Source organism: Homarus americanus, unplaced genomic scaffold, assembly GCF_018991925.1.
Source record: "Homarus americanus isolate GMGI-L3 unplaced genomic scaffold, GMGI_Hamer_2.0 scaffold53233, whole genome shotgun sequence".
NCBI classification, from domain to species: domain Eukaryota; kingdom Metazoa; phylum Arthropoda; class Malacostraca; order Decapoda; family Nephropidae; genus Homarus; species Homarus americanus.
Genome location: NW_024751660.1, coordinates 6,292,614 through 6,406,705, shown reverse-complemented (window position 1 = coordinate 6,406,705; position 114,092 = coordinate 6,292,614). Strand labels below are relative to the sequence as shown.

Below are 114,092 nucleotides of genomic sequence, written 5' to 3'. Positions count from 1 at the left end.
AGGGTTGCCACCGTCCTGCACGGCCTCTGGGAGCGCTCACAAGTTCTGGGAGGGCCCATGGTTGCTGTAGTTTTGGCACTATTTAGAGCTTCCTGGGAGAAGCAACGTTCAGTGAATACACCCCCGCCCATCACATTTCCATAATCGCATTCTGAACAAGGTAATGGAGAATAATATCCAACAGGAAAACATAAGTTGGGGTGTTGTGCTGACTGACTGTTCTCTGCTCCTATTGGCTGTAATTTGGCGGGTAAAAAGAATAGTCCACCAATCACAGTTAAGTAAGGGACTTTGGAAGAATGTAATATTTATGACACGTCGGAGAAGCATACCATAGGGCCCTGGGAGGGCACCTGGGAACTCTGTTGTCCTTGTGAGAGCCCCTAGGGTTGCCACCGTCCCTGGCACGGCCCCTGGGAGCGCTCACGTCCTTGGGAGGGCCCATGGTTGCTGTAGTTTTGGCACTATTTAGAGCTCTGGGAGAAGCAACGTTCAGTGAATACACACCCCGCCCATCAAATTTCCAATGTAATCGCATTCTGAAAAAGGTAATGGAGAATAATATCCTACAGGAAAACATAAGTTGGGGTGTTGTGCTGACTGACTGTTCTCTGCTCCTATTGGCTGTAATTTGGCGGGTTAAAAGAATAGTCCACCAATCACAGCTAAGTAAGGGACTGTTGGAAATATGTAATATTTATGACACATAGGCAATCATGCCATAGGGCCCCTGGGGTCAGCGCCCTCCCTGGAAGGGCTGCTGGTAGCTCCAATGTCCCTGGCCCGGCCCCTCGGAACGCTCCCGTCCCTAGGACGGCCCTGGTTGCAGTAGTTTTTACTCTATTTATAGCTCTGGGAGAAGCAACGTTCAGTGAATACACCGCCGCCCATCACATCTCCAGTATAATCGCATTCTGAACAAGGTAATGGAGAATAATATCCAACAGGAAAACATAAGCTGGGGTGTTGTGCTGACTGACTGTTCTCTGCTCCTATTGGCTACAATTTGGCGGGTTAATTGAATAGTCCACCAATCACAGTTAAGTAAGGGACTTTTGGTAGAATTTAATATTTATGACACGTCGGACAAGCATACCATAGGGCCCTGGGAGGGCACCTGGGAACTCTGTTGTCCTTGTGAGAGCCCCTAGGGTTGCCACCGTCCCTGGCACGGCCCCTGGGAGCGCTCACGTCCCTGGGAGGGCCCATAGTTGCTGTAGTTTTGGCACTATTTAGAGCTCTGGGAGAAGCAACGTTCAGTGAATACACCCTCGCCCATCACATTTCCAGTATAATCGCATTCTGAACAAGGTAATGGAGAATAATATCCAACAGGAAAACATAAGCTGGGGTGTTGTGCTGACTAACTGTTCTCTGCTCCTATTGGCTACAATTTGGCGGGTTAATTGAATAGTCCACCAATCACAGTTAAGTAAGGGACTTTGGAAGAATGTAATATTTATGACACGTCGGACAAGCATGCCATAGGGCCCTGGGAGGGCACCTGGGAACTCTGTTGTACTTGTGAGAGCCCCTAGGGTTGCCACCGTCCCTAGCACGGCCTCTGGGAGCGCTCACGTTCCTGGGAGGGCCCATGGTTGCTGTAGTTTTGGCACTATTTAGAGCTCTGGGAGAAGCAACGTTCAGTGAATACACCCCCGCCCATCACATTTCCAGTATAATCGCATTCTGAACAAGGTAATGGAGAATAATATCCAACAGGAAAACATAAGTTAGGGTGTTGTGCTGACTGACTGTTCTCTGCTCCTATTGGCTGTAATTTGGCGGGTTAAAAGAATAGTCCACCAATCACAGCTAAGTAAGAGACTGTTGGAAATATGTAATATTTATGACACATAGGCAATCATGCCATAGGGCCCCTGGGGTCAGCGCCCTCCCTGGAAGGGCTGCTGGTAGCTCCACTGTCCCTGGCCCGGCCCCTCGGAACGCTCCCGTCCCTAGGACGGCCCTGGTTGCAGTAGTTTTTACTCTATTTATAGCTCTGGGAGAAGCAACGTTCAGTGAATACACCGCCGCCCATCACATTTCCAGTATAATTGCATTCTGAACAAGGTAATGGAGAATAATATCCAACAGGAAAACATAAGCTGGGGTGTTGTGCTGACTGACTGTTCTCTGCTCCTATTGGCTACAATTTGGCGGGTTAATTGAATAGTCCACCAATCACAGTTAAGTAAGGGACTTTGGAAGAATGTAATATTTATGACACGTCGACAAGCATACCATAGGGCCCTGGGAGGGCACCTGGGAACTCTATTGTCTTGAGAGCCCCTAGGGTTGCCTGTCCCTGGCACGGCCCCTGGGAGCGCTCACGTCCTGGGAGGGCCCATGGTTGCCGTGGTTTTAGCTGTTAGAGCTCTGGGAGAAACAGCGTTCAGTGAATACACCCCGCCCATCACATTTCAGTATAATCGCATTCTGAACAAGGTAATGGAGAATAATATCCAACAGGAAAACATAAGTTAGGGTGTTGTGCTGACTGACTGTTCTCTGCTCCTATTGGCTGTAATTTGGCGGGTTAAAAGAATAGTCCACCAATCACAGCTAAGTAAGGGACTGTTGAAAATATGTAATATTTATGACACATAGGCAATCATGCCATAGGGCCCCTGGGGTCAGCGCCCTCCCTGGAAGGGCTGCTGGTAGCTCCACTGTCCCTGGCCCGGCCCCTCGGAACGCTCCCGTCCCTAGGACGGCCCTGGTTGCAGTAGTTTTTACTCTATTTAGAGCTCTGGGAGAAGCAACGTTCAGTGAATACACCGCCGCCCATCAGATTTCCAGTATAATCGCATTCTGAACAAGGTAATGGAGAATAATATCCAACAGGAAAACATAAGCTGGGGTGTTGTGCTGACTAACTGTTCTCTGCTCCTATTGGCTACAATTTGGCGGGTTAATTGAATAGTCCACCAATCACAGTTAAGTAAGTGACTTTGGAAGAATGTAATATTTATGAAACGTCGGACAAGCATGCCATAGGGCCCTGGGAGGGCACCTGGGAACTCTGTTGTCCTTGTGAGAGCCCCTAGGGTTGCCACCGTCCCTGGCACGGCCTCTGGGAGCGCTCACGTTCCTGGGAGGGCCCATGGTTGCTGTAGTTTTGGCACTATTTAGAGCTCTGGGAGAAGCAACGTTCAGTGAATACACCCCCGCCCATCACATTTCCAGTATAATCGCATTCTGAACAAGGTAATGGAGAATAATATCCAACAGGAAAACATAAGTTGGGGTGTTGTGCTGACTGACTGTTCTCTGCTCCTATTGGCTGTAATTTGGCGGGTAAAAAGAATAGTCCACCAATCACAGTTAAGTAAGGGACTTTGGAAGAATGTAATATTTATGACACGTCGGAGAAGCATACCATAGGGCCCTGGGAGGGCACCTGGGAACTCTGTTGTCCTTGTGAGAGCCCCTTGGGTTGCCACCGTCCCTGGCACGGCCCCTGGGAGCGCTCACGTCCCTGGGAGGGCCCATGGTTGCTGTAGTTTTGGCACTATTTAGAGCTCTGGGAGAAGCAACGTTCAGTGAATACACCCCCGCCCATCACATTTCCAGTATAATCGCATTCTGAACAAGGTAATGGTGAATAATATCCAACAGGAAAACATAAGTTGGGGTGTTGTGCTGACTGACTGTTCTCTGCTCCTATTGGCTGTAATTTGGCGGGTTAAAAGAATAGTCCACCAATCACAGCTAAGTAAGAGACTGTTGGAAATATGTAATATTTATGACACATAGGCAATCATGCCATAGGGCCCCTGGGGTCAGCGCCCTCCCTGGAAGGGCTACTGGTAGCTCCACTGTCCCTGGCCCGGCCCCTCGGAACGCTCCCGTCCCTAGGACGGCCCTGGTTGCAGTAGTTTTTACTCTATTTATAGCTCTGGGAGAAGCAACGTTCAGTGAATACACCGCCGCCCATCACATTTCCAGTATAATCGCATTCTGAACAAGGTAATGGAGAATAATATCCAACAGGAAAACATAAGCTGGGGTGTTGTGACACTGACTGACTGTTCTCATCCTAATGGCTACAATTTAGGCGGAGTTAATTGAATAGTCCACCAATCACAGTTAAGTAAGGGACTTTTTGGTAGAATTTATATTGCCGACCGCGTCGGACAAAGCCTCTTTCCTGGGAGCCTGGGAGGGCACCTGGGAACTCTGTTGTCCTTGTGAGCCCTAGGTTGCACCGTCCCTGCTTTGGCCCCTGGGAGCGCTCGTCCCTAGGAAGAATTATAGTTGCTGTAGTTTGGCACTATTTAGAGCTCTGGGAGACGCAGCGTTAAATAAATACACCGCCGCCCATCACATTTTCCAGTATCTTTGCATTCTGAAGAAGGTAATGGAGAAAAATATCAACAGGATAACATAAGTTGAGGTGTTGTGCTGATTGACTGCCCGCTCTGCTCCTATTGGCTGTAATTTGGGCGGGTTAAAAGAATAGTCCACCAATCACAGCTAAGTAAGGGACTGTTGGAATGTAATATTTATGACACGCAATAGGCAATCATGCCATGGGGCTCCTGGGGTCAGCGCCTCCCTGGAAGGGCTGCTGGTAGCTCCACTGTCCCTGGCCCCTCAGAACGCTCCCGTCCCCTAGGACGGCCCTGGTTGCAGTAGTTTTTACTCTATTTAGAGCTCTGGGAGAAGCAACGTTCAGTGAATACACCGCCGCCCATCACATTTCTAGTATAATGCAATCTGAACAAGGTAATGGAGAATAATATCCAAAAAAAACATAAGCTGGGGTGTTGTGCTGACTGACTGTTCTCTGCTCCTATTGGCTCTAATTTGGCGGGTTAATTGAATAGTCCACCAATCACAGTTAAGTAAGGGACTTTGGAAGAATGTAATATTTATGACACGTCGGACAAGCATGCCATAGGGCCCTGGGAGGGCACCTGGGAACTCTGTTGTCCTTGTGAGAGCCCCTAGGGTTGCCACCGTCCCTGGCACGGCCCCTGGGAGCACTCACGTCCCTGGGAGGGCCCATTGTTGCTGTAGTTTTGGCGCAATTTAGAGCTCTGGGAGAAGCAACGTTCAGTAAATACACCGCCGCCCATCACATTTCCAGTATAATCGCATTCTGAACAAGGTAATGGAGAATAATATCCAACAGGAAAACATAAGTTGGGGTGTTGTGCTGACTGACTGTTCTCTGCTCCTATTGGCTGTAATTTGGCGGGTTAAAAGAATAGTCCACCAATCACAGCTAAGTAAGGGACTGTTGGAAATATGTAATATTTATGACACATAGGCAATCATGCCATAGGGCCCCTGGGGTCAGCGCCCTCCCTGGAAGGGCTGCTGGTAGCTCCACTGTCCCTGGCCCGGCCCCTCGGAACGCTCCCGTCCCTAGGACGGCCCTGGTTGCAGTAGTTTTTACTCTATTTAGAGCTCTGGGAGAAGCAACGTTCAGTGAATACACCGCCGCCCATCACATTTCCAGTATAATCGCATTCTGAACAAGGTAATGGAGAATAATATCCAACAGGAAAACATAAGCTGGGGTGTTGTGCTGACTGACTGTTCTCTGCTCCTATTGGCTACAATTTGGCGGGTTAATTGAATAGTCCACCAATCACAGTTAAGTAAGGGACTTTGGAAGAATGTAATATTTATGACACGTCGGACAAGCATGCCATAGGGCCCTGGGAGGGCACCTGGGAACTCTGTTGTCCTTGTGAGAGCCCCTAGGGTTGCCACCGTCCCTGGCACGGCCCCTGGGAGCGCTCACGTCCTTGGGAGGGCCCATGGTTGCTGTAGTTTTGGCACTATTTAGAGCTCTGGGAGAAGCAACGTTCAGTGAATACACCCCCGCCCATCACATTTCCAATGTAATCGCATTCTGAACAAGGTAATGGAGAATAATATCCAACAGGAAAACATAAGTTGGGGTGTTGTGCTGACTGACTGTTCTCTGCTCCTATTGGCTGTAATTTGGCGGGTTAAAAGAATAGTCCACCAATCACAGCTAAGTAAGGGACTGTTGGAAATATGTAATATTTATGACACATAGGCAATCATGCCATAGGGCCCCTGGGGTCAGCGCCCTCCCTGGAAGGGCTGCTGGTAGCTCCACTGTCCCTGGCCCGGCCCCTCGGAACGCTCCCGTCCCTAGGTCGGCCCTGGTTGCAGTAGTTTTTACTCTATTTAGAGCTCTGGGAGAAGCAACGTTCAGTGAATACACCGCCGCCCATCACATTTCCAGTATAATCGCATTCTGAACAAGGTAATGGAGTATAATATCCAACAGGAAAACATAAGCTGGGGTGTTGTGCTGACTGACTGTTCTCTGCTCCTATTGGCTACAATTTGGCGGGTTAATTGAATAGTCCACCAATCACAGTTAAGTAAGGGACTTTGGAAGAATGTAATATTTATGACACGTCGGACAAGCATGCCATAGGGCCCTGGGAGGGCACCTGGGAACTCTGTTGTCCTTGTGAGAGCCCCTAGGGTTGCCACCGTCCCTGGCACGGCCCCTGGGAGCGCTCACGTCCCTGGGAGGGCCCATGGTTGCTGTAGTTTTGGCACTATTTAGAGCTCTGGGAGAAGCAACGTTCAGTGAATACACCCCCGCCCATCACATTTCCAGTATAATCGCATTCTGAACAAGGTAATGGAGAATAATATCCAACAGGAAAACATAAGTTGGGGTGTTGTGCTGACTGACTGTTCTCTGCTCCTATTGGCTGTAATTTGGCGGGTTAAAATAATAGTCCACCAATCACAGCTAAGTAAGGGACTGTTGGAAATATGTAATATTTATGACACATAGGCAATCATGCCATAGGGCCCCTGGGGTCAGCGCCCTCCCTGGAAGGGCTGCTGGTAGCTCCACTGTCCCTGGCCCGGCCCCTCGGAACGCTCCCGTCCCTAGGACGGCCCTGGTTGCAGTAGTTTTTACTCTATTTGGAGCTCTGGGAGAAGCAACGTTCAGTGAATACACCGCCGCCCATCACATTTCCAGTATAATCGGATTCTGAACAAGGTAATGGAGAATAATATCCAACAGGAAAACATAAGTTGGGGTGTTGTGCTGACTGACTGTTCTCTGCTCTTATTGGCTGTAATTTGGCGGGTAAAAAGAATAGTCCACCATCCCAGGGGCAATGGAGGCCCTCCCAGGGATTTCGGCATCCCCAGGGACCCCTCCCAGGGGCGGTGGCGCTCCCAGTAACGAAGACGATCTCAAGGTCCCTTCCAGGTGCGGCGGTGCCCCTAGATGCCCTCCTACGGACGCCAGCGCCCTCAGGGACCATCCGCAGGGGCTGCGGCGCGTCTAGGGGCCCTCTCTGGGACAATGATATCCCCAGGACCCCTCCCAGGGACGTAGTTGCTCGCAGGGGCCATCCCAGGGGCCCTACAATAGGCGCCTTCTCCCAGGAGCCCTATTCTTTCCTTGGTCGTGGTTTCGTAAATATTGCACACTTCTAGCAACCCCTTACTTGGCTGTGATTGGTGGGCTAATGTGTAAATCCACCAAATACAGCCAATAGGAGAACAGAACAGTCAGTCAGCACAACACCCCAACTTATGTTTTGCTGTTGGATATTTATTCTGCTTTACATTGTTTATGATGCGATGATACTGGAAATGCGATGGGCGGTGTATTTATTTAACGTCATATCTCCCATCTCTTTAAATAGTGCAAAAACAACTGCTCTCAGGGGCCCTCCATGGAGAGTGCTCCCTGGGGCTCTCCCATTTGCCTTATGAGGTGCGGCGCCCTCAGGGAATCTCCTAGGGTGTCGATGACCCCAGGTGCCCTTCGAGGGGTGGTGGCGCCCCCAGGTGCCCTTTAAGGGGTGGTAGCGCACCCAGTCGCCCTCCTTAGCATGGGCGCCGACCCTAGGAGCCCTGCCAGGGGCCTCAGCCCCCAGGGGCCCTGCCAAGGGCCTCAGCGCCCCCAGTAGCCCTCCCAGGGGAAACTGAGGCACTCCCAGGGATTGCGGCATCGCCAGGGCCCCTCCCAGGGGCAGTGACGCTCCCATTAACGAAGGCGACCTCAAGGTCCCTTCCAGGTGCGGCGGTGCCCCTAGATGCCCTCCTACGGACGCCAGCGCCCCCAGGGACCCTCGCAGGGGCAGCGGCGCCCCTAGGGGCCCTCTCAGGGACAATGATATCCCCAGGACCCCTCCCAGGTGCGTAGGTGCTCGCAGGGGCCCTCCCGGGGGGCCTACAATAGGCGCCTTCTCCCAGGAGCCCTATTCTTTCCTTGGTCGTGGTTTCGTAAATATTGCACACTTCCAGCAACCCCTTACTTGGCTGTGATTGGTTGGCTTATATGTAAATCCACCAAATAACAGCCAATAGGAGAATAGAGCAGTCAGTCAGCACAACACCCTAACTTATGTTTTGCTGTTGGATATTTATTCTGCTTTACATTGTTCATGATGCGATGATACTGGAAATGCAATGGGCGGTGCATTTATTTAACGTCATATCTCCCATTTTTCTAAATAGTGCAAAAACAACTGGTCTCAGGGACCCTCAATGGACAGCGCTCCCTGGAGCTCTCCCACTTGCCCTGTCAGATGCAGCGCCCACAAGGAATCTCTCAAGGTGTCGGCGCCCCTGGGGAATCTCGCAATGTGTCGGCGCCCCCAGGTGCCCTTCGGGGGGTGGTGGCGCTCCCAGGGTCTCTTCCACGGGCGGCAGCGCACTCATGCGCTCACCTTTACAGGGGCGGCAATCCCAGGGGCCCTGCCATGGGCGTCAACTCCCCCCGAAACCCTCCCAGGGGCATCGGAGGCTCTTCCAGGGATGGTGTTTTCCCTAGGGGCCCTTGCAGGGACGGCGGTGCTCTCAGGGACGAAGGAGACCCTAAGATCCTTCCCAGGTGCGACGATGCCCCCAGGTGCCCTCCTAATGACGCCAGTGCCCCTAAGGGATCCTCAAATGGGTGGCAGCGCCCACAGGGGCCCTCTCAGGGGTAGTGGCAACCCCCACTACCTCTCCCAGGGGCGTTTGTGCACCCAGAGGATCTCCTTAGCGGTCAAGGCGACCCCAGGGGCCTTGCCTGGGGCGTCACTGCCACCAGGGGCCTTCCTAGGGGCAATAGAGGCCCTCCCAGGTATGGCAGCAAACCAAGGGGCCCTCTCAGAGTCGGTGGCAAGGCCAGGGGTCCTCCTAAGGGCGGCGGCACCCATATGGGCCCTTCCAGATCTGGAGGTGCCCCTAGGGGCCCTCACAGGGGCAGCCGCGCCCTTAGGGGTCCTCACAAGTGCTACGGTGCTCCCAGTGACGAAGGCGACCCCAAGGTCCTTACCAGGAGCAGCAGTGTCCAAAGGGGAATTCCCAGGGACGCCAGTGCCCCTACGGAATCCTTGCAGGGATTGCAGCGCCCCCAGGGGCCCTTTATGGAGTAGTGGCATCCCCACTACCTCTCCCAGGGGCGTCTGAGCTCCGAGGGGTCCTTCCATGGGTGGTGGTGCGATCTAGGGGCCCTACGAGAGGCGCCTCCTCCCAGGAGCTTTATTCTTTGCATGGTAGTGGTGTCGTACATATTGCACACTTCCAGCAACCCCTTACTAAGCTGTGATTGGTGGGCTAATGTGTAAATCCACCAAATAACAGCCAATAGGAGAACAGAACAGTCAGTCAGCACAACACCCCAACTTATGTTTTGCTGTTGGATATTTATTCTGCTTTACATTGTTTTTGATGAGATGATACTGGAAATGCGATGGGCGGTGTATTTATTTAACGTCATATCTCCCATTTTTCTAAATAGTGCAAAAACAAAAGCTCTCAGTGGCCCTCCATGGACAGTGCTCCCTGGGGCTCTCCCATATGCCCTATCAGGTGCAGCGCCCTCAGGGAATCTCCCAGGGTGCCGACGACCCCAGGTGCCCTTCGAGGGGTGGTGGCGCCTCCAGGGTCCTTTCCAGGGGCGGCAGCGCGCTCAGTCGCCCTCCTTAGCATGGGCGCCGAACCTAGGGTCCCTGCCAGGGGCCTCAGCGCCCCCAGGAGCCCTCCCAGGGGAAACGGAGGCCATCCAATGGATTGCAGCATCCACAGGGGCCCTCCCAGGGGCGGCGGCGCTCCAAAGAATGACGGCAAGCCCAAGGTCCTTTCCAGGTGCGTCGGTGTCCCTAGATGCCTTCCCGCGGACACCAGCGACCCCAGGGACCCTCACAAGTGCGACCGTGCTCCCAAGGACGAAGACGACCCCAAGGTCCTTACCAGGAGCAGCAGTGTCCAAAGGGGAATTCCCAGGGACGCCAGTGCCCCCAAGGAATCCTCACAGGGGTGGCAGCGCTCCCAGGGGCCCTCTCAGTTGTAGTGGCATCCTTTCTATCTTTCCCAGGGGCGTCGGTGCTCCCAGGGGCCCTTCCATGGTTGGTGGTGCCATTTATGGGCCCTACGAGAGGCCCCTCCTCCCAGGAGCTTTATTTTTTGCATGGTACTGGTGTCGTACATATTGTATACTTCCAGCAACCCCTTACTTAACTGTGATTGGTGGGCTAATATGTAAATCCACCAAATTACAACCAATAGGAGAACAGAACAGTCAGTCAGCACAACACCCCAACTTATGTTTTGCTGTTGGATATTTATTCTGCTTTACATTGTTTATGATGCGATGATACTGGAAATGCGATGGGCGGTGTATTTATTTAACGTCATATCTCCCATTTTTCTAAATAGTGCAAAAACAACTGCTCTCAGGGGCCCTCCATGGACAATGCTCCCTGGGGCTCTCCCATTTGCCGACAGACACCATCCCAGGCCGACAGAGACCATTCCCGGCACACAGACACCATCCCTGGCAGACAGAGACCATTCCCGGCACACAGACACCATCCCTGGCAGACAGAGACCATCCCCTGCACAGACACCATCCCCGGCAGACAGACACCATCCCTGGCAGACAGAGACCATTCCCCCGGCACACAGACACCATCCCCCGCAGACAGACACCATTCTGGCAGACAGAGCCATCCCCCACACAGACACCATCCCCAGACAGACACCATCCCCGGCAGACAGAGACCATCCCCGGCACACAGACACCCATCCCTGGCAGACAGAGACCATCCCCAGGCACACAGACACCATCCCGGCACACAGACACCATCCCTGGCAGACAGACACCATCTCAGGCACACAGACACCATCCCTGGCAGACAGAGACCATCCCCAGCAGACAGACACCCCCCGGCAGACAGAGACCATCCCCTCAGACACCAGCACACAGACACCATCCCCGGACAGCAGCACACAGACACCATCACCCCTGGCAGACAGAGACCATCCCCGGCAGACAGATCCCCCGGCACACAGCACAGACAGACACCATCCCGGCAGACAGACACACCATCCCTGGCAGACAGACACCATCACCAGCAGATAGACACCATCACCGGCAGATAGACACCATCCCAGGCACACAGACACCATCACCAGCAGATAGACACCATCACCGGCAGACAGACACCATCTCAGGCACACAGACACCATCACCGGCAGATAGACACCATCCCTGGCAGACAGACACCATCACCAGCAGATAGACACCATGACACCATCCCAGGCAGACACCATCACCGGCAGATAGACACCATCCAGACAGACACCATCCCAGGCACACAGACACCATCACCGGCAGATAGACACCATCCCAGGCACACAGCCATCACCAGCAGAGACACCATCACCGGCAGATAGACACCATCCCAGGCACACAGACACCATCACCGCAGACAGACACCATCTCAGGAACACCATCACCGGCAGATCCATCACCGGCAGACAGACACCATCCCAGGCACACAGACATAGTCCCCGGCAGACAGACACCATCCCCGGCAGACAGACACCATCTCAGGCACACAGACACCATCACCAGCAGATAGACACCATCCCCGATAGACAGACACAATCCCGGCACACAGACATAGTCCCCGGCAGACAGACACCATCCCCGGCAGACAGACACCATCCCCAGCAGACAGACACCATCCTCGGCAGACAGACACCATCACCGGCAGACAGAAACCATCCCCAGCAGACAGACACCATCCTCGGCAGACAGACACCATCTCAGGAACACAGACACCATAACCGGCAGATAGACACCATCCCTGGCAGACAGACACCATCCCCGGCAGACAGAGACCATCCCCGGCAAACAGATACCATCTCCGGCACACAGACACCATCACCGGCAGACAGACACCATCCCCGGCCGACAGACACCATCCCCGGCAGACAGACAGCATCTCGTCTGACAGACAGGCAGCCAGTGCTAGATAACGGTCAGCCTTCCACTCTGCTGGGAATGACTGTCAGCACATTGGAAAGCAATTGCCAGGAATTGGAAAGCAAACAGGAACACAGCAGCTGTTATAACTCTGTTGTTGTAGAGGTGTATGATGGTGTTTACCGTCAGGCATGACACACACAAACACACACACGCACACGCATGCACACGCACACACACACAGATACACACACGACATAATTTTCGCAGTCTAAAGTGGGTATTTCTCGCTGAATTTGTACTGAAGGAAAGTGCTTCATGAGTAGTAAATAGGACCAAAAATTTTAAATTTAAAACAAAAGTAACTAAAAATGTAACAATAACACAGGGACCAATAATAGAAATCAGGAAAAAAACGAAAACGTTCCCATGAGAATAGTTTTGACAAGACGGGCTTCAGCAGGTGACGGGGGGTGCACCAACACACTCGCTTGTTGTGGTATGGTGAGTGTTAGACACTTTGTGTGAAGTGGACGTAAAGTTTCCAAATACTTTAAAACTCTCACTGTCACAGATGGCACCCGGGGCCTGTCTACCTTCTGTGCATGCTCGAGTGTGTGTGTATATATATATATATATATATATATATATATATATATATATATATATATATATATATATATATATATATATATATATCATGTAAATCCACAATGAAAACGTGGATAAGATAAATCTTGCTAAAATCACACAGGGAAAAGAGAAACAATGGAGCACCTTAGCTTTGTCAGTGGCCAAGGTTAAAAATGCTCTGAAAGCATTGGAGTTAGATGTTGGATACATGACTAGTCAAGTAAAATCGGGTAAAAAATATGGGACCCACTAGTCATGTGGCCCTTTCTCTTAAGCTTCTTTGTGTGTGTGGTGGTGTTGGTGTGCGGATTAGTGGATGTCATGTTTATGACCTGACCTCATGTTTAGTAAGGTTACCCTGTGTACTTAAGCCTCTCTCAATCCATGTACGTAATTCAGTTGCCTCTGAAGATGTCTTGAATAAAAACGAAAGCTAAGGTGCTCCATTGTTTCCATTATCCCTGTGCGATTTTATTAATATATATATATATATATATATATATATATATATATATATATATATATATATATATATATATATATATATATATATATATATATATATATAATATTAGGTACTTTACTTACATCTGATTGTGTATGTCTGTATATACTGTATATTTGTAAGGGGTCATAGTTCAGTATTACAACAACCACAGATCAGTGTCAGTGGTCATGGACCACAGAGGTCACAGGTAGGGCGAGGTGACAGTTTCCTGCTGGGTGTAGAAAATCGTGCAAATGAAGGTGTGAGAGCCGGCAGCTGGCGACCTCCCGGGGCAAGAATAGGCGCCGCCACCCAGCTAATAACTACGCTTTATCGATGAGTTTTCACCAAGGATGTGGACCGTAAGGGCGCGTGCTGAATGGCCATGTTATTTGCCCTTATGACCATTCCAGCACCTTCCCCGCCGCGAAGGTGAGGATCACACGCCCTCATGGGTGGAAATCTAGTGCCAGATGATGGTAATTTCGACTTATGGAACACTGGAATGAGTAAAAAATATTTCACGTATCTGTGCACCTCAAAGAAACCGATGGAGATCACCAATAAAACTAGTTTGGGAGGGGGGTGGGGGATTTATAGCCTTGTCCCATTGGGTCTTCCATAAGCAGGACAGGTGAGAGGTTATCCAAGGCCCAATACAGCCCAGACCTCAAGGGTGAAAATCTCGGGGGTTTGAGGCCCAACAGCGTCCTTATGGAGTGTCGTGTCGAGGCTAGATTGAACGAGGCGCGACAGCCAATCGTTTGATGATAGAATGATGAATTTTCTGATTGTATGGCGACTGGCAGGTGGTTGAAGGAAAAGAGTGCGCACGTTGCGAGAGGGAGGTGGGTTGTTCCACTCACTCTGGGTAATTGAACGATTGGAAATCTCAGATTCTTCAATGATTTCATCCCGGAAAAAGATTTAGAATGACCTGTATTGTATTAATTCAAGGAAGCGACGGGGAAGAGCATGTTTTGTTCCAACTCAGATGATAACTATTCTCTTTCTTTACAATACTGCTGGAATATCATTTATGGTATAATCTTCCACGATAATCTCCGTTTGTTGCACAGTTGGGCAACTGAGTGTTTTTTAAGCTAAAATGGAAGGTCATAAATTTGATTTATAATTCCATTTTTGTACTTACCTGTTCTTAAGTCTTTGTTATAAAACCTTTAACTCTTTGAGGATGTATGGGTTAAGATTATCATGTGTGATGGCTGGTTACCTTCCAGTGTGTGATGGGGCAGCCCAGCTCAGGCTTAGGAGCTGTGGATTAGAGTGTTAGAAAGAAGTTGTCATCTGGAATCAGATACATGTTACATAAAAATTTTAAATTTACATTCCAGATAAAGATTTCAATTGACCGAAAATGTCCAAAGGAAAGCTACCAGACTGGTGCCTGCTCTACGGCATCTTATCTACCCAGTGAGATTGGAACACCTGCAACTCCTAGCTTGTACTACAGACGAACAAGGAGGAACCAAATTGAAGTGTATAAACATCTCAAGAGGGCACTACTCAGTCAAAAGTATATACAGTACTGTAGCTGGAGAACGCCCGCCCTACAAGGGGTCACAGCTCAAGTTTAAAGAAGCCACAAGTCCAGGAAACAGTGAGGGCAAACTGTTTTGGAGTGAGAGTTGTGAACTCTCGGAACAATCTGCCAGTGTGTGTTGTGACAGCACCGAGTGCAAGCTCTTTCTAGATCAGACTTGACCAACACTGGAGCAGGTTCCGATACATTCAGGAGCCAGTTCATGCTCAGTACTTGTTTCAATCTGGGATCCTCGCAACAAATGATTGGGTGTTAAGTGCTTTTGGCTCATCTATGGCTTCTTGGACATAGGTAAGTGGGCTATTATTTACTCAAGCTTCTATCTCAACTAACACTGTGCGCAGTTCATCAACGCTAACTCTTCTGTTGTGGAGGACTTTACGCAGGCATCTCTTCACCACCCATACCATCCTTTCATAGAAGCCTCCTTGCCATGGTGATCTGGGTGGAATAAATTTCCACTCACATTGGCGACTTCTGAAGAATTCTTGGACTTCAGGTAGTTTAAATTTTTTTTTTATACCTCTGTTGTCCTGAAGTTGGAGCAATTATCAGAAATTATTAACCTACGCCAAAATCTTCTGAATGCTCGCAGAAAAGTATTAGCCGACATGCCCGTCACCAATTCTAGATGAATGGCTCGTGTCCTGGCAAAAGTAAATAAGCAGATGTATACTTTGGTTGGTACTGATCTTTTTTCACCACTAGGATTCTGTAGTTGTATAGAACCTGTGTAGTATATTCCAACTACCTGGAAAGGTCTTGACATCTGGATATGTTCCACTGGTAACAGTAGTGGACCAGGGCATTTAACAGTTCTCGAGTCATATCTGTGACAGATTATACAGTTTCTAATACAGTACAGGATTTTATGGCCTGTTGTGCTTTGGGTATCCAGAAACTTTTTCTGATGTTAATCAGAGTACTGTACTGTATGAACAACACCTCCATGTAAGGTATTATAGTGAGAATCCGTAATCACCAACTTTGTAAATCAATATGTCTTTGGAAGTAATACAGGATGCTTAGCCCCATACACCAATGAAGAGTTGTGAATTCTCCCTCTACATCTAATGAGGTGATTATTACCAAGATATAAGCCCAATTGATTGATTAGCTTGTTATGTCTGAGGGTCTTTGCGGACAGCACACACTGATTTGCTATTGTCATTGGTTCTGAGGCTGATTGATTTATAGGGTAATTTCTTGATAAGGTTTGTAAGTCTGTAATTTAATTGTGGAATGTTTGGCTTCGCACCTGTTGTACAATAACATTGTTGGACATGTATGTTGTAAAATTCGAGTGAATAGATTAAGGAGGAATTTAAATACTGTACGTACATATCTAGACCTCGCAATTTTCCAAGAGACAAGAATTGATTGGATATTAGTCAATTTGGTTGGTTGGTGTCATCCATCTATGCTACATCTGAACAACTAATACTGGTTGGAATATATGACTTTTGTTCTGGCCGTTGATTTTTATCCACGAACCATTCAGGACCCTGAAACCGCAGTATATCTTTTGTAAGTTGTCTTAATGAAGTACCCCTACTCAATAGGTCTGCAGGGTTTGACTTGGTCTCTACATGCATGAAACTAAAGTTTTCCTGTATTTCTGCAACTCTATTCTTGACATAGGGTAGTTTAGAATTGTAGTTTCTCACCCATTAAAGTGATGCCTCACTATTGGACCAGATGTAGATTTCCGTAATAGTTAAGTGTTCCAGAGTTTGATGGATATATCTAGCTAATTTAGTCCCCACCCTAAGAGTCATCCATGGTGTTCCACTTTAGTCCAAGCACCGATGTTATTGTAGGCATATCATACTCATGGAAGTCATTCTCGATGAATTCTTGAAGCTTCGAGTTGTACTTCTTTATCTGTAGTCGTCCTCTGAAAGTTATGAACATAGAAGTTTGATGATGCTAGCAACTGTTTGATGGAACTCTTGGACTTTCTAAGGTGGTAATCAATGGTAGCTTGTAATAAAAATGGTGAACTTGTGGCTCCAGAAAGTACAAATCTGAATCTAAAGGGATTTATTGGACTATCCTGATTATGGGGATTTGATCACCAAAGGAAGTGGGTAAAATCTCTGTCCTCTTCTTGTAGGCTTATTGTCAGGAGCCTTTGAAATATCTGCATGTTCTGAAGGACAACAATATGTCACCTAACTTCTTGGTTAAAGTCGGGCCAGTCATTAGGCAATCATTTAAGGAAGGTACCTGTGGTTTTGATAATTGAAAATGGGAAATTTTGATACACGTAATTGAAAATTGGAAATTTTAATCACTGAATCTGGGAAATTTGGGTAATTGAAAATAGAAAATTTTTGTCACTAAAATGGGAAATTTTGATCACAGAAAATGGGAAATTATAATTACTGAAAATGGAAAATTATGATAATTGAAAATGGGAAATTTTGATGATAGAACATGAGAAATTTTATCATAGAAAAAGTAATTTTTTTCAAAGAATATTATCACAAATGGGATTAAGGCTGCATTTTCACCAAACGAGTCGAGTCATTAGAGTCATTTGACTCGAGTCAAATTGACTCATTCCCGTTCACACCGAAAGTCAAAGCGAGACAGGTTTGTCACTAAATTGTCGGTACCCAGCCTGATTTCGAGCAGTATGGACACATTATCTCTCGCCGAGCTATATGCTCTATTGTGGGTTCGGTGCCGTAGGTGGAGGAGAACCCGATTGAGGATGCATGAAATCAACACCAAAAGACCAGATTTTGGTGCCTTTAGTCATTTATTCCCAGACTTGGTGAACCATCTAGACACATTCTACAATTTAAGTTGTCATCTTAGATGACAACTGAAAACTTCAATAAGTTGGTGGACATGACAGGACCAGCTGTCAAGAAAATGGACACAAACTAAATTTATGAGATCATCCACCTGCATGATGCTGCTCAAACCATAACGGACGTGCAGTGACTGACGAAAAAAATGGGTCCAGCAGTATACGTGACTTGACTCGGCATGACTTGATTCGACTCAACTCTCCCGGTGTGAACGGTTTCTGGAAAAATACATAGAAATTAATGTGAACTGCAATGTCAAGTCGAGATGAGTCATGACTCGTCTTGATTTGACTCGACTCATTTGTTGTAAATGCAGCTTAAGACACAGCAATTATTAAAAGAAAACACTTCCATATCTTTGCTTTATTTGTAACAATATAAATGCATATACATCAACATTGTATGTACATCTGTGAGCATACACACACTAACATTCATGTTCACACTTCAGTCACACAAATATTCACTTACATACACAAGAACTCTAGCAAGCAGCAGGTTAGGGTCTCAAAAGGACTTCCACACAAGTATTACTGACAACATCCAACATGACCATTTGAAAACAATTCTTTGATAAAAACTTAAAATCTTATTTTTTTATGACTGAAATTTCAATTCTAATAACTTTCTTCCAACACATTTTTACAGGTGGTCAGTTTAGATACTGTTAGCTATACAGAAATATAAGCTGTAAATTTCAACCAAGTAAAAAATAAATAATTCAAATTTAAAAAGATCTCCTTTTATAACACTGAACCTTATCAAGAAGTTTCAAAATAAAAGTTATACAAGTGTAAGGAAAACTGATGAAATCTACTCGGTTTTAAAAACAGCATAATTTCAACATTACATTACTGACAATTACAGAAACCAGACTCACATTTGACTTTCTGGATTTGTTTCTCGTCATTCTGAAGAACTCTATAGCTTCAAAAAAACATGATTCGATCAAATTATTCACAACTTACTATGCAATGGTATGTTCACCAAGTGATATGCTAACAAAAGTTTAGCCGAAAAACCTCTGTCTATTGGCTCATCACTGTGGATACAGTACATAGCAGTAATAACTTGATCAAAACCCATTTTCTATCTTCATCTGAGCCTTCAAATTGCAGAGCAGCTTAAAGCTTCTGTCTCATCACATCAAAAGGAAACAAAGGGGATTGTAATCATTGTGTAATACAAAAAAAATTATTATTTTTTGTTAAACTTGAGGCAATAAAACAGAGAGCACTAGCGAGTATTCGTTGGTCGAGAGTCCCAGGTGGGAGGATACAGGCCGAAATTTACATTCTGAAAGAGAATTTGGGAAAAATGTGCCAAAATTATCTTCAAAATTTGTATAAGTCAGAACACATAAATCTGCAAATGATATCTTCATGATGTGTCGAGTGTCTTACTAAGAAAGAACACCAAATTCATTAAAATAAGAATATTTACCTGGATCCTATCAGGATTCTGAAGGGAAAGTGAACACTGTAATTTGTTTCACAATTGCATACCCTTTACCATTATATTGTTGTTTGAACCCACACTCTTATAGCAGTACTGTAAATGGCTTACAAGATTTAGAGGAAGAAAAAATTTATTACTAGGTCTTCCCTCCAGAGCCTTTACACAAATCCAGCAAATGCTCATATTATTTTACCTTGAATGTTCTTTCTTTGGCAGTAAACCACCACATATGGGACTAAGGTTTACAAATCAATGTTTTGTGGATCTCTGTTTAACAAAATAGCCTGGATGCCTTATGCTTAACTGAAACATATATCAAAGTTTCATTAATAAAATCGAGCATTTTTAAAATCAATGCATCAGGAATATTGATAACTGATCTTAAAAATTCCACATACACATACTGTACATTGAAATTCTAACAGAATATACAAAGGTTGGTGGGATATCATAAGCAATACATGGTGCAGCCAGACTGGACTCTGTGATCACACACGAACAGCAACCCCAATTTAACAACAAAAATATATCAACAGTGGATCAAGAACATGGTCCATAATGTTGGCTTTGCCTTACTATGCCAACTTTCACTGCCTGTCACACTGATCAAGAGGAAAACATCTGGGGGTACAGTCTATATACACGAGCATCCTCAATGTCCCACAGTGACCAGAAACAACTTTTTCACTTAGGAAAGTTCAACAATCGCTATTTCTGTACAACAGACAATAAACAAGAAAGTGATAGATCTGGAAATTGTTTGTAAACAGCATAGACACAAATAGTCATAGTGCCAACACAGAATAAACAGTCCTATTAAAGTGGTGTTTCTGCTGCCTCTTGCAACTATGAAAAGTATAAAAATAATATTAAACCATGTGTTGTATAAAAAACAAAATTCACAAAAACTATTAGTGGAAAACACATTCAAATCTTTCACAGAAAGTTCACATATTCAGGAAATAAAACACCATATCCAGCAGCCACACTAAAGTCATATTATGCCCTCAATCTTAAATAGCTGTATCTTGATTTTCTTTCCATTCACTGTAATGTGTCCACTCATTATACAACAAATCAATAATTGTTCTACTACAGTCAATGGATGAATATCATGAGATGTTTGAAATGATATTTAAGGGGATTATCACTGGCACAAATATAGAGGTGAGTGCAGCTCCTGTATATGGTTGAAAGGCTACAGGGGTATACACTTAGCTTCCAGGTGGCAGTACCGGGACCTATTAAACATAAAATAAGTGAAAATCTGTGACGATAATGACAATAAATTGCTAATTTAAGCTACAATTGAGTCCAGGAAACAATAAGTATAAAGCAATCTAACATACCATGACTAGCATAGGGAAACTCTTGGAGTCCTCCATACTTGTAAATTCTTTAACATTTCAATTGTCTTTCACATTACTAGATTTTATGAGTATTCAAAATAACTAGTATCACCAGCAAAGATTCTATTTGAGGGATAAGATTCATATACGTAATTGGTACTGTACAAATGTTGTAAAAGCTGACCCAAAGTGATGATGTCAAGGCAATAAAAATAATTGAATTTCAAGCTAAATGTGAAGCTCGTTAGTACTTCACACCAATAAATAATGGGTGTACTGAATAAGACCATCATTATATACAGTAAAGAAGTTCATTGCTTCCTCTATAAGGTTGAACAGGGACCAAAATACAGTTACAACAACTCACTTCAGGTCAGCTTTCATTTCAGAGACAAGCTCATACTTATAAGCCCTAAGTAACTTATCAACTTTACTTTTTTTCATCTATGAGCCAAAGTTGAGTGAGCCTGTTCAAAAATATCACTTACAATGGATTAAGCCATTACATCACAATTCAAAAAATTTATTTGTACATGACAGTTGAGAAACAGCTAGAGATGCACAGTAATATAATTTACAAGAAGTCGATAATATTTTTCTATACAAAATGTGCCACAAGTATCTATCATGAGCAAGGATCCAACAACACTATTATTACTAACATGACCTATTCTTTCTTAGTCCAGATTTTCTCTTTAAATCCCCCAAACAAAAAAAAATCAAGGCATATTATCCATACTAATGGACTTAGGTGGACAGGAGTCACCCAAATGGGGGTTAAGTGATGCTCATTAACCCGATAAAAAAAAAAAGGCCAAGAAATCCTGGCAGGAGGAATCATCGTATCAATCATCATTGGCATTGCTTATCTGTATGTTTTAAAATCTATAATCAGTGTGTGTGTACACAAGACAATATTCCAGAAATAAGTGTCAACACTCACAGATACTATACAGTACTATGAAATATAAACTGAATTATTAACTTTTCAACTCTTGACTAATGTCGTGTAGAATGAATTTGTCTTAAATGATCAACAATATAAGCAGAGTTAGGTTTTGTGTTCTTATAACTCTTACTTGTATAATTTATTAAATCTTATGAAGAACAATGGTGGCAAATCAATAAAAGAATTATGTGAAGTAAATTCAGAATTTTTCAAGCAAAAGTAATTTTTTTGTAAAACAAATGTATTTTTACCAAGATTTTCTAGGTTATCTAAAAAGAGAAGCAACCATAACACCTATAAATACTTCATATTGTATATTGATCAAAGCTTACCTTCTAGAATGAGCATAAGCATCTGTGAGAGGGAATGCTGACAACAGATTAAGCTGGTGTGATGACTGAAGGATCATATGAAACATCCTAACTTCGCTATTCCCTTTCTCTCTGCTGGTACACCCTCCCTTGTAGCCCACTCACAATATCAATTTGGCTGCTTACAGAATTTGTTTCAAATTCAAAATATACATGAAAAACAATAAAGAACTACTGATCTGAATAGTCTAAAACATAATCATGAAATTTTATGATGCTTTGTATCACACAAAAATTTAGCTCAATATGATTACAAATCTTTCAATACAATATACCAATACATGTTTAAGAGAAACTAGAATTCACATTTACTAGGAACAAACAAAACCCTGCCGGTTGGAGATATGACGCCTTAGTTATTGTATAGTTCAAAATTAATTATGGTGTCATTTTTACATTAGCTTAACAAATGCTGATCAAAATAATGAGATCCACCACATAAATATATGAATTACAGGAAACCAAGAGTGGACAATACATCATCAGTTCAATGAAGGTACAAATGGGTGAACATTAGGTAAACAGATTATCTACAAAAATTGATAGAGGTAAAAAAAAAGGCTAACACTGCACTAGTCATTCCACATCACTATTAATCTGGAGTACAGGTATCACATGCCAAAAGCTATCCGTGGTTATCACTAGGTGACTTCTAGCTTTCTCAATAAATTTTGAAGTAGGAGGCTACAAAGGAGTAGCATAAAAGGCAGGGGTTTAGGGGTTGTGTCCAAGCAGGAGTTCATGGAACATAAAAAGAATACTGTACAGTAATAAAAAATTGTATGGGGCTGGATAATAGCCATTCTTTAACTATAACAAAAATAGCAGTACAGGTATTCATGCTTTTCTATGATAAACCCAAGCGCTATTTGTTTAAACAGGATTTTTTGAGAAACGGAAAGGTAGATGAAACTGCTTGAAAATTAGATGACTTTCTATTGACATGCATCCTAAAATCATACAGTATACTGTACATCATAAAGGCAATAAAACCAAACACTATAATTTGTGCTTTGGTTGGTGGTTTCTTATCCAGGAGTGTTCACAGTGCAACCAAATATTATCTAATTATAGCCATCATTAATACAATCAATGTTTGTTAAGGCTTTGAATTTGTTGAAATCTCACATACGTGGAAAATATACATCAAATACTGGTGAAAAGAAAGGTAAAAGTTAACTTTCAGAAACTGAAACTTTCCACTGAATAACTTCAGTTCAGGTAAAACACTTGCTCTTCAGAGTAGCCTAGAAAATGGAATGAAAATACATGCACAACTTCACATTAAATAATAAAACTAAAAATTAAGGAAATTCTATCTATCCATTATCTAAATTGTTCGTCCACTTTTGTGTGGAGTGGGTTAAAGGGAATATTAACCTCACTGAAGGAGCTGATCACCAGGAAGAGAAGTGCAAGAAAGCAACACGAAAGGAAATTCCTCAGTACAAAATACCAATTAAGGGATCAGTTTTTCCTAAGGACCTAATAAAGCAGTAACTACAGCAACTAAGCCAATATCTCAAATGACTATAGCTGTTAGGAAACTGATTCACTGTTTTAACTCTTTCTATAGTCCAGTTAATTATAAGCGAGTAATTCAGTCAGAGGTCCTTACTGAATGAGACATCATAATGAAGTTTTATATCCCATGGATGACCCAGATGCAATGAGAAAATTATATATTAACCAAGAGCGGTTTATAAATAAAAATGTTTTATGGGAGTATTATAAGTGGTATGGAAAAATATTACATATTTACTTATTTCCTGAAAGTTTTGCTTAATATGGAAGGTAAAACATGCATGAAAGGTTTTGGTGAAAACAAATACTGTACAGAGGAAAGGTTGTGAACAAAAGCACCAGCAAGCATACTAATCAATTCTCTTTTGATGAGCAAAAATAAAAATACTTTATAAAAGTTAGTGTTCCACAAATTATTTATGATTCAACTAAAAACATTGGCAGAACTACAAACAAAAATTCAGGCAATCAAATGCACTCTACAATAACCTGATGTTCTCCTCATATATTCCAACTACTGTATATTTAAACTTTCTTCCATTGACCTAAAGAGTCTTAATGCAAATTTCCTGTGGAAAAATGAAAAAGACAGTCTGTTCCCCCAAAAAATTACAAGCAAACACAGGAATCTGGTTGATACTCATGATACCAGACTTCTCATTCAGATAAATGTTCAACATGAAGAGTAATGTTTGCAAAGAATATTCTGTTACTTGAATGTTTTGGTCCCCTAAATATCTAAGCTCAGACAGAAAATAAATCTACTACATATAGTGATATATGAGTCCACTTATTTAACACATAACTACTTGGCAAAATTATTTGTAAACTTCAATTATATGGAGGCTCTTTACTAATGAATATTATTGCTATAATTATGAGAACTTTGAACATGATAGTAGAAAATGACTACAATAAAAGAACTTGAAAAACAAATTGCCTTAAAACACCATAATAATACTGGATAGGAACCAGACTCAACCAATTTTTCTGGAAGATATCAGCAAATTACATTAGACACAGCTATCATCTGAACGTAAAGTCAGCTACACTACATACCACGTACAGCCGTCTCAGTCCATGTTACTGTAAGCATGACTGTATCTTCTCAATCCACTCCTGTGCAGCTTGCCCATCTGAGGCGCAGAAATTATACAAACGACGTTTTGTTTGTAACTGTGAAAAGTAAAGCAACATTATTAAGAGTAAATGGAGGACTGATCTTGAAAATTTATTCTCTCACTGAGCCTGTACGTCAGTTGACCTTTGGAAGCTTGTCCTACATGTCATGACTTTGTCACACCCTCACTTAAGAGTTGGGGGCTCTCTTACAATCATCCATCCCTCCCTGTTACAGCCATCACTCAGAAGAGGAAGATAAGAAGCAAATGTTATCTTCTAGAGGCAAGAAGTCAATATATAGTTGAGCTAGCTAATCAGATCCTTGTGCCACCACTACAGACTGTCATCTTTGATTTTGAAACCAATCTGCCTGCTAGCCTTAGTTTCCAACTTACTAACATTTAACTCGGGAGGAGGGATGGTGTCAGTGCTACCTGGCTACAGGTTCATCTAAAAAATTGTGCTTGGAGTTCAACCCTCTATTTCTAACTTGATGCCCTCCACCAGACAACACTCATGAATGAAAACAGGCTATAATGGTGGAAAGATAAGGCTTCACTGACTAACATATGGTATGCAACAATGGGGAGTTAACCCATCTACAGTACACAAGGTGAGTTGGGCACAGAAATATATGTTGACTCTTTATGATAAATATTTAAAATTTTCTAACATCCTCAAAATTGGGGGTATGAATTATGGATTTTTACTGTACACTATTGTAAATACTGTAGTGAAAAGTGTTCATTATTTTATAAATCTTGTATATGTGTATATGTAGGTAAATGTATAGCAAGAGGGCATGTAGTGAAAACTGCTTGAACTGTACTGGAGGTTTCTGATTAAGGGAGAACCTTACTGGATGTATAAAAAAATCTAAATTTGCAATATTTTCCAAAAATCCATAATTGTATTTTAATTCTAAATGAATTATTCTTAATTGAACATTTTTAGGATTACTTGTGGTGAGAAACCAAGGTAAATAACAGATACTCACATCAAAAAAGGCTCTGTCATCAACCTTCTTTGGTGCCCCTTGTGTTGGTACAGATGGTATCACAGCAACAACATCAGAAAGCTCTGTGGGTTAGTTAAATTCATTGAGCAACTGACTAAACCGAAAATTATCTATCTTTTTTATCAACTTAGTGATTAAAAAAAAAACAGTATCATTTTCTAAGTGAGTATACTGGACTGTATAAGTATGATAAATATAAAAAAGGGAAACTTAAGGTCAGAAGGAAGAAAGACACATACTGTTCAGAAAATTCTGGTGGGGAAGATTTACTGATGATGTGTTCAATGATAAACTTATGCCAAAGAAGCTATAAAGTGTAATTGATTACTGATCCAATAACCCTAACCTGAACTAACCATGAAGACAGGAGTCCATAAGGACCAGGGCTCTTTGTTAGAATGAGACCCCATTAAGAATAGGATTCATTAGAATTGGTTCCTAATACTAATAGTTATGTTAAGGTGTGACCAAATTAGGATGGACTCATTTTACTTGACAATTAAGTAATTACTTTACTCCTTCTTTACTTTTATATATACCAGTGATTCCTTTTTGCTTTACTATACTGTAATATTCTACTTACCAATGATTCCCTTAAAGTGCGAATCTTCCATACTATCATAGTAACGCAGCTGATGCTTAACACTGTCTAGAACAAACCACCGTTGCTTCCAATTTTTTAGAAGAGAACCACGCTTCCACAAATATCCTTCATGTGTCCGGTTTTCTGCCACATTGGAGGAGAATTGTTCGTAGTACTGGTGGGATGTAGTTTGTAGAGATGTTACACCTGTTCAGGGAGAGGAGGTACCTGTATTGCAGTATGTATACTGTACAGTACAAGCAATGACTGTTATACGATGGATCTATATACACTTAATCAGATTTACGCTGTAAAAAAATTAACACCATTTACCACTAGGCGATGGATAAAGATCAGTTTTACAATAACCATTACCCGAATACTTTTCTTGCAATGTCATTGCTATGAATAAGTGATGTAAAATAACTCGCAATATTCTGAGATGCATGGGAGGTTCTGTCTGTCCCTGGTGACTGCCAGGCTAAGCAGTTGATCTGTGTTAAGTGTGGAAGAAGCTATTCTTTGTACATAAAATAATATATACTGTACTGCACCAGTAAAAGAGGGGAATAAATAAAAATAATAATAATAATTAAAAGACAAGGAAAAAATTAATGTGTTGCCATTTGGTAATCTTGCCACCACACACAGGACAGCACAGCCATGAGGGAATGCTACTTTCTGTACTTGCTCCCACATGTAATAAATGTTTAATCCATTTTATGTTTTTTACCTTCTGATATATACTGTACAGTATATACAGTATATTTTTTGCACAATCTGTACAAATGATTGTGTGTGCACGTAACATAGTAAAATTTAAGAAAATGACGTATACAGTATCTACCTGAAAATGAGTTGAAAAATAACAGTAATACAGCTCACAGCTTGACAGGAGGCTGAAATACCAGCTCTGCACCCCACCCCACTTCCCACAATTCCTGGAAACCTAAGAAATTTTTATTCCCTTTATGTTTCTGACCTTATGATAATGATTTTTAAAATTTTTTGGGCACATTCTGTATGAACGATTGCGTGTGAATGTACCAGTAAAAAAAGAAAAACAAAAATGTATATCTACACGAAATTGCAAGTTGAAAAATAAAAATAATGCAGCTCACAGATTGGCTGGAGGCTGAGATACTGACGCCTCACCCCCTTCCCACAATCCACACTAAATCACGGGAACATCAAATTGTTTATTCTCTTCATGTTTTTGACCTTATTATAATCATTTCTATTTTTTTATTTGCATATTCTGCATTAAAGATTGTGTGTACATGTAACAGTAAAAAAATAATAATAAATAAATAATGAAGATATTACAAATGTCTACCTGAAATTACTTGGAAGTGACAGCTGGGGGATCGCAACGTATTACTGTACACATACATAGCATGCAAGATAAATAAATCCTTATTCTGCACAAATTTATTCTTTTTGTCTTTATTTTGTATAAATTTATTGTTTTTTGTTTTTATTTTGTATAGAGTTATTGATTTTATGTCTATTTATAAATTACTTAAGTTATTTAGACATTCTTTAATCATTATACCAGTTGGATATAAAACTTGTTTGGGCTTTACAGGAAATCAGAAATGGAACCTAGTTTTCCCTATAAGTGTATTGATATATGATTGATCACTTAGCCATGGCTTTTAGAGGTCCCTAACCCCATCGTATAATGGTCATTGCCTGTACACAATTTGTCAAAATCAACTGCATCACTGTTTATGAACAACCTGGAACAATACCTATGACAAAAAAGAATGCAATAATTTTTGTTAATAATGATAATTTCCAGTAGAAATTCATTAGACTGGCATCCAATGGTCCAGAAAGCCCGATTGTCAGCCAAGAAAAAGCTGCAAAACAATATGACTGTATCCTAAGAAATTATCATTGGGTAAATCATTGGCGAGTTGTACTCCACAATAAACTACAGTACAGTATCATATTATTCTTTTTACCTTTGCACATTGCATCATTTAATTGACTATGCAATATGTACAAAAACTATACTACAGTATATCACATAAAAGTGAAAAAGCTTCTTGAGGTTTTTACTTGGAGTAACATCCTAATCCCCCAGGGTACTGGATTATTGGACTAGTACTGTACTAGGAATGTCAACAAAAATTAATAAAATTTCTTGGGGCTTAAATATATAATTCAATACTCAATCTATTGCTCTGAGAAAACAAAAGATTACTAGGGGCGGATGCAGGAATATCAAAGGTGTGTGTGTGTGGGGGGGGGTCCAATTCCAAGAAGTTATGGGTGGGGGAACATGACATTTTGAGGCCATGTGCCCTTGATATTAGGAGATATTCTGAAGTCAATAGTAATTAAATTTTATTTTGCAAAAACTCCTGAATACAATACTGCATTAAAGAAAAAATATTGGAATTTTCTGATGAAAAGGAGGGGGTCCTGGATCTGCCCTTGTTTATACAAAGATCAAAGACAAGAGAATGAAGGGCTTTAGGTACTACCTCAACAATATCTCACTGGGCAGGAAGTTGTTTGAAGCACCTAAGCTAATGAAACTGAACAGTGTAACTTGCCATTGGAGCATGTAAAGCCCCCTACGGAAGGGCAGGCTCATCAAAATTGAAAAATGAGACAGACACAAAAGACTACACTCATAAATAAATCTGTTGCTTGGAATAAGGCAGAAACTTAACAAAAGTTAGAGGGCAGCCTTACCTGATCCCACAGAGGTAGTGTCTAAGCTAGTAGGTTTTGTGCTGGTTTGTATGCTGACCCCAGACTCTCTTACACTCTTGAATCTGGTACAGTTCTTGGGCACCGACTCAATGCACTTCTCGTGGCAATTGTACCCGCAGTCCATACAACGCATTCCAGTCTGAAAATACCGTGAAACTTTTTGTAGGTTACTTGTTCTTTGTTACTCTTATTTCACAAGTTTGATTCTCAATGCCATATGGGAAAAAAAAAAATACTTACTGCAGATGACACATAATATGCTCACCAAGACCTTAACTTCTGGCCTCTTGACCCTACAACTAGACATCTGTGCATTCCAAAGGGAAAATCCCTCATAAAGTCTGGTAAAGGTATGAAACTCATACAAAAAGTGATCAAACCTGTTTTAACTCTGAATGTTAAGGATTGGACACACAGCATTATACCATTATAGGCTCTGCAAAGTGGATATACATAAATGTAATGAAAATTTATGCACTTGGAATATAAAAAGAGGGAAAGAAAGATTAACAATGAAAAACTGATCGATTTATTGGGTAAAATATCTGATGTCGCAGCCTGTGGTCATTTGGCGTTGAAAATAAAACTCAATTTAAAACTATAATATAAATAACATGAGATGAGAAGCCCAAACATTGCCACTCTAATGCCTCTTGTTGTTGGTGCTTGGAGGCTGACTGACACTGTAGCTCCAGCAATACATTTAAGATTCTTAAGCTTATTACTCAACTCTGACAACGCCTCCATCAAAAGGCCTCCTTCTGCTTGGAGTATAACTTTTGGTGCAGATACATATACTGTACTTGTACAATATCTTGGTACATCTGAAAAATATTCTGGTCTATTAGATAACTCTCACTTGATGATAACATCAAATATTTCTCATATGAGTCATGTTCAAAGACACCAGGTATGGTCTTTTTCATGACAGCAGTTTGCCAAGAAGGACATCCCCCATGCTGGAGAGAACGTCAGGCACTGCCGGGCACAAAAGGCTTCGGAATGGTCAATAAAGAAGGCGGTCCAGGAGATTGGTCCATTGATGAGCCAGGGTCATTAAGGTTGTAGTCAGTTCAGAATTTATGTGTATGGATGCCATAAAAATTATTACAAGGCATTTACCTCTCCATCCCACTCACCCACCTCAAAGTTCAACAAGGGGAGGCCACACAATGGTCCCAGGGATAGTGGGAAGGCATACACAGGCTACCACTAAGTCTGCTGACACCCACAGGACCAAATGGGGTGTCGACTTTGTGGTGCCTGTTTGACTCTAGCCAAATGACTGGCACCGAGGCCAGCCATATTGACCAGCCGACTGACTTTATCTGGCAACAAGACAAGCCTCCAATCTTACCAGTGTGCAGCATCTCCCAGTTTTATGGGTTGCCATGTACAACAAAAATGTGGGAGAACTACTCTCCAGCCCTTGCTGACAGGGCCAGTGGAAAGGTGCCACTAGCTAGCTCTCAAGCCTAGCAGCTCAAGAGAACCATTTAGTCTCATCCCTCCCTGATGACCCGTCCCACTTAGGATGATGAAAAAGTGAAGGGGTTAATACTGAGAGCAGGTCGGTGAAGAGGAAGAGTGAGAATAATGGGAGAAAACTGGAGTGGTAAAAGCTCAAGTCAAGAATGGTCAACAGCCTCGAGTTCTTTAGTCTTATTTAGCTGTATTAAAAAAAATTATCCCATTATGAACCAAGGCACCATTGAGTACCAATAGTCTTCATGCTTGAAAATTTCAGAAAAATTTGGTACCCAATTTATCCGAAATGACAAATAGAACAGTTAAAAACTTTATGCCACAAGCCACACATAGTAGTGTGACATAAAAATTAATAAAAGCAAGGAAGGAATGCAGAGAAGGAAGATGAAAGAGGAGGAGGAGGAAAATATAAAGACGGAAAAACAGAAAATGGTACAAAAACTTGAATAACCCAACTTTTACTTACAGCATACATATTTCCCATTACCATTAACATGGCATCATATCAACTACAAAACTTTAGCTTTAACTTCAACCACTTTCATTCATAAAGCTTTCTGCTGATTACCTTGAGATTTTATTCAATTCAGAACTAATAAGGTAGCTTTATGAATAGCCCGTTACTTATGCAGGTTTAAGAATTTACTTGCTCACCTTAAGTGGACCCCACAATAAAGAAGAACAGTGGTCGCAGTAGGAAGGTGTGGTGTAATTGTACTTTTCAAAACGGTGCGGGTGGGAATAACAACCCTGCGGAGTGTCTCCACCCCCGCCTGGTGTACTGCCACTCGTTTTACCTCTTATCAGGATCTCAATCGTGCTACGCTTGTGGACACTTCGGCCATGGTGGCGTACCATCTGTGTTGTCATAGAAACTTGACGCTGAAAAGAAAAAATATATTTTAGAAAATTTGTCCTTTTTACATGTTGCAAACCAATACTTCCGGATCATATATGGAAGTAATTTTTTTTTATATACCTGTGCTACCCATGTCATAAATACAGCATGGTACATAAAAGTGATCAATCAACCATGGTAAAACATGGTCATTGTGGTATTACGGAACATGTTTCAGTATCTATTTGTGAGAAATATTTTAATTCTTTATGAAAATTCCGAAAAAATTCATACAATGTTACTAACAGCTAGATTTTAACACCAAACATGCGCCATATTTTTCTGTTCAAGCATGGTATACCCGAGAACAGTGGTGGTAATTTATTTCAATCAGGGGATCAATTGGAAAGATTTCACAGAGACTTAGGGTTATTTACCATTAATAATTAGAACATATTTCATTTGTTAAAACAAAGCACGCACGCACGCACGCACACACACGCACAGTGGACAACACCTCACCGGACTACTCATCGCTACAAGGCACCCTGGACAGGCTACAGGCATGGACTACGGAGAACAAGGTCACCATCAATCACACCAAAACAGTAGTCATGCACATCAATACCGCCACCACTCCAGTGCAAGCCCCAGCAGTCACAGCGGGTGCCCATCCTCTCCAGTTAGTGCAGTCTGCCAAACTCCTGGGTGTAGCTATAGACCACAAAATGGACTGGAAGGACTATGTAAACAACACAATCAAGGCAGCCTCGTACCGACTCTACATGCTACGACGACTCAGGTCACTTGGGACACCCACGCCAGAGCCGAGGACTATCTACAACGCATTTATTCTCCCCAAATTAACGTATGCGTCACCAGCCTGGTCATCTTCTCTCAACTCTACCCAACAACGTCAGCTTGAGAAGGTACAGAAGAGGGCCTGCAGAATCATGCTCGGCGCAGACTACTCCGGCTACAATGCCATCCCTCAGTGACCTACACCACCACGCACTAGCAGGATTTGGCAGTGGACTACTGCAACATTCTCGTCATTGCCACCTACTGCCACCGGCAGTCCCTCGCCCACCTTGCGCAGTCCGCCACTACAACAAAATTCAGCCCATAAGAGCCCGCACTGATAAGATATAAGAACAGCACCATCCCATCTATTGTTAAAATAATAAACATCTCCTGATTTATGTACTGTACAGCCCTGTAAATGTACTGAACGTATATTATTATGTCTAAATCACATGTAAGTTTGTATATTTTCAGCAACCGGCTGCAACTCTATTAATAAACCGTTTATTATTAATATTAACTATTATTACACACATACACACGCTACCCCATGCATGCATGCATGCAATAATTTGATGATAAAATAGTAACATTAATAGTTTCTGTCCTAAAAATAAATCTTGAAATTAAAATAATGTACTGTGCAATATTTAAGAGAAGTATAAGGTGATGTTGTAGCCAGATGTGAAGTGGGGAATACTGGATAGTGAGGGAGGGGCTATGGGATCAGTTATGTATTTTTCTGGAGCGAGATGACTCATAAAACAAATACGTGTTCTTCATTTTGTACTAACGGAACTTCTAGCACCAAAATTTCTAGTAGTTAAATTGTTTTTATTGTTCATTAGATTTTAAGTTTTGTATATGTAAATTTCTGTAAATCAGACAAAAATTACTTATCAAATGATCATAATAGATAAACAATTTATATATATGAGGCCCAACTTACAGTAAGTTGCTCTGGTGGTGGCAGCTCCAACTTGTCCCAGTGTATGTTCCATTTTTGGGGAAGGTGTCCCAGTTCCAGCTCTAGATGACGGAGCTCCTCCAGCTGAGCAGAGAATGCATCTTGTTCCACTCCCCATACACAGTCGTACCTGTAGCAGTACATCACACTAGGGTATAAGGAGTGTCAGTAAGCTGTACTAAGTTATACAGATTCCATGTGGGAAGCTACCATTCATTTTAATAACTGTTCAATGGATGGACAGTAAACCCCTAGATTGACAGGGAATATGTAAGCAAAACTACTTTCTCATGTAGTGAAGTACTGTAGTGAGAAAAAACAGCCTCTTACCAGCTTATGTTTATAGCAAAAATTTACAAGAATATTTAAAACTGCAATATGGTTCATTTTGAAGTCATTGACCCATCCTTGGAACTTAACAAGCTCTCTGACTACTGTTATTCAACACCATCCAAGATATCATGACAAATGACTCATTTATTAAGAATTAGAGATGGGAATGTAGACACAAACTCACAAGACTGTGTAACACCTCAATCGCATAAGCTGTTAAAATCAATAAAAAAAAAGAACTTAACCATACTAACCCGCTCATGACAATTTTACGCGGAGAGGTTGTGATTGTGCCATCTGCTGCCTCAGCTTCTTCTTCCTGTTGTCTGTCTAAGCTCCGAACTTCTGGGTCATATGATGGTCCATGACGTAGCTCCTCTCCGAGTAGGTAACTCCACAACTGAAGAGCGCTCACTTCTTTTACTGGTCGTAGCACCTTCAAAATGTTAAAATGTTACAAATATACAAAGACATACATAAAAGACAAACATACATCGTTAGACATCTAGAGGAAAAAATACAGATACAGTATATAAATAATACAAAATATTTACACCATCCCTTCCTACGTCCCTGTACTGGGTGGAGTGATCCCGCATGTACCTGACCACAACAATAACAAACACCAGCTATGGGCAGTTTCTGTATGCCATTTGCCTCTGTCTACCAATTGGCGGGTTATCCGGTCTTCCCGGACTATTCCTCGACACTGTGTCATGCAGCTCGTTAACTTAGGGTGGTTGTTGTGATGGTGACCGCTTCTACACCTTAAAACAAATTCACGCCTAGGTTGCCCTTGGGCCGCCATCCTTGTTACACGAGAGGCAACCATTATTATTATTACCCACGTGCCCAAATATGCCGAGATTTTCCCAGATAATTTTCTTTAACTCGGCATTCCCCCCCCCGAGTTATTTTAAAATAAATTCCGACACCATATACGTGCCGAATTATATGAGATATTGATTGCTGAGTTATCAAGGGTTTAATATATATATATATAAAAGAATCAAGAACAATAGAAGAAACAAAAGCAGGTTCACTTGAGATGTCAAACCCTCCTCACCTATGACTGAAAATGTGCGAGAAACATATTTCATAAATTTCAAAACAGAAATGCTAAGTGATTTACATGAGGAGAGTGAAAGGTAAGAGGGAGAGTCACCTAAATGACCTTATCCAGAAGACTGCGAAATTAACAAAGCTGGGATGCTATTTGCCCTAACAGTTTGGGATTTCTGAGGTCATATGGTACCTTTTTAGGCATATACTAAACAGTAAGCCCCTTGTTATTCGCGGGGGGTCAGGTTCCAAGGAATGGGTGAGTAGGAAAAACAGTGAATAGCAACCTATACTATACCTTAGTGCATTACTGTATACCTATACTAAATAACCAACCAGCCATGATATCACTCATACCCTCTTTTAACTTATCTAATAATCCAATTTTCTTTGTTAGGGTCATTACTAACTTCTGCCTTTTACATTTTATTCCACTAGCATCACTAGCACTGATACTAGGCAGTTTTTTAGGGGCCATTTCACACAGAAACTCTAACATTTTGAGAGTACAACATGAGATACTGTGTGGGGTGACTCACTGCGCTGCGGGAAAAGGCTTGCAAGCTAGCCACCATCTGCTTACAGTGAATCGTCGAAATCACGAATCACAAACCCATGTACTGGTAAAAAGGTACACATGCAAAACAATAAACTGTGGAATGAGACTTGTCCTTGGTGAGGAATAAGGATACAGAGGAATTATGAGTTTTAAAAGATGAGCACTTGTTATGAGATTAAGGAGGTCATCTATGTTGTGTAATCTAGCTTTCAAAGTAAAGTATTTATTTTGTTTCATTCCAATTGCATGCACAATAATTTTGAAGTCCTGTAAGATCCTTTTACCAGCTAGAAAAGATTACTCATGTACTTTACTGTACATTTCTATTCATATCTAGGTTAAGGCACTAACTTTATAAAATTATAAATGAACAGTAAGCCCCTAAACCTGTACTTAACATAGACATTTCTGACTAAAGTATATGCCCAAATCTGTACATACAGGTAAACTTGTGGGAATTAATTTCCACCTTTATCCTCCAGGTCCTTGAAGCACCTTAATAGTGATCTTGTGTGTCATCGGACTTGGAATAACATTCCAATGTGGTATATGTAAATAGTTTGCTAATTAATTGATTTAATTAACTAGTTAGGGAAATGATTACGTGGAGTGTATAAAATTAGTGGTAAAATCACTATTGCCACCCGCAAGACGGATTACTTCACGGGAAGTAGTGCGGTATTCCTCTTTCTCTATGGATCACATTAATATCGTTTAATTTACAAGATATCGGTGGTAGTAGTTAACTTAAAATGTAAATATGTATTTCTATTAAGAAATAGTATTTTAAAGAAAGCTAATAATGAATATTCAGTTCTTGTTTATGTATCACTGCACGATTAGGTCACGCAATTGTATAAGGCGGTAGAAGCGCCATTTTCATTTCACACTTCATGGAAGGCAGACGCAACTCTCCAAAATCAAGCAGACAGCCGGCAACCCAAGGGCATTCTAGCTTCTCAGTTCCTCCAAGACTCTCTACAACTCATAGCAGCCCCTAAAATAACAGCTAAGTACCTTTTTAAAGTTTAGGTGGTCACTTATTCTTGGGTACCGCCATTTTAAGCGTACAGGGCTAGCTTAGGTAATTATATTATATATTTTTTTTTATTATATTTTGATAACTTAGATTTAATATCTACAATACTAATGTTTCTGTGCTAAAAGGGAATAAAGACATATGTAGCTTCAAATTTCATGGTCACACATTTCAAGAAGTGTGTGTAAAGACAGACTTTACATAACATAAAAATCTATAAATTTGTCAAAGACTGCTATACAAAGTTGCTGAAGCAAATGCTTGCATACAATACAACATACAGTACTTACCGCCGAGTCATTTATTCTATCACCCATATAGAGAAAGTTGTGGAAGACTGTGGAGCGTCCACTGAGTTTTTCTATATAATCAAATACAGATTGTCCCAGATGACCTGATGACCCAGGAGACCCTAATCGACCCCCTGAAAATAAAACAAACATAAGATTCCTTGTCATCACCCCACCAGTCAGTCAGTGAGCTCTATGTTTAACTGTGTTAGAACTGTATAGACATAATAGTTTACTGGAGGAGTTCTTTATGGTTATGCTGATTAGTGGTCAGATTCAAGAGCAAATATAGATTCCTTTCACATACATTTCTAGTCATTCACACTACAGACACACCTCTATAAACCACTTGATGTAATGTTCTGTAGTTCACATTCTCTTCTGCTTACTACGGTACTATGTCCATCCCCTGCACTTCTAGTTCTTCCTTTTTCTTCTTACAATCTCTCTCTTCTCTCTCCTATCATTTCTGCCATTTACCTACGACTTTCTTCTTTTCAACCCTTTACTCTCTATATGTGACCACCTTATTTCAATAATATCTTAAAATCTTTCTCCAGTTTATCAACTTTTACAGGTCACTCCCATTTATTTCAGCTTCACAAGAACTGGACTCACATATATGCAGTATACTTTTTAAACTCAAATTTCATTCATGCTGGGCTAAGGTTTACACATGTGTACTGTAGATGTGCACTGCACCTTTCATCTTTCCCATATGTGATACATCATGGAAAAACTTCAAGGTGCCAGAATACAGATGTAACACTGTCCAGATTGCTTTCTTGTCCTGATTTGCCTAGCATTTCCATAATTTCTAGTGTTGTTCAAAGTAAAAACAAAAAATTGTCATCTGATAACAGTACATACAACTTTAAACATTGATAGGTTTACGGTATACAAAAGAGTTTAAACTCAAAACATAAGGTACATTTTCTGCCTGCATGTGTTACAAGATCTTGATGTTTCTTGGAGACACTAGTAAGATGATGGAGAGAATATTTAAAGACAAAATGACAAGGGAATTTTCTACCCCAAATTATACTGTATTTTAGATTTGAAACATTAAATTGTCCCATTTACTGATGCTACACTGTAAACATGAAAGTAGATAAAAAAAAATTATTGCAAGTTGATTTTTTTCCTGTTTTCACTGTTAATACAAACTACAGTAGTTAATTAATGTACTGGAAATACAAATATGTTGTAAGAAGTAATATGACACTATATGTCCCCGACACTGACTACAATAGCATCATCTCATGCCAGGCAAGAGGTCCAGGACTTGATCAGTGTCTGAAGGAATGTCAACTGCATCTTTATCAACACTGTCACTGTCTCAGCCTTACCAGCATCCTTCTTGAATCCAAGAATTGTCATAAAGGCTTTCAACATGTCTGTGACAATAGTGAGGACCTAGTTTTCAAGGTTGAAGCTTGTGGCAATCTCACAGTAGGCAGCATGAATCTTCTCTGCAGTGTGAAAACTGGCATTAACAGTAAAAGATCTGTGAAAGTGGTGAGGCCCCATAGTGACCAAGATCACTGTCAGCTTGTCAATGAGTGGGTGGGAAAGGAGTCATGCAACAACCAGACATGTACCAGATGTGTACCAGTCTGGTACACATATTGTATGTGGCTATCATATTATACTCTGGTACAGTACTGTACTACCAGTTTAAGGATATATCAAGAGTTTAGGCTTAATAGAAAAATCTTGAAAATAATCATCATAATCAAATTGTAATCACTAATTATAATATTTGCTTGTATTGATTGTGATTTCTATAATTATTATTACATTTAAAAAACCCTGATTTGATTTTGATTGTAACTTTACAATAATTCTCATTATGATTACATCATAATCAGAATTGCATATGATTATAATGACCTCATGTTTGAAACATATAACAAAACTATTTACATACCTCCTGGATAAATATCATCATCCTGGCTTGCTTCGAGGCCTTTGTGGTGCCGAGAGAGTGAGCCTCTCTTGTCTTCTTCTGTCATGATACCCATCTCAGCTCTATCTACCTCCGAGTCACACAAAAAAGTGCGGAAACGTGCAGAAACATAATGGTAGGCCAAGAAGCGGAGGTAGTACTCGTTGAATTCAAAAGACAAAGGGAACTGTCGTTGGATCTGTAAGCAGGTATGATTGTTAATATCATTCACATTACAGAAATTTGCCCCTACAAAATTCAGAAGTTATGACCACTATTTTGGGATACAAAAATTGCACCCTAAAAAAAAAAAAAAAAAAAAAATTTTTAGATTAAAACAATTTATATGGACTTCATTATGTCTTTGTTTACCAGCAAGTGTGCCAGTCTTGTCTACACCTGTAATAGTATGTAAAGCGTGATCCTTCCACTTCCTTGCTTCGTAAACCTCTTTAATATTGATATGATCTTTAGCTTCACAGTGTTTTCCCAGTTCGTTGGGTTCCAGGTTTATGTAACATGTTGCTTGGGTTGGCTTTATGTTGAGCATCACATGTATTTAACAGGAATTTTTCCAACTTTACCCTCTTAGTATTTGCTTTCATGCATTTCTGGTAAGTTTAATTTAAGTCTTTTGTCTATTATTATTACTTTGCATTACAGTGGTCCCCAACCTTTTGTAGGCTCTGGGACACATTATCATTGGAACTATAGTGGAGGTGCACCAAAACTTTGGATTTACATTCAAGAGGCAAAAATCTCATATATACTGTACAGTTATTTACAGTTTTACAAGTCTGTTACCAGATACATACTTTTAACATTTACTCTTGGACAGGACGTGTGTGTATTTACCCCAGTGAGAAGGCTGGCTCTCCCTCTGGGTCCGGTCTGGGGTAAATACACACATCCTGTACATGACAGTTGTATCAAGTTATTGCAATTTTCATTAATTTCACTCTTACAAATAATTCACGGGTGCAACGAACTACAGGTTGGGGGGCCACTGCTTTACAACATAAATTATTCAATTTTCCACTTAAGATGTGTTGAAAAAGGTTTACATTCATTTGTTACTTTTTTTACTGTCTTTTGGTTGAAGAATCTTTCCTTCCATAATGCAGAGGATGCCTGTACCTTCACCTCAACATCAATATGCAGGGTTCATACTGCCAAACACCACTGGCATATGACATTTTTTTTATACCCAGGAAAAATATATACTGTATATATTTTTTTCAAGATGGATTATAAAGGAAATGGCATTCCCCACCCTTATTCTGTAAACCTTACTTGGTTATCAGATGTGTATAAATTGTGGTGATGAATTAAATGTTGGTTATCAGATGTGTATGAATGCTGGTGATGAATTAAATGTTGGTTATCAGGTGTGTATGAATGCTGGTGATGAATCAAATGTTGGTTATCAGGTGTGTATGAATGCTGGTGATGAATCAAATGTTGGTTATCAGGTGTGTATGAATGCTGGTGATGAATCAAATGAACTGACTGTTAAAGTATTTTTATTTTCTAAATCTGAAGAATGTCTTGGACAGTAATTTAAAATCTCAAAGTGTGAAAACAGAATTTTAACTTATTTTTCTGCTTTTCCTCTCTACTTCTAAGTTTAGGTTCTGGTTCCTAATGCCTCATTTGCTAACTGGAGAAAAGGAGAAAAAATTAATATTATAATTACACTGAAATGTAGTGATGAGTTTATTTCTGGCAAAGACAGTAATGGTACAGGTGGTACATAATAATTAATGTACATAATATCAGAGGAGGATTACCAAGTGTGAAGGTGTTAAAGCAAACATGACATCAGTATTACTCACCAAATTAAAACCAATACAACTAACACAGTCTCACCTGGTGCACAGCATCAAGAAACTGTAGAAAGATGGGAGCAAACCCACTTGCTTGAGATCCCTGAAGGAGATTCGACCGGTGGTTGAACCTGTGACCAAATGCCAACCATTCCTTCTCTACCAGAACTCGAAAACCTTCAATTGTTCGGTAGTATGGGTCAAGACACAGCTGAGCTATGCTAGTTACCTGAGGATATCAAACATTTCATGACCGACCAACAATACAATACTTTTTTTTTTATTAGTGTTCTTTTTATTTATTTCTCACAGTTACAGAGTAATACAATAGACCGCAGAGGGATAAAAATGCCACAGTTGGTAAAATGGTATAAGTAGAGTGAAAACCGTGGATACGTGAAATGTGTGGTTGGCGAGGGTCTACTATTGTATATGTATAGATAATTATATTGCAATGGATAAAACAAATGAATAAGAAAATTTTGGCCAATATGTACCCTGAGATGGTGAGAATATGATGGTCACCTCCAGCCAAAAAATAATACTTCTAGCATGTTGCTTGACAATCTTACAAAAGAGCCCTGGCATATTTATAGTTGAAAAAGCCTTAGGGTGCCACTTATGTGTATATATACAGTACTTTAAGTAGAGTAGACTAATGGTTAAATGTTTATGTCTCTATAGTTCAGATGTTTTGAGATGATGCTAAGCATTTACTATTGAATCTCAGGTCCCATATATCAGTCTTAACTGTGTTGGTGTCACTAAAGGTAAGTTATTTAAATAAGTAAACCTCATCAAATCCAAATGAGCATTAAACAATTCTGGTCATCAACAAAAGAGTTGAGCTAAGCTGAATCTAGTTTGAGGACTCTACTGTAGAAGACCTTCTGGCAAATGTACAGTGTATTAATAAAAATCAATGGTCAATCACTGAAAGATCAAGTAAACTAAATTGGCAAAATTTAATTCGTACTTGAGCAGTAAAGTCCCAGCCATCCTCCAACAGCACCATAACGGATGCACCAAGCAGGTCAATGAGGTCTACTATGGCCCCTGAAACCTGTAGTAGAGATTCTAGCTGGTTCAGCCACTCGCTGCTCTCAATTGATCTGAAAATAAATAAAAAAATTAGTAAGTAAAACAAAGCGTGAGGGATAACCTTATTCTTATGCATCATATTCAGAAAGGTGTTTTGTTTCCTTTAAATTAAAATATCAATATAATTATCTGAAAATAAAATCGATTAAATATGACCATATATATTAACAGCCAAAACCTAAAGCAGGATGTGCCATTCAAATAGCACACAAGGGTCCAGGACTTGTACCTATCTGGCCTGAACTTGTGTTACATAACTATAATCAAGATAGAATCTCATTGCAACTTTTAAGTCATTTCCGAGATTTATCGTAACTTAAGGCAACAAGATAGGTGCATTCTTACACCTTCACCATGAAGAAGAACAACTGTACAAACCTTGAGAATCTGAACCTTGGACTAATATACACCACCATGTGTCACAGAAACAGTTCAGTTCTAGTGCCAGTGTGTGACCAACCTGTGTTACTTCCATCATGACTTCTGAGTATCACATCAAGACCCAAATTTCCCTCTAAGTTTAAGTGTCACCAGTGCCAGGGATTTCGTGGTCTTGGAATACAATATCGTGATATAAAGGACTGACTGCAATCGTCCTTTCAACATACTGGACCCATTAATTCTAAAAAGTAAAGGGCCTCAGAATATGGGTGCAGCCATTGAAACTCTTATGGACTTTCTGCTATGAATAGTAACATTTAAATCATTTTACAATCTTTTTACTTTCGAAATGATGAATCCAAATATGATAGAGGTTGGAAGATAACTGCAAACACAGTACTACCCTTAAGGTCAAAACATGCTGCAATGTTCATCCACATAACTTCAATCATAAAAACAAATTCTGTCTCATATTAGAAGTTATCTGTCTACCTGTAAATGTTTCAATTGCATCAGTGTCTTGTTATTATAATGTACAGTCGCCTTCATTAATGCTTTACAGGGGCTTGTCAGGTTTTGTGCAGTATGGCAGCACTGTGTTTGTTTACATTCAACAGAAGGAAACTTGCAATAGAAAACATACTAGGAATCAAATTAAAAGAATATTAAAACAAATACCTAAAAGATAATGATTTGTGGAATATGGACAGTGCATTCGCTCCAAAGGGTATCTTTATGGAGGGGTACAATGAAATTCAAAACAAACAGTGTGACTCTTGTTATATAAGTAGGATTGTCAAAATCCTTCATCTGTTGACATATTGTCTCACACAAAATCATAAAGATGCTTTTTGGAGTGAGTGTCCATGATGACAAGCCAGTATGGACCCCAGAAAATGTGTTGTTAATGATGAGCAGCCTACTTATGGCATTGATGTCATTAAAAATGCTGACTTAAGACAAGGGTGTACCACTAAAGTAACAAAACACCAGGAATCAGTCAACACAAAGTAGCATAAAAGGAATATTTTACTCACTTACATTCTAAAGGGACATTTACCACAATGCACACAGAAACAAAGAGCCTGTTTCATGTTACTTGCAACATCAGCCTGCAAATGTACAATTAACATAAGATTTACCTGAAGAAGGACTGCTCCTGCTCTGCAGCTGGGGAGGAAGGTATACAGGCTCTCATCAGCTTCTTGAATGATGATTTAATTTGTCGTACCTCTGTGTAGTCCACTGGGATGAACTCGGTTTTATGGTAAGCATCTGTCTTGATGCCCTGATAGACAATATGGTACTTTAAAAAAAATGATATATATATATATATATATATATATATATATATATATATATATATATATATATATATATATATATATATATATATATATATATATATATATATATATATATATATATATATATATATATATATATATATATATATATATATATATATATATTTATGCTGATAACCACAAGTAAATAACTCCCAGGAAGCCCCATGATCAGACAATTCAATGTGAACGAAGTCAAAATTGATGCTTGTATCAAAGATGAAAATGAAGAATAGCACTAGCAGGAAAATTAGTTTAACTGATATGATGTACTAAATGAGGCTGAATCACCACCTGTTTGCATCTCAAGAGAGTCAGCTTCCTGATGATAACCTGTTCTACACATCAATCTAGTCAACCTGGGCTTGTTCAAGTTTATTACACTTAGATCTAACCCTAGTCTAAGGGAAGAGAAAAACAATGACTGAATGCACAAGCCATCACTCCAAAATTCATGGCAAGCCAAAAAATTATGAATGAATGCTTCTTGAATGGCATAAAATTATTTGCAAGACAGTAATCCCAAAGGTCACAACTACAACTATAGCAAGAACATGCAGGAACTAAACAGCAATAACTGAAGGAAAAAAAAAAGCCTTGTAAAATGTAATTTGTATATAATATTTCATAACAGAAATATTCAATACCAGGGGCAGAGGAACATGGCGAGCACAGTGAGCCCACCCAACTGAGAGGGGGCTGTAGAGTGCCCCCCCAAACTTTTTCTTTAAATCCTTCCAATATCATAGGCATTTTGAAACCATGTGCACTCGATATTAGGAGATATTCTTAAGTCAATAGTAATTACATTTTACTATACAAAAACACCTGAGTACAATACTGCATTAAAGAAAGAGTATTGGAATTTTCTGATGAAAAGGAGGGAGAGGAGGATCCAGACCCCCAGGAGGAATCCCAAACACAGTACATACAGGTATCCCTCATATAATGTTGAGGTTGCGTTCCTGAAAAACCTAAAGTTAAGCAAAATTTTTGCTAAACGTGGGATAACAACAGAGCACAGAGAGAGAAAAACAGGTTCAAACGGCAGAACGGTAAACACTGAGTATACAGTATTGTACTCAGTAATAATACCTGTAATAATAAACGAGTTTATTATAAACTGTTTTGAAATTAAACGATTGATTAATTAACACCAAACACCTATATAAACTATGTGATTCAGAGTTAAATGATTTAGTAAGCACCATGTGAGCCTAATTCGAACATATTTCAAATTGAATACTTTGTCAAAAATTAAAAAAAAATTGCTATGATAAACAATAAAATTTATACATAACATATCATAAAATACAACAGCACATATTTTATACTGTATATATAAGATACAGCTCCTTCCACACTCAAAACATCCTCCAGGTGATGTGACAGACTTCAGTCAGGCAGTTACCCAGCTGACTCAGAGATGAGCAAGTGTATGCCGTGATATCACATCTGGGGAGGAAGCGTGGCTGGGCTCGTGATGCAGCTACAGCCCAGCCCAGACCCCCAAGAATGCACGCAAGCATAAACACACACACTGCCCTTAATTTTTCTTTGTTATAGTGTTATAGTTTTATATTATATTTTCTACATATCTAAGCCACTTTAGAGTATTGTAATGATTTTCCCACAATTTTTATAGTTTCATTACATGTAACAATGGCAACATTCCATCACAAATGCCACCTTATCCCCAGTTTTTCCCCTTCCCAGTGAGTCAAGCTATCACTAACTGAATTTTGACCTAACGTTAAATGAGAAAGGGTGTAAATCTCCAACAGAAATCTAAAATGGAGATACCTAAAAATAATTATTTCCTCCTGATACTTAATGTAACATATGCTGATGGCTTACTATAGCATATAATAGTACAATTAAACAGCTAATATTTATGTGCAGTACTTGATAAATTATCTGTCACTGCATTAAAGCAAAAATAAAAATTAATTGCATACCAAAGTGACATCTTCAAACTTTTAAAAATCATTTCAAGAGTTTGTGGTAAAGAAAATTAACTATAATATCATCATACCTTAATTTGAGTCTTTTCACCAAAAACATAGAGAGCAGCCTTGTGGAAGGATTGTACCGCTTCAGAGCCGGTGTCGGAGGAGTCAACAGAGAGTCTTGGCCCCGTGCTGATGCTGGAACGAAGGGCAGGGGTGGTTGTAGGGTAGTGGCGGAGGGTCCCAAAGGTCCCTCCAGCACCACCACCGGACAGCACACCTGGTCGTGACCCACGCATGGAGCCCCACCGCCCCATCCTGCCAGTACCCTTGCCCCCGCTTGTCCTGATAAAACGGGCAGGGGGGAAGGTCAGTATGATCAACAGTGGGCCACCTGGAGACCTGACTGAGTGACTGGCTGCCCGGATGTGAGGGGGTGAGCTTAAGAAGAGGAGGAGACGGTGAAGCATGCAGGTAAAGTATCAGGAAGAGGAGGCATAGGAAAGACAAGTTGTCTATGGTCAGTTGATAATACAGTACAGGTATGTGTGTAAGAATGTACAAAAAGATACCGTATATACTGCTAAATGCATACCATTAAGCAAATGTCTATAATTCTAGTCTATAGGCTGTCTTCCTGTCAGAACAAAGCAGAATTGCTAAAGCTTTAAAAACAGAATATAGTACTGTACACCCTTCCCCAGAAACAACCATTAAAAATAAAATAACATACAAAATCAGAAGTAGTCACTGGTGATGTGAACACTCAAACATAAGTAATTTTTCTCTATGCTTCAATAAAAAAAAATGAAATGTCAAGCTGGTACCTGTTCATGATAATGCCTATTACATGAAGGGACATCCTCTTAACTTTTTAGCTGCAACATTTGACCGCTGTTGAGACTTTTTTGTAATTAAATACAATACTCAACTTTCGTCAATGTCTTTGAAAAAGTGCCTCGACTCTCCCTTTCCTATGTGACAGACTACACCACCAATAACTGCTGTCATTTGGTGAGATTTTCACACAAACAATGACTTCACTCAGCTGATCATTGCAATAAACAATGTGATGCATTATCTCTCTGTCCTCCTCTTTACTTTGTTTACACCATTACGGGCAGTCCCCGGGTTATGTATGAGCTCCATCCCTAAGAATGCTCTAAGTAAAAAATGAACTTGAGTCAAACCACATACACTTTGTGCATACTGTACTTAAAGAACCTTTTTTAAAATCCCACAATATCATAGCCTTATACAGTATACATCTAAAATCACTTAATTTAAGAGAAAAGAAGAAATAGAATGACAAAATGCTGTAAATAAAACAAGTAATCGGGTAATTAAATATTGTAAATTTAAAGTTTAACTTTTTGTGACCTTGTTTGTAAGTTGGATGTACGTAACCCGGGGATCTCCTGTTTTTGAAAAATAATTTATGTTTTAATGTGAAGGTATGCTGAATAAATATGTTAAGTACAAATAAAGATACAATAAATATTGATAATATACGATGTTTCTGATGATTGTTATGAGGAAGCAGCACGTGGCTGAACAGTGTATAATTAAATCTGACCATTTATTTTTCTCCCAATGTTATCCAGATGTATATTTCTTACATCATAGTACAAATAAAAATTGATTGATACGGGTATTACTAAAATCTTGCCTAAGTAGAGTGTAAATAAATCTTTATTTTTCTGCTGCTTAATATTGTTTTTATGAAATATTAATGTCAGATATGAAAATTTTATAAACTTACCAAGATTAAAATGTAGTAAAATGGATCAATTATCATTTTCAAATTTTCTGGAGATTTGAAATTTCTTGGGAATGCAGCTGGAACTAATCACATAGCCAAGGGTTAAGTTAGAGAAATCCATCATCAGAGACTTTAACATGACCAGTGACCAGCAATGTATAAGTGGCCAGCTATTTGAAAAAAAATGACCAGCTCTGTTCACAAGTGACCAAATCTATGCACAAGTGACAAATATGTGCACAAGTGACCAACTCTGTGCACAAAAGACCTGCTCTGTTCACAAATGGCTTGCTCTATACAGTACATAAGTGCCAAGTGTTGTGCACAAAAGATGAAGTATGTGTGGTACAATGCATGAAAATTAACATGTAGCCAACCTTTTCTAGCCTTAAGACTCTGAGCCCAGGTCTTATGAGCTGTAGAAGCAGAACATAATACCTAAACCATGCAGTTCCATCACAGAAACTTTGCAAGGGTATCAGTCATAATGAAGACGACATAAAAATTCTGAACGAAAAAGGTGTGACAGGCCAAATTATAAGAGATTGATATTGAACACTTAAAGCACAAATTGTTTCAGCTTAATTTGAGTCTTCTTTTGAACTATTCAATAAGTAATTGAATAAAACTGAAGGCATACTAATGAACTCGAGATGTGTGGAAGACGTGTTATTTCTATGTAAATACTGTACCACAAAAAACTTCTTGAATGCTCCACAGTGTATTGTCTAAAATTAACTTAATACACAAATCAAACCTGAGAATTAGGGGAGGGGGTTTATTTACAGAAAAAATGAATTAACAGCAACTAAACAATAACGTTGTAGGGAGGCAATGATTTTTATTTAAAGAATAAGAAATAACATATAAAAAAATTACTAAAAAGAAAGTAAAGGGAAGAAATTATGTATTCATGGTGAATCAACAGTCCAGACCTAAGGGTGAGCTGCACTTTGTCTTCCATTCAAAAAATGACCACACTGCTTGGCACTAGATCAAATACATTATCAATTATGTAACAAAAATACTGTATGACTCAACTTGATTGAACATATCTCGTCTAGTTTTAGTAAATTCATTCTGAAGGTGCTCAGACAGCTGGTCAATAATGTGTGGTGACTGAAGATGTAAGCCACTGCTTAATCAAATATATGTTCCAGAATAAATATACAATACAGTATGTCTATGCTTAATATAATATAAACTTAACACTTGATGAAGTAAAGAGTGTAACCTGCCTGTGAATCTAGACTTTTGATTCATTTTGTGTGTGTGTTTGTGTGTGTTAAATTCATATTTTGTGGTAAAACTTGAGTCACTCCCACATATTAAAGCTTTCATTAATTGTAGTAAGAGTGAGGAAGTCTAAGAAAACTAAGTTGTTTGATGAAGAATAAAATATGTTCAAGCAGTCACTATTGATGTGAAACATTGACAGTAGTGCACAGGGTATGATGATGACCATGTGCTAAACACATTCTGCAAAACCTTGCTTTAAAGAATGACATAATGCAGATTCCTTTTAACACCAAACTAAAAATTAAACTGTTTTTATACTGCATAATTGGAGCAAAAATTTTAAACTAAAATTTTATACACAACCAGTGAAAATATTATAATAATGAAATAAAATAAATGTAATTCTAGGAGCAAACATCAAAATGCAAAAATGCAAACAACAATGCAAAATTAAAAGCATCAAGGCACTCACTATGCAAGGTTCTACAGACAGGTTTATCTAATTTCTAACATGCTAAGGCCAAGCTGATTTACACTGCATGCAATAAAGTTAGTGGACTAAGCATTACGGAGTTAACATGTGCCTTTCTTTCACAATAAAAAAAAGAAATAGCAAGAACCTTGTCCAGTCCAGGACATCACAGTAATATCATTAAAAACTAGTATTGCATATTACAGTACAATTTTATGAGTTTAAAATAATCTTCATAAATTAGTTAATTATCTATGTGCTATGTCTCAAACATGATCTATAGTTTTATATCAACCCTTTGTCAATATCTAGTATACTAATGCTTCTTGTGTGCCCACCTCCTCACTTCAGGTGCACCTTTCATCCCATCCTTCCACCTAATGCTTGGTCCCCACCCCCGTCTCTCTCTCCTGCCACTCTTTTCATCAATTCTTTGACTCCCAAACTCTCTTTAAGTTCATACCACCAAATCAAAGCTCAATTAGCTCTGCTTGACAATCTTTCACCTTCAAATCTTCTCATAATTCCTATATTTCTGAGTCTCAGTATCCTATTTACCCCACTAACTGTTATCTGGCACTTCATTTCTTCTGCTTTGAATCTGCACATGGTCCACACTCACAAATAATGTTGACTCGATACATTCTCTACACTTCCCTACTTTTAACACCAGCGACACAACTTTCTCTCCATACCTTTCTCAGTGCACCCTTTATTTTGTATCCCCCCACCACTCCTCCTTTCACTTACTGACACGTCCACTCTTGGATAGCTATAATACTCAACGTCCTCCATTCAAGCTAACCTTTCATTTCTTCTTTAGTATCACAGTAATTTTATTCACATTTACTTTATCCTTTTCCTGGTACATATTCCTTCATATCAATCACTATTAATTTTTGTAACTTTTCTTCCACCAATTTACCCACTACAGCAGCTTCATCTGTAAACAGCAGCTGACCCACCTTTTATTTCAGGTGCATCCCAAATCATAACTAATTAAACCTGCAACCCTCTCCATCAGTCTCACTCTCAACTCCCTTAATGCACAATCCATGGAAATATTAAATAATCAAGTTAATGTAGTATTTTATTATGTATCCTTGGTGAAGTTCTTCCTACTTCCAAATTATTAGGAGTTGATTATAAACTTTAAATTCCTAAATATGTAGGTAAGTCTTTGCTGTAGCTGGCATCATCAAAGAGTTCTTATGTGATGTTGAATAGACATAGTTAACATCTTAACGCTTATTAATGACAGTGCACAGGTTGTAATTAACATTAATGAGAAACTTGCAAGTGATGTTGCATAAACTGGAGTTAATATTTTTAAGAAACTTATAAATAATGTTGCAAAAAGTAAGAGTAGAAGAGAGCAAAGCAGTTCCAAGCAGCACTGTAATGATGTGATGGAAACTATATCTGGTGGATTTATTTCCATTTTTCAATATTATGAGAGTCAATGGAGAGTGATTTTCAAAGGGGTGTCATGATAGCAAATTTTTAAGAAGAGATGAAAAATTTTATGCATCACATCATTGTGAGATAAGAGATTTTGATACAACACAATGCCAATACTCAGTCAGTGCTCTACAAATAAGGTTAGTCTATACATAACTGTTGGTAATATTGATCAAAATTAGTACACGTGCTAACATGACTTTTAAAAATATAAACCAGGAGGAGGATTCTCAAAGTTTCCTATGTTAAGTTTTCCTACGATCTGCAGATATTAGAACACACTTAACTGGATGATTTCAGCTAAAGCAAAAATAAAATGAGAAAAGGCATTAAAATTACATTGATAATCATAAGTTAACACCATCCAATTAGGAGGAAAATTAACATATAGAATCTTTGTGAATTCAAACCCAGCAACACAAAATCTACTGTCATATTACTTCAAAGCAAAGACACACTTAGAAGCTTTAAATACACTGTACAACAACTTGCAACATTATTAGACATAAAACTGTTCAAAACAACATAAAATACTACCTTCATGCACCATGCGATGTACAGCTGTAACAATATCAAGGAACATCACTGGTGGTTTGGTTTGTTAATAATCCTTATTTCATAAAGGGGGTGCAGGGCAATGTTTACTGACAACTGAAGAAAAACAACCAACCACTGTAATCCTGGATAATGTCAGTTTGTTTTCAGTTTCACAAGGCCAGAGCTATACTTTAATAGTTCCTTCCTTAAACTCCTGATAGATCTGACCTTATCTACTCAAGACCATCTAAATATGCAATGCTCAATGACTTCCAAATTCTGAATTACAAGACTGGGAGATTATATTTCTTTTGAATGGAATTAGTAACATGAGGTACATAATTGATCAAATCTAATGACCTATTCTTAACTTTCACAAATATCATATTGATGTAAATACTTGATAAAAAAAGTGAGAAAAATTAAAGAACTTGTGTTATTTAACTTGGATAGCTAGTTTTTGTAATTCAGGTGGTATTAGTTTTTTGTTAGGGAGCTAATATTACACACTTACTCTGTCGCGTTGAGGAGAGAAGCAGATGTGTTATGGCGATACTACTCGAGCATGTATGGGTGCGAGTCCACACATGTCCCATGGGGTTAAACAAGTCCGTATGAATCCACGACTTTGCCATCAAATCCTATAGATAACTTACCGTAATGTGTTCATGGCCTTCGAAAGAGGATTTGTTTTTCTGCCAACTTCAGGTGTGAGTGTTGGGTATGTAGGATGATATGGAGGAACTTCTAGGGTTGCTCCCCCTGCAGCCAGCACCAGGGAGTTTATAGAAAGGGACGAGTCTGTCAGTCGCCAAGAGGAACCATCCCGAAGGACAGACACAGGTGTTGACTGAACCACTGCTGCTAAAAATTTCTCCTGCTCAAGTGAGAATGACACTTCACTTGTGTTGCCTGTGAAGAAATCATTAATATGAATCATGCATGAAATTCCTCATTCAATTTAAAATATCTCATGCTAGCCTCAAGAATCACCAATGGGAATTGATTCTGAAATCCATGTTTATAACAGTGACTAAACTGGAGGATCCAAGTAATTCTACCAGTCATATCTACATAATTATTCCTCAAGCTACTCCCAAAAACAGTAACTGTAGACTAATCAGATGAATAATCAAACCTTTTCCCCATAACCAAAACACTGAAACAAGGGGTTTTTTGGAGGCAATAATCACAAATCAAGTTAGAAAACTGTCAAGTCATATTCACATAAGCAGCATATTCATCTCCAGTACAGTACAGTGTTCAAGGAAACTTCCGAAGATAAAATTTGTGCTTCTCTTGATTTATCCCAGGTTTGTTGAAGCAGCTTAAAGATGAGGTTCAGATAAATAGAAAATGCATATAATTTACCTGTGGTTGTGGGAGGTCCTTTGAGCATACTCATTACACCCTTTCCATGAAAACCAGCACCTCTCAGAAGCAAAGCTTTCGTACGGGTATGTCGCCAGGTGATGACTGGCAAGCGGCTGTGGCGGTAACAGCGAGCAAGGCGGTGAAGGCTCTCATCACCCGTAATGGACGGCACAGAGAGCAGGGCTGGATAGCTATCACAGGGAGAAGGAAAAAAAAGTTAAAATTGTTAAGAAGCTACAAGGCCTTGCAAACCCTGGCATGCTAAATAACACAGGATTTTCCTAGCAATTCCTATATACCTGTATACAGTGTTTCATGTAGATCCACAAGGGAAACGTGGATAAGATAAATCTTGATAAAATACACAGGGAAAAAGGGAAACAATGGAGCACCTTAGCTTTCGTCTTTATTCAAGACATCTTCAGAGGCAACTGAAGATGTCTTGAATAAAGACGAAAGCTAAGGTGCTCCATTGTTTCCCTTTTTCCTGTGTGATTTTATCAAGATATACAGAATAGACATGTATGTTGAGTTCTACTGCATATACTGTACATACTCATTTACCTTTCTAGAATATAAAAATTAAAACTTCTTTTGCCAATCTCTTGGCAAATAATTCTCCTATAGTTTAAGCATAATGCAGGAATCAATATTTCACTTTTTTTTTCACCTTTCCTTCCTCCCCCTCTCCTGCCATGCTACATCAGTATTACTAAATAACAACAAAAATTATCTACTAAAAATCCTATCCTCTGACAGAATAATTAATACCAACCTTCTGCACATCTGGTAACTAGTATTACACGAAGTAATTCTAAAATCAGACTTAATTCTTGATGGAATAGTGGTAGCATTACTTCCAAGATTACCGAGACCAAGACGCATGTAGTCCTTATGGTAGCTGCGTTCAGACAGTTTTTCCAATGTTTTATTATCCACTTCACGGATCCCTACCAATCCTCCTGCAACTGAGAGCTGCCCTGTTGACCCGTTACTCAAGACAGATGCCTCAAGCTCATCTACGACTGTTGAGAAAGAATTATGGTAGATAGAATTTGCAAACATGTTAATTCCTTTAGGGTAAATATGAAAAAAATTCAAAATCTTGATTGATAAGAATTATTAAAACACTGACCCTAGGAAAATCTAGACATAAATACACAAACTGGAAACAAACTATAGGAAAAACAAAACAAAAATTGAAATGTTTCTTTAAAAGTTGGCTTTACAGAAACCAAAAACATCGTCATAAGTTGGAAAGGTATTACGGTACAAATAATTATGTAAATACAACAAGAACTAGCTAATCATTTTCCTTAATAAATTTTGATTAATGTGACATATGAAGCATCATGTGTCACATTTTATATTGATGATACAGCAAAGGAATTATCTTTACCATAACCTCAGTATGAAAGGCCTAGTGCATGACTGCATCTATGTCATAAATTTTACAAAAGAAGAAGACATTTTGAACTCCTAACACCTTATAATGTACAGGGTACAGTGTCTGCAAAAAAAAAATTGAACCTGTCTGTGTAATGACAGGAATTTTTTTTTTTATATTTAAGGCCGGTCACTGGCCAGTAAATAAGATTAAGTTAAAAAATTTCCATCTGTGAATTTGGTCGTGCTTTGGGCTTATGTGCAAGAGATTCCTACAATGTCAGTGTATTTAACTGTATTCAGTGATAGCTGCATCAATTTCTGCCCCATTCTGGTTAAGAAAAAACATGCCCTACCATACTAGTCAGATTTTTTCTCTCAAAATAGTCACCATAGGTCCCAATAGCATGTCCGGTGAAGAAAAGGTTAACATCCTTGCCCGGTTAAGTAAAAAATAGTTCCTCCGAGGGAAATTCAGGATGGGGTACAACAATAATTAAGACTGAACATACGGCACGCAACCTTCACGTCAATTCCCTTTCACCTCAGAAACCGTCTCCTAGGAGGTCCAGAAAGACCTCCAAGGCCACTGACATGCTTATGAGATGAGAAGTGATGAAGAATCTGACAATGTATGCAGCAGAAATGAAGAAAGTCAACCAAATCCTCCTTCAAAGCATGTCAGATTGAATGATTGCAAGAGGAGCTGAACATGCCATCTCAACATGCCACCTAAATAGCGTAAGCTGACGTGGCCTGGGAACTCACCGGACCTAAACCCAATAGAGAATGCATGGAATCAGACGAAACACAAGTGGTCAACAAGGAACACATTATCAGTACTACTTTGTCTGTAAGAGGAAATCAAGCAGACCTGAACAATGGAGATGAGTCATGACTAACTTTACACTCACTGAATCCATGCCAAATCGACTTCAGCAGGTGTTTAAAATCAAAGAGGATCATGAAAAAATATAAAATATGAAACCAAAAGTTTGCCCGTGTTTTAATCACCCTTAACTAATGTTTTTGCTAAAAGTCATTAAAAAGGTTACACATATCAATATTTTTTGCAGACACTGTAGCTACTGGTATGCATTTCAAAACAAAAATTATTTACAAACTTCTCTGCTCTTTAACAATGCTTACTGTTCACATAGGTAAAATAAAGATCCCAAGTGTTAAAGATGTGTCACTAAATGAATTACGAGTAAACAGTACTGTAGTATTATAAAATGTATAAAATTTTGTCAATTACTTTATGGATTCTACAAACTTACAAGTTATTGGCCAATTATGGACACTGCTTACCTAGTCCTATGTTATTATAAATAAACAAGTAAATAACACACTTTGCAAGAATCATACGCTGTACAACAATGAAACATTATATTATGTACTAAACTATAAGGAAATATATAGGTTATGACACACATAAGCACATTATCAACATCAAGATGGGTACTCTCTCTTGAGCACTATATGTCCTGAGAGAGGTAATGAATCAAACTCAACCTTAGTCAAAATTTCTGAGTCAATATTGAGTGATGACTAAAATTTATGAAAAACTTCAGGTAAAGTTTAAACAATTTTTCTTCTTCTGATAAGTTGAATGTACAAGTTTTATTCTGTGCTTGGATTAACACTAAATAAAAGATCATGGAGCCTCCCTCAAGGTCTATAATGCCTGCCTTAAGCTAAGGGTATTTGGGCAATTATCTTAGCATCACCGCACGCTGCCACATACTGAAGCAATTCTAATAGCTTCAATATGCAGAGATCATCAATATCACTCATTATTCAACATACAGGAGTCAATTCACACAACTAAGGAAGCTAAGTAAAGAAACAAAGCACTAATGCTAGTTTTATGCAGTTAAATTATTCCATAATGTACATTACATTCTATTATGATAACCCCAAATGTTCCATTAGAATTAAAAGTGTAGTTTCTTCCCAATCAACATCTCAGTATCAGACTGTATTTACATATAGGTACTTATGAGCCTTGTCAGGCTAATATATAAGGTCTCCAAATTTCCTTTGTGACTTGTGCTAAAGACTCAGTACTCTACACATAAATTACTGAATGACACAACAAACACTCAGCTTATAGTTTACTCTGGTATAAAGCCTCAAATTATAATCAGATTTTCTATTGTTATTTAAACAAAAAAATCCAACCTTAGACTTTAAAGGAAATAGGAAGGAAAACTACCCACAGGGCTGTCTTTCTACTAATTTCATGGCTCTGTACAGTACTGTACTTGTAAAAAATCATAATTTACAACAATTCAGGGTGATCATACAATATCATCTCAATGGAGAACAGAGGACAACATGAATACTAGCAGCACCATTCTCCCGAGCAACTCACTGGGCGAGAGTCTCCCTCCACAGTCCAATTCCTCGGAACTGCGGCTGACGGGCGACGTTACACGCAGCAGCTTACACTGGCCTTTGTTACTTGTACCTAGGAAGCCATATCGAGCACTCGAGCCTTTGTTATCCAAAAACAAAAATTTAACTTAAAATATCAGCTCCTGTTTTACATATTCAATACTCCAGCACTTTAAAGAGGGGAAATAAAAAAGGCTCATTTCTTTGGAAGAGATTAAAGAGGATGTTTACAGCAGTATGCTGACTATACTACACACCATTAGCTTAACAGTTAATGAAAGAGTAACAAAAGCTTTTAAATATAGTGTACTGTAATTCTATTAATAAAGTACAGGAAAGCTTCCCTGTGAGACAGAATATGACTGGAGATTAGAAATGTATGTAAAGAACATGACCATAATGACATAAGTGAAACTAATAGAAAGATGAAAGCATACTTGGTGATTTATAAAACAGTTTAAAATTAAAAAATATGGACAACCAATATTCTTAGACATAACAACAAAGCTGTAAGCACTAAGCATACAGTACTCGGTAAAATTAAATTTTAGATTAAATCTGACCAACCAAAATTTTCAGATATACCAGTAACAACAATCAGTGTTACTATACAAAAAAATGCTATAAACACTATTACTGTACACTGAAGTTATTAGAAAAGTAAGATTAAAAAACAGGAGGTAATGGTGATTTATGTTCTCTGCTGGATATACACTATAGCCTTGATATAATATATTACTAACTCTGAAGGAATTCATTAACAGTACTATGAGTCTACACAACCATACAGTACCATAGCCTATATCATAAGATCTTTTATGAAACCCAATGGAAAAGAAAGCAGCGAGTCTCCTGACAGGTGTGCCTCTGCTTCCTCCCTTAAACATGTGATTAATTAACTCCTTGTCATTACCTTATCCCAACATCTCAATGGTACTCTGAGTGATTGAGGAGAAAAATATAAGAGAATAAATGACTAACTGACTGTTTGTTTGGTGTTATCCCTAAGAGTACACCAACTTCCCCCCTGAAGCATATTGCCTCTTCTAACCCTTTAAGGTCTGGATAAATACCAAGTTTCAAATTCAATATCATCTAACCTACACTATTAAATCAATTTGTTATCATTCCCCACACCTACTTTTTGCACCACGAGATGGATCATGGATAACAGAGGCCTCAAGAAATGAATGAAATGTTAAGGGAAAACACAACAAGAACAGTACATTACAAAAAAGAAATAATAAAGAACCGAAACAATTAGAAATAAGAGAACAAGAAAGGGAGCCTATACTGTACTATTTTACCCCTACCACTACCTCATGCTCCCTGAACCCCTGCAGTGAGAGAATAGCTACATGTAACATCTACCCCAAACATTCCATGCAATGACTTGTTAAAAATAAGACAAAAAATACAAAATGAAACCAGACCAAAAATATAACATCATTTCAAACCAGGTTGGACTTAATGATGCTCAGAGATGAAGTGGAATACTCTCTATTTTTCTCTAGCTTCCCTTTGAGTGTCTTCTTGTGCAGCTGTGTCAGGTTACCAAATTTGTTTCCTTGCAAGTGTGTCAAATATCAAGTAAACTACACAAATAAATGATAGAAAACCTTCACACGCTCTACTGGCTGTAGGAGATTTTACACACACCAAAAGTTTTTCGGATAAAAAGAACAGTTAAATCTACTAAACACAAATACTCATGATAGTTCAATATGGGTAATGGCTTTACATAATAAGTCCTGGGTTGTGGGAAGACAAACATGTAACCATATAGTATTATACAAAGTCAGCCAGATACCTTTGCCATTTACTACAGAATCAAAAGAACAAATCTTTATCAATTAAAAACACGCACGCACATATGCGCACACACCAACACATACATGCATGCACGCATGCACACACACATGCATGCACGTACGTACACACACATGCACGTACGCACACACACACACCTAACCTAACCTATTCTGTATATTTTCAGCCACAGGCTGCAACTCTATTAATAAACTGTTTATTATTATTATTATTATTATTATTATTATTATTATTATTATTATTATTATTATTACAAGCACGCACGCACACAAACAAACACACCAAGTTTCAAATCAATTTACCAGACTGTTGTGGAGACATAGAGGGCTTTTGAATAACAGATAAATGACCAACTATGCCAGTGTCTGTCAGCTATGCAATAACAAGAACATCTATTTCTAGAGACAAGTCTTTACCTGCTACCTTACAGGATGACAGAACCAAATACAAACACAGATACTCTTCATATGCTGCTATCCATTCATTCTTACAACTGCAATATCCCCATAAACAACAACATGGTCTCCTATCATTACTTACAGTACACCACTACTACCTGGATGTCCTTCCATCTTCTTTCCCAAGACATCCACTAACATATATCTATCAGAAATACCACACATCTTCCATTCCTTCTTCATCAAAGTTAAAATTAATTTCTCATGTTTTACTTCTCTGCTTATTTACATAAATTTATTTTACTCACATTCATTATCCTCCTAGTACATATTCTACCAAACTTATTCGACATTTTAAACGTTTCTTCTGAATCACCCACCAAGGCAGTGACATTATCAAACACAATCGCCTTAACACCCATTTTGCATCCCTTATTCCTATCTACCAAATTTGCTTTCCTCTCCATTACTCTTGCCTTCACCTCTCTTAGTAGTCCATCCAGTAATAATGATCAAGCATGGTAATGCTACACATCCTTGGCACCAAGCAAGTAGCCAGAAATTTGTCCTGGGGAATGTGGGATGGGTTTCAAATGGTGACTAAGGTTACCGTGAGTAGCAAAAGCTTTTTATCAATGGGTACACCCTAGTGATGGCTCTGGTGGGGGTTCATTGGGCAACAATTAAGTTTCTGGGGAGTGGATGAGTGGTGCTTCCCCAACAGATCACACCTCTTCTTTTCCCCACGTAATTATTTTTCTCTCTTGATCATGGGCTGCGGCACATTCCCACTTACGTTTAGAACAAGTATATCTTTTCTCAACACAATTACATGCTTCCTTCTCCCACAACATTTTCATATTTATCCCATATACCCTGTATATTCCATACCTCCCATTTTACTTTTTTATCAGCTATCAAATTTTTCTGATACATGTTAATGTTAAAAACAAATTCTAACCCATCTTTAACAACTCTCTCAACACTGGCTCCATTAAACACTTACTCTGGTATTCTCAACAGACTTATTCCCATATAAGTCCATTTCTTTTGTTCATTTTGGGTTTTTTTTTTTCTGCCTATTCAGTTCCATCACAAAGAGTTTCATGTTCTTTATAAAATTCAGTGACAATATTCCCTGCAGAGCTGTTCCAAGCTAAAGAGCAGTTGGGTATTGAGAGTACAGTATTGGCAAAGTTCTGTGGAGTCCTGATGATGACGCCTTCATCAGTTAGCTCTACGAGTACCAAGCCCAATTCAACGACTGAGTGACTTGCTCACTGAGAGAACTTTGGACCAACCAGTGGTGGCACAGCTTAAAATAAAATTCCTTTCCTTTTCTAGAAGACAATAATTCTAAAGAAGCACATCCCTTAATTATTAAAATTATTTATTGTGATATTCCTACTAAAAGAACACCTCTGGAAATTAGAACAAGAGGATAAACTTAAGGATCATATTTTGGACAGGTTGATTAATTCATTGTAACTAGCTCCTGTATATACAAAAAAAAAAGTCGAACAGTATATAATTATGAGCACTGTTGAGAACTTCAAAAATCAAGCCAACATTAAGTGAAAACTTTCATTCACATCAGAAGAGGATTCTAATGGGCACGAAATTTTAATGGTATAATTTTCTGTATCTTATTGTAGGTTTAATTTTCAAAGTTGACATTCACATTCTATGTACAATATGTTAAGTGCTGCTGGTATGCTAAATAGATAATTATTTTGGATAGAGTACATATGGCATAAACCATATGAATGAAAATCCCAAGGAAAGTCACTGATGTTAGTTAAGTAATGTAAATTTAATATGGTAAACATTGCTGATAATGTTTGGCAATTTTTTTATACAAAACTGGCAAACTTACTTGACAAATCATCATCATGAGGCAAATCTTCATTGCTCAAGTCCATGTTGGCCATCTGGGCTAGACTCATGCGTCCAGGCGATGTCATTGACTTGTTATTACTGGGAAAAACATACTTGTGCCGCTTGCCTCCCTTATTTGGCTTTAGACCCGCAGCCTTGGCAGTTTTCAGTAGAGTTTTCTTGGCAAAACCTCTGTAAGAAAAACAAATACTACACTGCTTTTGATCTCCATGGAAAACTCTCATTAAAATCTATAAATCAAAACTAATTATGTGATACAAAAGAGAATTTTTCCAGCAAATTAGGCTCTAGTCGTGAACAGATGTCCTTGTTGATACCAAGATGCACATATACAGTACTTGTTTGAGACTAGTACAAATGAAATAAGTTCCAATCCAGTTGCAATGGCTGTTAAAAAATAACAGCAAGCCAACAGGTACACCTAGATTAACCCTTAACTAATGTGCATGATTCAAACTCCACTTACATACCCAAATCTCAATTTTGTTTTTCAATAATGAAATGCACCATCTTCTCTCCAATCATAAAACCAAAGACTGAACTTGGAAACTGTAGTTTACAAGCAAGAGAAATCAATAACCCTTAGAAGAGCTGCTTCATCCATTGAGGTTATCTACATTATAAGACATGGATTGAATTGATAAATTCAGCTCCTTGTCGGATTTATTAGTGGTTAGCAGAGGTAGAACCTCTACCAGTACTTCAAAATTAATACAAGTCAAATGGTCACTGCAACAAATTCCCATCACCCATCAGTTGCCCTAAATCCTCCATTTGTAAATGTGGGTCTCTAAAATTCAATCCTTTCATTCTTTCCTTACAATATGGACCTGTCAAGGAGAGATACTTCCCCTTAGCCATGAAAATGGAATTTCTATGTTCATTCCTTGGTTTTATGACCAAGAGTCATTATCAAGTGACTTGTGAGATTCCAAATCAGCTAGAAAATAAACTAAGCTGGGAAGTATACTATAATTAAATAAGACTAGCTCAAAGTTCATAGGAGATTATGGTATTCACATATGCTATAATGTCATGAATCCAAACAGAATCAACAAGGTGAAAGCCTGGAAGTATCAAATATATATTCTCATGACTTGAATGGTAAGCTGGAGAGTAAAAGAATACCTGCATGTACAGGGAAACAATCCATGAACCCCTCATAAGACATGTTAGTTAGTAAATAAGGTACAACTATCAGCAATGAAAAAGATTTAGTAAATTCTTTGAGAGCAGAGAACCTGGCAAAGTAATGAGTTCAACTTAGAGGAATAGATAAGGATAAGGATTTATGATTCTCCTCAGAGATAATTAAGAAATGGTTGAAAATTTAATATTTTAAACAGTAAAGAACGATCCACTGATCCTGGTCATAGAACCAGAGGGGTTCAGATACTCACACATTATCAAACCTCATTGTACGGGATCTGCAAAGGGAAATCCGTATCCAACATCAACACAAAGTGATACCGGTCAACTCCCAAGATGTGCCTCCTCTCACCCCTTAATAGTTAAAGAACACTGAGGTTTCTTTATCTACAGTAAATTAATATAAACATCACCATATGAGTACAGCACAGCTTTAAGTGAAGCATAACAATATTAAGGGAGAATGGAGGAATTTAAACTACTGTAACCTTAAATATTAGTAAAAAAATAAATAAAAATATGCAAACCAAAATATTTTGATGTGAGCAACAAAGAAACAGAAAAATCCACTGTAAATGAATAAATAGGTGGTAGTGAAACACATAATTAATGAAGCTCAGATGTGAACCTGTTTCACACTTCTTGACAGGGCACTATCCTAGGCTAAAATAAACAGAAAGCAAATATTACTTATTAAAATATTGAGGAATACTGGAATATTAACTGAATGTAGACTCACAGCATACAGTAAGAAAACAGGTCATAGGGGTGTACTAGAAGATCTTGAGATCTCACACGTCACTTGTCAAATAACACATTGGCCATTAAAACAAGATACTGTATTTGAAAGTACTAGCCATTTTGGAGTTTTCTGATGGGAATTCTTGAGAATCATGATTACTGAGAATAAAAAATATATTGGAAAACTTAGGCAAACAAATTTAAAAATAAAAGAAAAAGAATGTGAAGAGAGCATCAATGGTTGGAAAAAGAAACAAATTACAGGTAAAATGTTGAGAAATGGAACTACTGTAGATGGTGGAATGTGGCCAGTGACAACATGTCGCACATGGATAATGTTTTTGCTTTTTTCCAAAGGATAAAAAGCCTAGAAAAGGTGATGAAAATTTTAAACCGAATTTGACAAAAGAATGACAAAGGTAATTGCTGGGAAGTGTAGAATATAGTACAGTGCTGTATCCAAGAGGAATGAACTTGGTATGGCACATTTTGGTAAATCCCATAAAATACAAGAAGGAACTCCATAATAGTACCATCCTTCTTACCTTAACAGTGACACATGGGCTTGGAATGATAAAGAAAGCTCCAAAATTCCAGGTGGAGAAATAAGTTACCCGTGGGCTGCATTTAGGCTTCTCAGAATGGAAGTGGTGAGCATTAGTGATGTGTATGGGTAGTTTTGAATGGCAAGAGTGTAAACTATGGAGTCTTGAAATGAGTGATGAGAGGTCCTCTGAGATGATAAAGACATGTAAGAAAGAAGTTAAAGAATAGGATGATAAAGATGGTGTACAGTATAAATGTAAAGGAGAAATGTGGAATTAAAAACAACTAAGAAAATAAAATGTCTGTAGTTATAGGACATCCTAGAGGCTCTTCTGTAGTAGCCACATCCCTCAGAGGGGAACTTACAGGGGTACAATATATCAAGAAGTAATACCTACCTAAGTGTACCATAACCAGTCTTGTCTTTCTGTTGTCTACTGGGTGTCTGAGGTATATGACTCTGGCCCACAAAAGCAAACAGGTGGTTGATGGTTGGTGGGTGCCGTAAACGACTGATTAATTTCCGCATTGTTTCAATACTCTCTTGTGGAACTTCCTCGTCAAATGCCACTTTAATGAGCTGGAAAGAAAGAAGTGAATTATATTTGTGATTTGCCATTTTCAGACAGGATAGCACTTCTTTAACTGACAAAAATATTCTCTATGGGAAGATCGCCATTCTGAACACAACAGTCCTCTTTTCTTATATAAAATCCTCAATTTCTTATCTGTAATAATAAAAGACTTACACCTTCCTTAATTCAGAAGACCAAAAAAAGGGACAAATCTTGAGAGATGAATATCTATCTGTCTCTTACGTAATAATGATCATAAAATCCTGAAGCTGTAATTATTCTCTAAAATAATCAAAACTTCCATGCCCAAAGTACAAGCAGATTCAGCAATTTTTTACACATATGAAGCCTTTCATGCCTTGATGTTCATCCCCCGTTTCTTAGCATTCAGCAGCTGATGGGTTATTCCACCTTCTTGGAATCATTTTCCTGCTGAACCTGTGCAGGTTGAATTGGTGAGTGACAAGGTATATTCACACCATTAGGTAATACATACTGCACCTCAAGGGCTCTAACCTGCTCTGAGATTCTTTGCAGATTTAACTTGGGGAGGCATGGGTCCAGTTACTATGTTGCACTATGAAGATACACTTCAATAGTCTTGCCATTTCCACTGCCAAGATCTATTTTCTTATTTACTTATCTATGTCCTATTGAAGTTTCTTACTATGAAAAGTGTAATAGGTTATTAGTATACCCTTTGAACATTTAAGTGATTAACTGTACAAACCAGTGGCTTGAAATTTAATTTTTATGCCACAATCTTCAAGACACCATAAAATTTCTTCGGTGTACTACTTTTTTACTTTCTCTCATAATGAAGATTAAACTGTAAGGTGAAAAAGTTACATACCTGGAAGGTGTTGGATCGTATCTGGAGGCCTTCATTAAGCCATTGATCCATGGGGCCGGGATGTTGATTAGCTGGCACTCGCTTTTCTCTTGTAATGGATGACACAGGCATAGAGCGCACAACTACTTGTTCACACGCTATGTGAAGGGAAAACAATTATATATAGTGGATAACTAGCAATATGAAGGGCATTAGAAAAGTTCTACAAATCTGGTATATACAAAAAAAATATGAATTTCTGAACTTTATTTGTCAATGTTATTACCCCCGACCTCAAAACAGGTTAGTCCATTTGTTCTCTTAACTAGCAGTACTCTGATTAAAGAACTCTTTATGCTGCTCCACTTAATAGTTGCAGACTATAAGAAATCACTGTCTTAAACCATATACCCCATATAATTATTTTATTACACAAAATTATTATATAGAAATTACATAATTCAGTTCAGACAACTCACCGTAAGGATCAGTGGGGAGACCCTTGAAAATGAGTCTGTAATTGGTGAGGAACAGCGCTCCTTCAGCAGGTAGCAACATAGGACCACCAACATGACCCCCGGTAGATTCCTCTCGGCCATCCGGCAACAAGTAAACCCGCAGGCCCTCATACATTACTTCTTCTCCAGGTATAAGTGATGGCAACAAGATCTTAGGCTGAAAGTACAAAAACAGGTTAATACTCACAAACATGTGGCCAAACAGGCAGCTAATGATGAAAATTAAATAAATAAGGTTTATCCTGTATATATAAAAACAAACAAAAAATGCTCAATATCATGATATTTGGTTCCTGTCATGACAAACCACCGATTTGAAACCTCTAAGTGTATATGAAGAAGGTTAAACAAAATGCATGATAATGTCACAATTTAAAAAAAAAGTAAGTTTTTGTATCAAGATCCACGACAAAGGTATAAAAACTCGACTCAAAAACATTTCACAATAGAAAAAAAGCATTACACATAAACCACAGACACCCCATACCAATCTTCTCACTTCTGACAAACAAAAAACTCACCATCACTATAGAAACATGAACAGTTATAAGATATATCCACCATGTGATAATACTATTTGAATATTCGGAAAGAGAAGGATATTTTCCTAAAATTCTTTTGTCTGTAAAAATAACTACAGACATGATCAAAATGAATATCTGATTATTTTTAAAGGAAGTATTCACACTACAGTAATACACACAATATCTACTGAGTGCAGAAAATGTTCACCCTCACAAGATTTCTCCCACAATGCAATATCCAAAAGCAATATCCACAATCAAAATCTTATCCACAAAATACTCGAAAACAGGAAAAAGGAAAGTTAGTTTGGAAAAATTCCCAACAAGGTACAACATCTCATGAATCCTGAACCATAATCACAATACTGTGCTGTAGAGTATTACAAAGGCTTGAAAAGAATTAAAAGACTCTGGACAATAACATGAATATCCAGACAACTTTTGACGTCACACCCTTGGATGTAGCCCTGAAGGAGATAATAGTCACTCTTACAACTCACCTGACCATAAACTATTTCTGTGTACCTTGGGTCAGGTTTGTAAGTACCATCTACACTCTGTCTATATGCATCACGTCTGATGTATATAATCGACTAAGGAATGAAGATCAAAGGCATTGTGTTAACATGCATTCTTCACTAAGTATAATGCTACATTACTGTTACATAAAGAAGTAACAAAACAATATCTACAGTACTTTATAAAATTTATCATAAAATTTGTAGTAAATACAAAAACGAAAATTATCAAAAGTTTATTTAAGTTACCATATTAATGAAGTCCAAAATATACTAGACTCAATCTTAGTTGAGGTTTTAGGCAGAAGTTATATATAAAAACCATTAAATGTTACAATCAACTCCCTATACTGTAGTTCTTTCCTTTCCCAATAAACTCACTCAAGAATATCAAGCACATCAATATTTCACCAACCTTCTGTATTGGTGGCAAGCGCTTTGACTCTTTGTACACCGCATCCAACATCTCCACATGCATAGCGACCACCCCTGGGATCATCTGATGCAGCGACTTTATGTGTTCCTCTGTCAATGCACCAATATGATCATTAATTAACAAAAGTACAGTTAAGTTCATAATGAGAAAAACATCCTACCCAGTATAAGGGTTTAACTTTCTCCTTTCAGTTGCTTGATTCAGTAAGTAAAGGACAGAATCACAATTTAGAGATGCTGCTAAATTAAGAAATAGGCAACATAAATTTCACAGGGCACAATCAGTTACTATTTTCCTATATCTGAGTGCTGTTAGACATAAAATTAACTTTATATACACTTACAGAGAATATTGTCCATTAAAGAAAAAAAAAAAGATAATATTTGTATTACAGCGACCTCAAATTAGCATCTTGTAAACCCCATAAAGACCAAATTTAGTAGGGTTCATTTAATTTGAATGCAAAAACTTTTAAAATAAATTTGTTGTAATGCGCTTGGTAGAACTTTACTTTCTTGAGGAAACCAACATCTGCAGGTTACTGGATAAATGGATGGACAACATTACTACTATACCTGCCTGAACTTCTTCAAACAGACACTCAACATATAAAAGAGATGCCAAAACATTCCTCACCTGTAACACTTCCTTCCGTACATACTTTGTCAACAAATCTGGAAACAAAACGCACAACACTTGCTTCCCTGTCACTCTGCTCTTGGTCCTCAAATCCTGACTCAGCATCTAGACTATCACTTTCTGCCATACTGTAAAGAGGAAAGATATTTAACATCAATATGACATGTACACTGGATATTTTCACTCGGGAGAACAGTTGAAAGCTCAGTCAAATTGAGGGACTGTATACTTCAAAGGTTTTAGAGATTTGAAGTGATTAGCTAAATATATCTATTGGTATAGTTTTCTAATTACAGTACCACTCAAATATATGGTCATAAGCCCATAAATTGTCTTGTTGCCATCTGCAATGATCTGATAAAATGCCAAGAGACTCTTAAAATTAAATAGAAAATAGAAACAGCACCAATAAATGTTAATAAGCACAAGCTGTAAATAATAATACTTTATATTTCCAAATACAAGAAAATGTTGCAGGAGAGAAATACTTAATATCTCATCAACAATTAAAATGCATAAACGGACAAGAAAACGTAATCCATTGATAAAACGCAGCTTACCTGTTTGTTATGCTGTTACTGGCATTGTCTCGATCATTGTAGGTTCTTCTATGGACAGCTGCATTTACATCCAGAGGTATTCGAAGGAACACCATTCTATTTGCATAGTGGATAGCTTGTGAGTATAACGTAGATTCCTCTTGTTCAACTAATTCTCGTTGTCTTTCTGAAAACAGAGTGTTTGCCAATTAAGCAAAGAAATATGAAAGCAATTTCTGTGTATATACAGTAAGTATTCAATAAATGTGCAAGGGAAATTTACATGATAATGACTCACTTAGTTCTATATTAATCCAAAGCCTCATCTGTTCTGCTGCGATCTCCAGTGCTGACGGTTCATGAGGTCTCAGGTACGATAGTCTTCCTTCTTTCCAAGAACCTGTATCTGAGGGCTGGTAAACACAGGAATAAGTGCCATCATCTCGGATAAATCAAAATGAAAATTAAATAAGGGCAATTTTCAAGTAAAACAAGCAGGAAACATGTTGATATTCCAGTAAAACAACCTGGTAAAGAAGCCGACTGTCAAGTTGTTCTGGACATGGTGACTTTCTGGTAAACGGTCAAGCAACATATTACACTAGTTTCCAATAAAGTGATCTTTTGGTAGTTTTATACAATGTAGCAACATGCAAGGCAACTTAAGACATCAGCTCTCCTCTTGTTGCTTAAAATAAGTCTTATATCCTTCATCATCTAATCACGGGTTATGCACAGTGACCCAGGACTTCTGCAGTGCCTCAATCTTTCTCACATGACCCACTAAATTGACTCATCAGATACATCAACAAAACTCACACTTCCACCTCTATCTATCTACCTATATCTTATCTATCATTTTTACTCCCACTTTTTTTATGAGGTAACTAAAGTGAAGAGAAACCATCAAGAAAGGGAGAGAGTAGTACAAGTGTAGACTTTAACAGGAAAGGTATTCAACCACAGGAATAAAAATGCCCGAGATCTAAATTTATTTATATCTACTTTTATTTTCAGGTATATACTTCTCCACTAAGCATCATCTCTCGTCACACTATTCCATTATAAGACTTGAAAAAACTTTGTCTGGCTCACACCATCACCTCTTATGATGTCTACCCCTCCACCTCTGATCTCCCTTCCACTATGCAGGTATCACTACAGTACATGTCAACTTCAAACACATACAATTCTTTAAAAGCTCTAAAAGGGTTCTACTGAATATCAAATACTCTACTCATTCATATTATAGAATGTTCACAAATTATTCAACCCTTTTTAAAAGATAATAACTTCAAAACATCATAGTTAGAACATGCAAGTTGTATTATACTCTACTTGATCAACAACTCAGAAGTTTCTTCCCTTTGTCCACATGCACACTGTCAGTTGTTCAGTTATTTGTTAGCCTATTAATTTTTAAAATAGGTCAGATGACTTATGGCCACCTTGTATTTTGATATATTTTCCCCACACATTTCTAAGGATCTTCTCCCTATATTTATTTCTCACATCTTCAAACCCTTACCAAATCAATTCTCTTTCATTTCTATAATACATTAAGTTAATATTTTTTACTGTTCTGATCTATTCAAATATTTACATAAACTTTTACTTAAAACTTAATATTCCACAACAAATGCAATACTAAGATTGGATGACCTAATTATTGAAAATCATTATATATTCCATTCAAAATAATGAAGATAAGAAGATAATTAATTTTTTCCTATCTTACATCTCTTGGGTTGACAGGACTAAGTGATGACTCCTTTATACAGGATGAGTCAGAGGAGATGGAGGTCCTGCTAGGTTGCTGTGACCGATCTTGATAGAGAGACTTGATTTCTTTCTGGACATCCTGGTAAAATGATGCTTCCCAAAACTGCTGGTTACCCCAGACACTGTGATCCTATGATAGGGGTAATATTAAACATCATTACACACAGCATTTACATGGTGCACACACACTAGCAAATATCTTATTGAGGCAACAAGAATATAAGGAGACTTTACTACCCAATTTCCAGTATGAATAAGAGCCCTCAATGATATGGCTAATCCCCTGACCAAGATAAAGAGCAATAACTACAGCCATGACTACAACCCTCATATATTTTGGACCTGGAAGATACAAGAACACCTAAGGTTGTATTTAGAAAACAATAAAACAAGAAACTTTCCATGAATCATAAATGCAATAAAACATGAAAATATTTTTGTTAAAGCTAAGGTGCTTGACAAGAGAAACAACCAGAACATCTGCTTTCATAACCAATGTCAGTCTGAATTTTAAGTAAAACATTATCTTTGAAGAAATGTACAACAATAATAAGGTAATAATACAATAAAGTTGCACTAACCTGTATGCAAGTGTATGCAAACTGGATCACTCCCGTGCATAACTTGCGGCAAAAGGCAGTGGAGAGAGGAAGAAGAGCCGCAGCTACGCCATGTTCATCGACTGGGGAATCATCCTGAAGGCCACAGTAATCTACTAGTATATTACACACATCTCTCAGTGCACTTATAGCAAGAGGTGCACACTGGCCTAAAAAAATTCAATACATTTCTATTCCAATTCAGGTAATGAATCATCTTAACCCCTTCACTATGGGAATGCCACTTTTAATATTTGATTTGGCTAACACCAAACGATTTTATTCAACTCAGAAGGGAAGGAATACACAAGGACTTAATGGCAATGTTGCCATATTGGGATTACTGTACCTATAGTTTATACTTAAATCTGAATATATATTTATAAATTTGATTGAAGGGCAGTATCTAAGTCTCAAGAAAAAATTGACCAAGAATCAGTAACAAGAAAATTTAGTACAGGCTGGTCAAAAAGTTCTATCGATCAGGACTAGGATTCAAATAAGTAATTATTGCAGCTAAAAAATATTGGATGCTGACCATTTTCCCCACAAGTATGAATAAACCCAACAACAATACACAAACATCTCCTGAAGCATTACACTGTATACTGAGGAGGCTCTGTTTATACCTGTGCCTGTATTGTGGGAAAGAATGACCTCGGTTGCATTCGGATTGTTGTACTAAATTAGAATTTTTACCGAAAGGGACCAAAGTGGACAAAGTTCGGATACCTGGAAGATGTGGATAGTTGGAATTCGGATAAAAGGAATTGCCCTGCAGATAGAAAATGATAATAGAAATAACTTTCATGAGTTTCTTTCACATTTTGTTTAGCACAAATATATTTGCACTTTCCCAAGTGGGAGTGCTCACAAGGGAAAGTAACTTCAAACACTTTTAAGGATGTCACCCATAAAGACAAAAAACATGAGGATTCTTTGAGTCCTGACCCTGTTATATAACCCCAAGCCAACCTATTAACTAAACTATATCAAAAGTGACTTAATTCTGTGTGAAAAAAGAATCGGGTTCCTTCAGAAACAGCTTTATAATCAATTTAATATTTATTGTATCTTATTTGTCTCTTCTAGTTATACCAAATATCAAAATCTTCCATGTGCTTCTTTACCCCAATTTCCATTTTACACCAAAGACAACATTCTCTTCATCACTCACCTGCAGCGCACAATTCATGAGACGAACAACCAGGTCAAACTGCTGGTGTTCGAGCACAGCCTTGTTGCCCAGTACATGGTGACTCAGCTCAGTGCACAGGGCTAGACGTGCAGCTTTACTCTTTAGAGCCCGTAAGACAGCAGGGAAAGTTTTTCTTGCATCACTGATTTTGTTTTCAAATATGCAGTTTACACAATTTCTCATTACCTGTAAATCATATAATCCAATGAGTTTCTGGAAACCAATATAACTTAAAAGTTCCTTTATTGAAAACAGATATCCAAAAGTGTCTTTAGGCACAGATTTCTCACTTTACCAATATCATGAATATTACAACTTCTACAAATAAATACAAAACTTATGAAGAGTAATAAAAGAACTGGAGAAAAAAATATGAGAATTATCTGACAAACATCCTGTATATTGTTCCCAACATTTGTATGATGATGATCCCCCCCCCCCGGCCAAAGGGCGGAACCCGTGCCTCTGGAGAAGAGAGTCCAGAGCAGTAGTTAATGAGCAAAACATCCCTTTTAAGAATTAATTTTTTTGCAAGTGATCTTCCATGAAAATACTGAAACTAAGGAGCACTGCATACATCTTTAATTTATAAAACTCACTTCTAATCTTCTTGCTGAACTAGATACCAGGCCTCTACCAGACTGGAGACTAGAGATGTGGGGGCCCATGGGCACAATTCTGGGCTGACCAGCTTTCTGTGGGATCCTGGAAATAAAATAAGAATTTTTTTTTCAAAACACCACTAAATACTGTATCTCTACTGCAATTCAGAATTTAAAAAATCCACCATCACGTACTAAACATCTCTTGCTGAGCACCTTTGAGATGGAGAAGGGGCCATCCTTTTGCTGGCACTCGGCCAGAAAAACGACTCGAGTCCCCATGACTAGGACACTCTACCATCAAATATCACAGACAGTGGCACCAGGCAGTCATCACAATAGGGCTGTGGTCCTCTGGCCTTAAGGAAACTGTGGGTGAGGTCAGTGTGTCCTACACGTAGTTGGGTAAAGGCAGTCTCATAGCAGTGGGGCATCTAAGGATCTTCCCAAGGACAAATTTTTTGGGTAATCTCTCGCAACTTTAAAAACGAATCAATTGTCCAATTGTAGCTGCCAAGCGGCTTGGATGGCTGACCTACTGCAGGGGAAAAAACTCTCTGTGAGGGAGGGAGCATAAAGGAGCATGGCGACAGGCAGCGGACTTGGCCACCTCGTCAGCCCTCTTAATACCTTGCACAGACAGACAGAAATCCACATTATGGCCCTGCCGACAGAGGATCACTAGCCAGTTAAAAATATCTAAAACTAGAAGGTAGATGGAATTGAAAGATTCTAGAGAAGACAGTGCTGTTGCAGAATCATTAAAATTAGTAAAACTCCCAGCCTTATAGGTACTGATTTCTTTTAAGGGCTAGGCATATAGGAGAGAACTCTGTAGCAGAAATATATACAAAGGTGGGAAGTCTCCCACTGCGGCTAAAATCAGGGAAGATAGCTCCAAACCCAACAACAGCATTGGATTTTGAGCCATCTGTATAAACAAGCACTGAGCCATCATGCCAAGTTGCATGTTCCTGGAAATACATCCTGGCCATCACTTCATTAACATCAGCCTTGCTCCCGGGCATGTAACGACAAAAGTGTACCTTCAGTAGGCACCTTCACTGGGGTGACCAGAAGTTGAGGAAGTATTAATCTGTCAACCAGCTCCTGAACACAAAAGCCAAAGGATCAGGGAATGTGTGGGTGAAGGGTAAATCTATGGTCCATGGACCTATCAGATAATTATGGCCTCCCATGTTGGAGATTTAGATAGACACTGTACTTGGTACCAGCAGCGAGCCATTTGGGACGGCCAATGCATATCCAGTGGTGGTATGATATTTAGCCTGGCTGGTGTGGCTCAAGAGTACAGCTCACATCCATATGCCAGTTTTGACCCCATGATACCATAGTAAAGTCTTAAGAGAGTCTTACAATTGGCAACCCAGAACGTGTGGGATAAGACCCTCAGAAGGCTGAGGAATTGTAAGTATAACATTTTAAGTGACCTAAGGTTGGGAATCCAGGTCATTCATATATCTAACACCAGGTCCAAGAATTAAGTCTCTTCAACCACAGGAATGTGGGCACCATATATAATGTTAAGTCAGGGTGCAGACCCTGGAGCAGGCAGAAATGTATGGCTATGGTCTTTGAAGTTGAGAACCTTAAGCCACACTCTGCCTATAAGGGACACCCAATTCACTGCAAATTGAAGTTGTCGCTGAGCAGCACATAGATGGAATGACGAAAAACTAATAGTTGTGTATCAAATATTAAAAATGGGAGAGTGAATAGGAGCATTTACTCCCCTAGGAACCATATAAAACATTGCAACTTATAGAGAGCTTATTCCAAATGCTTACTTCACCACTTCAGGAATTCCACTAATGCTACATCTACCCTTTTATGCCTACAGTACTTTCAGGTATAATTTTTTATTTTTGTTTTCAAAATCAAGAGAATTATCATAATAATCAGTGCACACTATTTCTGTTCCCTGTGTATTTATGACTTTTACATCTCCAGTATTTGCTCGTGTTCTGCAGTACTTAAGTTAAATCTACAATGTAAAAAAATAAATAAATAAAAAAGTAGAAATTTCTGAGTTTCCGAATTGCATCATCTTAGTATCTAATAACTAACAAATACTCACTTCACTTTCTTAGCTGTGCCTTCATCAATGATGCTCTGAACCTTCTGGGCATCTATGTGTGGGAAGACAGGTTGATGGATACGAGTAAATGAGCCCTCAGTGGGTTTTGGAATCTTTGCAACAAAAGGCTGTGGGTTAGGGTTCTCATTGCTATACAGTTGCTGAGCAAGTTCCTGCAAAAGGATAAGAACAGGTTAAGGCGTCATCTTCAAGTCATTCACCACTTGGTAATTATTGAATTTGTGCATTACACCTAAACTTTTACTTAATACATCTAAATTAAAGTACCAGGTTTATGACAATGTTGTCACATGGTAAATACTGTATCTGTGCTAAATACTTAAATCTGTGCACAGATTAAGGCAGTCAACAAATAAAACTATTTTCACCCCTGGGTACAATGGAAGAGTTGTAGTTGCTAATAATTATGATATCGCCTCAGAATAGAAAGTTCAATGAAAGTATATGGTGATTGGGCAGCCTGGAGGCTCTTCTGTCATGGTCACCCACCAAAGGAGTGTGGCATCAAAGATAAGAAGATAAACAGACAAATGTCTCTTTTTTGTACCTGAATATGGACTAGAAGCATTCGACTATCATGTTGCTCCAGGCGTAATTGGTCCCCAATACCCGAATAGAGATCATCCCATAGATCACAAACACGCCATGGAGGTCCTCTCTCCGTTACAAAAGTGGTGAAGAACATGCAGTCCAACACTTTCCCCACAAATTCATTGTCCACCATCCCTCTGTTTCCAAGAAAGGATGCCTGAAACAATATGTAAGGTTCATGTTATATAGTACACAAGTTATGAAATTCTTAACAATCCTGCCTAATCATATGTGTTACCAAATTACCTTATATCATTATTTTTATTCCAAATGTGTACAGTAAAATGCCATTTTAAGGACCATTTGGGGAAAAACTATGCATAGAAACTGATTTTACTCTACAAAACAGTATTCATTATTTTCTTATGACCCATTTCATTAACATGACAACAAAACAGCTAAATGATTAAGTTAAACATTTTCAACAGTGAAATCAATGAATTGAAATAAGTTCAAGTTAAATGGAGTTGTGGTGGGAGTGAGAGAAACTCCTTGTGTAGTTGTGGAAGCACTACAAACTAGTCACTGTATGAAGCACTATACTGTAATCATGCAATCGGGACGATATACCCGGTACTAATAAACAGTAAAGTACAGTATTTTACAATGCCTTTAATTCACATTCATTTTGTCTTTAATCTTTCAGGCCTTTTTTCCAACTAAATGCATGTTGGGTAGAAACAAGAGCAAATACACACACACACACACACATATTTTCCTTTCCACAATAAGGAACTAAATCAGGTTTATCAATTGCTTCACACAAGACAACATCACCCATCCATATTAAGTCCTTCCTAAAAGATCACTCAGTGTCATGCTCTCCACTCATTCATGCACACTGCAGCTCCCTGGAAACCAGTCACCTTATCAGCCTTCCCCTCTCCCTTCTAACTTCCACTTCTGAATTAAACACCATTATTGTGTTACCAATCTTTAAATTCTGATCATCTAAAAATATCTCTTCAATTCCTCCCTGAACAGCTTGTTCTCTTTAAAAGCATTTTGACAGCATTTCCCCCAATTTTCAATACCGGTACTTATTTTTGTGCATTCTTTCACCATTCTGTGTCCTTTTTCTCATCTCCTTGTACTGCTCCCTTCTTTTGTCACACCTCTCCTACACTTAGCACTTATATGCCTTTTCTGCTCCATCATGAACAATGCTAACCTCTCATTCCACCCTGTTCATTATTCTTGTTTTCAGTCATATTTTCTTATACTCACACACCACAACTGCATACCTCTCCTTACCCTTCAGCTTTGTCTCACAAAACAAGGTCATCCACATTCCTTTCACTCGTCATAGTTTCAATCACTATTTCCTCATTAATCATTACATCCATATCCATGTACATTCAAAGATCAACATGGTTGTGTATAATGCCCTGGGTAGATTACCTGCTACCATGTTTTTATTCATATGAAATTTTGAATTTCCTTGCTAATATACTTTTTCTCAACACGCTTTCTTCAAAAACAAACTTACAGAAAATTTAATTTTACCTGATTTCAATTTATTTTACAGTACATCATCTTCAGCTCTAATAAAGCATTTAAAGTTCACAATATTTTATCCAATAACAAAATAAAAATTACCAGAGAAAGGTTTTCTATATATATTGTACAGTATTTGATCTAGTTATTGATAAAGCTAATTAAAAAGAAAACAATGGGCACCTTATGGAACGTTATAACAGGTTTAGAGTGTATCCTGATGAGGGTGAGACATGACCGGTAGCCTTGCAGCAACTCGGCAAACATCCGCATAAACACCGCTCTAATTTCCTTGTCGATCATAACGTGCGGGGAAGCTCTGATGCCACTACTGGATGGGAAGGCGTTGTCTGCAGAGTTGAGATCTGGGTGCAGTACCTGTTGATAATGAACACATTTATTGCATTATCATGGTGGATAATTACATAAATTTGAAAAAAGTATTGTAAAGATTTGAGTGTAAAAAAAAAAAATACAAGTCTACAAGTAACCTGAAGATGAGAGGATGAGACTGTGGTGATGAATGACAATCTATACAAGATAATATTCTATGTAATGCAATGCACAAATGGATAAAAAGAATAGTTTCCTTTCTCTGACCACCATCTCAACTGGCAGATCCAAGATTCCAATTTTTTCTTTCAAAGATGGCATCATAGACCACTCTATTATATAGAAGAGTAATACTGTATCCAGTTTCACTATTAATTTCCAGAAAACATTCCTAAATCTGCCAGTGTTCCTATAATACAAGTGCTTACTGTGTGCCAACAACAACTCACCCTTGAGAGAGCAGTATGAGTTTGGGACCAGAAAGGCTCTGGGAGAAGAGAGACGGCCAAGCTTTCCGGCACACGGATTGACCCTCCATCCAGGTCTGCTACAATGACATCCATCTGTGAGAAGAAAGGAAAGTGAGTAAAGCTCATCTTACTTTTTTCTTTTCTTTTCTTAAGCATGCGAGCCTTTTTCTGCTATGATGCAGGTGGCTGAACAGGTGTTGATCCTTGGTTCTTAACATTGAGCACATACTGGGTTACCCCATCCACCAAACACTAAATAAATAATACAACTGTGGCATTATCATTAATTTGCTCCCTTAAAAAATTACACAAAGTCAGTGAATGCTCATATGCAATCCTTTGACATATCCCACTACATTTCATAATACTACTTGAATGATTATACTGTATTGAAGTACAATAAAATGAGGTCTTCTTGGGCCTACAAATACTGTAAGGTTATTCACAAGTGGGAAACAATGAGATGCAGTTCACCTTCCCCCAAATTGTCTGGGAGGAAAAATATCTTAAAATTCATATCATGATAAAAGAAAAAATAAGGCATACATAGATCTTTATATCTATCTGTTAACAGAAATCTTTGCCCCGTCTGAAAATATCCTGTGGATACCCATGTTTATATTATTTATGTCTACAAGCAGTCAAGATCCAAAAATAGCATAACGGGCATTAGCCTACCCAGCCACAGGTCACTGACCCACATAGGGGAAGGACACATTCTAGTTATGTGTAATGTATACAGTTTCTACCATTTAAGTTGAACTGAACATGCAAAGAATAAAACATAGCTTAGGTACAGTAATATTGTCCAATATATCTAATAGGAACCACAAGGCACTAACAAAAAACAACAAAATTACTCACCAGTTCAGCAATGTCATGTTGGAGAGCAGAATGGACACCCATTATGAAGGGTGTTGGAGTTGAGAGAACTTCAACTAGTGAGGCAGGAAGAATTGGAATGTAGACGTGGGAGTACCTGTTAAGAGGATTTATTTACTTCAGCAAATTCGTACCTTTTTAAGAGAAGTAAATTAATAATACGTAATAATAATAATAATAATAATAATAATAATAATAATAATAATAATAATAATAATAATAATAATAATAATAATAATAATTATAATTATAATATTAACTGGTCTTTTGTTTCTCACAAGTACCAGTTCTTCCAAAGAATTCACTAGCGCTCAAAACACTACAAAGTCAAAGACCTAAAAATAGGTTGGCCGAATACTTAGGCTCAAAAATCGTAAGTGCCTTAAAAGTCACTAGGGAGAGTCTGAACTCTTTCCTAGCTTTAAGTGGAAGCTAATGCAATTCGATCAAGAATGGGGTAGTGCACTCACTTGAAAGGGTAAAGAAGGGCCTTGAGAGCATGACATGATTCTGTGAGTCTGCAGTAAGACTGACTGTGAAAAAGAATCTTGTGCTCAGTTAGGGCCGCGCAGAAAAGCACCAAAACATTCTTGATACCTGAATAAAAACAGCATTAGTTCAGTGAGTATATTGTATGATTGTTTCATCCTGGACTGAAGAAGAAGACACACTGTACGGCCACACTGTAGGCCCTTATAGTAAACCTACCTAAATCAACCCATGGCATCTATCACAAAGACCTGGTATTTATATCACAAACAGAGTGATATGATATACATCTTCCCTATCCCTCTAAACAGTGGACCCCAACCTATGATTTGAGGGCCACACGTGGCTGCTGAGCAGTTTTTGTAGTCCTCAAATCTTTCAGTAATAGGCTAGTTACACTAAATTTCACGTGTCTATCATTTGAGTTAAGTTTAGATTAGCACACTCATATATTTTTCTACATTAACGGGTGCAAACTTTTTATTTTTTAAACTGGTGATTAAGTTAGTCACTAATTTATTCTCTTTCCTATTTTGAAGTGCTACCCCCATCATATATCTGACCATTCAATGTGGCCCACTTATATAAAAAGCTTGGGAATCACTAGAAAATATATACAAACCTGCTAGGCTTCTATGACACCCAGATGGTTAACAAATAATCTTTTCCACATAAGCAAATTATAGCACAACTCTCACTTTCATATACTTGCCTTTGTTTCTGATGCATGTTACCTCTTTTTGATAAACCACATACAGTACCTTTAAAGCTTTTAGTCTACCTTCCATCTTCATACAATCTAGACATAAGATTTGCCTATTTAGTTTAAATTTTAGTTGAGAAAAACTAAATTCTTTCCTACCATTTCTCAAAGAATTCTTCATTATCAATACAAGTCAAACTTTCATGTACAGATTCAGTATAAATGTACTGTACCTATATCAATTATGCTCTCATTACTATTGCTTTCACTCCTATTCTATAAATCTTACATGAAATTAAACTTCATCCACATAAATAGGTCAAGACTAATACAAACCTGCCAGGGGGCATCTTACTAGTCTGGATCTTGCAGGTCACCCATACAACATAACACTCTCCAAACTATCACCATAACACTGAATAAGCATCTCCATTAACTTGTTATACTTAGCAGTGGTTATTGTGAACAAACCATAATGGTTAAGAACTTTTACTCAAAACTGTTAAGACCTGTTTATTCCGTGAAAATTCCTCCTGCACAATAAATGTTAAACAAGTGGCTTAACTAAAAAGTGACACACTTATCAAACAAAAGACTTTCTTAACAAATGACTTACCTAACTGATTGAAGAGACTAAGGACGGTGGTGATGGTGACTGGGAGGGTCGGCGAGGCTGGGGGCTGTAGAGCTTGTCTGTCACCGGCACCAATGCTGAACCGAACCTGTAGAAAGATCAACATTTAATGCAATTTAATAAAGGACGAACTTGATGTACTAACAGATATCACATCACTTAGCAGTACCATACACCCAAAACACTGGTGGTACAGCAGTAATATGCTTGCCTCTCACTACTATGTTCCAGCTTCAATCCTGGGTTAGATATACTGTAAGAATTATCCAGTTCCTCCTGTACACTAGCACTGGACCCATGAAGGACAAACTTATCAGTCACATTGTGGGGATTAAACAAGCCCTGTGGCTTGCTTCTGCCATCAGCAATTCTATCAATATTGGTGTGCTTCATACATAACAATGTCACCCTGTATCACAGCCAGAAAGTTTGTACACTACTGGTTGGGCAACAGTTCTAATGTTTATTACCCAAAAGATTTTGTAAATAATGAAGTTAAAAAACAAATGGTAGGCCTAATTAGACAAGTCTCTTATTGTCAAGTTAAGACAACTCATTCTGCACTACATCAGTTTTGAATTCCTACCTTCTGAGAGCTAGGTTTGAATTCGGATTCAGGAACCTTTGACTTTGTTACCCACTATGGTGAACATAAGACTTCCTGTATGTCACTAGCTCAATATCTGAAGTCTCTTCTCTTACTCACAGTACAACCTCCAATGTAGTACAGTGTAAAATATGGACTATCTTTCTAATAAATTCAAAGAGCATTGGCATAATCATCCAATGAAATGTAAATATCCACAGTTTAATCTTCACGGGGCAATAGTTCCACTTACTTTTTAAGCAGTGACATCTCCTTAAAACTGATGTAAGGCTAAGAGGTGCAGTCCAATATAATTTTCTCTTTAAGAAGATGTATATAATAGGCCAAAAGGTCAAGGAGTCCCAGACAACTGCTACAACAAATCATACAATGGATTTACAAAAAACCTGCCTTACCAGGGTAGGGAATCCCTATCCTTAAGTTATGTAAATTAATGAGTCTAAGAAAACATGACAAGAGTTAAGTTACCTTAAGGAAATTAACTGCCATAGTCTCAGTTACAGCACTGCCATAGTCTCAGTTACAGTACTGCCATAGTCTCAGTTACTAGCACATAATGTAACAAAGACCCATTCAAAAGGATCCTTCACTGCTCCCATATGAACCTCAGTACAGTACACATTCAATCAACAAAATTTTCCATCATCCCCCATCACGTGTTGCATCAAAACACTGGTTTGTCAGAAATCATTCAATACCAACAAAATAGAATAATAGAATAATCTTAAACTGTACCCCAAAAGGGCAATTTTTGCTACCAGTCTCCCTATTAAATTGTGATAGGTGAAGAATGGATTAGTCCCCAGCTGCTGAGTGAAGACTGTCCTACAACTCACTTTGGTCACCAATATTATGAGTGCCATTTGGTAGAAGGCTTCAGGTTAGAAATGTAAAGCCTGGGCATCTCCAGAACTAACCTGCGGTCCTCCAGGTGGTGGCACTTGGACATAACCCACCATATTGCCAATGAGTGTCTCCATGCTTACTCCCAGTCCTTCCATATACACAGTGTACACAATCCCCATGCAATTCTGCAAGTAGAAAAAACAAGAAATATTATGTGTTAAAAATCATCTTCAAGCAATTCTTAAACAACAGAAGGTATTTAGGTGACTAAATATATACTTCCTAATTATATTTTTTTTTTACATTCAGAATACGTAACCTTTTTTCCTAGTCCTTTATGCCTTCTTCGGTTACAAAGGAGGGTAGCCCGGAACAAGAGCAAACACTCTCTCTTCATTCAATGTTATTCATTCCCTCTTACAACAGTAACGGATGTGTTCTGCTACAGTGTCCCCTTCTACAACAAAGCCCCAAATACTTTTCTGGTTTACCCCCCATCACTTCATACCATCCACAAACTAGCAACATCCTTCAACACAATAATAACTCCCAGAAACCAATATAACTATGCTCTTCAGTCTTTCATGCATGCTGTTTTCTAAATGTTGAGCCTTTACTTTCAATACATCATTTATCCTACAGTACAGTACTGTACAGTATTTTCTTCTTGGACTTCTCTCCATTCTACAATCCACCTTTAAATAATAATCTCTTTTTGTTTTTCTTTCACTTCCAATGCTGTACTCTAAAGATTGTCATTTCTGTTGCTTCTAATTTCCACCTTCCTCTTGCATTCAGAGTCCATGTTTCACTCCAACATATTAATGTCAATTGAACAATTCCCAGTGTATCCTCAGCTTTGCTTCATTTGATATGGTTCTCTTATTTTCACACATTTCTCAATAATATCCCCATTCAAGTACAACCCCATCTAGTACCTGGACATGCATTACTTTGCTGTGGTGTGGAGGGAAAATGAACAGCTTCCAAATACAGTACAGTATAAGAAATCCCCGATTTATGAAGATCTGGTATACAAAAATATGAAGTTATGAAAAAAAATTGTCCCAGGTTTCAAGTTACGAAGAATAAATCTGAAGTTATGAAAACATTATTTTCTTTTTTTTTGGGGGGGAGGGCTTTTTTGTAATTTTTTGGCAGCATGGGAAGATGTTGAGGTGTTGACACAGCAGGCATCTCAGGGCATCCCATACCAGACCAGGTCAGTTTATAAAGACAATTAAACTAAAAACAACATAAAGCATTGTTCTGTACAGTATTGAGAGTGGTTAACTAAGCTAAAAAAAAATAATAATTACATTTTTAATTATCATAGCTCACAAGATTGCTAGGTGAAGTAGTGGCAAGATACTGACTCAGGCACTTTGACTGTGGGAATGCTGATGTGTTAAGTGTCTCAGAGTTTGATCTGATGTCCATGGAAAGAATAAAATGTTAAATAAATACGGTAAGTTTAGCATTTCTTCACATAAGACAACATCAAATATCAAAGCCAGTGAAAGCAAACCCTCTCAAAATGTATAAACATACTGTTGGTGCGTCACTACTAAATTAAAACCATATGTCTCGGCTGGGCCCTCCTAGTCTCACACTACGATTTCTCATAAGTACAGTTTAAAATTATTACTGTATACTGCATGCATTTCAGTTATTGTGTGTATTAATGACTTACATAATTATGTACATAAAATTTTTGCATTAAAAACATGTTTTTTATCATTTTAAGATGTTTTAGGGAAGACTCGTTTGTAGAAATGTATCTCTGTTTTCAAAGTGGGAGTCAGTTGGAAAATGTTTTTCTCAGGAATGGAACCCTTTCATAAATCAGGTACTGTCTGTACCTGGGATGTATGTAAAGTTCCCATCTTCTGACCTCAAATAATGGTGTTGAAGAAAATAGTTGCTAAACACACAGTCTACTGTCTGCACAGACAGGCTTTGCAACACATGCATGGACAATACAATATAGTACTCTGCAATACTTTTTGCAAGAGTTGGTCAAGAATTAGCCTCCAAAACTGGAAGGTCATTTCTCCATACACCCCCATGACTGTCTTTGCCTCTACTACAGTACTACTCTGAGATTCAATTAATCTCTCATTGAAGCATGTGTTGAAACAACTATTCCACAATACAGTACAGTATCTGAAGCCTGCTAGTCTCTCCATTCACTTTCCATTAAGATTAACACTTACATCCCCCTATTTCTTCTCTCTTTGAGGAAGGAATTTACTTCCTCCACTGTTTACCTGAGTTTTTAGAAACACCAGTCGTGTACAGTATACTGTACTGTACAATATTTTAAATAAAAGATGAATTGCCAATACAGTACAAGTACATGAAAATTACAGCCAACCACAAGAGAATCCTATGGCAGTGTGTCAGTCTAGGGTAATTGAATAAGTGATATCTCCGTTAGCTAGAACAACTGGTGCAGAGCACTTCCAGGAAAGAGAGATTACTGGGTAATGAGAAGACTCTCTCAAACCCAGAAAAAATCACTCAGCTCCAGAATTTTTCTGGGTACTGGAAAATTTTTCTCAGAATTTCTGGAAAATGCACCTGATTTTCATCTCTCAAACCTGGAAAACATATCCCCCATCCCCGTAATTTTCCGGGAAATTTTTCTTGGAGTTTTCCAGAAAATGCGCCCCTCAGAAAATTGTTCCGAAAACCCTGAATTTTCCGGAAAATTCTGAGCAAATTTCAATTCCAACTATCAGAGAATTCCGGTTAAGAGGGATTCCGGCTAATGGATATATTACTGTACAGTAGTTTTCTGTGCACCTACTTACTCTGAATATCAGTAATGAAGCATTTGTCTTGCACTGTACTTGTACTTCAAACCAGAGAATATGAGAAAGTGCTACTGAGTACAATACGGTAAACTGTTTTTGTGTACAGTCAGCCAAGTGGAAACTGCGACAAAATGTTCTGGTGCATGGAGACATGTGGCAGTCCCTCTGTAGTAAACACATGAAGGGGATTCCAGATGTCTCCATGCACCAGAACATTTTGTTGCAGTTCCCACTTGGCTGACTGTACTGTACAGTACTCATCTGTTAATTACCACTTTCATCCTTTCACTGCTGCTTTCTCTGTTTTTCATTTACAACATGTCAAATTACAGTACTGTACATCTTTTGTCTACAAATCCTTTCTGTCCAACTTTTTGCTTCTCTTTATTATCTAGATTTTCTTCAATCACCAAACAATTCTTCATCAGCTTAATTCCCCAATGAATGCACTTTCACTAAACTCCTGATCACTAAAAAACAAAGAATGAAATACTGACTCACTCTAAAGGTTTCAAAGTAGTCGAGCGTGGAAATGAGGACCAGGCACTTTGGTGCATACATGATGGAGTGATGCGTGATGATGGGCACTGGTGGACCCATCCCCCGTACGCCCCCACTGCCCAGCTCCAAGGCGTCATCCTCCTGCAGAAAATATAAATTGAAGTTCCAGCCTCAAGAAGAGAAGTTTTGTCTTGCAATATTATGTGATGGAAAGCCAGATCATCCATTTCCTACATACATAAATAGTTGACTTATTGCTTAACAGTGAGAAGTTTCTTCATTCTCTCTGATGGGGGTAAAATGATATGGATCTCCTGAAGATTCATTCCCCCAGATTATTTCACCTTAAGATTAATCACCATAATACTAGCCTAGCTTAATCTAACATAACTTGACCCAACCTTACCACATCTAAGCTAACCTTATCTAATCAAACATAATCCAACCCAACCTCATCTAACCTAACTTATGTCTAATCTAGCTTAAACTAATCCCACCGAGGTAGCGTTGGGTCCGTTAATATGCAGGTGAAGTAAATTGACGGGCAAATCTTCAGGTGATTCGATGATACAAATACAGGATAGGTTTAAATTCTATTACAATATGTTTGGCTACGTTAAGTTACAGTACATATGGTTACGTATGGTTAAGTTAGTTTATGGTTCTGTAGGCAGCTATGGTTGGGTTATATTATGTTACGTATTGTTAGGTTAAGCTAGGTATATATGTTATGTTAGTTGTGGTTAGGTTACATTGGGTTAGGTAAGGTTAAGAAAGGTATAATTAGGTTAGGTTAGGGTAGGTTAGGTTATGTTCGGTATGATATGTTTATTTAGTGTATGATAGATGGGCGCGCAAGGGGTCTGCTTTTAAATTATACTGTACACCGCTATTAGTATCTTTTACCTGTTTAAATAACAGTCTACTGAATACTGGATATAATTAGCTTTCAATAGAATAAACAAAATCACTGAATTAAGTATACATAATTTTAAAATTATCTTAATGTGATAAAAAAAAAAAATTATCAGTCTACATTAAAGTCAGCTAAATTGTATACGTAGTTCAAACAGTGTGACCCATGCTAAAATTACTGTTTCCTGGTAATTTACTTAGCATTATTTATTTTAATGACAACTTATTATGGTGATCAATATCTCCAAGCAAAGCAAAATAGCACATAGTATGGTAGAGTTATAGTATGGTAGATACTGTAATATAAAATTTAAATTTTTTGCGGTAAAAATAGTAATAAATTATGAACATTAATACTTTCCACACTTCAATAAAACTTTCACCATAAAACCAACTGCCTTAATGGGACGAATTCTTCCTTCATTAGTAGAAAAAACTGGCATATTCTGCATATTAGGTGAATATAAACTATATTCTGCCATCAGCTACAGTCTATACATTTTTTTATTATCAAAACAACTCCATAAAATTAATTTCCAACTCGTCATGACATGGAATCTTTGTGATATCTGCAGAGTCTATTTTTAATACCCATGACAGGGTAAAAAAAGACACAGGATACAGAGTATATGAGAATGAAATTATCACCAATTCAATTGAACATGATGCTGTACTGTTATGGTCAAACTAATGCCTAGTCCTTCACAGGCTCCAAAACAGCCCACCTCACATCCTTACCTCATCAGTGGGTTTACTTGGGGTGATGGAGACAGCCTCATTGAAGCAGAGAACTGCACAGTAGTGGCGATTAGCATCTATGTCTGTCAGCACTGAGACGAAAAACTTAGGTTCCTGACGATCCGTCGACAGCGCCCACCCTTGTGGTTGACAGAACTATGGAGTTTTAAAATTAATGGTTAATTAGTTGATGAATTAGTTGTTTGAAGTTGTTCTTCATGTCTTACACTAACAACATAATGATCAAACAATATACTGTACAGAGTTGAGATAAAACAATGCAGCTAATGAAACAGTTTGACTGAACTATTGTATGTATAGTTATAAAGTCCAGCAACTACAGTATCAAGACAATGGATTATAAAAACTGCTTTTATATATTAATAAAGATCAATTGCACAAGCATTAGCCTTTTAGTGAGATGTAGTAATTTAATATTGTATACAGTATATACCTGTACTGTACTGGTAACTGATCTGGACAAGCGTATCTTTTATTGGGGAAAACGTGCATATTTGTAGCTCAATAAGGTTGTTTAAACCACCGAGAAATTTTTTCTTTTTCAAGAATTGGCAATAAACTACCCTAGTTAACACAGAAGTTTACAGTTGGCAGTTAGCCATATGTTATGAACCAAAGTAAACATAATAACAAAGAAATACCGTACTCGATTTCCTGTAAGCCCTTTAGCAGTAGAAAGAATTGCTACTGGTGCTGGTTAACCAGTGTTCTATCTATAGCTAATGGTCAGCAATACCTGTATCTGGGGCTCAGTGACCACACAAAAAGCAAAATAAATAGATGTCCTTTACTCACAACACTAACAAGATCAATGTCCTGCTCATAGCCTCTATAGTGGCTGTTTACTGAAATGTTCAACATGAATTAAAAATGACATGAGCAAGTGTAATACAAGTGATCTTTGGTTAACTCATGTTTGTGCAACACAATTTCGTTTTCACACCATTCACTACTGTATTAGGGAATACTCCTCACAAAACACGATCTGATTCCGGTTTAACACATTCAATAAATGATCCTGTTCTAGATGTGTCCTCTTTACGTCCCCAGACATCTACAGTAAGCTAATCATCTGCCCCGACCAGTGTTGACCTTTTACATGCATGACGTAGTGACTCACTAAACTTTACTGTTCTTTCATGAGTTACCAGTAGCAATCATTACACTCATAAGTGCAAAGTAAGCATTAGGTGATGCGAGTGCTTCTGTGACCAAAATCCAAAGGAAATAGAAGTAACTGAGCTGAATGAACTACAAAAGCAGTGTCAGGAGGCAGCTGACAGCAATATCTACAGTGCCAAAAGATTGTTAAGATCACAACGACTCTCCTCACCATGACACCAACCACACAAACAGATAGCCTCCACAAATATGCAAGCAAAATTTTATTGTTGAAAGAAAAAATAATTTCTATACTGTATGTATAAAGTAAAGAAAAATCAACCATTACCACACCACACCACACCCATCCACATACAGGTAACAACAATGCATTGAGTGGCCAAACTCACAAAATCATGCTCAAGTCTTGCTATGTACAGTACAGGTACTTTAGATTTGAAACCATACTGAATCTTAAGTACAGTACAGTACTCTGTATTAAGGAATTTAATTTGGATTTTTGAGCTTTGACTGTATTTTCAATAATAGTTTTTAATTTATAAACTTTGTGCAAACATACAGTAGCTACTGTACTAGGCAAACCCTCACCTTTTACATGTCTTCTTGGATTATTAATTTCACTTTACACATTTTCAATTGACAAAATACCGGCACTTTTTAGGAACATGCCTACTGTACTGTATTGTGCTAACCAAGGAATGCCTTAAGTGAGCTTCTCTTTTTTCAACTGCACTATCTTAGTCTGCAGCTTCTATTTAACCCTGTGTTAAGCATCACTACCACCCAATGCTAAAATTTATCTGCTTAGAATAATATTCTACGGGTACTTTAAATATAAGGCTGCAACCTCCAATATTTTGTTTATTAACCTTTCTTATGAAATTGTTCTGGTCATCCTGTGCTGAAGATGAAAGGGACTTGAAATAGTTAAAAAAATATAGGACTGAAATAAGAAATCCAGCTAAAACATGTCTTTTAACACCGGCAATTGCAGACGTGATAAAAAGAACAAAATATTCCTCCCATGAGGATGCCCCCTGAGTTATACTATAGAAAGAGGACCTAAAAGCTTCTCCAGATTTATGTGAAGGTATTGAAAACAAAAGCACCACTTCTTCCCTCGGGTCCCTCAGAAGAACGAAACCTCCAGCCCAGATCTGAAACCTCTATTCACACTGACATGTGAAGGAACAGAAGCAACCTAAGAACCGTGGATGACAATTGTTCCTTGTTCCTCCACCACTTCAACACAGACCAAACTTTAGATGAAAAAAAAAGTCTCTATAACACACCTTCAAAGATTGACTGGATCTATGTTTCAAAAATAGATAGACCAATTTCATCATCTGAGATGCAAAAAGTTACTTATTCACAATCTTCTCAGAATGAGCTGTTAATATGAAACAACCTTCCCATTCCCTTGGCAGGATACTACACCACAACAACATTGTTTCATCAACATTCAGCAGCATATGAGTTACCCAATCATTTTGGTAGTATGCTAATCCCCTTTTGGCATGTGTATTCAAAAGTTTACTCCTTCACTGGGGGTGTGCAGGGGCTAGTGTACACAAAGAGAACCCAGTCCTTAACTTTGGTGAAGAATTGAATATGAGACTCTTCACTTGAGGGAAAAAATTATATGGTCATTCAAGTGAAGGGGTTGGGGAAACTATTTGGCTAACCTTATAAGCAAGGTTTTAAAACTGTATGAACCAAGCATACAAATTTGGATTGGTAAAATTGAACCCATATCAACTGCTTATAAAAGATATCTGAAATAAAATCTTTCATTCACAATTATAAGAGTGAGCTCATGTGTGCAATGGATGTCAGCCTTGAAGCACCAAAATGAAGTTGGCATCACTTACCAACTCATTATCACTCATCCACCAAAATCATACACAACCTTGTACACTGAACTATGTCAAGACTGTGCTGGAAATCAAACAGTAATTGGAATTTGATCGAGGCAAAAAGCAGTAAGAACAAAGTATCAAATAACACTTATATCTCCATTAATGACCCACTAGAGGACACATGTATCTGAAGAGGAAGAAGTGGTTGGATGGCTTGATGTGTGATAAGTTATGGGTCTCACATTTAGAGCCATGAAGTTTGGGATGAGCGGTGAATACTGGCTCTAGAAGCAACACCCCAGACTGAGAGTTCAAAACTGCCTAAGCCTTGTTTCTGATAGGGTGTTCTAGTGTCACTTGTTGATAACTTGTGAACTATAAAATGCTTCTATGTATATCCACAGGACAACAGTTCAAATATCTTGACAGTCTGACTGACAGCATGCAAGTGCAGGTTGAAGTAAGTTGTTACTTGTGGTGATAGTGTATAAGAGTAATACAGGCTGCTAATTCACAGATTTAAGCCAAATTAGCCCTACTGGTCCCTGAGACAACCAATAGATTCATATAAATTCAACTGGGTGGTAAGATTGCATGCATTTGTTATTTTCTGCAATATGTTGTACACACAAAAATAAAAATCTGCCCACCTGGATCCAGTGTTTGGAAATGAACACAATGTACAACAGTCTTGGTTCGGTCGGTATTTCTGATTGCGAGTTGCACCTGTTAATAACTACGGTATGTGCAGGCGCAACTCGCAATCGGAAATACCAACCAAACTGAAACTGATGTACATTGTTTTCATTTTCAAACACCAGACCCAGGTGAACAGATAGTGTTTTTTTTTTTGTTTTTTTACATAAGAATTGTGTTAAATAAAGGTTGGAAGTAACTCTTGTTTTCAAAAAAATAAAGGTAACTCCCAGTCATGAAGATGTCACCTGAAGTACAAAACGAAATTCTACAGAGAGGTTTCAAGGATGCATTTATGTTGGACTGAACAGATGCAAAGCGTTCGACAGGTTTTGGGTCATTCAATGCTACCACTGCCAAAAAATTTGAACACCTTGCTTTTGGCTATCCCAGGAAGCCTGGTTCTCTTGTTTGTACCTTCTCTGCAGGCCCGTTATGAGTCTAGGACAAACTCAAATAAGACCTCACCTTGGTGTGCAAATTGTTGCACTCTTGCAATACCACCCAAGCCAGTCAGTCAATTATTTTGCATCAAGTAAAGATTGCCCTAAGATGACTTCCCAAATGTAAAAAAGTAATTGAAAGACTGATTTTACCTGATCAAAAAACGTGTAGTACCCCCCTCAAACCTATTAAAAGTAGGTCCATGTGATCCAAAACAAACTGTGTCATGTTAATAAGATCCTGAGGGAGTTCAGCTTGGATATCCTCTGTGTTACTGAAACGTGGTTGTATGAATCAAACATCAACATTATTCACAGTGTCCTTCCCAAGACACATTCTCTTGTTTCCAGATCTGCTGCAGGAGCACCAGGTGGTGGAGTGGCACTGATCTATTCTGTGGCCCTACTCAACATTACACTGATTAGTAGTGACTATGATCTTGAAGATGGAGAATTATAGGATTTAGGAAGCATTAGAACTTAAGGCTATATGAATGATATAAGTAGAACTGTCACTTTAAGTGATCTTTTATTGTCGTACTGTACGGTGTACGGGTATTCCTTATTAATCTCAAATCATTGACTTTGTAGTGTTTCGAACATTAGTGTATTCTTCAGAAGAACAGGCGCTTTTGAGAAACAAAAGACCAGCATTGCGCACCTTACAAACAATACCTAAAAGAACTCTCACAAGGACCTGTAGACCGGGAAAAAATTATCTGTGCTTAAGTGTTTACCCCATAGTATAGCCATGTGAGGAAGATATATCAGTTCTTAGCTTCCATCACTACAGTACTGTACTGTATCTTAAACTTACCAGCTCCAGGCCCTCGATAAATGGGGTGTCTGGCCAGTCCCGCTCAGGGAACCGTTGGATGATTTTTCCGCAGCCAATTCCATTGCCTATGGAAATAAAGTTTTGTATTTAGTTTCATTTCTAACTGCAGCAATTTCTTATCTAATTTAAAAAACAAACAAACATGTTTTCAATGGTGTGAACACTGTTTACTCTGTAGCTTATGTAAAATAGGATAAAATACATGACAGAACAAAAGACTTTACCTAACCTTCCGATGTTCAAGAGATTTTACTCGTTTTTTTAATAGTTTTCGGTTAAGATACTGTTATACTACAATGATATTCTATTCATACTGTGCTTGATATAATACATTCACGGAAATGTTATATTTTTGCTGAAATGACGTAAGTATCACAGTGGAAAGTGTGATAAAATCATGACGAAAACAATCGACTATCGCTTTCTTTCGTTGTTCAAAAGATGTTACCGTAATCGCTTTTCGAATGGTTTTCAGTTAAAAAACTGTTGTATTACAATAATATGCCCTCCTAATTGACTTGAATAAATACTTGAATGAAAATATACAATAATTTTGCTGAAACTACCCGTGTTTCAGTGTAAAGTGTCGTAATAATGGCAAACAATTTGCCTTCGGCGCTCGGTGTTTCAGGCACGGTGACCCTCAGTTTATAGGACATAGAGTGTTTTTAGTGAAGATTTTGCTGTTCCATTACCCTCAAAAACTTGGGTCGACCTATAAACGAGGCATAAATAAGTATATACGGTATTTGATATTTACCATTAACTTTCAGTCCTACATTATCAATGTTTCGCAAGCGAGATGTCACAGATTCGATTCCCGGGCCGGTGGAAAGTTGTTTGGACACACTTCCTAGCCTCCCTTGGTCCCTGTTCACCTAGCAGGAAAGTAGGTACCTGTTGTAAATCGAAAAGTTGCAAATTCGTATTCAGGGAAAGTTACTGGAGCTTCCAATAAGTTGATGACAAAAACCTATGACTCTTCAGGCTTGTAAGCCCTTGACAAAAAAACCTATGACTCTTCAGGCTTCTATGCCCTTAACTCATGAACTTAGCATGCTTCCCAGATGGGCTCTGTAAACGCTTCTGCACTTCACCTTGCACAGGATGTAGGGGGTTGCCCAATAAACTAAAAAATAAAAATAAAATACAAAATAAAATAAATAAATAAAAAAAATAAAAAAAATAATCAATGTTGGAGACAGGACACAGGCTTGTCTTACATCCTGTGTAATAGTGAACCAATTATATAGTAAGCTCATTATTTATTAACACTGCAGCCTCCTATTGCGTACCTGTATAGTATAGATTCTTTAAAATTCTAATATCTCCTCCATTAATGCCTATTTTTGCCAAGATCAGTAGAAAATATTGCTTAGCAATAATATAATTAAAAGAAAACTCACCATAAATACATCAAAACAATACAAATTATTAAATTTTAAGAGCACAGATGACTGTCTCATTCATAGTACAGTACAGTACAAGTATTGTTTATCTCACACCAGAGACTTCCCACAGGTTCCCCAGATAGAGGAATGAGCCTTCTTCCTCTCACAGAGAGAAGGGAGGGTTGGACATGGGTGTTGCCCCCATGTATACCTCCTGTCTAAATTATGCACAACTCAGACCACTGACCGACCAACATAGAAACACTCCCAGGTGCCTGTCAGTCAGCATCTCAGCCTCTTTAAATTATAAGAAAAAATATAAAAAGTTCTTCATATAATACAGCACAGGATAAAAATTACCAACAACAAAAGTTATTTGATACAATACAAAGGATAGGTCCCTGACCAGATGCCCTGGGTTGGCAAGAAAATAATGCCTATGCACTGAACCCTATTCGGTGGAGTGGCAAAGGGCATACAGTAGTGAAGCGGTGCGGTCGTAAGTAACTTGGGCATTTCCTTTGAATATTGTATGACAGGAATAAATGTGTACTGTATCAGAAAAAATGTATAGTACAATTCATAATTTCTTTATACCCTGTATGTGCAGATACTAAAGTATATGTAGTGGAAGTGAGCATAGTGAGGACTGCCTGTACATTTAAGTTACAGTACACACTAGGTTGGTGTAACTGCAGCTTATTTACAAATAGTGTACTGTGTTGTATCAGTTGCTGGTACACCAGTAGAACACAAATGAGTTATGCAGACAATGATCCAATTGAAAAAAAGTGATCACACCACAAAGAGTTTGCCGAATTGAAAAGGTTAAAATTTGAGGATATGATGAACACTTACTGCTATACTGCATTTGCTTAAAATCAGTTAATAACTTGATTGAGTACACCCAGACCTACTAAGACCACCACCCCATGTATGCCTCTCTATCCCAGATCTCCATAAAGTATCATTGTGTGAAGGTGTGGAACAACATACAGTAGCACTACACTACTGTACAGTACTCCCAAAGATCCCAGCAAAGACTAAACTCCCTTTAAATCATGACTCCCTTTAAATCATATCTTTATGAGACAACTATTGTCTAAGTATTAAGATGTTTGTAATACTTACTTTTCTACTTTTTACTTTTACTGTACCATTAGAAACCATTGTACAGTATCATAATACTGTCACATTGATAGAAATTACCATTGCAATGATCATATATTTTGCCGTCAACAGATGATCCTAACTGTGTCTGTTCAATTGTTTCACATTAACACAACCCATGTTGTATCCTATTGTATCCCTAACACCCAAACAGATTACATTACTGTAGCTATTGTATATCAGCTACACTATACAGTACTGTAAACAAGTGTATATATTTATAATATAAATGTAAAATAAAATGTTATGTGATAAACATGGTAAAACGCTAATAGGTATTCACTAACACCATGTTACATGCAGTAGCTAATCCAGATGATAGCTACTAAATGTTATACAGTACAGTATAGCTAATAGAGTACAGATAAATGTACAGTACTGGGTATGTATACTGTACAGTACAGTATATAACAGGTGCCACTAAGAGGATTTAGGTTCTCACTTGAGTCAGCCATGTCAATGTTGCTATTATTGTTCACCTTGTCTTTTTCTGGCTATACATATGACCCCTAGACAAAGCAGGCCATCAGGATAGTGTTCTAGTGTGAGGCAACACACAGGTTATATATTTGATGAATGACCTGAAAGCCATAAAGAAAGACAAAATTTGTAGGAAGATGCTACAACTTCTGGACAGTCATTCTAATGATTAAAAAAGTCATTCTAATGATTAAAAAATAAAAAACAGAAACAATGACTCAAGCTTTGTGTTTTTATACTACTACACCTGTACTCATGATATTCGCACTTGATCTATGTAGAAGAGGAAAGATGTAATCAGATATCAAGTTATACAACCAAATTAATCAACTAAAATTCCATTTTTTTATTTTTCAATCATAAGGAAGATTCACATGTTTTTAATTTCCCAAATGTTTTTTTTTTAATTTTTCCCCACTTCCAAGCTTTTTGTTGCTATAATGGGTGTTTAGAGCAAACACATGCAAACACTTTACCCTCATTATCTGTCCTTTCATTCTTATTGCAGTAATAGATGTGTTCTTCAGTGGTATTCCTGCATACTAGCTATTATTTTTTCACAGGTAAGACCAATTAAACTTTTTTTATACCCAGTACTGTATTGTATTTACAATATATTGTGTATCTATCTTTGGAAATTACTGTACAGTATTACAGTACATATTTTGTTTCAATTTTCAGAGAGCTAATATCTGATACTGTAACAAGCAAGTATCTACCCTGTACAGTACTGTACAACATTAGTTAATGATCTTTCTACAGTCACCTAATAATATTCACAGTACAATACAGTACCTAGGTACAAGAACAAGTTTACTCTTAGGTAATGGCATGCTACAACTACTGGTACTATATCAAGAGAATTCAGTGAATGGTAATGTACACAACAAAAATCAATACAGTAATAAGATATATGGCACAGTACACCAGATAATTTATTGTGTAGCAAAATACCGGTACTGTAATAGCTTATGTTATTGTATTGGCAAAATTTCCTCTAAATTGTTACCCCTTACTTACAACTACGTATTAACAAAACTAAATACTGTATACAAAATATCAATCCACCACATCATTCACCCTATGATTTATCTTAGTACTGCATAAAAAATAAAAGAAAATAGTCCTTGACATGTTGGTATGCCCCAATTGAGACTAGTTGTGGCTCCAGTATAATAGAATCACAACGAGAAGATCCCAAATATGCTGTGAGGGAGGTTTATGCTCCGTGCAAGTTTGTACAGTACAATACAGTATATGACTTGCATTCCTGATTATTATTTACCATTAAATTACAGTACGTACAGTATTGCAATTGGCACAAAATGTCACGGGGTTAAACTGATGTTGAACTAATTGCTGGTGCCATGCTAACTTTTGTAGGTACAGTAATTTGACATGATAGCTGTACAGTATTAAATAACATACAGTAGTACAGTATATATGGTAGCTACAGTATTATCTACAAAATCATAGAGGTTAAATTGCAACATTTAAAATACTGTACACACTTTACTTTGACATAACAGGTAACATCCAATTTCATCTGTACTGTTTATACTGTATACAGTAGGGCAATTGTGAATACCAACAGATAGGTTAGCTATATTTGAAAATAAATCAAATAAAAATAAGGCAGGACCATAAATAAAGTAATGTACCAGCACTCTACCAATATGGGTCAACACACTATGAAAATCAACACATGTGCATTAAAGGTTAAGAACACTGATTAAAGATTAAGGCCTGAGACATAAAGAGACTAGCTACACCTCTGTCTATGACTTGTATTTACACATTTCCTGAACATCTTGGAAGACAACACCCAAAGGACCACTGAATTCCAGTGTACATTACAGCAGTTGCATGCTTGCTTCTCACCACTGTGCCCAGGTTCAATCCCAGGATAAAATGTTATCTAGTGTGACCCCAACAAACACTACAGGTTTTATCTAGGTTAACTGGCTGTGCATAATACGAGACACAGGGTCTGGGAACTGACAGCTCTTAGCAATGCAACATGCATATCAGCCAGTAAGAGGGTTAATTCCATATCATTATAACCTGGGTATCACTAAACTATTGGTTTTGGATATATTATTTAGAGAACATGTTTTATGTGAATGTACTGTTAATTTATCTAATAGACCTTAGTATGTCAGAACTATGAAAAAACAAATCTGAATTTATTTTAAAAATGAAAGTGCAGGTACCAGTAAGTTGCAGTCTCCATGCCTTCAGCAAATTGACAAAAACAATCATGATCTACTGTATATTTGATTCTAGCAAGACTGCATGACTGAATAGACAGAGTTCATTGATAGCTTTAAAATTTTCTCAGAGCCTAAGGTACTGCACCGAGGCTGGTGGGACAATCCATCACCAGTCTATTGAATAGTGTTACCCTGTACTGTATACTGTTACATATTGTATTAATTAAATCTAGATACAGTATTCAATAAAGACAATTTTATAATATTTTTATTAGTTATACAGTACTGTATTACTCTATGCACAGTACTCTAGTATGGTGTGTTTCTGCAACATTTGAGAAAAAAATATATATATATTAATAATTTTGATTATTGACTTCTATTTATGACTTACACTTTAAACTAGCAAATGTTACTCACATACGAAAACTACGCAGTTAGGGCAACATTTTGATAGTACCAAAAAAACTTTGCCTGCTGTATTTGTTTACGAGCTGTCACCTCTTCAAATTTGTTTTTTAAATTTGTCCCTAGCCACCCCATGTATGTGTGTACCAGGTATGCATGTACTGTATGTATATAATATATATAAATATCCCCGACTTACAAACGCCCGCTGATACGAACGGGATTAAACTTGAAATTTACAGTATTTTATTTTCCTGATAACTTATTTTTTACGTTCATTTACTGTATTTTGTCATTCTATTTCTTCTTTTGTCTAAAATTAAGTGATTTTAGATGTATATAAGAACTTAGGCTATGATAAAGTGGGATTTTAAACATTGTTTTGTAAGTACTGTATGCATATAGCATATGCTCCGACTTACGTACAAATCCGACTTAGGAACATCCTCAGGAACAGAACCCGTTCGTAACCTGGGGACCCCCTGTATGTATCGGGTATATACCGTATATAAAGAGAACGAGTACTGTACTGTTTATAAAATATTGGTGACTAAAAAAAAAAAAAAATTGGCAATCTAAACACTGAGCCTTGTGTCTCTTTGCTCACCACACCTCTCATATCTAATGAATTTCCAATTAACATTGGCTATCAGTCAAATTTGGAGCTTATCCATGACTTTTGTGGAAGAACCTTACCACTCAGGTGATTGTGAGGAAGTTTTGTCACTGCAAAATCTAAATAAATGATGGTTTAAAAAATTCCTCAGCTAATTCCCAGAGTACAGGTACTGTACTGTACCCTCAGGTGCTTAATATCCTTCCACTTATGGTTTTCAAAAACAATCCTCTATAATATTGTAGAAATTACATAAACCTTTCACCTGTAGTGTAATCATATGCAATACAGTACTACAGTACAGTACATCCTTTCACAAGGCTAACAAAGTACTTGGGTTCATACAAAGGAGTGTTAGTTACAAGACTAGCAAGGTTATCCTAAAACTATATCTTGCGCTTGTAAGACTTCACTTGGATTACGCATTTCAGTTCTGGTCACAGTATTACAGAATGAATATAGAATCCCTAGAAAGAATTCAGAGGAGAATGACAAGACTAATCTCGAGCATTAGGAACCTTGAGTACAAAGACAGGTTAAAGCATTTTAATTTGCACTCCCTCGAGAGACACAGAGTGAGGGGCAATACGATCGAGGTGTATAAATGGAAGTCAGGGCTAAGCAAAGGTGATATAACAAGGTACTCAAACTATCCAACCAGGAGCGAACTCGTAACAATGGTTTTAAATTAGACAAATTTAGATTTAGGCGGGGGATAGGTAAAAACTGGTTTGGAAATAGAGTAGCGGATGAGTGGAACAGGTTACCAAACATCATCATTAATTTGAATACACTGGATAGCATCAAACATAAGTTGGATGTATATATGAGCGATAGGGGTTGGGTGTAAACGGGAGTGCCCAGTATGGGCCAATAGGCACGCTGCAGTTTCCTCCATTCTTATGTTAAGTTATTTACATAATTCTTGGTGAAAACTGAAGCAGTAATTCAATAAGTTCCCCTTTCCACAGTACTGTCTCAAACACTAAATCACCTTGTAAGGCGGTCCAACTAATTACCCAAATGAACCCAAATGTACTCAAATGTAGCCACAATGAAGTCAAATGATGGTCCTACAAGCGTAAATCGGACTGTGAATCACTTCTCGATTAGTATTTGGTGTCATAAAGTCACAAAAAATTGGTAAACTTAATTTAATCTGAGTTGAGATAGGTTAGGTTAGGTTAGGTACATGCACTCGATCTATTAACTCAGATTAAATTAAGTTTTCCAATTTTTTGTGACTGTGTGACACCAAATACTAGTCGAGAAGTGATTGGCAATCCGATTTATTCATGTAGGACCATTATTTGACTTCATTGCGGCTACATTTGGGTTTATTTGGGTAATTAGTCGGACCCCCTTGTAAGGTACAGTATCAACAATTACAATACAGTATTACCATATATAAAGTTCAAACTAATTTTGTTTTTTTTCTGCATCAAATCTGCATTTTTTTCCAATATAAACAAGGCTGAGGGTAATCATATGGAAAAACTTGTCACATTATCTCTTGTGATGGCCAAGAATTGAATGACTCGTGAGACCTAACCTCAACGAGAGACAATGTGATGACCACAATTTCTCAGCCATTGTGAGACAACGTAAAGACTTGCTATATCCAAACGATTAGCCACAGCGATATATAAATAAACAATTATATCCAAAACGACCCTATCAAAAAATAATAAGGAATAACATGGCAACCCTCTCCTTAATCTCTGCCTCCTTTATTTAAAAAAAAAACACATTGTTGCTTTACACAGTCTACAGAATAAGAAAAATACGAATATAAAGTACAAAAATGAGGGAGAACAAATATGACATTGTTATTTTGTAAATTTTCATCTGTGGTTATGAAACAATCTTGACACTCACACCTAACAACTACACATAAGCAACAATACTTTTTGAAGGGAAGAATAACTACAGTCATTCACTAATCTCGGTAGTCCAAGTCTGAGATGGTTTGAAATACTATAGGTATATACTAGTTGGGTGGCCATAAGGTAATCATGGTTGGTAAAAGCTCACAACTCATATCCAGATTCTGAGTTATATTCCTTGTGCAGTTCACATGTGATAAATTAATTTCTCGGGACTTTAAATAATTTATATGCAAAATAATATACTTCCAGACTTTTACAAATGTACCTTAGTTATATTTAAAGAATTACCTCAGTCTGTCCAGGTGTTGTATTAAAATTAGCTATGACAGTAGATTGGCCAATTCAGCTCATGTACACTTTACTTTTCGGTACAACACAAGTGAATATATAGTGTGAGGTGCTCAGTTCATGAGAAGCCAACAGGTAGGACTCCTGATTACGTTATGAGGCAGTTTGGTCAGGACAACCCACGACCCCCTAAACCTGTTTCCACCCACACTCCCCCAGACACCCACTGTAATTCCCACCTTCCAGAGGGTGTAGGGTGTGTGGGTGGGGAGGGCGTGGCACTGTGGGTGGTGTGTGTGTGGCAGACATGACCTAGTATGAGCCAGTTGACAGGTCCACCACCCACCTCCGTCCCATTCTAACCCTTGGTAGCCACGGCCCAACCCTCCCTCCCTTTACCTACCATTATTATCACTATTTTCACAATAACGATAAACCCTTACGGTCTTTTTTGTGGTCGTATCCAACGATGGCAAAATAATCCGCAAGTCTCGACATTATTAGCCTTCCCTGAGAGGGCAAATCACCAATATATCGGTGAGCACGAGCATCATCACCTCACACAGCCATGGTAGAACCTACTGAGTTGCCACACGTCCTCCTCCTCACCCTCTAAAACTTCCCCCACATTCCCTGGCCAGACTGCACTTCTCCCCTGAACTTGCTCTTATCATACTTCTATTGCTACTATAAACTATTAATTGTTTCATATAATACACATTTAAGTTTATTGAATGAGCTATTGATAGGAAACATTGTAGATACAGACCTAAGATAGTTCACAATATTCCCTAGCCAGACCTTAGTTCTTCCCCTGAAATCGCTCTTATTCTATTCCATTTAACACTAATACCTGTATGTTTTACATGTCTTTGATTATTCATATTATAATTCAATGAATGCATAATGGATTCCAATCATTGTGTAATGAATCTTTAAATTGCTTATGGAATTCCCGAAAAAGACAACACGATTTTCCCCTGAAATCGGTTGCACTTTGTGTAATTGGTCACTTAAATATTAAGCATCTTGCATGTACTATATTAATATTTAACAAATGAACAATAGATGGGATATACTATAGAGAAATACAGCTGTTGGTTTATTATATACGATGAAAGAGTACAGGTTACACTCATTGATAGTTTACCCGGTACTTGGTGAGAATGAATGATGCACTGTGCCATGAACACTATTGAGATAGTATAAATGACCCTTCTTGTTAACGACCAAAGTGAAAGAAGATACGGAAATAACAGATTCCATTCACTTTTCTATAGTATTGATTCACTGGTTAGCGACACGAATCTGAAACCATTGTTAGGGAGGTACATTGTCAAATTACTATAAGTAATTTATAGCACTACCTCCTGATCTACTCACTAATTTGAAAAGATCCATACAGGCGTAACATCAATATTTGGGCTTCTTATAAATTAATTTATATTTCACTAGATTATATAAAGAATGTCCTAATTAGGCGAATGTTCTAAATTCTCACTCAGAAATATGTAATTGGTGACCAGTCGCTGACGCCAGTTAAGAAAAAATAAATGCCAATACATTCACAAGTATGGGAATTTTTTCCTCCATACGGCAACAGTGTTTAGACTCGCCTGTGTCTGCGCAGTGACTAACCTTGACTTGTCTCAACTGTCTGGCTGACTTCTTTATTTTCTATATCTACGGACATATAACTTAAATAAATAGAATTTTAATATACAATACAATAATATTTAACTACAGTTATTCATCTTCTGAGTATTTTAGACCCTAATTCTATACATGCATTTACTTTGAGGGCAGTTTAATTATGAATAGAGAATTCGGATATCCTCCGCCGGAGCGCGCGCCATGCTTAAATGACCACGAGCGACATCCGCAGGTAGGAGTTCTGTGCTACGGCAGATATCGTCCTTCTACCATAATACCATAAAGTTGTAAATGAACTAGACTGTTACCTGACATAAGGCGCTTGTTTATGAATCAACGCAACGACAATTTACAGGAAGGCATGCATGAATCCCGTACCGGAAACAACGGAGAGAAGCGTCCACAGGGCGTAATGTGTGAGGTTATTGAACAACTTTTATCAGTCATTACATGGGACTCATCCTAACAATGGGATAGCTGCAGTCTGTATCTCACTAGTTTACTGTGTGGAAGGCGAGTCACGTTAACCTGGAATTTTTTTTCCATGACGCGTCTTAGTCAGCCCAAGCTATCAGACTGACTAATATACACGCTCGTGACACATTTCATACTTAACACTTCTCACGTATATTTAGATCATATGAAGCTTCTCCCTTCCAGAGTAGCCCCTGACGAGTCCTCTCCGTTGTAACTGATGACTTGCTTTCCCTCACTAGGTTTAGTACCTTTGGCACTATTGAATGTATTCAGGACGCAAAAATACAACATAAGTTCAATAACTTTATTAAAGAAAAGAAAACGTAGGCTTATGTGGTCAGTTAGATTAGCTAACTTGAACTAATTGACCACATTACCTGAGTGATAAGTCATGGTGATCAACTGAAGAATATCCACCCACTCGAAGAATTTCATCCCCCACAGTGTGACTTGAGCAGGGGGGGGGGGGATTCTTCATATGATCTGTATATTATTCTGAAATTTAAATTCTCTTGGAGCATTATGATGCTCGAGGCTAGGTGAACATTTCATCAGAATTTTCAAGAATTTACGATACTCACTGCTAAAAAATGCCGTGTACAGTACAGATGGGAAATATTTGTCAAGGTGAACACACTGAAAAGACATGAAAACACTGATGTTATGCCAGAGATATGTAGGAAAAATAATATCACACTATCTGATGAGCATACGTGCGATTATCAGTGATACTCTTTAGGTAAAAATCATTAATTACCACCAGGTACGCATGGAACAGTCCTTAATGTTATTTCAACGTCGTTTAAACATTGAAATAAAGCTGAAATAATGGCCTAACGTTATTCCAACAAGGAGTTAACGATGGGATACAGTCCTTCTGTCATTTCAATATTAACATGACGCTGAAAGCTCTAACGGCAATTCAGGAAAAGACATGTCAACCACTGTTATTTAAATCTAGTATAGTTAAATTTGATGTCTTTCGAAATCTTCAAGATGTGTCGACAATTAAATCATCAACGCTACCAATAAAGAATGTTCATTACCGGTATATTCTTCAAGGAAGCTGCTTAAGGTGCTAACTATGAGAATTATCCCCCATTCACAGCTTTGTTAAGGACATTAATCTTTTTAAAAGACTGTGTAGCCGGTGTGTCAAAATCCTCTCTGCCAGCCTTGCAAAATTGACCCCGAAGCACCACCGTGTAATTCACTTAATGTATTCATGCTCATCAGCACTATTTACCTCACTAACTTAAAAAGAAATATAGATGGATATTCAGTAGAACTATCATACAAGTTTACATTGGTTTAGTGTATACACGAACAGTATAACCTTAACGTCAATGCCATTTTGAGTACCTATCATTCACTCGGGACCATTATGAGCACCTGGGAATCACTTGGAATCACTATGAGCACCTGGGAATTACACACACACGAACGGGTTCTGTTCCAGAGGATGTTCCTAAGTCGGTTTTGTACGCAAGTCGGAACACATGCAATGCACACACCGTACTTACAGAACAATGATTAAAATCCTACTATATCATAGCCTAAGTCCTTACATACATCTAAAATCACTTAATTTAAGACAAAATAAGAAATAGAATTACAAAATACAGTAAATTAAGTAAAAAATAAATCATCAGGTAAATAAAATACTGTAAATTTCAAGTTTAACCCCGTTTGTATCAGCGGGCGTTCGTAAGTCAGACTTTCATAAGGTCATGTTATATTACGTTAAATTAAGTTTGGTTAGTTTAAAATTAAATTTGTTTGGTTAAGTTAGGTTAGGTTAGGTTAGGTTAAGCTTACGGTAGTTTGACGTCCGGAATTAATAACATCCAGAAGTAATCAGAAAACGAGAGACTACAGCAATCCTGATTATTTTCTGACAGACGACCGTGATTATTTCTTCCTCAAGGAAACATCCATCTTCCTGGGTGGTGTTCAAGGTGAGGACAAAAGGTGAAATGTTCTCTCCGTTCACTGTGAGAGAAGGGGCGGTCTCTGTTTTCTGCAGGGATGGAAAACGGTGGTTTGCGTGTACCTCTAAGAACAGGGCTGTTCTCCGATGAACAAATCTCCATTGAAAACCTCTCCACTAAACACCTACCTGGTGAACAAATTTACATTAAACATCTCTTCGTCTAGTAACCCTTGTTACGGTTTCCATCGGCAAATCAGATCATCACGGCTAAAATTTACACTCTTGTAAAAAGTTAAAGGAATAATTAAATCCCCCTCATATCTAAGAGTGAATAGTAAGTTAAAATATTAATTAAAGACCACTGCTCCTCCTCCCCCACCTCGACATTTTACGTGTGTAATTTCCTGCAGTCGCTGCTAGACCAAGCTGAGCACCGCAAAAAGTGTACCTGGCCAGTCACACAAATGTTCTGAAGACCATGGAATTATTTTACGTGGGTTTGACCGTTTGATAGGTTGCGGTAGCTTCTGCCAGAGAATGGTAGACTATTTATCTCTCCGTCAGTGATTGAGTAAGTGGCTCGATCAATATTGCCTGTGTATGCAAAAGGTCAGTAGTTTTTGACATTGTTGATGACTAGGGTTTTTCAACTATAATAGGTCATAACTTTTACAAACATCTGATTTACCTTCTCAAAAAAAATATCAAAGTAGGGGAGGACTAATTAATATTAATCGAAAGATAGTGTGCGGGCGTTCCTCCAGGTTAAAGTAATCGACAAACTCTACAGTATGTCACGAGGGAAATTATTTCCGGCTGTGTTGGGTTGTGGGGGCTCACGCCATTATTGCGTGACGTAACATCAGTAACTCGTCTAGCCAGATTCTTATACACCAACAACTACGACCTGAGGAGACTGTGCCTTACTGCTAATAATTTGTAAACATATATACCACCTTCCACTTTTTCCCACACGCGAGTTCCTGTCATGGTGGGTTTAAATCCTCAGACGATCGTAACTAAATTTTCCCCATGACTAACCGAAGGTGTGAAAACGCATCAACCCGGCACACACTAGTTACTTTTGCAGCTCATGTGGATTTGAAATTGTACTGAAACTGCGATGACTAGCGGACTCTTGCTCTCATCCCAACCCTCCAAACAATAAAAGAACCAAGTAGGCTACTGTATTATATGAGTGTTAATACTTAATTTATCAACAAGATCTGAAAAAATTCGGAATTTCGGAATAGAATCAAGATATGTAAACCGTGTATTAATTCCAATTCTTATTATCACTTAACGTTAAATAACCAACAAATATAAGGACTGGTCTGATAACAAGAAAGGGTCGACTTTCCGGAAGAGAAAAGAATCAAGTAGTGTGCAGTGTGAGAGCTGGGTGAGAGCGTGATAAGCACAGACCAGAGTGAAGGACAAAGCCTTAATTCTCCATCCCTGAGTCATCCTCGGCCCGACAAAGAAGTGCTTTAGGGCTTCGTTCAGCTGCGCGATTGGGTCTGGCTAGCAGGTCCGCACCACCAGTAGCCCGTACTAAACAGCTTACTGTCTGGTAGGTGGGGTGATGGATATTAAATTCAATAATATCGTCAAGCAAGTTCAGATCGGTTCAGCGTGCACACTGACACAGACAATGGTTAACTATTCAATGTTACCGTTAGATTGTTACCTCTGATGCGTCACGTTTACTCTTTACCGAGGAATTCTATCTGTTGATGCAAAATTTTAAGCTCCTGTGGTTAACTGCTACCACTGGATTGTTATTGCTGAAGAGTTACTGTTGAAACTGTACCCCTTTGACCGTTTACTTTAATACATCTGTGGATACAGCGCTCGCTTCCTGTTCTAAGGAAGTGAAGGCGGTCGAGAGAAGTACTGGCCATGCTGCCTCCTTGTGTACCGAAGGCTTAGTATACAGTGTGCTGTATCCACACTTTTACTAACCTTGTGCCGTTTCACTGATACTGTTGTCTGAGGAAGTACCGTCGAAAAGCTACTCCTCAACATGACTGAACAAGTAATACAACTCACAAATTCTCAGGTTCATCTTTCTCATTTTTCATTGTAGTTTAGTCAACAGAACCGAAACCTTACTTAATACTGTATATTTATATTCTGAAGATGGTATACACAAAATCGACACCCAGAATCAATGTTTGGGTTTCGATGAACAAGTGAGACAACCAGTGTTACCAAAGAAACAAACAGGAGTCTATCCTTCCCCGGTGTAATATTACCAGATCCACAAACATATCCCGGGACGGACACCGCAAAAATTCAGGACAAACTATGAGAAAAATATTACTCGTGTAAAGTATGACTTGTATAACACGAGAGTCTTCTTTTCCCTTATTTGACGGGGACTTTTAGTTGCACACATCACCAACAGCCCTACACTCACAATACAACAAGAGAGTACAAGGTTTTGAAACGTCGTGCTACAGAAATGCTAAATACCTGTATCAACTTATATTGATAAGAAGAACAAATAAAAAATACTAAGATTAAAAAGAATTATGAGATACTTTGGTCATCTAATAAGGGGTAGATATATTAATGGGTAAAACTGGGGGAAGGAGTGGAAGGCAGGGACTGGGATGGGGGAATTAAATTAATATCTGGGTCCCCTGAGAGACTTTTGTTGCTGTTATAATGTTATTACTGCACCTCAACACCGAAGGTCTTTATAATCGTAACTCGGTTAGTAATACACCATCCCATCAACAATTAAAAATTATGAGATAATACTCTCTAGTGTGGAAAGATACCCAAGATAATCTTTAACTGTTACTGCACACCAGTTTATTGAGCAGTGCCAAAACGCGGCGGAAAAACGATGAAAAATAAGAAAACCATCTGCAACACAAAGACTATATTTCCTCATCCTTGAAACCGTGAGGACAAAATGTTCAGTGTGGGAGTCCCGCCAAAGGTGTCACTAAATGGGAATTTTTGTACCTGTACTTTATACCCGAAACTCTATTAATTAATCTTAATAATTATCAGATATAACCAGGCTAAAATATATATTAATTAAACAAAAATATCAAGATATCCATGTGTGTGTGTGTGTGTGTGTGCGTGTGTGTGTGTGTGAGTAATATTCCAGGAAACAGGGAAGTAGTGGGTGTTGATGGTGTCCTTGACAGGGTGGGGGAGGGAAACACACACACACACACACACACACACACACACCTATATATATATATATATATATATATATATATATATATATATATATATATATATATATATATATATATATATATATATATATATATATATATATAAGCATAAGACAAATTACAGTCATCAATAGAATTAATATATCACGAGCGTTTCGGTGCAGCTTATTTAAAGAACAAAATGCCTTCATTTTCATTTACCTTATCACTGTTGGGATGTACTGGGTCAGGTAGTCATTCAAGATCTGCAAATCGTAAATATCCCGGCAAAAATGTTAACATATTGTCTTTAAATAACAAACACATGTTAAGTAATATTAGTATGCACTGGACCTGTGAATAGGGATGACTAAACTATTTGGTATAGAAAATAATATATGTGTGAAAAAGTTTAGTTCTCATTCTATTTAAAGACTCGCTAAACCTTGAGGACCCATAATAAAATATTTATGATAACTGAACTTTCCTGGAGGATATGTTTATATAAATACAAAATGAAATAAGGCCATTAATTTTATACGTACCGATATTTTATGCACTTTACAGTACATAGGCATTGTTTAGAGTAATCATATATCTGTACTGGATATTAATTTATTCTTTTATTTTTCATTTCATCATTTATCAGCTTAGTGTAATATTTAATTAAACAAGTGTATTATGTTAGTAATTATGAAGGTGATGTTAACTCTGGTAAATAAAGCTTTTATTATTATTTGTTTTCATAATTATTTCACTAATGAGTTGGGTCTCGGCAGGTGGACATAACAACCTCTGATGTTCAGCGTTTTTGTAAATGTTGCCGGAAGCTTGCAACACTGCTCTCTCTCATGATTATAACAATTAAGTCGTTTTTTAACAGACGATACAAAATATATGGTTAAAATACGAGTTGTGGAATAAAAGTACAATACAATAACAAAACAGTTTGCGTAGAAATCTTGTAGACGCATAAGGAAAAGGAATTTTGGTTATTAATTAAAAATGGATTAAGTCAATCATAGGCCATCTCGAAGTCCAATTGTTTGGTATGAGTAGTAGTTTAGATTAAAGAAGTACAATAATAGTGAAGCAATTGCACAACAAGGATGTGCTTAGAGAAACATGGGTGGGTGTCATCACGCTAGGCTACAGCAAGGTATAAAGAATCTTTATTCCTTGGACTACAGGTGCACTTTAGTGTTGATTTAACCCTCCATTTTAACCCCAAATCCCAATTTTTTAGTCAAATTAGACGACTCTGAAGAGAAATGGCTAATATGAATACATTAAACCGTTTATTTGATATTCTGGCTGATTTTTAACCTGAAAATGAGCTAAAATTGTATTGCGCGTGGGCGAGGTGGGTGAGGCAGGAATTTGAATGACCGGCTGCGTACCAGAGACCACGGGAATAATTTCATCTTCAGCTCACCACATATTCACACGAGGCTTACTTCAAGTGTTTGTAACTTCGGGAGTTAGTGGAAATATTTTTCAGAGGGACATTACTGTGGAGTTACAGGGGAGGGTTACCGTAAGTTTGTAGCATAACCTTGCAATTTATACCGCCCACCTTTTCCTGAGCTACCATTGTTCACTGCATCCTATCTCTCTCTCCCTCTACCATTTCCTCCTCCTCCTCATTTTTCCCCTTTCTTCCTCCTCCCTTTCCCCCTTTCACCCCTTCATTCTCCTCTTACATTTTCTCCTCTCCATAGGGAACATCTTTTGGCAAAAAAAATAATAATTCAGATATAATTAGCATTTTCTTTACTACTATCACAAAAAACATGAAAATCAAAATATAATGATTAGTTTCTTCACATAGAAAATAAATGGATACATAAATTCTGAACTACAGAATATTAATATGTAGTTATGTATTGATATCAAAAGACACTTAAAAGAAGCCTGACAGAGACAGTTTAATTGTTCAACACAGGAGGCTTCGTGGTATCACCCAGCGGCCGCCCAGCAGATAACATACTGAACACCTGTTCTTCCGCTGCACCTGTTGTGACGTCGCTGATTCTGATGTCAGCACCATATATTCACGTAGTATAGATGTGGGGGCGGGAATGACGTTGATATAATGTGGTTTGAGAGAGAGAGAGAGAGAGAGAGAGACTGCTAGATGAAATTAAAATCTGTATATTAATATCCGCCTACTCCCACTTATTTACTGAAATTACTCTTAACGTTTCTAATCTTTTTCTTACTATTGGTTATGATATTTCACACAAACAATAAGAGAAGACAAAATAGGATATGTTATTAGTTCTACATGCTATATAAATAGTAGAGAGCCTATCAACAGCATAGCAACTCGCGCTATTATTAACATAGACCGCTGTAGATTATTGCAATTTGCTTAAATTTATACAAATACCATCCTGTTTTTCATATATGTTTACATATTTCATATGTATATTATATATCTGATAGATTGAGCGAAGTAAAATAAAGTAAAATAGATAGAATATGGGGAAATTCTATCACGTTCATCCATGACAACATGTTAGTGAGTGTGAGCGAGCGTTGACCAAGTCTCGCCTCCGTGACTACACTCTCCTTGGAAAAGATTGCGAAGCTTTCACAAATGTGTTCAGAAATCAGAAGCTTAGGAAAAAAATACTTTGGTCATTATCTCTTTGACAACTTATTTGATTTGCTGTTAATGTTTGCTTGTTTACTGTTTTTATTGTATAACTGTAAATTAATACTAATGTAACGTGTGGCCGTACAGGAAACAGTAACTGAAGTGGGAGCCAACCCATAGTAAAGGAGGAAAATTCTCTCTGTAAGTCAGGATGACATTCATAGAGCTGACTATTGAAGATAACAAGCGCTGTGATGAACTTAGTTTGAGCCATGTATTCTTTTCGGATCATTGAAGATAAAGCACTCAGATTATTTCACTTGACGATTAAACACCCTAACCTAACCTAACCTACCCTAACCTAACCTAACCTTACCTAACCTAACCTAACCTAACCTAACCCCCAGGTAGGTGAAATAAGAATTTAGTCCCTAATCTTCTGGTGATCCATTTTCTCTGCAATTGACCTCCGACCTTAGAAATCGAAGCACGTCTTGGGGAACAGTTTTCTAATACTTAGTGATATTAATGAGATACGGAGTTACGACTATATGCAAATAGTTTATTGATCCATAACCTAACTTAACCTAACCTAACCAAGCCTTAAACTAACCTAAGCCAACTCACAAGGATTCGCAAGTTAAATTTTTCGCTTAAACTGGAGATATGAGAACGTATTTAACTTAAGATCGAAGGTATAATGAAGTCGGAATTACACTGAGACTGGACCGTGACCAAAGTGTGTCTTATTACGCTTAGTTAAAAGTGTGTGTGTGTGTGTGTGTGTGTGTGTGTGTGTGTGTGTGTGTGTGTGTGTGTGTGTGTGTGTGTGGCTTTGGTCGCTCTCTTACAGGTTGACCTTGAAACCAGACAGGTTATGTGAGAGGGAGGAAGAGGAAGAGGAGGGAAGACGTGAGATATTGAATAGGAATCTTGAAGGGGAGATGAAGAGTGAGGTAGAGGGAAGATGGGAAAGATGATGGAACGGATGATGGGGATGGGAGGGATGATATGGGAGGAGGACATGGGACGAATATGTGTGTATGTTAAAGAGAGAGAGAGAGAGAGAGAGAGAGAGAGAGAGAGGGGGAGTTGTGCGTCGGGGAGTTGTACGTCGGTAGTTGTACGTCGGGAGTTGTACGTCGGGAGTTGTCGGGAGTTGTACGTCGGTAGTTGTACGTCAGTAGTTGTACGTCGGGAGTTGTACGTCGGGAGTTGTACGTCGGGAGTTGTACGTCGGGAGTTGTACGTCGGGAGTTGTACGTCAATAATTATAATCGTACGTAAAGATGCTCTGATTCATTAAATTAGGGAGTTCTATGGCATAATTTTTTAATGTTGATGGACTAGTGAAGTTATCAACCTTGTTACGCACTTAAGAGACCTTCATTGTTGAACCGCTAACAATAACGACAACAACAACAGATTCAATGATACAGTTTCAGGCTATAAATTGTACAACAGACTAGGTGAAAAGTCCAATATGGTACAAAAGTTCGTACTATAGTATTAAGGATGTGTGTACATCTTGTTATGAGACCACCTCAATACAGGTACAGGTGTAAGGTATAAATGACAGGTACAGTAATTCCTGTATGTATAAGGTGTTGTAAATGGTTAGGTTAGGTTAGGAGGGGTTCATCTAATCACTCTCTAATATGACACAACTGTATACACTGTCAGCTCTACTGATTAACGTCAGCGTGGGAGGCGTGTCTGAAGCTGACACTCGTTCTTGGATGTGTCTCACTGCTGACTCAGGGATGAAGGTGAAGGTCGTGTGAGAGAGAGAGAGAGAGAGAGAGAGAGAGAGAGAGAGAGAGAGAGAGAGAGAGAGAGAGACAGAGAGAGAGAGAGAGAGAGAGGTGTGTGTGTGTGTATCTCCCAAACAAGAGAGCCAAGACTGACCAGGATATGTCAGAGAGAGCAAAGTCCGACTCACTGAAACCACACCACAACTAAGCTAAACATTACCCAGTGTATCCTAGTGCTGAAGATGCCAGGAAGAGGAGGAGGAAGAAGACGAAGAAGGAGGAGGAGGAGGAGGAGGAGGAGGAGGAGGAAGAAGAAAGGGGAGGAGGAGGAAGAGAGGAGGAAGAGGAGGAGGTGAAGGTTCTGTTTATGTATATGTGTTAACTGTTTACCAAGACCCACATACTTGGCTTCTACCCCTCACTCTCCCCTCGCCACCCCTTATTCTATTTTCCCCCCTATACCACACCCGATTATCAAATATTCCTCTTCTCTTTCCTCTCCATCCCTGTATTCTTCCTCTTCCTATCTTCCTCTCCCTTTTCTCTTCATTCCCTTTCCTATCCCGTCTTGTCCTTTGCCTCCTTTTCCATCACCTATTTTTCCCTTATCCTCCTATTTTCTTCCCCCTTTCCCTTCCTCTCCGTTCACTTTCCCTTCTACTAACTTCCCTCTTCTTCTTCTTCTTCTTTCCCCTTTTCTCTTCCCTTTCGCCTGCTCATCTTTTCTCCCTATCCATCTCCTCCTCCTCCTCTCTTCCCCTTCCTTTCCCCACCACTTATATCTCATCTTCTTTATGTCTTTCTCCTCCTCTCTTCTTATCCATTTCCTCCCCTCTCTTCCTTGTCTTCCTCCTTCTTTCTTCACCTCCTCTCTTCTTCCCCCTCCTCCCCTTTTCTCCCTGTCTTCCTCTACTTTTCTTCCCCTTCTCTCCTTCTCTTTCATCAACTCTCCTCACCTCCCCTCCATGTCTTCTTCCTTCTCTCTTCTCATCTACTTCATTCACTTCCTTTCTCTGTCTTCCTCCTCCGCCTCTCACCCCCATATGATGACAAACATCTTTATTCAATCTCCATTTTTTTTTCTTATGTAAAATAATTCATCTCAAACACCTGGATCGAAGAGACACGAAAACGAGGTAATTGTTCTGTTTAATTGGATGAGAGAGAGAGAGAGAGAGAGAGAGAGAGAGAGATAGAGAGAGAGAGAGATTAGGAAAGGCAGCTCACCAGTGTCGATCGCTCCCTGGCCCTGCTCCCGGTTTGTTTACATTGTGCACGAACAAGCGCCCCCTAGTGACGTCACACCCGCTAGACGGTGGCGTGGAGAGTGGTGGTAAACTGTGGGAATTAATTCAATTTGAATCAATCACCACAGACGTATCAATCACCAGGATGTTATGAAGAAATTTCCATCAATTACGATAAATGCACGGATGGTGTTTCTAAATGACTAACAAAAGCAAAAACGATCTGAATACCGACTCCCTGAAATAAAATAAATGCACTGTACACCAAAGTTCTTTAAATCTCTATTAAAGAAAAATATATAAAAGAGGCTTTACTTGTGAACTCTTATCATTCACAAGTTTCATTCACTTGCAGCCACCAATAACAAGATAGACAAATTGAAAATGTGTGGGCTATAAAATTACCTTGTTGTCATTGAATTTAGGAAGGATTTTCAATAATTAAGACTACGAATATATCATCCGGGTAGTAGCAGTAGTAGTAGAAGTAGTAGAAGTAGCAGCAATAGTAGTAGATATAGTACTAATACCTTTACTCCTCTAGTGTTCACAACATCGGGCAGGATGGGACTTGGTGCAGAGTGCTTCATACGCCAGACTGACTGAGAAACAGACGTGGTGGTCTGGTTGAGGTGTTGCCTATCATTCGCTTTGCTCAGGGCTGCTCTGTTGTGTCTCAGGGGAACAATATCTCCGGCCCCTAAACCAACAACAGTCGCAGACAAAGACTATGAGGCAACAGTCACTGAATGCCGTATAGATCTGCGGCTTAACTAACTCAGCTAGGGTAGATACTTTTGTAGTAGGATAGTTAGGTAATAAAATGTGTGGAGAAAGTATGTCTAAAAGGAGCGATAGGAGACAATAATGAAAAAAACTCGTAGTAGTAGTAGTAGTAGTAGTAGTAGTAGTAGTAGTAGTAGTAGTAGTAGTAGTAATCATAAGAACAACAAATAAAACAGCAACAACAAGAACAGCAGCAACAAGAACAGCAACAAGAACAGCAGCAGCATTAACAGCAGCAACAAGAACAGAAACAAGAACAGCAGCAACAGCAACAAGAGCATCAACAAAAACAGCAACAAGAACAGCAGCAACATTAACAGCAGCAACAAAAACAGCAGCAACAGCAACAAGAACAGCAACAAGAACAGCAGCAACAGCAACAAGAACAGCAATAACAGCTGCAGTAACAACATGGACAGAGAAACAAGGTTCACCACTATACATTAAACATTAATGACAGATTTGTAAACAAGGGGAAAGTGTTTGATGCCAGTTGCGTGACAAGTGCCAAAACGTGTGTGTGTGTGTGTGTGTGTGTGTGTGTGTGTGTGTGTGTGTGTGTGTGTATAAATGTGCGTTAGTGTGTTCGTGCATCAAAGCAAATTTGTTATACGTACATGTATGTGCTGGTGTGTGTATTTATGCTTATGTGTGCCTTTGTGTGTATGCGTACGAACGAGAAATAAACGGAAGGAGGAACAGAGGAGACAGCGAGAGTAAAGGAAGAAATTGGTAGTAACTACATAAAACAACAACAATATAATTTACAAGACAGTGGTCAGACCAGCACTCGTGTGTAGGGAAGGTGAAAGTCAAGGGTAAGAAATGAGAAGGTACAGTGCTCTCTCTCTCTCTCTCTCTCTCTCTCTCATGAAGATAAGAGAGAGAGAGAGAGAGAGAGAGAGAGAGAGAGAGAGAGAGAGAGAGAGAGAGAGAGAGGAATCAGGTAATATAATAATAATAATAAAGCTCAACCATCAATAAACAAGTCTTCTTTGACCTCTCCCGATGACTCTTAACCTTTACACAAAATTTGACCTGAATTCTCCGACACACAGCTATCTAGTATAAACCAGATCCAGCTGTGAGAATATCCCATAAATCAGCTCCTGAGGTGATAACTGACAGACAGACAGACAGACAGATATTCAGACAGGCAGACAGACAGACAGACAGACAGACAAACAGACAGACAGATATTTGGACAAACAATGAATCTGACGAAAGTAATAGGAAAGAGGAAGGTATAATCCCTGCCATTCTGAACAATCCCTTATTGCCTCGTTTTGAGAGATAAAATGGTTTCTTCACATCTATCTCACTAAGCCGGAACTCTCCCTCCCCCCCACCTGTTCGAGTCGTCAAATGATAAAAGAAAAGAAGAAATAAGATATATAAGTACAGTTTCTACGGTTGTTTACATGAAGGAGAGAAAGATAAGATAATGATGGTGGTATTCGGGGAGAGAGAGAGAGAGAGAGAGAGAGAGAGAGAGAGAGAGAGAGAGAGAGAGAGAGAGAGAGAGAGAGAGAAGAGAAACTCGACGTAGATGAACGTAGAGACAAGCCAGCATAAGTAAGAAATAATGAGAGGTGGATTTAGTGAATAAGGAATTATTTTACGCTGAGTTATAATTAGTATACCATAATAACAGTAATTATGACAACACTAATAATATGTTTAATAAGATGGTATATACGCATGAATGACAAGAATGAAAAGTAAAACTAACACAACCCCGAGTGATAAGTAGACTGATAAGTGGTAAAATAATAAATAAAAGCGAGAAAAACATAAACAAAACCTAAACAAAATAAGAATAGCCTTTTGTTTGTACACCTACACCTGTATTACACCGTTTATTAACACACCTGATAGTAATGACAACCACACGTAAACATGTATTTGAGGAACCATACTGAGTTGAGTTTGGTATGCTTACTTCTCAGTTTCAGGTTAGTGGCTGTGACTATGGTACTCCCAGCCGGCTTGGAGGTGGGGATAGGAGCCTGCTGGGAGTTACATTAATACAGATTATTATTAAAGATGGGAAGGACGGATGATATTGACGGTTATGCTATCTCTTGTAGGTTGAGAGGCCGGATGGAAGTCACGTTCGTATTGGAGCCGGCAACAACACAAGATATA

The 114,092-nt window shown here is 38.5% G+C and overlaps 1 protein-coding gene across 5 annotated transcripts; it reads right to left on the bottom strand.

Moving 5' to 3' along the window:
* Window positions 1–17,664: 17,664 nt before the first annotated feature.
* LOC121854765 (myotubularin-related protein 13-like) lies at window positions 17,665–98,899 on the bottom strand. 5 transcript variants are annotated; one of them, XM_042349527.1, is made up of 43 exons: window positions 98,751–98,899; window positions 89,832–89,917; window positions 84,874–85,029; window positions 83,221–83,361; window positions 79,972–80,085; window positions 78,430–78,535; window positions 77,092–77,218; window positions 76,604–76,718; window positions 75,719–75,832; window positions 75,120–75,314; window positions 73,396–73,596; window positions 72,828–73,000; window positions 70,727–70,832; window positions 70,107–70,313; window positions 68,912–69,025; window positions 68,287–68,460; window positions 66,847–66,961; window positions 66,570–66,735; window positions 66,007–66,137; window positions 65,350–65,459; window positions 63,854–64,049; window positions 63,396–63,532; window positions 62,366–62,547; window positions 60,932–60,958; window positions 59,509–59,702; window positions 55,382–55,504; window positions 52,394–52,643; window positions 51,616–51,809; window positions 50,901–51,156; window positions 44,860–45,118; window positions 42,621–42,766; window positions 40,973–41,108; window positions 40,040–40,225; window positions 38,153–38,369; window positions 36,223–36,356; window positions 33,527–33,708; window positions 32,922–33,069; window positions 30,985–31,212; window positions 28,822–28,981; window positions 26,113–26,319; window positions 25,509–25,591; window positions 24,449–24,565; window positions 17,665–17,956 (listed from the first exon to the last, which is right to left on the bottom strand). In XM_042349527.1, the coding sequence occupies exons 1-42, from the start codon at window positions 98,803–98,805 to the stop codon at window positions 24,473–24,475; spliced, it is 6,444 nt and encodes a 2,147-aa protein (XP_042205461.1). In that variant the 5' UTR covers window positions 98,806–98,899; the 3' UTR covers window positions 17,665–17,956; window positions 24,449–24,472. The 5 variants fall into 5 exon arrangements, with proteins under 5 accessions (XP_042205461.1, XP_042205460.1, XP_042205464.1 ...); XM_042349526.1 differs by lacking the exon at window positions 17,665–17,956 and having other exon boundaries at window positions 18,087–24,565; XM_042349530.1 differs by lacking the exon at window positions 17,665–17,956 and having other exon boundaries at window positions 18,087–24,565; window positions 44,860–44,971.
* Between the last annotated feature and the right edge of the window lie 15,193 nt (window positions 98,900–114,092).

Bases quoted from the DNA above. Each gene is read 5' to 3' on its own strand.
- LOC121854765 (XM_042349527.1), bottom strand. From the start codon at position 98,805: ATGTCGAGACTTGCGGATTATTTTGCCATCGTTGGATACGACCACAAA. The intron at 83,362-84,873 runs GTAAGGATGTGA...TATTTTCTGCAG, and splicing joins CAAGTAAACCCACTGATGAG to GAGGATGACGCCTTGGAGCT. The intron at 38,370-40,039 runs GTGAGACTGTGT...ACCTGCTTACAG, and splicing joins TTCTTGATGCTGTGCACCAG to ATCCAACGACAGTTCCCTTT.